Source organism: Ptychodera flava, chromosome 12 (assembly GCF_041260155.1).
Source record: "Ptychodera flava strain L36383 chromosome 12, AS_Pfla_20210202, whole genome shotgun sequence".
NCBI lineage: Eukaryota > Metazoa > Hemichordata > Enteropneusta > Ptychoderidae > Ptychodera > Ptychodera flava.
This window is the reverse complement of record NC_091939.1, coordinates 28,837,235-28,981,413: the sequence shown is the minus strand read 5'-3', so window position 1 is coordinate 28,981,413 and position 144,179 is coordinate 28,837,235. Positions and strand designations below refer to the sequence as shown.

Below are 144,179 nucleotides of genomic sequence, written 5' to 3'. Positions count from 1 at the left end.
TGATCAGGCTTTTAAAGCGTAGATATCAGGTGGCCTGATGTTTTATGTAGGAATTCAAATCTGTCGATTTGTGTTTTTAGTTGTATGTGGAGTCCATCGAGACATGTGTTTGAATTTGTCTTTTTTGGTCAATTTGTGTCGCAAAAATGTTTGGTCTTTGGGAAGACCGTGACCGGCACGATTTACCCACATGCTGAACACCAGTCCTGTCACTTCAAAATTAAGCTCCACTATATACCATAGTATATGCCATGATGGATTATAGATTGAAAATACCGGAGAAGGCAGTGGCCAGCTGACAGCATTGTAAAGGACAATCTCCTCATGCCATGTGCATCAAGCACAGACATTCATGTATCTCTGGATTTATCACTAAAGGTTGTGTAACTTTGAAATAAAGTCAGTGATGTGCATGTGCAAAGGTATACATACTTTAACATAACTAAGCGATTAAATGTTAAAGGCAAGTAATTGCAACATTTGCTGATTTAATTCAGTATTTTTGTCCACAATATTTTGTTTTTCAATGGACACACCAAGAATTACATGTTCATTGTTGCATTTATTGCATTTACTGATGCAATTCAGTTATGTAATTATGTAATTTTCCCACTTTGTACTAAGAGTACTGTACCTTACAACACTCTCTGTACTAATAAAATGCTAAGTGTTTAAACAGAAGAGAGAAATTTGAAACAGTGCGGAGAATTGTCTCTTAGCTGAGAAATTTGAAACAGTGCGGAGAAATTTCAAACAGTAGAGAGAAATTTCAAACAGCGTGTAGATTTTTAAACAGTGTCGAGATTTTTACACAGCGCGGAGATTTTTTCACAGCGCGGCGATGACTTTTCCACAGCGCGGCGACTTTATTTTTAACACATCGCGGCGATTTTTTCCCAGCGCGGACATTTTTAAACAGCGCGGCGATTTTTACACAGCGCGGCGATTGTTTTAACACAGCACGGACACAAATTTAACACAGCGCGGAGCTTTTATCACAGCGCGGCGATTTGTCGTTTTCGTCCACTGCTCTAGCCGCTGGCCATGGCCAATGATGCCTCCCTGAAAGTTGTCCTACCATTAAGGTAGGGAAATGCTACGTCATTATCGCTTAGCGCAGAAACCACTCAAGGTATTTTTATGGCTAGCAGGGCTGATCTACCAGCATATCTGACCATAAATTTCTGAAAAGTTACAATTAACCTCAATCAGCAAACATTGCGAAAGCGTTTCAAGCAAATAACTAGGGATATAAATTGATGTTTATGGCCATATTTTTTTTTCAGAATAGCAAATATAAACATGCCAAACATAATACATCAGACAACACAATGAACAATGCAAAGTAATGAAGCAAACAAAGTGAGCTTACGAAATCTTTCAAAATGTAAAAAGCCGAATCATCGGAATTTTAATTTTAAGAAAGTGGTAGGAATGGATTAACTTAAGACTTTCTCAGTTCGAGAAGCATCATTAGTGAAATACAAAATAACGTATCTGAGCCAATTTAATATCAATAGATACATGTATCCTGTAACTATATAGAATCCTCCATTTTTTCCAACAGATATCATTCCAGCTTTTGGCCATACAAATTTTGACGTGGGCACTATCCGGTTCAGGCCCTGAGAACCGGATAGTGCCCACGTCTATGAATATTCAGCGTGAACGAGGGCGATAAAACTACAAAGAATGCTTCGGATAAGGCTGGCAGGAACGCAAACAAATTATCTCCTCCAAGTCCCAAATTCTACACTTGGCTCTTCTAAGTATTTCTCTGCACTCCCATCTGGTCAGTCCACAAGGATTGGATTTTTCGATAGTTGAGAACGGCGACACCAAACGATGTGTCCATTGTCCATTGAGTTGAAACGGATACTAGCAAACTATTAAAAGTGCATGTTATGTTGTAAAATACCAAAGTCACCATTTTTGGTCGAAAATGAAAAGAAATGCGTTGCGACACACGATAATTTCGAGTATTTAAGCCCCACAGTCCCTCAAACCACGGCCATACATGAACGCGCTCGCTTATGTCCGTACGCTCTAAGCTGACATTGTATGGTATGCATTACACGTCAGCGACGAGTGCTACGCTTGCGATCGTGTCGATCGGTACGACGATATGACATGAATCAATGGTCCAGTTCAAGTGACTTGAATGACCATAAACAAAACTGTTTAGATGTTTACTGCTCTGTTATGGACAAGGGTCCGGCATTCACAGGTGCAGAACATTTCGGTCAAGGGGACATAACACTAAAACAAAACTGACCAACTTCGCCTTTTGTAAGCGCTGGCGTTCCCGGGACAAGGATTCGTTTCGCCCGTACCCGGGGCCCGTACCTCGATCCCAGCTTTGTACTTAGTACTGTTCTTTATCTTTTATCTAATGTAAGCCTATTGTAGCCATGTGATATATATATATATATGGTCCAATTTCGATATATTGTAGTCTAATTTTGATATGCTGACTTATTCACTATATTAAATCACAGACAAACAGAAAAAATGCTCACATGCCGGCTGGCCCGTGTAACGCAGAGAACAAACGTAGGCTGTACGCAACTCACGGCTAACATTGCCGGCCAACTTCAAGAATCATGTCTCAATTTTCTCCATTCTCTTCCGAGACAATTTTACTGACAGTATTTTGAGATGAGTATTTTACACTATTACAAACCAGTCTGTTATGATGGACTGTGTATACACTAAAGTTTTCGATTTCATAAACCAGAAAACCAGACTTCAGATCTCTCCGTTCAAGAGACGAAGTTTCTCTTAAAACTCAACCAACTAGACTCAAATTATGATGATCGTTCATTCTCATATGTCGCTGTAGCAGCAGCAGCAGCCATAGCTCTCTCGTACGTTGAGACGGAAAAGACTGCATGACTTGGGGTTTTCCCGTTGCAATCCATATTCGTCTGGGAAAACGAGAGCTACGACTGCACAGATGAATAGACTTTCTAGTCATATTCGGTCAGCATCAAGTACTGAAGTTTTGAAATCTTGACTAAAGACCTGCTTCTTTGAGAAAGCATAGTCATGCGACAAGCGCCAGTGAAAATTTTCTTTATGCTTTGTCTGGAAAACTTAGGTGATTTTGCTCAGCTCATGTCTGAAGTTGCACTAAAAATAGCGTTTAGGACCCGATAAACAAAATGTTACACTTGGTGGGGGTGTTCGTGATAAGTGGAACGGCGTTTCTGTCCAATCACTGGCCATGCTTGGTTTAGGCGTCAAATTTAAAATTCATTGTTATCAGTCAGTACATATTGACACACACACCCACTAACTCATTAAGCTGGCAAACGCTCTCGCAGAAATTTGTATGGCAAAAAGCTGTCATGTTATAAAAATGTTACATTTATGGCTCAAATCAATTTACTTTGGATTTGTGTTGCGCACCGTACTCGGGGTATTTGTTAGAGGGGTTGAAATGTATGATGTTATTGAATTCCAAGGCTAAAATGAGCCTCCCCGTTCTCTTTTGGCAGTGTGACGTTTACTGGTTTACGGGTCAAAGGCTTGTGTAAATGTTGAATAGTTCTCCCTACAAGTCTTTCGATACAATCATGGTTGGAAAGATCAAGTCAAAGCTACCGGTATTTTCATCAAAAGTGTCATTAGATGGTAAGCTTGTGGCTATCATCTGTGAAATCGTTCATGCCGAAAAGTGATTTCTTGCCCTTGCAGACGACAAACTTGTATGTTCACAGACCTTAAATAATAGTTGCTTTCAAACGAAAATAGTCCATGTTAATCTAATGTCTTTAGCTCCGTTTGGCTCGGTGGTGACAATTCCCCTGTACATTGATTAGAACATTAGGTTAAGGCATAACATATTTTCGGTATTTGTACTCCACTGCAAACACTCGTTTTACGCGCGTGCTTTTGTGCAAATAAATTGATATAGATGTTTAATAATGTGGAATATTAAAACGTATAAGCCATTGATGTTTTCGTCGGCGCAGTCTGATGTTTTTCTAGCAATGCTGAATTTTTATTCTGATATAGTTCAGGTACGACAATAACATGACTTGGTGGACATGTGATATGGTGACTGACGTTATGCCGAGAGAAAGGCTTTAACTATCTAAACCTCTTACGAAGATCATATATATAACATGTTATAAGTTACAAAGTACATGTTATTTAGATTACTGATGTCATCCCGAAACCAAATCACTTAAAGGCGATATTTACCTTTTTCGAACTAATTCACAGCTATTGCAAAGCATTTAATCGTGATGGAATAAAATAATAACATCATAAAATTAAGAAGGTGCCGCAATATGAGATCATTTAACGGCCGCCTCGATGGAAACACAGAATACAGTGCATCCTTCTCATTTCGTTTTCAGCCATACAGCATCACAGAATTTAGGTGGATTTGAAAGATACTTCCTTAAAAAACCTATCACTGACACTACCGTCCTAGGCAAAATTCTAATCCATTTAAGGAAAATGTCATCACAAAGATCAAAGGAACTAAAGGCATTAGATATCTATTGTTAATCACAACTTAAAAATCAGTATTTTTCTAGCCTAATTTTAAAGGTATTGATTTTCTGTGCACACTTTATTGTTAACGACAATAACCGATGGCCTTGTAAGGGTTCGGAGATGCACAAACGTGCATGCAAGATAAAAAACATAATCTTTATCAAATTCCACCCCTTGTATATGTTTTTCTAAATGAGATCTCATTGGTTCACAACTCTCCCCTAAAATCATTATTACAATGTTCACTCAAGGATAATATAGTGTTGCACGGAAAGCTTTATGTGTCAAACACCAACGCCTCCATGGGAAGGTGTAGGGAGACAGAAAATATATGAAATATGCAATTATGATTCCCTGCAGTTCAACACAGGTATAGTGTAAATGTTTCTATTGTCGCAATAATTAAACTATGCAGTGAATTCGGCGGCGGTGCTTTATCAGCTGTTAAGAGCAATAGTACGTGGTATTGTGCTACAGGAGATGGCTATGTTGCTTGGATCAAATAACTTCTCGCTATCCATACGTGTGATATTCTAGTGGTTGTGTGTTTTCTACATATTCAAGTACCGTCAATTTGTCGTATTATAATCTAAATTGAAAAACTTTACAAACATCAGCCAAGGTGTTGTTTAAGTGTAAATAACATCAAAATCAAACAACCCTCTGTGTATATTGGTAATTTAGATCGTCTTGCAAGACTAAGATAGTGACGCCATTGATGTATATCTGATTCAGAAGTAAGCTATCTGTAACCATTAAGTCACAATTCATTTATTGATCTTCATTTCGTCCATCATATACAGAACGTCCACAAGCTCTGCTCTCAGACTAATGGCATATGATATCATTTTTTCAAAACTGAACGAGTGTGATTGACGCCGCTGCAATGCACATTGTATATGTTTGGTTAAAGCAAGACACTTTGTGTTAATTCAAAATACTATTCGATTCGACCACGTACACACAGCTCCTGGTAAAGTGCTATCGAATGGAATTCGAGTTTTCAGCCATGCGTGTTGTCTTAAATAAACACAACTCCATTATTCTAACAATTTTCCTTGAAACTTGCCATACTTAAATCTTTTATGTTGAACCTACTCAATGATATTATTTTATGCCTTACATTCAGATTCACATACAACTGTTGGAAGATACAGCTGCCGGACAACACTGTCTGCTGTTGATAGATGAAATTGCTTACGGTGCATTGCGCAAACAAGAGGAAGGTAATCGTTCATTTTGAAGCTTGTTCCAGCACACACATTGCTCTTTTATATATTCCAGGTCCACTTTTCCCTTATCGGAATAAATAGAACATGATTCCGACATACATAAACAAAATAAAGACACTTGAACTGATTTTAATGACATTTTTCGATTGAAAAAGCGTCAAACAGTAGATCATAAGGACAGAAAATTAGGAGTAATCATTTATTGACTGTTCAAGTTTCATTGAATATCTTTGTTGTCGCTTTATTGTAATGCTTTTGCTATTTCCTCTAGGAAAACTTGGTCAATTCGACGTTGCATCTGATTTTTCTCAATGGTTAGTGAAGATCCCTTTCCAATTTTGTTTTTACTGTAAACAAACCACGTAACAGGTAATATCCAACGATTTCGGTAATTTCAGCAAATATAAACCATCGTCCTTTACCTTTCCATATTAGATTTACCAGAGAATATAATTTCGCGCACATTATTGTGATACGTTTAATAGGTTTTCGTTCATCATATCCGAACACGGGGAAATCAACCGTGTGTATTATCCGGAAGAAGACAACCCTGAGATAGTGGTGTTGAAGAAGTTGCTCATTGGTACATTGTCTGCTAAACTTCACTCAACTGAGGGAGCTTTGGCCAAGGGATCACCATGGTCTTACAAAGTGAATGAGACTGGGCATGAAGGTATCTGTTTTTGAAGCATACATATTTTTGTTATACTTTCAATTTCAGCGAAATACATTGATGTTTTATGCTGATGTCTGCATGACGTTGATTAAACCTGACTGTCTCCTAAAGGATTATTGTATACATTCACGTGATGTAATAACCATATTTCTGTTCGTAGGAAGTCATGAATCAACCTACACAGTAAACCAGGTCGACAATGGTTTACTCTTCCAAAAGAAAAAACATGGACATGTCGTTCAGAATGCAAACGCCTCCTTCATCAAGGTTAGTACATCGCATAAGTCTATTGGCTGAAGGTTATTAAGATTTGTCTCAAATTCGATTACTAAATTTACCATACATGTTCTATACTACTTTTAATTTCTGAATAGTAAATGAAAGATTGTAATCAAAATACCTTGTGACAGTATTTTAAAGCAGAATATTACGATTCGTGACAATTCCTGGTCTTCCTGTAGTAATCGGAACTATTCACATCGCACCATAATATTTTGGCTTTACAAGCTTATGTCATTCATTTTCTGCAATGGTTTCTTGTTTACTACAGGGTGTCTTGTATGACCACTACCTGCAGTTGCCACACACAGTGGACGTTACAGAACATTTCACAGCGCCCAGACGCGTCAAGACGTGGGTAGTTTTCACTTTAAAAATGTACCATGACGTAAATGAAGTTCATTTGAAATGAAATTAGACATCTGTTTTTATTTACTGTTACGCATATTAACAACAAGACCTACATATTCACATCTGAAAACTTGTTGTTATCATGTGAAAAACTGTTTATAAAATATAAATGGTATGTTATATTTCCTTCAAATGCCCTTATGTATTCATATTTCTCCTTTCATTTTACCCCAGGGAAAACGCTGAAAAATTGCAAAATCTGACTGAAGAATATATCGAAGACAACAACAAAGGTAGGTTTCCATAGCCTATTATACTGTCTTGTAGATCACTTACGCCAAGTGCACCTATAGCTTTGTTCATTCCTATCTGAATGCACTCACATTGATATCCCCAGATGCCCCTGATATGCATGGTAACTCCAGAAGCACCCTGAGATACATCGGACAATCTGATACAAGATTTCACAGTAATTACACCGAGAAACCAAACAATTTGGTCGAAGATTCGTTGAAAATTGGAAAGGTATGCAGACAATGTCACTTGCACAGACTTTTCTTTTGCTTTGGACCCCATTACATAGTGGCGTCACATATGTATAAATTCGAGAGAAAGTCAACTATAGCCAGAGAGAGCCAGAGCGAGTCACAGGCAGACAGACAGTCTGGTAGGCAGGCAGGTAGGCAGACAAACAAACGGACGGACAAACAAAGAGGCACACGACAGACAGACAGACAGGCAGACCGACAAGATAGACTGGCATAAAATTAGACGAAAGGTGACAAAACTGCGACATTGTGCTTGCAACGTTATATGCTCAACTGGATTAAGATATTCGATTTTGATATTTTCCTGGTATCTCTATGTTACTTAGCAGCGTCTAATGCAGAAGAGCGCGTAAATCAAAAGACGTTAATATTATTTGGAGCATGACAGCACTTTTATGGGGCATTAGCGTGACGCATTGCAAAGCTTCCGATTGAAGAACTGTACTTCTACTGCAAGCAATGCCAACCTTCATGTCAAGTAGAGCTATGATCATTCAGACCACTTAAATATCGCATGATTTAATTTGATATAATAGCCATTCCATTGTCAACAGGATTTATCCACTACTTTATAGATACCTTTGCCCAAAGTACCGCTTTCGGAGATTGAATCATTCATCGATGGAAATATGACCTGCATGCAAAGACACTCATCTACAAGTAAGTTTCTACAGTCGGCAATGCCATAATATACATCTATAATTGCTTTGCGGTGGTAATTAAAATATACATACTGTCAAACTAACACGATATTATTTTATTTGTTCCGACTTTAAGTATCTCCTGAAAGATCAAGATGCTTCAAAAATATCGTTTTCATGGTAACTAATCTTCCAGACGAGGATATTAGGATTTGGGGTAAACGTTTTCTCCGCCATCCTGACTCGCAAAACTTTGAAAAGGTGGGCATTGTCGTCGACGCTCTCGGCGCTTCTTCCACGCACGTCGCCCAAGATTTCCTCGTTGATTTTGTTATGTTGTCACCGGCTGCTAACGCAAGTCTCATCGTCAGAACATTGACACATTTCGTTGGCTTGAACGAACCGCCAACAGAAAAAGCGATATCCGCAATACACGATATCGCATTTAAAACCTCCTCCCTGTTTAATGGTAAGTAAACGAAACATCCATAAACATGTAGTTGGTCTGAACAAACGGACAAGTATAGAAATCATACGCGGAGGATTTTACTGAATGCTGAAACATTTGCTAAAACTCGTTTCTCAAACGTCTACCGCATAATGTTTTCGATTGAGGGAGCAAATTGCCACGGTTCACATTAGCAACTACCACCGAAGAGTCGTAGCATTTTTAGGGTCTGTCAGTGAAATATGTGTAACATGTGTAATCCGCATTGCATGAAAATACGTCCCACTAATCCCAATCTTATATTTTTTTAATGTTAGACGTTGATCAGAATGCCATGAAGATAATATGAGATCAAACAGACAAATGATGAGCATTATCTTACACACGTATAACTATGATCACGTATATCGAAAATTCAGTCTCATGACTTTACCAATGCTTGTATAAGAAAAATCTGAATTGTGCTTTTGCATGATCCAAGAATAAAAATTAGCGATTAGAGCGTCTTTTTGGATAAGACATTCCGAAAATGTTTATAGTAACTACAGACTTACTGGCATTTTGCATTAGCAATTTTCTCGGCAAAGTCTATCCAAGTAAGATGCTTAAAATTTAATTTTAGAATTTTTACACTATCACAAGACAGTCAAACTCCAGTTTTTTTCATCACATTTCAAAGTGGAGTTTTAGGTCAAGCTGTAGATCAGAAGAGATCTTCAGTGTATTAATATATGTCTCCATTACATATCTGTTTGAAGTCAATTTGCTCATCAAATGCAGGGGTTTTCTCATCTGCGGCTCTGCGTATGAAACCAATAAAATGAGCCCGTTACTATGCTAAATCCGTTCTGCCTATATTATCCAAAATTTTAATATGGCGGCTTTACAGAAACTGGTGACCGCAGCTGCAACAGCTTCTTATGGAGGGATGCAACAAAATTTTACTTTGCAAAGTCTTGCATTGCTTGGAAATCTACAATACTGGTTAACTTGGACATTCGTGAAATGCTGAATTTGTTTAATGTTTCTTCTACATTCATATCCAATTTCTGGGAAGAAGCAATGTCTATCAACAAGAAAGTCGCGCAGCCGCAGACGGGACAACTCCCTCTCTTTAACTAATTACGAAGGTGCAGTAATCATTCTCCATTGTTTCACGATTTGTTTAGCCTCCCGTAACTCTCAATTCCCGCCTAAACGATTTTTTCCTAGATCCAAATGATATTGATACTGTACATAACCGCGCGACCCTTGTATTAGGGTCCATAGCAAGGTGTCTTGGAAAGGCTGACGATATGAAACACAGCGACAGAGGGAAAAGGATTGTGAATAAATTGGAAGATTATTTGGGAGTACACGGTAAAGTAATCACATATTAAGAATTAAAATTTGTCGAGATTTGTTGAATATTCCTTATTCAAGTGCACAAGTGCTTTTCACGTTCCTATCCATCTGTTAAGCTACTGGCAAGCCGTCACACAGACTGACAGAGATAAGCGAATGGATTGGCAGTACTTAGGCTGGTTGGCAGTCTTACAGACAGACAAACACGCATTTACTGGAAGTCAATATGCAGACAAAATAGATACTAAACTTTGTTTGATTAATTTGCCTGACCTGCTTTTCTTTATCCTATAGACCCATGGGATCATCGCCGACAACGTTCAGTCTTGACAGAGGTAGAATACAAAAGGCACATTGAAGGAAAAGCAACATTAATCTATTCCCTTGGAAACGCAATGTATTCATCATCCTTCGAACACTTCATATCCTACGTCAACAATTCTGACAGCCATCCTATGCTACGAAGAAGCGCTGTCCACGCGATTTCAAGATACGAAATTAACGAAGTAAGGCACTGAGGAAGAAATAATACCTAAGGGATGACGCATGAATTGCGTTTTAATAATTTTGGAAAATGTGTAGAATATATCTATGATTATTCAACTTCATATCAAATTAAAGACTAGGTTGTTTTTTCATGGTTTAATATCTTTGACAAAAAAGACAAAAAAGACAAAAAAGACAAAATTGTAATCATCGATAACGTGACGGGATACAGAAGGGAAACTTTACGGAACTTTAAAAGGCGTTATCATTTAATTACAAAGAGAATCTAGGATGCAATATTGTCGTCACTAAAAGACAAATAACAAAACGGTTTTTAACACCAAGCGGGAAATATAATCCGGACTTTGATAAAACTTACTGACCTTTAATAACGAATTCATTCTAAAGAATGAAATCAATCTATTTTATTGTTTTCGTAGGCTATCGAAACACTCATGTTGTCTGCAAAATACGATGATGATGAGACAGTGCGATACATGGCTGGTCTGGAATATTCCAGGCACCCATTCACAAAGGATGAAGACAAGATGGCAATATTTAATATGTACGAAATTTTACTAAATCAGGTTCAATACAAATATAGATAGAGAGAGAGAGAGAGAGAGAGAGAGAGAGAGAGAGAGAGAGAGAGAGAGAGAGAGAGAGGGAGGGAGAGAGAGAGAGTGTGTGTGTAGGAACTTGTAGTTGCCATCTACAGACCGTTTCATGAGCTTAGCATTCACCAGGAGTGAGGATTTGACGGGAAGAGCACTGTATATATTGTGTAGCAGGTGGGTATGCATATGCAAATACGCGAGGCCAATGGCAGGTAATTAATTAATGAGGAAGGATTTGCTTCTCTGTGTGCATTTGAGAAAAAGTTCGGCTTGCTTGTTAAGGTTCCAAGACAAGAATGAGAATGGTAAGCCGGCTCTCTCCGTATGTGCTGAATCCCTTCAAATCTTCGCCCTATATAAGGACACAGGGCAAGTATTGGATCCTTTCAAACAATTAATTCTCTGAAAAATCGAGCATAGCCTTACTAAGGTATATTTCTCCTAAAAGCCTGGATATTGTGAGTGCCGTGTTTTTTATTTTGTAATTACTGTTCACATAAGGATCATGTGACTGCACATTTGGATAGCCTCTCCGAAATCTTGTTTTCCCTGGAGTTCTAAAAACTATGCAGTGTTTCAGATTGAAATTTTCCTGATCAAAAGAAGCTGTATCAATCTTGAAAACCCTCTATGCATTTTTTGTGCGAAGATCTAGCTCGTTTCCTGTGATGCGACATTTTTCGGCTGGTGCAATTTTTGATCAATGTACTAAACCTAAAGAGTTCTTTACAAACAACTGACTGTCACATGATCCATGTGTACAAAATTATTACAAATAGAAATCACTTGATTCGCCCTTATCTAAACTATTAGCACTTGTATACATTTAAATGAGGCTAGAAATCTCTCTTGTGTACTGGAAAGTCAGTCATACCTGTCGTGAATCCTTGAATAAGAACATATCCCTTGATGGAATGGCAATCAGAAAGAAATAAATTATAATACGCATAATACGTAATGTTATTGTATTATGGATTACATCATGGTAAGTCTTTCAATGTACCCTCAATTACAGCAACAATACGGAATACGTTGCGGACGGCCACCTCAATCGAATACGCCGCGGTTTCTGGGACGGTTTTAGAATACGTCTGAAGGTGCCAGGCATAGATTGGACGAGAGAAATCGGAACAAACGACATCGGCGCAGCAATGGGTCTCATATTAAAGAACACTTTTGATCTTAATATAAGTAAGTGGACATAGACGTCACTTGCAATGAGTAAACTCTCAATATAAACGAACTGTTATTTAAGAAAGTTGTGTTTATATTTTTAATACAAAATCTTTTGTTTTCAGGGGAACAATATCGGTATGCCTAGATGTCCCCTTCATTTTTGTGGGAAGAATCGTTGATTTTCTCAAAAATGCAATTTTCACAAAAATTACTCTCCATCCAAGGATAAGAAAAACTTTGACGCACTTGACGTCTCATGCTACGCCATAAGGTGTAAAGCTAAGGTCAAATGTTGTCAAAGCAATCCTGTGATTTCTTAACTCCTATTGGGGAGTAAGGCTGCTGCCTCGTCACTAACCCCGCGTATGCGCGTGTGCATATACCGTCAGCGTATTATGACAACATCAATAAACTATTGACTTTACGATATTATCATTATCATTTATTCAAATCCATAATTACATATTTTGATTTTCATTAGAACCTCTGGAAGGTTCGATCAAGGTCGAGTTAAATGACCGGGCTTTCGTGAGGGCACACATTGGTTACATTGCCTTAGAATATACACTGCTCGATGCAAAAGTTTGTTTTAGAGGTGACGCCCAGTATTCATTAAATATCTTACAGGTAAGAATCTCAATTTGAAATACAGAATCATGTAAAACAAGCTCGTCATTGATTGGAAAATGTTATTCTTGATGGGGCTTTAAGTACAAATTTATAGATTTGTAAATTATCCTCATAATATTTTATTATTGTCTAGAGGTAATCGATATGCCAATTTTATTTTCATAGGAATTTGGATTCAGTGACATTAAACGCCTCGTTAACCTGTTCGACACGGTCATTAACAAGGTCGTGACACCGATAAAGACAACGTTGATTACGTTTATGGAACTCCTCAGTCCAAATGCGGTGTCTTTCGCTCAGCATTTTCAAAACTTCATCGACGCTGTGAAAGACCTACCAAATCGAGTGAAAGATACCAGAGGTCTTGCCAGGACTGCTTTAAGTCGCATTGGAAAATACACAGGTCTTCCACAGTATTTCACCGACTTTCAGTTTGTTATATTGCGCATATCTGGTCTATTCAACGCGGTTAAGTCAGACGTCATGGAATTCTACAATGTAAGATTTTTCACCATTATAGGGTAACGGTAAATCAACATGCGCAAAGTTTTACAACATCGGTGACGCATTGGAGACATTAAGGTTTACTCAGTTTCAAGTTTTGTTCTTTGATTAAGTATATTTGGTCTAACAATAATTTTCACTGATAGCAGATTTTGTCTGCATAAATTGTTGAATACTTCAAATCATAATATTGTAATAACCATATTATTCCATATACTTTACAGTCAATCAACGACGCTATCACCATAGTTTTGCCCTGGGCGGTCGAGCAAGTCTCCGAGGCGCTGAAAACGGCCGTTGAAGCGCTGAAGAAACTCTTCAAATCACCAATATCAGCCATTAAGGATATCGCAAGATTTATCATACAGTACGTACTCTGCTACTTCATGAAGAATCTGCTATTGTTTTCTTAAATTGTCGAAAACGTTCGCTTACAGAAAGCTATTTTAATAAATATATACGACAAGAGAAAAAGCTAGCAAATTACCATAAAGAGCAGGTAGTTTCTCGCTCTCTTGAATAGAGTAGCAACAAAATTCCAAGCTGTTCTGACCAAACACTTAATAAGCTTTTTATATGAGTCTAGAATAACTCTTCAAGAATATATCACATTCTATAAATCATAACTCGTTGGCAACAATTAAAAAATACCATAGTGAAGTAAAGAGAAGGGGAGAGGGACGTTTATTTTTTTATTGATATTGAGTTTGCTTTAAATTTACGAAATCAATCTCTAATGCATTTGCAAAGTCAGTAGGATAGTCTTTGGCACAGACAAGTAGAACAGTTACTATTAATATATAAGCAAACTACAGCCTTCTTATTTTTAAACAATATAGACATTTTAAAACTGGCCAGATTGGAATGTGAGGCGAATCCGTGGTACGCCTCCGTAATTGAGAACCTTTTGTTTAATTGTATGTCCTCGAGTACGCGTTGACATTTGTTTTACCTAAATAATATTTTTAAAATGTAGAATTAGAGCCGCTGTCTCCGGTTTAATAAAGGCAAAGGACAGAATTGCTGACGCTTGTTTCTTCGCCGAAGGGAAACAACCATATTGGTTCGACCTCGAAACGGAGTTGACAGAAATCCTGGAAGACATCGATGCTGTAAAAACTGCCATCGAACGTTCAGAAGACTGGGCTGTAGACGAAGATGACGACAATATAAAACAATTCACAGGAACATCAGGGGTAAGTATTTTGTCTCAGAACTTTGTTTGGCTTACCTTACAGCGTACCGTGACGAGTTTGCCTTATTGACCGTAAGCGCGCAAAATTTTAGTCGATCAGAGCAACCTGATTATATCAGACTTTTCTCTCCAGGAGCAACACAATTGCTTCTTTGTATTTTTAAGACTTGATCCATTGAAAAGTTTCCCGAGCGAATAACTGTCACAATGTGATTCATTCCTGAGCCAAAGTTAGATACCGTCAGCTGCCACGCCCAAAATAGAAAAGAAAATGAGATATTTGGTAAATTGAAAATTCTGAAAGAAAGTTTGTGAGAGCAAATGTGGATGGCCGCAAAGTGCCATCCTCAGAACAGTGTATTCCTATTTACTATATTTCAATCGCAGGCCATAGATTTTAAATTTGAGAGAGGTCTAAAAGTTAATAACCGAAACCGTACGATAAACCAATTGGAAAATGAAAATTAGCTCTATTTAGATTTTCTTTTTTGAAGGAGCAAATTGGTTTATTAGTTGACCAAAATGTGCCACGAATAGTTCGCCATACATTAATATAAATTTACCTTGAAAAATGTGATTATACGGTTACTATGTGTCTGCGAAAGGAGCAAGGAGTCGACTGTTCAAAACAATTGTGCCATTAACAATGCAGACATAAATCATATTTAGAGGAGTTATCGGCCTTTGAGCTTAGGCGAATGTAAAGCCTACTTTAAATAACAAATACGCTTAGCCTGGCAACTTGTTTCGGTCTACATTAGCAACGAGTCTCTCAAAACAATGCCCCTAATAAAGGTATTGTTTCAAATAATAAATGTTCATTCAGTGGTCCACGCATTTCAAAGATGCTATAGTACTGACCTTCATTCGACCTATTAGTGATATGACCTGTTGAACTAGCATATCCACGACTGCGCAAACATCATTTGTTAAGTAGACGGATAAGTAAATAAAACACTTGGGGTAGGGGGTTAATCGGAAAAAAATGATTAGGATTGTATAGCCGCCACTTTGTTTTGTCAAATTTTAACATTTATATGCCTCCACTGTCAGGTTGTTAAGTTACAATGTGTTTCAGCGACGCCGTGCTCCCACTCAAGTTGTAAAATAAACGAGACGTAAAAGCAAGGTAACGTTGGAATTCAGTAAATTCTCGACCGCATTCAAACTTACATGTACAACGTACGGCACCCAGTCACCAAGCGAAGACATCACATACACACAAAACGTTACCGCTTGGCCCCACCTTTAAATTGTGGAAAATTTCCTGACAACGACCTCTCAACACTGAAAAGTTCACACACGCTCGCCTATCACGCATCGATCGCTCACACACTTGATCATAGAAAAGTTCAGTCCTAGAAATGTAAGTAGTGCTTGGCATTTTAAAATCATAGACAACTTGAAAAAGAATTTTTAATCTGCCTATCAATTCTGGTGAAACAAAAGTGCTTAAAGTCATTCCTTTGGTACAAAAGGCAATGGTAAACACGTTCCCTCCGCGTACCGTACACTCCCTCTTAGCATTTGCGATGAGCCTCGCAGGCGGGTGTTCGTGATTCATAAACGTTTAAATTATATGATGCTGACAATTTTTAAAGTGTCAACAGCTCAAAAGTTAGTCCAGCTTCGTGCACTAGTGAAAAGATCAACGTGCGCGATGTACAATGAATTTTATATCCGTAGGACTGTCGTATACTATATTTAGCTCAAATTAGAGTCATTTATACGCTGAATGTTAGGTGACAGTCCTAACAAAAGTATATGCTCGAGTAAACTTCTTAATAAACAAGGGCAAGTATTTCAAACACAGCTTACCTTCATGTCGTCCATAATCTAGGATGGTGTAATAGTACTGAGACCTTTATTTGCCACCCGTCAACCGGTGATATTACCTATCACCTAAAATATCTCTGACTGTCATTTTTGAAGCAGGTGGGTAAATAAGAAAATAAAATACCTATGGGTAATTTGAGACAAGATTTATAACATTTACCTGCAATTTTATGTCGTAAAATTTTAACATTGTGTAAAACGTTGATAAGCCTCTACTGAAAGGTCGAGAAGTTACAGTGTCGTTCAGTGTAGGCGGTGCTCCCACTCAATTTCTTAATTATACGAGAGATAAAAAATAAAGTTACGTTGAATTTCAGTAAATTCTCGACGGGATTCGAACACACAACAAAAGGCACCCAGTCACCTTGCCAGCGAAAACATCACAGTCAAAAGCACTCGGCCACATCCCCAACGTTACAAATGTGGTTCAATAACCTAACTACAGTTGTTACATTTTTTCTGACTGCAACCCTCAACACGCTCTAGAGTTCACACTCACTCGCTACATCACATATCGCCCAAAACTTCATCAAATAAATGCCAAGGATCAGGCATGTAAAGAGTGCTAGGCCTCTAGAATTCTCAGACAACTTGAAAAAGAATCTTAATCTCCTTATGTTTCCTGCTGAAACAAATGTGCATAAGCTAGTAACGGTGAACCGTACAGTTCCCTCCTGAACATTAGCAATGAGCTGCGTAGGCGGGTGTTTGTGATTCATAAACATTATAAGCATACATTGCGTTATAAATTGCAAGATATTGACACTTTTAAGGTGCCAATATCTCGAAAGTCAGTTTAAGCCTGTAAATTTCAAGCAAGCTTGTGCTTCACGCAGTAATGAAAAGATAAAGGCGCGTGTTATACACACAATAAGCTAGCTTTTTCTATAAAAACCTCACGTTTCATGTTTCAAGCTAAGATGATGTTACAGTAATAGTACTGACCTTAATTTACCATGTCAGCCAGTGACATGACCTATTAATAAAGTATCTACTATTCTGCAAAACTTGATCGTGAAGTAGCTTGGTAAATAAAGAAATTAATTTACCTGTAGGTAATTGGAGAAAAGATTTAGAACGTTTGGCGTGCGTCCACTCAATTTCTAAATTATACTAGACATAAAAAGCAAGGTTGCGAGGAAATTATGTAAATTCTCAGCGGGATTCGAACTCGCAACAAAAGGCACTTAGAAACCTAGCGAAAAAATCACACCCAAAACCAACCGGCCACATCCCCACCCTTATGAATGTGGTTCAATAACTGCGTTATATACTTTTTACATTTTTTTCTGACTGCGACCCGCAACACGCTATAGATTACACACTCGCTCGCCTATCACGCATCGCACAACAGATATCAAAGAAACACTAAGTCCTAGAAATATAAATGTTGCTAGGCCTTTTGAATTATCAGAAAACTTGAAAAATCTCCTTATGTTTTCTGCTGAAACAAATTTGCATAAGCAAGTAATGGTGAACTGTATTCTTCCACATTTTCATAGCTATGAGCTGAACAGGCCGATGTTTATCATTCATCAACATTATACTAATAGATAGCCTTTTAAATACATTTTTCAAAGTGTCAACATCTCAAAAGTCAAGTTATAGTCTATCAGTTTCTAGCAAGCTCCCTGCTTAAAGCAGCGGTGAAAATATCAACACGCGCGCAATACAATTGTATTCAGAACAGCATACAATAAATCCGTTTTCTCCATAAAAAAACTCACGATTCAGTTTTCGGGCAATTCATTGTGTAGTAAGGACATATTGGAAGTAACATCTTATTTTGTTAATGCAAACGCCATATTATTTACACCGGCAGTAATTTCGTACTATATCTAGCTGAAAATTAGAAACATTGCTACGATAGCCTTTATGTGACAGTCCTAACCTTTAGTATATTCTCTGGTAAACTTCGTAAACAACAAAGGCAAGTATTACACAGCTTACTTTCAAGTCGTTCATTGCCGAAGATGATGTAATAGTAGTGAAATTAATTTGACCCGTCAGCCAGTGATATGACCTATCAACTAGAGTACCCATGACAATGCAAACAATATTTTTGAAGTGGATGGGTAAATAAGGAAATAAAATATCTACATGAAATTGGAGAAATGCCTTAGAATGTTTGGCATTAAAGGCAGGGGGGCCTGTAAATACCCCCTATCTCCCTGGGCATTCATAATCCAACATGAGTGGCACATGTTAGCAGCTTCAACGAATGCTCCCGAAAATCCGGATCTTTCAAGCACAATGGTGTAAATTAGAACGCTGTTCCAACATTTACGTTTTGCAAATACTTGTGGAATAAGCTTGTTGGCGAAATTCTCTCATTTTTTCTATTTTAAGTTGCTTTTTGATGCCAAAACTGCTTCCAATGCTGTGTTTGAAGCGTCCAAAGAACAATAGATGAAAGTGTTCAAACAGCTGCCAATCACGAGGGGACGCGCAAAGGTGCAAACGATCAAACATTTGTTGTGTACATCGGAACGATTATGATGTCAACAATGAATAAACGATTCTTATTATATACTGAGCACAATCCTTGACCAACGGTTACATGGACAAAACCCGCGGACTCATTTTGGATTGAGCACGAAGAACTACTTTTCTAACTACTTTCAGCCGAAATCAACTCGATTCCGATCTATGCCCACACATGGAGCTACCAAGTGGTAGCTCCATGGCCTACCAAATCACTCAACCGCTCACAGACGGCGAAAATTGCTCTCCTGACGTCCGAAAACCGTTGTTTGCTGGCGATGCACGGTCAAAGGCCAATGCAGTGGCCGGCCATTGGATACGTCGTGACCGTTCAGACTGACATGATGACAGGTCTGAGATCCGCGGATGATGTCTTTCTTCTCTATACGTTTTTTGAGCTTGTTTTTACTAAATTGCTCTGATATTATCTGACGACTGTTTGAAATCTTTATCAACTTTTCTTTCCGGACCAGGGCGCAACATTACCTTTTTTTACTTTCATAGTAACCTAGGATTCATTTAATTCGCTAGACTCTTCTGTTCTTCCTCGATTGTCTGTAACTGACTTTACTTTCCCGATTTGGATATTGCGTTCGCACTCATGTGTCTTGAAACTTACGTCATTCCCTGAAATAGTTTTCGGACAGACTCAAGAAACGTGAAAACTACTAACGAATAGTTGGCAAAATTTACAGAAACTAGCAAAAATAATTACATTTTTGGTAATTTTACCGTCTTTAGCCTAAGTTGGTTCGCTTGGCGGAAGCAGTATATAACGATCTGAGTTCCAATTTTACCTTACAGTGTGAGTGTAGTATTCGAACAACTGAGATCATAATCTTTCGCTGTTACGAGTGGCCTGGGCATTTTTTAGAATATACAATAAATTGACCCTATCAAAATTACTCGTTTTTTACATTGCTTGGATATCGATATTGCTCTTATTTTTTGACTTTTGATTTGAAGTCTTTTGATTCTCCATTGGTGGCAGCACATGTACGGTTATAACTGTCATGTGATCACCGCAGTGTGCTTGTAAAGTTGTCGGAAGTTGTTCAAAAGCATTTTGTATTTAGCGGCTGCAGTCAGGATTTTTCAAGATAAACAACCCATTATACATTCCTACATCTTTGAAACGGGGATTACGGTAATCTTTCCTGTGATGAACATGTTTTGAACGTCTTTGCAATGTGTTCCCACGATGAGTGTGAACTGATTCTTTGTTAGTAAAAATCATCAGAAATGGTCCAGTGGCCGTGATAAAATAGACTCGGTGCAAAAATCATTGCGAGGAAGATAGTAAGAAATTCACATTGCGATATTTGCTGTCGTATTTCTCAACAGGAATAACCCATTTTCACGCATTGTGTATAAGAAGAGCACGGTGTTCGGCAGTCAATGCTTCTATCCTAATAATCTTGATCGCAGCTATAGGCGTATACGGACGGCTTTAGATTAAAACGGTAAAAATATTCAGTGCTCGTAAATGCGTGAAAAGTTTATTTAGTGACTGTTACGCAGTATAGTCATCAATACGACTAGGATTTGCCACCACGTAACGACTGTAATCCCGCATCAATAGTCCTTACGAAAATTGTGCTGAATCGAAGGAGGTAAAAATTACGGTAGGAAAGGTCGGTCCATTTTCTGTCAAAGTTGTTGATTGCAAAATCTTCACTGTACACAAACTACATGAGTGGCTGGTATAGGTCTACACATCCCACGTGCTTTCCACTGTTCCTTGTTACGAGCTATGTTCAAAGCGCGGAGTTACAGACATTGGTGAAGTACCAGGTACATTGATTGTGTTTAAAACCTCTACCTGTTTGTTCCTCGTGTTCTTTGTGTGTCCCTAACGTCGACTGGCTCTATGCTGTATGTTGCGTACACACATAGCAGTGGGGATTCAGATTTCCTGGGTAAATAGATACACTCAATAGTTTATTCCGCCTCTGACGCAAAGATACACACTGTTTTACATGTGCCACTCCTAGGCCCTGGGATCGATGGCCATACTTTAAGGTAGCTTTCTGCCTTTGTTTTGGTATTTTGAGATAAAACACGATTTTCTTTTATCCCTGAAAAGTATTCCTATAATATTGATCTTCATTGTGTGTAGAATATCTTGGTCGTGAAGTCCTGTTTTTGGGTGAAATTTTGGAATAAAAATGTACGAGAGGCACAGGTGTACATTTTGGCATTTGAGACTACCGTTAAGTCTTGATTGACAAGGGATTACGCTAAGCAAGCAGCGTCACAGTATTCGCATGCACTTAGACAACATCCGCTGTGAAAATCCCATTAACCTACCGTTCACTGCGTGGGTCAAGACCATAGAGTGTACCTGGCGAAAGGTGGGTCTTACCGTTTTTCTCATAGGGGTGGCCGCTCCCAAAAGATCATAATTTATCGACACAATCGGACAAGGTCAGACTTATGACATTGTTGACGGTACAATTCAGATTACAAAAATGGCCCACACACTAAATGTTTTATCTGGGACATTTTTGTGCTTTTGTAAAAGCACCAGGAGTGGTGGATAAGTTTCGTAATGTTAAACATCTTTGAAGAGGCTGTCCCGTATACATAAATGGTACGTTCCACTGGCGGCCTCAGTGACAGCGGGAACACTTGAATACCGCAACAGACACCCTTCACATCTTCAACATTCAAGCAACATTCGGCCTCTTTCGGCCGAAGTTTCGGCTTCTTTTGGCCCCAAGACATTTTGACACCCCCGTTACGATTTTTTTCCCTTCAAACTTATAAGTAACTGACAGACCAGTCATATTCATAAGAGTGACCTTTGCGTTCTGACCAGTATGACTTTTACAGTGCCGTTTAGGCGCCGCTTTTCAAACTTTGACAGTGTCGGCGGCTATTGCTATTGAAAATGATATGAAACTCTTTCCTCACGGTTTTTCACCATGTTCTCACAAACTTTAAAGCATGTGAATGCTGACACTATACTTCTCAGTGTTTTGATTTGTAACATTTGGCACGAGTTCCCCCAACCAGGTAGTGCCGAAACGTCTTTGGTCGCGTTGCCTAAACGTCTTGGCATCGGAAATTGTGCGGCCGAAACGACTTTGCGCCAAAAGGTCTAGAAACCCGACATTGTCCGTTCGATGAGAATACTGAGTGAGTTGAACAATTTATGAATAAAAATGAAATATCAGAAACCGCGGCTCTTGAACTACTTGGGATTAGAAAATACAAGGTGGAAACAAATTGCATGGGCTTCAAGACATAGACAGGAAATTTTCCCAAGGCAAAATACGTAGCAATGCAGAAATCACGCGCGCGCACAAAACAATAGCTGCTTTGGTTTGCAGACGTTTTGGCACAATGGCAGTGAACTGAAATGTCGAAGTCGTTTCAATCCCGCGGTCCCGTTTTTCCTTGTCCCATTTCGTTACCGACCTTGACAAGGTAAAAACATACGTCGAGTAACAAATGTTCATCGTACGCGGACGAATGTGAATCAAATGATTTTATGGGAATGGACACGACAACATTGTTATCAGTTATCATGGCAGTAGCCAAAATGCTGCAGGACCGAAGACAAATTTCAATATGAATTTGACCGTCACAACGTAATAACGTAATCGCCCTGAGTTTTCATCAACATGTCATCATTGGTCGGTAAACCATTGAATGAGACGCTTACGGGCTAACTACTTGAATACAGTGCAAAACACCATCCTAATCCTGAAATTTACATGTAATGAAGACGGGTCTGATATCATATTCGCCTGGAATCGATGGTACTCATGTTGGATACGAACGACAGCAGAGAGTTATCTATCTGTGACGTATGACGCTTGACGAGCGGTCTATCGCATGCAACTTGCGCTTGATGAAATGACGTACTTTTCTCTATGTTCATGTTTTCTCAACTTCTCTCCTTTGACTTTTATGCCGCCGACAGGCGATTGGCTCATCTTAGCATAAATGACTCCAGAAACGGTCTTCACCCACAGAAATGCTGTACAGAGTGAGGACGAACTATTGTCTCAGAAATTCTCGTAGTTTGATTAGTGTTAATCGGTTTTCAAGGCGCGTGAAGATCTAAAAAATGGCTGCTTACTAGAATCCTCGGTACTCTAACCGTAATGGATCACAGCATGGAGCTGTTCTTTTTATCTCCATGATCAAAGACACCGCAAATGTACATCCACATACAAACGCAGATATTTTTGTTGTCAGCCAATATTGTTTTCTCTATATCACTCATCGGGCTCGCTTTCATTCCGCAGCCGTGAGTCGTTTCCGAGGTCGAATCGAATGCTGCCATAAACTTACACTACAGTGTACGCTTGTCATGGAGGTAATAAGTCCAAACGCTCGTGTAGACGGCATCGAGGTGCCGTAGCAGTTCCGACAGTTAGGTCGAACAGTTAATACTCTATTTAAACCTTACAACTAATCAGTCAACAGATTATGCATAATCCCTTCCCTGGCACTCCCCAAGTTTATTTACTCATCAGCTACTGTGTAGATTGCGCTCTAAAAAGAGTACAACGCTCCCAAAATTCACCCATTTTAGCCTCATTTCGACCGTTGACACTGATTTCAATGAGTGAAATATACTGTTGAAGTTGAACACTTTGATTTCACTATCTGGTTTTAGTGTTTTGTCGATTGAGTACATTGTTTATTGCCATTCAAAAGGAAAAACCCGAACCAATTTACTAAATCGCCTTTTCTCAGTTCGGCATTTTGTCACATTGCAGCACGTTCAAAAGAGTTTAACTCGAGAACGCGTGAACGGAAGTTCACCAGATTTTCACAGACGTTTGTCGAGTAGGTTGTCTCCAAAACTGTGTCTCAGTTTTTTATGAAGATTTTAAAGTCGAGTTATTGCTGCTTAATTAGGCGGCATTGTAAGACTAATCGGTGGATAAACTTTGACTCAACGATGTGAAAAAACTAATGCCCTTTTTCAAAAATCTGAGACACGGTTTTGTAGCCAGTATTCTGAAGACCAATTGCCCGTTAACACCTAAACAATAGCCCCTCTCCGCTCAGACTTAAACTTTTACGTGAGACCACCCATTTTCTTTACACTTTCACTAAGATCTTCAAAAAAATTCATCGCACACTAATTTTCTCGATAAAACAAAAAAATTCATAGAAATAGCTTTCAGGTGATATATAATACTTGGGTAAAAGTACACATCTTGATGGCAAAATTCACGTTTGAAAATAGGTCGTCGCAAAGGCGGAAAGCTACCTTAAGCTTACTCTCAAGCAGTTTCTGAATTATACGAGACATAAAAAGCAAGGTTGTGAGGGAATTCACTAAATTCTCGACGGGATCAATGATTCGAACTCGCAACAAAAGGCACCAAGTCAGCTAGCGAAGCCATCACAGTAAAAACCATCGGCCACATCCCCACCCTTACTTATGTGGTTCAATGACCGAGTTATAGTTTTCGATATCTTTCCTGACTGCGACCCCTCAACACGCTGTAGAGTTTATACACGCTCCCCTATCATGCATCGCACAATATTTATCAAAGAAATGACTCAGTCTTAGAAAGAACTTTAATCTCTTTATGTTAAGGTGAACCATACAATTCCCTCCTCAATATGAGCGATAAGCTGCGTTGGCGGGTGTTTGTGATCCATAAACATTATAATCATACGTTGCGTTATAAATTACTAGATGTTGACACTTTTAGTGCAAATATCTCAAACGTCAGTTTAAGCCTGTAAGTTTCAAGCAAGCTTATGCTTCAAGCAGTAGTGAAAAGATCAAGGCGTGTGCTATACAATTGTATGCAGAATAACACACAATTAACTCGCTTTTTATATAAAAAACCCCCTCACGTTTCATGTTTCAAGCTACCCATTGAGCAGTAAAGTTTGTTGCCACGTGATTTTTACTCTGTCTATCTTGTTATGTATATGCTTTTTATTCCCTTTAGTGTTATTTAAGTTTTATTCATTACTTTATTTTACACTGGTCCTCCCTTGAAATCAGTACATTTTTTGACTGGGGGAGCTAACCAGTATAAAGATGAATGATAAATAAATAAATAAATAATATATAAAAAGGACATCTTGGAAGTCAACATTTTATCTTGTCAATGGAAGCACCATTTATATTGGCAGGAAAGCTGTAGTATATGTAGCTCAAAATAAGAACTATTGTTACGCTAGCCGTTAGGTGACTCCTAACCTATGACATATTCTCGAGAAGGCCTACAAACACAGCTTACCTTGAAGCCTTTCATAGTCAAAAAAAACAAACATTAACTTTTGAATGACATTCGCCGTCTGATTGGTGCTGTGAGTATTCATATAGAACAAAATTGCCTTAACAGAGTATTGCTTGTCGTTACTGAACCAGCAGCTGGTCGCTATTATGCTCGTCGATAACATTGCATGTATCCTGCGAGGGTGATGTATTGTAGGTCGCCCTTATGCTATTGCTCAGAAAAATTTTGGTCGTTCGTTTTTTCCTTTGATCACCACAAATGTCAACATTGCCATGGATGTAATCGGCTGTACTCGTAGATCATGTAATGTAATATTAGGATAAACGGCATGTGTTTGGAGGGTGAGCTCGGTACGGCGCATTCACTGTTATACAGCATACTATAACCATGTTACATTCCGATGTACTATAAACTAGGCATTTGTTCGGGCCTACATCATCGCTGACATCCTCCAAATATTCGATATAATGGGAGTACCTATCACTGAGTTGCAGAAACTTGCAGAACCTTTCATCAGGACACACGAGAGCGTGTACAACGTCATAGAAGCTATCAAAGAGGGATACGAAGCAATAAAACTTGGGTAAATACAGCCAAGTAATTTTTGCAGCATTAATCAAAATAAATTTACAGTATTAGACGTTTCTCACACAGAAACACACTCACACACATAACGAAAGCACACTATATAACAGAATGCAATTCTTGATATGTCGAAATTTTTGAATTCTTATTTTCTTCTTTTGACTCAAGAACTACTTCACTGACATAGCTGTTTACAAAGAGGCTATCTTTTGTAATTAACTTTGTGCGTAGACAAAATATTAAATCGACGGATAGACAGACGAATGTACGGCATTTCATCATGTAATAAACTGCCGACCGACATACTCCAACAACTATATTTTCAGATATGAGTTGGCTAAAACTTTTCTAAACAAAATATTCGGATCGAAAGGAGCAAAAGAATTCCCTCGGAAGATCGCTGAGACAAGCTGTGGGGATGGTTTTTACCCAAGCACGATGGGATCTGCTAATCCGGGCATAGATTTAGAAATCAGCGAAGGCAGCGTTGTAAGTAGTGTTATCAAACCTCAATGGTATAATTGAAATATATTACGTTACGTTAACTCTCGGCGGGGTACAGTCACTTCGTCCAGACTGAGATTCTGTTCGAAGGTGTCGTTTTAGCGAAGAAAAGATTGGGATAGTTTGTTCACTAGTCTCAGAAAAAAGTTATCATTGGTGATATTGACCTTGAAAGCCATGCCTTAAAGGTGGTGGAGCTGCATGTTGCCAACACACGTTTTTCAAAGCAATATTTCAAATGAAAGATTTAACCCCCATATTTTACATATTTTCAAAAAGCAGAGACTCTAAAGTTTAGTATGGTACATGTAGCAGTCGTTTACTCAAGGATGAAGTGGGTGTATATTTGGGGTAAAAAACCTCAATTTTGGTATCAATGATAAAAATGGATTTAAGTCAAAAACGTTCAGTTGAAACAAGAGTATATGTAGAAAAAGCAACTATCTTATTTTGCATTATCTATCGTCATTCTGAAATGGCATGGGTTGAAAAAGTGACCTTTAAAATTATTAAGATCATGATTAGATAAATTCAAATGCCTCTTTTTAAAATTTTAAGAACTTCATTGTCAAACAAAATAGTCGTTTTGTTATATAGCATTTAAAGACTATAATGTGGAAATTTCAGAAAATTTGACCCAGCCGGAGTGGAGTTAAATTCTTTGGGAATCTTGAAATTGGGAGAAAAAAGAAGCCAGAAAATCGAGTGATTTTCCATACATTTGCATAAATTAACACTTCTTATCACACAACTTACGACTTTTTGACAAGCACAAAGGTTAACAAAGTAATCAAAATTAAATGAATATTTGTAAAAAGTGATTTTTGAGCAAAATACGCTGTGTTGGGTGCAGCGCCCCCTTAATGAAAAGGTGTATTCAGTCGTTTATGGTGTATTTGCAATATTTTTTCTGTGTTTCACGAGTTTCTAAAGAAGGCATGGCTGAGCGAAATTACCTCCTTTCGTCTAATCAAACTCTTTATTTTGTATAGTTGGTGGCGCCATTCACTGGTGAAGTTACACGCACAGGACCCACTCAAATGACCATGGTGATATCAGAAGAATTGAAAGATACCGAAATTATAATTGACAATGTCGCCCTCTATGAAAATAGCCAAGACAGGCTGGTAAGATAGTATCCTGCAAACTTGATAATTTCTGCTTTGATAATTTTATTGGTCAACAGATTTTATCGCAATTGATTCATTTGCAAACATGAAACACTGAAACGTCAGAATGCCACTATGACAAATAACCATGATTAGATCCCAGATTTATGGTATTACGAAACATATTAATTGCGTTGCGATTGCCTGTTAGAAACAAGCACGGAAAACCCACGCTCAAAGTGATAACACGTAACGATACTCAAGACGGTAGACATAAATGACTAAGATGTAAGCACCATAGCAAGCCCTATGGTTGTCTGCATGCACTGTCAAGGTTTAGACTCGTTCTGTTGAATGCTGATAGCCATTAACGTCTTCCAGCAGTGGGCTTCACTTCGATGAGCCGAGCCAAAATTTGAGGCAGCTCTCTGGTCCGTACTCGATCCTTAACATACATAGGTCCGCCGCTTATTATTTTACCTGTCGGATGTTAATAAGGAGTAATAAATAATAAATTTAATTGTCGAAAAGGTTGATTTTCAATTCTGATAGCACACTGAAATGTTGATGTACATTTAAATGTTGAAGCAAAAGGGAAGAACTTAAGTAAACTTTGAAAGGAGTGTTGTCAGCGATCAAAATGCTAACAAAATTTAATGTTTTTGAGTACTCTCCCTTTAAAGGTTTTCAAGGGTATAAAACTTGGAGTAGTGACGTCATCAGGCTGCTCTCCAAATTCAATTCATATGGCAATGAGAAAAATAGGGACAGAGGACTATGTCGACCCCTCAAAGTTTATAGAGAAACGAAAGATGTTGACTCCAAAGTGGGATCAAAGTTGCGATGAATACGTAGTCATACTAAAGGTAAAATATCATTTATTCTGTATAAACATTAACTTTGTTTTCACAAATGTTCGCAAGGTATGTTTGGTTAGCTTGCTTCGACTTTTGGTGTGCAATATAGTGGTATTGACTTAGACTTTGATTTCAGAAAAAGCAAAGAGCTTAGTGTATTCTATCTGTAGAACAATTCATTCCTTAAGGTTACTAATTTCTGAAACATAAGTTTCATGGAATCAGTACTTTGTACGCTCGACTTTATCAGACATCCGATTCAACGGTAATATATTCTGTATGTTTAAATTAAATAGAATGAAGTAGTCGCTGGACCTAAAGTCATAACTGGAGGAGGCAAGCAAACAGACGAGAGTCCGGAACGTACAGAGGAACCAGACCTGAACGACCTTGAACAAACTGTATCAAAACGTGACGTCGACAGACAACGATTGAAGAGAAGCATTTTTGATCCAGGAGTTAGCAGTAACGGCGGCGGTAACTATTTTTCTTCGTTTCCCGAATGATTCATTGAAGAAGAAAGTCAGATGTATCCCGTCAATTGAACTACATTGAATGCAATGTTTTTTAACATTGTTTGTAATATTTTTATTGACACAACGTGATGTTGTAATGCCGAGTTACAAATGGGTTATAAACCTGTCGACATAGCAAATCTAGGTGGCCAATCTTGTTGTAGACAACGATTTTTTTCAGAACCGTACTTAAATTGTCTTCAAAAGTATCTATACTGTGAGTAATGTATATTGTTATCAAGGCAAGTACTTTGAATTTTAATATTTTGAGTATGCTTTAGCGAGAAGTACCTGTTTTGTAGAATAGAAAAGGTTGAAAATATACAAAGTCTTCCTTTACCCAAACGTGAAAAGGTTTTATGAATAACGGCAGATAGAAAACAATTTGAATTAGTTTGACCGATATTCTTTCGGCCGTCTAGAAGTTTTGCTTAGTTCGACTGAGTGTCATTTCTTAAGAATTATGAATTACAATTCACATTGTTCACAAATATCAAACATTTTGTTTTATTTTATTTAAGATTTTCTCGATAAATTAGGATTGTCGAAAATAGACGACAGAGGTCCTATTTTTGACTTCAGCGTGAAAGACATTTCCATCAAAAATGTCCTGGAGTTTCTGGCCGATACGAATGAAGACACTTTGCTTCAGGAGCTAGAATCTTTAACAACTAGTGTGAAGGTGATGTTTATTTTATGTGAGATGATTAGCAGGAACTATTAAGGTAGAATGCCCCTTCGATCACAGATTTTCCTACGCTTATTTTTTCAATAATTTTGTGACCTAACGCTCGTCACGGCTAGGTTCACTCAGGCTTTTTTTCTTTTATACCGAAATGTTCACGATGACCTCCTATTAATTCTTGATTTGGAAAGAAAATCGTTGAAGTTCCCTTGATGCAAGCTTAAGTTTGATCAAAAGTTTAATTCTGTCAGTTTCTAGGCACATACTACGTTAAGTTGAATAAGAAAATGCATATCTCTTGAAAATCACTTTTTGCACGAGATTTTCTTCCATAACGGGACGATGAATAGTCTCAGTCTCGCGGGAATAATATCCGGAGGTGTAGTTTTCTTACCTGGTGTATTCAATTACCGTAAACTCTATCAGATGATCCTAACAGAATGAACTGATAGGCGTTCGTATCATGTACTTACCTCAGAAATCGTTATCTTCGAGAGACTTTAAACGACCAGAGACGATGATGGACGAGGAACTTCGGTTGTCTGCCAATGCAAGAGGGAAAGATGAGAGAAGATCGTCGAGAGCGGCGCTCCTAAGGCAATATCGAGAACCAGAAGAACGTAAGTTATCTTTAAACATGATAGATTGCAGTGACACTTCATGGCATTATTATAAGAAGTTGCAAAAGTAAGGAATTGTATCTCCTGAAATGTTCGTACAGCGCCACCTGTGGTGGAGGCACAGGGGGTTGTCTACATGTCCGTCCCCAAGGGTGGGTAGGTGTTTCGTTGTATCGCTAATAAAGATATATTCTACCAGCTTTGGTGTTTCGGTCTTAGCTTAGCACTGCCCTTGACAATCTTGCGTATACGTTTTATCAACATGCTGCGTCTATTATCTGATGAGTTTGAGTGCCTAATTAGCCAAAGTAACCAAGGGTAAATTACTAATCTGTGGACGCTCTCATCAGATTATCACCGGATTAACTTTGACAAAGTCAACAACGAACGCACCAGCAAGGTATACCTTGCTGGTGCGTACGTTGTTGACTCTGTCAAAGTTAATCCGGTGATAATCTGGTGACTGCGTCCACAGATTAGTAATTTACCTCGTTTACTTTGGCAAATTAGGCACTCAAACTCCTCAGATAATACCGGTAGACTAAATTAGTACCCTTGCTTGCCTTAGCGAATTACGCAATCAAACTGGTAAGATAATAGACGCAACACAGTGACGAAACTTCGCTAAAGATTGTCAAAGGACGTAAATACGAAAAAAGAAATCGCTACAAAACCAGCGCTAACATAAGACAAAGACACCAAAGCTGCAAAGAAAGGTTGGTAATATAACTCTTTATTGGCAATATATATCATAGTAAAACATATTAAAATAAAATAAACCATAGCAGGAAGAACCCTGTCCTGAGACAAGACACCCCTACCCCTGGGGACTGACTCTGTTGCAATTCCATCTGTGGTGGAGGTCAGTAGGTCATCCCTTACGCTGGTCCTCTTTTGCCCCAGACAGTCCTAAGCAGCTCGGCCTCAAATGAATAGCATTTACAGCGTTTTTCAGGGGATAACTAATATTTCATTACGAAACATTACATCCCAATATAAATGAACCATTCTGTGTTTTGCGTTGTTTTATACTATATACATCTGTGAAAATTTTCTTCGAAAGATGGCAGCATGTCGTTATTGCGGTTAGCGTGAATGAAACGTTGAGAACAAACATAAAAGTAAATTCTCTTCTTCCTATGTTTATTTCATTCTCATCTACGGTTCAACTAACACGCGTATGAATGCATTTCTGACTTTAATTTAGGCTGCCATCATCTGTGGAAGGATATGCCAAAGGACACGTACTGCAATTTTGATGAGGATTGTTTCGGTGTGTACTGTGGCGTCGAAGTCGGTCTTTACTACTTTCCTGTGGCCGTACCTGTATCAATCCGCATCCATTCGTGCCATATAAACATCACAGTTGCCGATTACAGCATTGACTTGGATATATCGGACCTCGTCGAAGGTGAAAGAATAGGATTTTAATATGCCTTTCTTAAACTAATACATATAAGGGCAAATTTTCAAACGCAAGCTGTATAGCATACGCAGATGGAAAGCTGTGATTTAAATTATTCAATCGAAAGCATTAAAGGAACGTTATTTATCCTGATAGATATAACCATCAGCCGAGAAGATAACACAAATGCACCATGCTTTTCTTTATTGTAGATCTTGCGAGACTTTGACCAAGCCGATATTTTCGAAAAATCGATTTAACTTTTACGCCTACGAGGTATTGTCGGCTTGGTAACTGAATATATATTTTCTTGGATGGGGCCCTTCGTGATGACCTGTCATTGGGGTAGCATTCATTTTAATCACCGCACATATCAGCCGATGCTTATTGCTAAATATATATTAAGTTAAGTATTTCGAGCAGAGTTATGTTTTGTCAATCATGCCTAAGTATCTGACGCTCCATTTCGATTTCAGATGGCCCGTTTTATGACGATGGTGTAGCGATGGCCAGAGTCGAGATATTTTACGACGTTGAACTTGAATACGGATTATCTGTCACGTCAAATGATAATATACTTCAAGTAAGTGCCAGTGCATCATCAATTCTTAGTAATTAATACGGTGTGCCCTTGTCTGCTATGCAAAGGTTGTAAAGTTACAAATTTTGCTCCAAAATGGTTCACTTCACATCCTCGCGCCAGTAGTCAGTCCATGCTCGTTGTATGAGCCCTTTTCTAATATTCAGAATTATGCATGCTGATAGAAAATATCAAATCGAATGCCTGCACGATAACACACTAGTTTTAACCACAGAAATATCGTCAACACTATGATTCATGCCGCATGTCAGAATCGCCGATGCATTTAAACAGTACTAGTTTGAATTTCGTCAGTGGGATCTTTCCAGTTAAAAGCAGTTAATATAATGAAAAAAATGCGTTGTCAATTTCTTTGTAAGCGACAAAGGATGAGAAACAAAGTCTAATCTACAAAACTTTTGTCATTTTACATACAATTGACAAATCTCAGGCTTTTGTCCCATTCAGCATTTACATACTGATATTTTGATAGTGCAGCCTCACTTTATTAATAGAAAAGAGTGACCGTGGACTAGTGGTTAGGGTAACCGACTCCACTATCAGAGACCCGGTGGGTTCAAAGTATTGGGCTCATTGTCAGAGGACGGTGAGTTCAATAATCTAGCATGGTGTTGTGCCCTTTAGCAAGGCACTTTACTCCTCAGTGCTCCATTGGGGTTAGTGGGTTATGCGTACCTCATCCTGTAATTTGGCTGACGCCCGTTGAATGATGGACTGATAATTTAAAATTAAAATAAGTTTCATAGAAAAGGAAAATGTATTTTGTCTGCAAAGAGTTGACTGCATTTTGGAAAAGTCAGTATGTATATTTATTGCCACCGCTTCGTTTACTGTATTTGCCTTGGATATTCGGTTATTATACCAGTAATTGTTCTTTCAGTTTAGCCTAGATTTGAAGATGTGCTCAATGATCGCAGAAAGTTGCCTAACGCCTGTTTCAGTATTTCAAGACCTTGAACTTGAAGTACAGGGGTGTGAGAAAATTCAAGTACCGGGTGAAGCAGAGTTTGGTAAGATGTTTTCGTGTGTGTGGGTGTGTTCCATGTTTCGCTTTAACGCGTCTTGTCTTACAAAGAGGTAAAATATGATAGAAATTATCTCCTTTTTTGTGTGTAAGTCAACGTAAATTGTGTTTGAAAGTAATAGCATGACAAGACATTCGCAATTATATGAATATCTCAATGTGCATTCGTTTAATTTGAAGAATGGTGTCTTGATATTCACATTGGGTTCATAAAATTTTATCTCTTCCCGTTAAGATGACATAAACTATGTCCTGTTTACAGACGTTCTTGGAATGACTCTGGAGCACTTCCAACGCTTGGTAGATTTACTTGGTTTCGATGAAAGTGAAATTTCCAAACTGATGAATAATATACTAACGATCGTTACTAGCAAGGTAAAATTCACTGTATTTTTAGACTTGTTGTACGAATAAGCAGAAGACTGGTAAATTACCACCAAAATAATCCTAGATATAAGAAAAATGAATGATATCCTCCTGGCCTTCGTGTAAATACCCAAAACCTGTAGCTGTGTTCGTTTATGTGATTGAAGAGACAAAGTGCAATACTTATATATGCTGCGTAGATTGGCATATTATCAAATTATCTTCCTTCGCGTGTTTCACTTTGATTGCAGTCGCAACATTTGACAATTAATAACTGCACCAATACGTTAAATAGAAGTACGCCTTTGTCATATTTTAATCCGATATCAACGTATTTCACCACTTTTAGTATAAAAACTGGTTGGAATGAGATATCATATTTCGATTTTACAAATAAAATATATCTCGCGCTTCCGATGTTTATTATCCTACAGTAAACGAATGTTTGTACTACCTCAACGTTGGACGGAGTTTTTACACGTTTTCATGAATGTTATTCTTCACACAAATCGGAATGGCTGGTATGAAAGCTGTAATAATCTGAATGATATTTCTCACTTGTATGCAGGTAATCGACCTGATATCAACGAAACTCCTGAATGACTATGAAAATGAATTCGAAAGTTTTGATATCAAATTGTCTGGAACTTTTCGCTTCGGTCATCAGATAAAATTCTTTGAGTATTCGTATGTATTTGCACTGGGACCTGTACCGTGTAAGTTTGGTAAGTAAAAGTTTATTGTCCATCCAATAATAGATAGAACGACTAATGACCGGATTGGTCGACAAAAAGTTTGATATTACAGACAGATAAACTAGCAGACAGGAAGGTGCAGATATAGGTGGCAGATAAATAGATAAACAGAAAGACACTAGATGTAAATAAATAAATGTATATATACATATATAGGTGCATGATTCTTTGTCCAACCTGTCATCCATCTATTCATCCGTCCATTCATCTGTCCATTTTGTACATCAGTAACTTACTAGTTTTATTCCCCACATAGTGCAAATACCATCATGAAGAACTCAATTTTCTTAGCATCGAGTTCGTTGGTACAACAGCCGATACTTTTTTATGAGAGGTTACGATTCTGGAGAACATATATTTGTCGGTTCAACTTAAATTAACTCGTCCTGGCCATTTTTTAAACTACTGAAATGCCATGTTGTGTAATACAAAGTTAAATGAAATCATGCCGTTTCTCACTAATTATGGTTGAATTCTTTTGCATTGCTTGCAAGGCTTTGGAGCTGGTGGTTCGTTTGGTGTGAGTGTCACTGCAGATCTGGCTCTGTTGTCCATGACGTTGACAGTAAGACATATTTTATATAACACTCGACCTATAGCAATATATGCATATCTTACGTTTGATTACATGCTATTTACATCATATAACAACACTCATTTTGTTCATTTCTTGGGATCTTGTACATTTTGATTAAAACTATTGAATGCCTATCAATCTGAATGAGACATGAAGTGACAACGAAGTTCATATACTTTTTATGAGTAAGGAAATCAACGATATAGTCGCGTTTCTATCTTATTCATCATTAATGAGATATTACAGTGTTTGCAAAATAATCGCAATCAATCATACAAATCCATAACCAAATGACAGTAGGAAAGAATTCGAAAGAAAATAGTTGAAAACATAGACAAAAAACAGCACAGAACAGACAGTAAATAGACGGTACACAAAAAAAGTCATATTCATAAAAGAAAGATATATGGCCCTCTGGCAAGAAGACAAAGAAGTGATGTCAGGTGTTTCAAAAATAGTAAGCGCATCCTGCCCCACATGGGGCACCCGCCATATATCAATCTATAAGTCAGATAGGTAGTGGTCACTAACTAAGGCCCAATGTCACCGATGCCATCAGTGATCATTTGTCGAAGAGAGATATTGACAGTGGACTACAGACAAAGCAAACTGTTTTTTGTTTCGCACCCTTCAAGTCCTTGTCATCCATTTAAATTAATTTAGTCATTATCATCTTCATATGAATCTTTCTTGTTTTTACAAATTTTGTTCACATAATCCCCGAAAAATGCCCCTTTTCCACATTGATAATAAAATGGTTGATTTACTTGGAATCGGCCGAATTAAATACACTGGATGACCTACTAGGGAAAGTCCTTGTTAAAGTGTCAAAGGACTGATGCTGTACACTTATTGTATTTAGTTGAAGGTAACACCTCAAATTGGTGCCTCTGTATGGGGCTCAGTTGGACTGCGCATACCCTTCTTCTCCATTGAAATGAAGCTTATAGGTTATATCGTGACAACGAAGCTGCCGACGCAAGCCCAATTACAATTTGATCATTTTCCAGTCGATATTAAGTAAGTATAATTCTCAATACAGATCGACTTTTACTTCAGAACGTAAGTTTGATGTCGCAGACTCATTTTATGTAGCTATAAAAATGACGTGCTTCTTTTTTTTTCTCTTGCTTTTTCTGTAAGTGCTATCCCTAATATAAATAATGAAGACCAGGAGAAAAATGATAAATTAAGAAAACATTTTACATGACACTGTATCAATGCAAACCTAAATATGTAAATGTAGAAGGCAATCATTGAAGCTAACTTGACAATATCTATTACCATTTCAGATCTAGAATGGATTTGGTCTTGGTTCCCTTGAAACTGGAGCTGCGCGCCCTCGTCATCTTTCATATAAATCTTTTATTCAAGAAAATACAAAAGGTTGTTGTTGACAAATTGTTGTGGAGTTACACGACTCGACAAATTGAAGCTAATATTTTCAATAGAGGAGACTTGGATCCTGATAGAAGTCCACCGACATTCACTACAGTTGCAAGGGGTAAAGTAAGTGTTCCATTTAAAGACATGTATGACCTAAGGTGTGCCTTCTGTGATCTCGTCTTTCATCAACAGAAAGTCAAAACTCTAACTTTTGTCACATGTTTATCTGCCCTACTATATGTGATAATGTTCCCGACACCCGTTAGCAGTAATCTTTAATGTTGGTATCCCTTATTTTGCCAAAGTTTTAAAATATTTCTTCTAATCAAACCGAGATTTGAACGGCTCTGAAACAAAGATCTCGGGCATCGAACTATGGTGATTTATATTTGGATCTTTATGGTGTATTCGACAGGATACATTTTTATCCGGAGATGGCAAAAAACGCGCGCCGGCTCACGTGACTGACTGCGTAGTGAAACAAGTTCCCGGCAGAGACCATTTGGATCCCGCATTTGAACTGGCAATAGCAGTGGCTGATGAAAAGAGCGAAGTTGATTTGACTTTCTGTGTGGGATCTTACAAAAGTGGGTGCGATTTAGTAAACAACCAGCCAATGGGAGGACCGGCTGTCGTCATTGCACAGGTAAGATATCAGCGTGGCGTTCAGTAATTAGGGTCTTGGTGGCCCGGTGAAAAAAACTCAGAGGTTCAGGTGTCATATAAACTTGGAAAACTGCAAGGGTATTCAGATTTTTTACAGAGGTAGAAAGAGCTGAGTCCTCTTTATTTTTTGTTGTATTGTTTTCCTATATCAGCAAGTCTGTGAACGTTTTTATAAATGAGTAAAACATTTGACATATCGACAAAACACAATTGGAACTATATTTAAATAATAATTGGATAGTGAGGTTATGTCAGTATAATCTGCAAAATAATGTAACCTCCCTCATCTGCTTTTCTTTTTAAGTTACACACTTCTTTTTATGAGTAATTTGTAATATTGCAACTTTCAGCTATAGGGCACCTAACGCTTTTGAGAATTTTGAAAAACATAAAGATCCAATTATCACAAATTAGTTCCAATCGTGTTACAAAATTATTCTTATAAGCACGAGGAATGTGTCTTAAGGTACGAACTATTTAAGATAACACTTTTGAACACAACTTGACAGCTTCAGGGTGTACTTCACACAATGTGTTGGCATACCTCGTACTCACCTTGTGAACATTGATTGCGTATTGACTGCATTTGTTGTGCTGATAATTACATTATTGATCTAGACTTGAATTCAGTTGTCAACAACAACAACAACAAAAAGGCATGGAATACACCGCAAAGTTTCATTAACGACTGAAATATTCGGTATTTCAAATATTATAGGAAAGCGACCAAAAGAATGCTGTCGAAAACTAACGAAAAGTATTGTCACAAAATTAAACAAACAAAATTTTGGAATATCAAAATCTATTCTAGGAAGGGGTTGGCAGACATCGTTGTGATGTCGTTCTTTAACATGTTACTGTTTTATCTACTATTTATCTCTTTCCTTGGAAGGTGTTGCCCGGGGGAGTCGTCACACACTTCACTGTCAAGGCAACCGACTCAGCAGGTAATATGGCCATGGCCACTTGCTCTTTACCAACTTATGACGTCACCTTGCCCGGAGGGAGAGTCACGCCGGATTTCTATTCGACGAGTAGACCTGATGTGTTGAGAGCCTCTGCTGTTGTGTACGATGATAGTCCATTGGTCAGTCAAAAGGTAAGGCTGCCGAGATAACATGAAATGACATCCGTTCTCATGGTGTCTCTGCATGATATATTTGCACATTTAATCACCCCTGCCTTTAAATGTCTTACTTCTAAAGACAAGAGAAGTGAAAAGTAGACTGAACAAACCACACTGAAGTCTCCAATTTATTAGTTTTCTGTTCTTTTCCTTGTTCGTGTTCCGACCTTCACGTACCATGGATTTGCATTGTGATAAACAGGAGGATGATTTCATGAGGAACAAAATCTCTATAAATTGTTCAAAAAGTTTTCAGTGGGGGATCCGGAAATGAAAAGCATTATCAAACCAAACGGGTCATTTCCCAGTAAATCTCCATCTGTGATCGTTGGTTTTAAAATGTAGCCACAAAAACATAATAGGCTTTTCAAATTTAACACATCTAGAAATAGGATGGTCCAAACCATATAAATGAGAGTGTAGAGATAAACATCCTTTCACTTCTGTATCTGAAAATTGCAGGATGCATGAAACTTAAGTAACAGATATTATTACATCGTGCTTTACATACATACATACATACATACATACATACATACATACATACATACATACATACATACATACATACATACATATATATATATATATATATATATAATATTGTATAAAGATAGTGCGTAGTGCGTAGTGGGATACGTCAAGTATCACCAATGTAAGCATCCATACCTTATATTGATATTAGCATGTTCTATAGAAAAGGGGTGTTCCAGGGTACACCTTTCCTTCGTACATGCGCTGTTTTGGAAACTCGCTCAGGTGCCGCAATGTGTATATGCCTTTTATCATTATTTTATTAAGATGTTATATGTTATGTAGATTGAACACAGCTGTTACTTGAGAATACCTTTTGTTATAGTTTAATTCTTCCGGCAACTGGATTAGAGACTGAACAATCGTTGTTACCTAAAGAAGTTTCTGGGACTATCCTTTTCTAATTGCTACTGTTGATGCTGTTGAAATGGTCTGTACATTCTCCCAAATATCTTTCCTTCGTCAGGAAGGGATCGGTTTTGGATATGGTATATTTTCTGATCAAATTATACCCTGGAATGATGTCACCACAAATGCAATGACTGAATCAGTGGAAAGCCAGAGTGATCCCCTCAGTAGATTTACAAAAGACAGACTTGGTCGTCTTGGGCTTTCACCTCTCGAGGTAGCTTCTTACGGCAGGAAATCCGACTGCGCAGCACATTGCCTTCGAGTTCCATCCAATAAATGTCTGAGCTTCAACTATGATTTCGGAACCAGTGGTAGATGCGAGCTGCTACCGGGCATAGAGGGACTTGAAATTGACCTTCATGAAGTAAGTTACACTTGTCAACATATTATCATACGTATTGACATAAATTCATCAAAATACGTATTTTATGCGTAACTCAAAATAATAATCGAAAATTCACAGACGTATTTCTTCAGGCAATTAGGGATATTTCTATGTCTTGAACTGCACATTTATTCCCAATCACTGAATTTATACAATGACTCTGCAAGACCTTGAAAATGCGAAATATATCTCTCATTCATTCCACCTTAAAGTTATCCAAATACATCTGATTATTAAGTGAATATTTTCATAAACCTTACTAATTCACTAAATGCTATCGTTAAGTATTCGCTTATTTGATGTTTCAGAATTTCAGAGAAAATGATACCATTGTTATCATGGCCTTTCGTACGTCCTACCTACACAAAACTATAACATGCAGGAGACATTTTATCACTTACACAGTGCACAGAATTTTGGCTCTGGAAACACATGAGTTATCGAATATTACAAGGCGAATGTAGAGCTTAAGTACAGTAGTGTGACCAGTCTGACACGCGCAATGACTGTATGTTCATTTGCATTATTCATCTGTGTTTTACAGTCAGGCCGATTTCACTATTATGAAAAACTTGGTGTTGGTCGGTTATTGCAACTGAACCACAACGACCTGGACCTCCGTCACCGAGATGTTCACTACATCAACATTCATGCTGTAAACGCTCTCGGTAAGATTGGCACTGGAATTCAAGATGAGTGTATGGTAGAAAAAAATTTGCACTGTTTGCGTTATGAATTCAGGTTAGGTACCCTGGTATAAGTGTGATGACATAGTCAATCACATGGATCTATTAAACACTTAGAGAATAAGCTAACCCGAATAACTTGAGACCAATTTAACTTGATAAATCTGTATGTAAATACTGTTCTATTATTATTTGCTTCTTCTCCATTTTAAGCTGTGTTTCCACATGTATATTTGTATTGAAAAGCTGCAAGAATGATGAGAAATGTTAGCATCGATTCAAAGCATATTACATAGAGCACAAAGATAAAATTCTTGCATTTGCAGCTACAAAGTTGCAAAAGCAAAGTACGTGCAAAGGAAAGTATAGTATCTTGAAACGTGAAACCGTACAGCTCACAGGTAAAATGTAATGATTTTTCAAAGTCTGGTATTAGGTTTTAACACTGAGTCATATGTCATTTTATCCCAAAAGGATATGATAACATCATTTCATCCAAGCCAGTCATAGCGGACTTTAGTCCTCCAGAGCCCGGTCATATTGAAAATGAAGCCATGGACAAAGTATCTTACGAACACTGTGTTGATTACGTGCCGGATGAATGGGAGTTCAGATGTGTTTACACGACGCAACTGAAAAACCACAGGTATGGGTGCCCTGATGGTATGATTCAGGAGCACTCTGGCAAAAAATGCATGAACTATAAAAATCTCAACGTTGAGAGACAGGATAATGAGAAGCAAATGCAAAAGATTTATGCATTGTAATTTCAGCACCCATGTGCAACTCAGTTTGACTCACCACAACATTCGTTTCTTTTTTTTGTTTCAATTAACTGGAACCACAGGGATATCTTGTAAAAGGATGAGACCTACTTATGTGCCTCTCTTCCCATAACATTAGGAACAAACTTTGTTTTGGAGAAGTTTTATATTTGTGACCATTTTGTGTATACTGATCTTATTATTTGCTTTGACACGTTATTTACTATTCATTTCATGTCTTTTAGATTTATCATCGACGGGCCAGGGTCAAAGACAGTCTTCAATGGGCACAAACCATCCTTTGATCTCAAATATACCAGGGCAAACAGATATATATCAGGTTTTGTTAATTCTTATACTTCAGTTGCTTAAGCATTAGTTATCTATGTTAAACCTTAACAAATTTCAATTTCTTTTTGTTTCAAAATTATGCTTAAAATTTGCTAGCTTGCCGCCTCTACGTGCGCAAAGGTTTGATGAGACAAACCAAACTGTTCCGCGTTCATACTCTATTTGATTCCTCAGAATTTCCTACCTCTCTGTCGCCTATCAGCCTCGCTCGAGGCCAACTATTAGGGGCGTCAACTTGGTCTCTGGTCACAAAAGACCTTCCATACATACCCGTTTGTTCCGTCTCGAATTTGTATTGAATCCAACCCTAATGTTCGACATAAATTAGGCCGGCTAAGGGCCGATCCATGGTCGACGTAAGCTTAGCGCTCACACACGAAACACAGGGCCGACTCTGAGACGACCTAGACCGTCTGAAGTACGAACGTAGTAATTATTATTATATCATACCAGTATATTGATGGCGCAAATACAGCGATCTGATTGGTCGAGACGCGAAAAGAACCGTGGTATATCGGCGATATACCACGGCTGGCATACGCGCGAGCTCTCAGCTTGAACAAACCTCCGTTTTGATGTTCCACGCCAGAATTTCAATATACTGTCATGATATAATAGCAATAAATCACACCAAGGTACGGTATACCACTCGATTTTGACCAGTTCACTTCGTATATGCATTCGCTATCGCTCGTGCATATATGTCGTGAACTGGTCAAATCTCGTGGTATACCGTCACTGGGTGTGCTTTATTGCTTAATTATTGTACAATAGTGATTGACACCTGAATCAACCTTGGATGGCATATAAGTACATTAGATCTCTTGATCGTCAAATTTAAATTACAAAAGTCTTGTATTGTCATTACTTTGTAGCAAACTGGGACGGGTACCATGATGACGAGACGGGTATCTATGGTTATACGTGGACTATAGGCAGTGAGGCTTGTCTTGAAGACGTCCATCCACACAAAGACCCTCATTCCCATTTCTTCGATGAAAGTGAATGGACACACATAGGATTGGCAAATGAGTTCGATGAACCTGAGCTCGAAGGTGATACTCGTTTATTGTTCTTTTCAATGTTGTTAACTGCATACATTATACTGTGCCAGTGCAAATTTCACTAGACTTCATTAAGAATTAGATTCGTCACCTCACTTCCGACGCTTTGGATGGCATCTAAACAATTTATTATAGGACATAATTATTATTTTTCTATCAGACTGAGATACGATTCAGTTTCTCTTTGAGTTATACTTTTATCTTAAGTTATTCTTGTAAACCAGTTACAACGACAATTTTCCCCAGATGGGCCTTACCATATCACCGTAAGAGCTATTAATAAGGTTGACTTCGGAGGTCCAATGGCAACTACCGTGTGTCACTCAATGCCCTACATAATTGACAGAACACCACCAATAGTCCATGACATTGCTATCCTTGGTTACGATGAAGAAGATTGCGTCATTACGGCTATGTACAACTTAAGGTAAAAAGCTAATGAAATTCAATTTTTTAACCAGTGATTCATATTCATTCAGTTAATTCATATGTATTCCAATCCAAGATTGTGGTTTTAAGTATGTTGCCCTGCAAATTTTGTCTAGACATTCATGCAGAACTGATTGATTGGTTTCCGATGGTTTAGCGTGTTCTTTAATGACCTGGTGTGTCGGATTTCACATATTCTGGCAGCTGATATTAACAGACAGAAGTGCCCTTGATGATAACATTAACAATAGGTTGTTCTTTTGGCTTTTAGGACAAACCGTTACGCCTTAATTAACTTTCAACGGTTTTACATTTTCAGCGATGACTTGTCCCTCATCAAAGAAATCAGTTTTGGTCTCGGTAAAAGTCCAAGGGACATTTATCTCCTGGACTGGGAAAGGGAAGCCAATATTACACACATAGCCAAGCCATTCTGTGTTCCTGACGGTGTACCAGCTTGGGTGAAAGTAAGGGCAATGAACCACGGTAAGACTGAGACTTAAGCAATACGGTAAACTTTTTCAACATATAGTAAATTCTTATATCAATATTTAACTGTGGATCATGTGCTACGTGAATTGTTTGATGGCTAAATAACATCACTTGGTCACCAAGGGAAATTGATGACTCTAGGGATATAACTATCGCTCTTAAGTTCAATGTGAACTGACCTTCGTTAATCTTTTTCCTCTCTCAGTTGAACTCACTACAGCAGGCCATGCACCTTCACCAATTATCGTTGATAGAAGCCCGCCAATCGCTGGACAGGTATTTGATGGAACTGTTATCGACCACGACATAGACTTTCAATCTTTCTCAGACAAGCTGTGCGTCAGCTGGAGTGGATTTTATGACGAAGACAGTGGAATAGGTATCAGATTTTATATATCGAGGATTTAACTGGACTGCGTTATAGTAGCTTTGAAATGGTTTGACTATATTCATATTTCCATTCTGAAAATCTCTTGAAAAGTAATTTAGCATGATTCACACGTTATGAAAGCAAAACAAAACAAAGCACTCACTGATGTTGATGTATCGATACCACACGGTGTTCCTTTTCAGAAAAATATGTGTGGTATGCTGGAACTACGGCCGGAAGCAATGATACTGTCTCGCCAATTGAACTGAGTCACTTTGAGTACAGAAGCTGTAGCGCGGATGTTGACCTTGAACACAACACTACATATTATTCTACCATAGTCGCCTTCAATGCAGGCCATAAAAACCTGTGGACAAATGTAACAACGGACGGTGGTATGTTTTCTTTTTTGGAATATGCTGTTTTCATCAATAGTCAAGAACTGTACTAAAATACATTATGAAAGCGCAATAAAACGAGAAAATAGATTTGTTTTTGGAAGGCTAGAATTACATATATGCAGTGTGAAGGACATAATATGTAATAAATTAGAGTACACCAACTAAAATACGTAAGCTAAGAAACAAAAGATGCACTGCAAAACACAGCGATATTATAGATATAGTGGTTCAAGATGAGGCTTGAAAATATACGAGCAGGCAGTGTAAATACCTTTGAAATATTTTATTGGTATTGCAAAATGTGAACATTACAATGGACGAGTTACGACGTCAACGCTGTACTGACTTCATTTTCCCCCTCATCCATTCACAAATTCCTTTCTAAATAAAATGGTAAATTCAGTATATGGGACGTCTAGGGACATGTAGAATTTTTGGAGATGAACTGACTAACTACTAGATCCACATGACATTCATATATTCCATAGAGCTGCTCCTTCTGTTTGCTACACGTCGATCCAACGCTGTCTTGAATACTGGCGAGAGATCGAATTATATTTGATTTTTGGGGGGCCTCACAACTCTCGTGAAAGGCTGAATTTATTTTTCACAACAACAAAAAAAATTCATTCTACACACTATGTAAAGACTATATTTTACACCTACCGTGGTTTGAACATAAATATCAACATTCTTCAAATTGTGAAAACGTGTGTCAACAACTTATTATTACCCAATAGCGGAAAAATTTTAACAAGTGATGTGATACAGGTTGCCATCATTCCCTAGCAACCAACTTCTATGAGTACAGCGAGGAGCTTGCAAAGTCGATTTCTGTCGATTTCGCCTCTGATTTCGGAAAAACGCCAGATAAATGGGCATGACCAAAATATGCATGTATGATAAAGGGGTATTACACGAAGGTTGGTCGATATCGCTTCGTATATGCTCGTGATGTGTCCGCAGACATGGAACTTGGGAGAAAATCAAAACTAGCAAGACAGAATAATAGAAACATGACAACAAATTCATTTTTAATAAGGCATACAATGACACAATGATTCCACCTTTGACACATGGTTTAGGTGTGCTTAGCCTGTGTCGTTATATTTTATAAATCCAAAGACTTCTAAAAAATGTCAACTTACAAAACAGAAGATCATTCACCGAGATCAAAGTAAAGTTTTCAACCAAATGTTATTTTTCACAGTGTTGTATGACGAAACGCCTCCTGAAGCAGGATGGATCAAGGATGGAGAAGACACCGAGAAAGATATGATCTACTCACCTCTAGCGTCAACTGTATCTGCCAATTGGGATGATTTCTCTGACCCTGAATCTGGAATCGATAATTACGTCATCAGCATTTGGAAAACAAATCCATCAGAAGGTACAGTATAGACGCCTAACTGTCATGTATGATATGTCATAAATTCGTGCTATTCATGTCGATGGCAAAAAATATAAAATGCAAACGATTCATCACTCATGCAGAATGTCACCACAACAATTTAACTTGGATTGTTAAGCAACGCCATGGAATAACCAATGCGGCACATGAATGAAACTACACTGTAAAATTTACATCTGCAAGTAACCGATACAGTAAGTAAAGGAAAACCTAGATAATTTGTAAAAGTGGCAAGGAAACGTTAAAGAGTCTTAGAATATTTACGTACATTAACGTATGTGGCACACAACATTAGTGGTATGCGTAACGTATATATCTTTGTATATGGAACATGTCCATTCGTTGATATTCATAGCATATATCTATGTAGAACAAGACTATACGTAATGCAGACCAAAAGAACACTGTAATTGTGCATTTTATTAGTAAACGTACGTGTATACTTAACGTATTTGACAAATGTACAGAACCAGTAAATGTGTATATTTGTGGTATATCAAGCATTTTGTCCAGTGATACTTATTCTTTGTAGGGATTCACCATTGTCAAAATATATGCAATGCCGCCAATTAGTCTAAAAGTATGCCTTATTCAATTCAACAGGTTCACAAGTTCCACAAAGCATCCATGACAAAGAGTCCCTCCCTGCAGTCACTAGATCAATCAAATGGCACCATTTCCATCTTCACCATGGCGACTACGTGTACACCGAAATCGAGGCAGTGAATAAGGCCCGTTCTCCAACTAGGATTTATTCAGACGGTTACACAGTTGACTTAACGGAACCCGAATTCATCTTTCTAGGCGATGGTATCATCTCAAAAGTTGACGAAAAATTCATAGTAAGTTAAGTCATGCCGCCAGGAACAAATGAAATCACAGTATAGGATTTTCATAATGTACCAGTGCCCGTAAAGACTATTATCAATTCGTTCAGTACACGCTATGCTCTTCACTGTCATAATAAAATACACTCAGTATTATCAATACATACTCGTGATGATTCCTCATTGTGAGGGCGCAAGTAGAGCCTCGGGAAGTAGTAACAAGTGGCATTTTTACATAATATACCGCACCCAGCGACTGTACACCACGAGATTTTGACCAGTTCACATATGTTCACGATCGGTAGCGAGTGCATATATTGAGTGAGCTGGTCAAAATCGAGTGGGATAACACCGTTGGTGAGGTGGTTTGTGCTGTTGAATTGACGTCTAAAAGGGAATTTCTGTCTGGCTGAAAGCTTGTGCCTGTTCCAACTGTGCTATTGCGAATATAGCACGGTCATTTCTTCTCGACCAATCAAATCGTAGTATTTGCGATATTGGCAATACCAGAGCGACTTAATCATACTCCCTTTTCATCCGTTGGACTCTTTTGTTTTGTGTTGTCCGTCAAATGAAGGTAGGGATTTTCAAACCCGCTAATTAGAAAACAATTCTATCTCTTCATTCCTTGCCAGCCTGCCCGCACATTGTCAGGAAATAATTTGTGAGCAACTTTCTTGAACAGCCTTGTACACTGCTACCGTATAATTTCAGTGCGTTCTGCCAAATGATGACAGAAGGCGGACTTGTTTACAAATGTTAGTATGTCGGACAAGCTATGAGCACATCCGATTATCGCCAATACATTAATTGCACACATCGAACCGTATACCGTCGATTATTTTCTGTAAATTGCAGTCAAGCACATCTCAGGTTGGCGTAAACTGGGAATTTGAAGACCCTGAATCTGGCTTGGACCATTACAAGGTCACCGTGTATCAGACATACGGAGGCAAACGGAAACAGTTTTATCCGAGTGATGGGTAAATATGATAATTATATCTGCATTACTAATCGTTACCAATTTGAAATTGAAGAAGAGTTCATTTTTTTCCCTTTGAAAATGTTTCAAACATTGTGAAAATGCTCCAGAAATACTTTTAAGTCTTAGATGAGTATGATAAAATCCTAGCGGCCATGTCGGCTGCTCATCGCTTGATGAAAAAGCAGGAAAGTCAACACTTGCGTAGGGGACATATATGTTGTCATTTGCTTTATAAAATCTCTCCTACGGGCTTCCGTAAACTTTTATGTATACCTACATGTAGCTATGTTTAATAACAATAATGATCCTTGTGTAACTATCAGATCTATGCACCAATTAGCTCAAACAATAATTTCGTTTTCACTATAACAGCTCGGCTCAAGTTATTGTTGATGGTACCGCTACGTCCTGGCAGTCGCCGCCAGTATTGCACATGATCAATGGTGGGCACTACAGTGTTCGGGTATCTGCCGTCAACGGTGCCGGCATTGGTAACGTTCAGGACACGGATGGCGTCATCGTTGATTCAACGCCACCACGTGTAAGTGACACGTTCCGACAGTCCAGACATACATGCATTTTTTTAATAAAATCCAATCATAAATACAGACCCTATTCGTGGATTTAGTCATAACTGACATTTACTAGCGTGTTTCCACACCTACTTTTTCCTTTCTACAGATGCTGAAACTAAAGATTGGCGTACTCACAGCAGGTGAAGAAGAAGAAATATTTGATGGCTATATCATCCAGTCAGACACGGAGGGTATCAGGGGATACTGGGAAGCCATAGACTTTGAAAGTGACGTAGCAGCCTATTGGATCTCCATTGGCACATATCAAGGTATCTTTTCACCAATATACTGTTACAGTGGGATGGCCACGAATGTTTAAACATGATAGGGGAAAGAAATTGTCATGTTGTAATGAAGTAAACTACTCACTGGCAAAGAAAAGCTGTCTGCTATTTTAAAGATATGATATGACAGCTAGGTTATATTGTTCATTGAGGATTGACGTGCATTATGAAAAGACCCTTATCCTGTCAAGTGAAAATGAATTTTTTACTTATTTAACGTTTATGTCTTCTACAGGCGGTGCAGACGTTAAGGAGATGAGCAACATCGGCACGTCCAAAGGCGGTTACCTTAGTGATTTGACATTGGAAAAGTATGACGCACACAGCGATCATCCGGTGTACTTCGTGTCGATAAAGGCAGAAAACGGCGCGGGAATGATGTCCGATACTTTGATTTCGAGGTACAATATCCAATTAATAATGACTTTATCAGGTCAGCGTTCAAACGGAAGGCAATTTTAAAGATTCAGTTATGTTGTTTATAAAATCAAGGCCTTTGACCAAATCCTAAGTTCCTTCTGGACATATGATGTTGTCACGTGACTCAATTACAGCCGTTATCGCTATCAGATAATTTTTCCCTGGATTGAAGCATGTTTCCCTGAAAGAACCGATATATTTTACTTGTATAGTAATTATAATTGGACGTGTTTTCACGTTCCCTCACAGAGGTATTAAAGTTGTGTCTGCCGACAAAGTTGGCATGGTTACTGATGGCCCTAATGATGACGTCATCGATGAGACCAAGGTCATGCATGTGGATGTGGACTACCAGCGAGAAACCGGGACAGTCACTGCTCAATTCAGTGGGTTCGAGAGCGAGCAACACGGAATCGTCCACTACGAGTGGGCGATTGGAACAAGTCCGAGGTCTGATGAAGTCCAACCGTTCATTAGTGATGGTATTATAAAGAACGAGGAAATTCAAATCAAAGGCGACGGTATGAGATACAAATTGCCATCCTGAATTTCTTTCGGTTGTCAAAGATTCATTGGATTGCTTATCAGTCTCAAGTGATTGAAATATCTCCGTCCACCATTGAAATGATATGCTCAATCTTTCCTCAACAGGTCTGGGCGGATCTGGTAAGGCTCAAAGCCTCGTACCACTGGATCAAAGTCAGCGGTACTACACAACTGTGAGGGCGTACACGGGTGTAGGAAACGTGTTGGATGCAAGTTCGGACGGCTTTACGGTCGATACAACGCCACCGCACATTTCAGTTGACCAGAGCCAACAAAGTAATGACAGCGCAATTGCCAACGAGGAAAGCAGTCGATTTCAGGCACGTAACTGCTGACACATTTCCATGCTAAGTTATATTGCGAAATCCCGACATCGTTCACTTTTGATATGAATTGCCAGATTCTTGCATTGCGGCGAAGTCTTGGTAGCATTGATATTCATTTTAATATTTACCTCACAGAAATCAGCACAGTTTATTACGTCATCGTGGGAAATTACAGAAGATGACAGCGCCATCCTCATCACGGAATTCTGTTATGGAACTGTTCCCGGTTTCTCTGACATTTTCAACTGCACGGATACTACAGAACAGGATTACATAATCAATACTCTGGTAACGCCCAACACGCACAGTTTGCCAAACACACTGACACTGCGGTCAACCAACAAGGTACCTTTTATACAGATTATATCCGTCTGTTTGTCAACTTGTCCCTCCTGTGAGACACTGTTTGCTTGATTTCGCTTTTAGGAAACTTTTTGTCCATACCATGAAAGAAGAAAGTAATAGGCGTTTACTTTAGGATATCAAATTACATTCTTTTCCTTACGTCAGGTTGGCCTGAAGTCCGAAAAGTATGCTGTAGGCGTCACCATCGACCATTCACCACCTGTAGCGGGAATTATCGACTGTCAATCATCCATCAGAACAACAGATGATGTAGTTTGCACCTGGATAAATTTCTACGACAAAGAGAGTGGAATAAGCAATTATAGATTTGCTTTCGGTTTGTCAGAAGGGGATGATTCTATCTGTCCTTTTACAATGGTTAGGTCGTCGCATCATGAATACAGGGTGAAAGGTGAGTAATGAGTTTAGCAAACTTTGGTTATAGTAGCCCTAACAGAAAAGTCCATTTTGACAGTGTAATATAAAAGACAGCCAAATGTATGTAGTAGTGTAAATAGCACATGCTTTACCCCGAAAGAAAACAAATCATAAGTATTCATGCATGCTCCTATTGATGCAGACCTTTTTGTCATTTACTAGGGCCATTTGAAACTGGAAAATACTTTGCCACAGTGGTTGCGGTCAATTACCTTGGCGATGAAACGTACGGCTATTCAGAAGCCATATTTGTGGACGACACGCCACCAGTGGCAGGCATAGTTGTCGAACTGAATGACGTCGATGAAATCAATTATGATGGTCACAGCAATGGTGATGGTAGTGACATTCAAGGATGCGGTAATTTTGACAGTAAGTTTTGAAGTGGTTACAACATATGTATGTTATTCCTTGAAATTAAATTAACACACTGTAACTAACACTGTAATTTTCGATTTTGGTCAACCAGGCTGTATGGAAGTCGATGCTGTATGTCAGAAGTCTGTCGATAGAATATTTGTTGCTTGGGAACCTTTTTCAGACCCTGATAGCTCAATCACAAGGTAATGAATTATTTCTTTTTCTAATTAAACTATAAATGAATATTCCCTTGAGCGAAATTTCTTTCAAAACCATATATCACAACTCCCGTTTGACCGAGTACATTGCGGAGGGAATGTGTCGATTCGTATCATAGTACAATATACTTTTGTCACTTAGGCATTCTTCAGCTACTCGACGGCATAATAAGAAGTGTTTCTTGTACGTTACCACAGATACCAAGTTGCCGTTGGACCAAGTCCTGGCAGTACGCAAATACTGGATTTCACGGACGTCGATACCTCTAAAGGTCTGTTCACACTGATTCGTGGAATCAATCTGTATGACGTCAGACAGGTGTTCGTTGCTGTCAGAGGTTACAACCAAGCCGGACTTCACACCACAGCTGTGTCAAATGGTGTGTACATCAGTAGAGTAAGTTCTGGATTGCCACCGCTTCCTGGAAGCCATGTTTGGGATGGCAGTGCAGACGAAGACTTGTAAGTTTATATGCCTGTGTGATCGTGTGGTATGAGCGTTACAGATATTACACTGATTATGCATCATAGCATAATATGAGAGAACACCATTATGGCGAAACAGTGCAAGGGCGCCGTTACAGTCGGGATATTTGTAATAGTATCTGCACGGTACTCTGTTGCCATCCCGAGTGTCTAACGCGTGGGCGACAACAGAATACAGTGCACGTCATGGGATTATATCATTATATACATATGTAATTATCAGAAAAAACAAAAAGTGATACCAAATTAGACATTCGACGTTTGAAGTTTGGCGTATTGATATTTACTAAGTTCCTACGATGATGCCATTGGTTTCCCTTGCTACTCATAGCACATCATGGTTCTTATAAGGTTATGGCATGCTGTTTTGATATTTGTACAGCAGTGATAAACACTCTGGTGCAAGTAAGTTGTGGTACAGCTGTGATAACACAGATGAATATTGTATTCTTTCAACTGACGGTAATAATCAGGTTTTACTACGAATACTGCAGCAAGTTTTCTTGCATGTAAACATTAATCTGTACATTGTTTGATGTCATGCGAATATAATACTAACGCATGTACGTGTAGCTGTACAGTAAATAGAGGTCATAAAGTCGTATATTAGTGTACGGCCTTGAGGGTCTTTCACTTTGGGATTTCAAATCCTCCATTGCTGCGCTAAACTCTCGACGAAACCGGTCACATCGTGTTTTAATTGTCATCCCCTCCTCCAGAAACAGGAAAAGACATGGTTGTTGTTTAACATCCATGTGACAGATGCAGTTAACATTTTCCCTTGAAATATGCATTGTTGGATTAAGGATATATACTGTTTTTATCACATTTAGCTTACTACCTACTTTTGCTGTCTCTTTCATGTACCTTCTTTATTTCCAGGGACTATCAAGACAATAATGACGTCTTGCATGCCAAGTGGAGCTTTGAAGGTGACCCCTGCAAGAAAACAAAATATGAATGGGCGATATATAGATTTGATGGAATGCTGATGCAGAACTTTACGACTACAAGTGACGGTATGTAATATTAGGTGACATCTATCACCTCTTAATCTTCTAGTGTATTCAATAGGCGAAACGACAGTCATTATAAGAAAATAAGTAGAGATACCATAAGACGCTGCAAGTAAGATCTGTGTATCCTCAACTTTGAAGAGTTTCTTTGTTTTCATTTGTTTTCTTTTGCTTTGTTTTCGTTTCTCGATCGGCTCCGTCCGTAATGCCATTAACAAGTTTTTCGAATTAACACGATTATAACTAACTTAGGATAATTGGATCTTCATATTTTTTTCACATTTCTCAAAAGTTTGAGGTGCCCTACAAATGAATGTTGCAATAATATTATATAGGGCTCAGCCCTTGGTGTCGCGCGAGGGGTTTAGATTAGAAATATTTTTAGTACTGATTCATGATTAGTAATACGGGATAAAATCGAATGAATTGTTATTTGCTATATATATATTTGTACGGCAACTATGCCCAGTTTACCCTCTGATGAAAACAGTTAACGTACACGATGTCAGGCCCTACACGTATATTTTCTGTTCAATGTGTAAAACTATTGGACAAAATTTGGCAATTTTTAACATGAGAACTACCTATTGTGTTTAACAAGGGATATATTGTGCCATCTTCGTCGCAATAGTAACTGCACTGCCCTGCAACTTCGACTTGCAACCTGAAAACTAGCGTACCGTCCTAAAACTGGAAATGTTTGCATCTAGTTATTGATACAGCGGGCGCTTTTCTAAAATTCAATCCCAGCATTCTTTGCGTATGCCCTCGTTTATATGCACGACAGTTTTCTCTCTTTTCCTATTTTTAGGCGTGATAGTAACGATATTTTGTATCAGTAACAAGGTGGATAATAATACTTACTGCTTAATTAAAGAGACATATTTTATTTCTGGAATGTTATGATATAATACTTTGCACGATTCGTATTTGCTTATTTACGAGCACTCAAAAAAACATGGCGGCGCCCATGAAAGCCGGGTGGGAGGCACAAGACCACTAATTCACTTCCAGGTGCGTTACCAACGAAGATAGTTCGAAAGAAAAGTAGTGCTGACCTTGAAGTTTTGATACCTGCATGGATGCTTGTTTAGTTTGAACTTCAATGTCAAGTATTTTTGATAAGATATTTTTCTGCCTGAATCAAAATGCAGACTGTTGTGAATGGCTAAAGCATTCGGCGGTAATATGAGGAGTTCTTGGGCCCATAGAAATCATAAAAATAAGCCTTAATTTTATCAACAACACCACTGAGAGCGCTATTTTCATCGGTATATCAACATTTCCGTGGACTTGCTCACACGAAAAATTCATCAGTAGTCAAACTGAAATTGACCTAAAACCTGTTAAGAGGATTCGTGCCGCTGAATGTTTTAAAATAGGAAAATTGAGCTCAACGGTACATTGGTGGCCTATGGGAAATTAAGTAGTGGTCTTGTGCCACAATTCCAGTTACTCGAATAGTATATTATGAATCTGCGCATGCGAAGTCTGTCAGCCGCTGGCGTGACTATTACAAATTACTCATAAAACAAGTGTGTAACTTAAAAAAAGAAAAGTAGATGAGGTTACATTTGCAGATTAAACCGACATTGCTTCACGATCGAATTACCCCACATTAGTTCCAATTGTGTTAATTTTACTCGATATTCTCCGCAGAATTCGGAATGAATGACGGCCTAGACTTAAAAGATGGGGAATCGTACTACACAGTAGTGAAAGCGACCAACGAACTCGGGTTCTCAGAAATTCTACGATCTAACGGCATTACAGTACAGCTGGAACCTCTTCAACCAGGGAATATCCGAGATGGTCCCATCGATGGATTCGACTTGAATTTCCAGGAGTCTATAACGTCTTTGTCAGCAAACTGGGATTCGTTCGGTGTTGCCTGTGGAATAGATTCAATCGATCAGAGAGGTAACTATGGCAACTGTTGATAAAGTTTTCTAATTACAGCTCCATTAGTTTAACCTTTTCACGAATTTTACCTTTTCACCTGGTCGTAAAACACTATTTCTTGTTCTACTTAGAAATCAGAGAAACATGTCTCCTGTTAGACTTTCCCATATAACCTCAATAGTAATGACCAATATTAATGTTGACGACAGAATTTTTGTCAAGACTATCATCCATCTGTTAACACAAAGATTGCATATTTTAAACAAAACTTTGTGCTTCCAAAGCTCATGTCTCGAAATTTGCATACTTTAGGAACAGGAATAAGGAGACGATGTACTTGAAGCGCCTATCGCCCCTTTAAATATTAACTTGGTTTAAATTTAATTTAGTCTTATTTTGTGTCAGACGACACCAAAAGTTGCATTCCAAATGTTGACGACTTCATTATTTGATTACTGCAGAGCCAGTATTCGGTCAAATAATCGACCACTATGAAGTAGCCATAGGAACGGACAGCCGATACGCAAGCACCAGAGATGATCTTCATCCCTTCGTAGATGTTGGATGTAACACAACCCACACATTCAGCGATCTTCAGCTTGTTCCACGCACTCAAGTCTACTACGTCACCATTAGGGCGTACAGCATATCAACGGCCATGGCCGAGACCACCACCAACGGTATCCGGGTTGGCTATGGCGGTCAAGTACTGTCACAGGGAGAAGTTTCGATGCAAAGGTAATGCTGTGAATTGCTTTGAAGCATTGGCATTAGACGAACTAGACATATTGTCTAAATCGAGGTGCTGCCAACACCTTCAGGTGCAATTATCAGTTAAGCGATAATATGAGTCGATCATAAATGGATCAACTCTGCAAAAGTTGAAACATTGTCTAGCAGGAGGTCAGACGCAGTCAAAACAAAACCACCACGCACGTCACAGCACTGTCAAGTCATATCACTTGCTTTCAGGTGTAGTTGTTTGACTACATCTGACCTCCTGCTGGGCAATTTTTCAACTTTGGCAGAGTTGATTTCTCTGTGATCGACAGGAATTACTTCTTAACTGATAATTACACCTGACAGTGTTGACAACACCTCGATTTAGACTATGTGTCTAGTTCGTCTAATGCCAATGCTCCAAAGCAATTCACAGTATATTCATTACGTGATTTTCTAGCAAAATGAAGGATTGTTCTTTTGAGGTTTGTTTTTTTTTTCGGGAAATTGTTGTATTTATTTATTTTTGTTTGTTTTTTCTTACCTAGAGTAAAGCAAACCGTACGTTAGTTAGTGCTACATAAATACGAGTGTGTCTCGGGTGATATTTTGACTCTCATACCTTTGCAATACTACTTTGGACTACCGCAATACTACTTTGGACTACCTCTTTTGTAGACTCATTTTCAAGCTCTTGTAATAAATATTTTTTGTGAACATCGAAAATTTTATTTCTCAATAGAACTAACACAGGGATGAATTTTGAATTTAAAATTTAAAATTTAAAGTAATTTGTTTCTTTTGTACCTAAATCATTGACTCGTGATTTGTATTCCTGAGTTTGACAGCAAACATTTAAAATTTCAAGTTCATTGGGAAAAAATTTGAACAAATCTGCAATTGTTGATTCCAATACTACCTTAACAGTTAGTTATACCATTGATTTCGCCTTAATATAGGAGTAACGAATAAAGAACATTTGATTTGTCTGTCATTTGATACTTTTAGAGGAAATATTTCATTACTTGTTTTTTACATCAACAGATATGTGTCGTCTTCGGATACCATTTCTTTGTCGTGGAGTAAGTTTGCATTTAAAGAGCCAGTACTGTTTTACACTTGGGGTGTTACTCAAAACGGCAATTTTATGAAGAATATAACGTGTTTTTCACTGGTAAGAATTGTGTAAACTTTTACAGGCCTAAATTACTTTTTAATAGCTAAAAGAGACAAATTGCCTGCACATTGGCCTTTGATAAATGTAAATGAAGGGTACTCGATATTGCTAGGAGATTGTACCACGTGACTCGAATTTAAAATCCTTAGTCCGATATGGGCATGGCATCTTATTCAGAAAGCGCATCAGCTGAAACTGTAATAATCATTACCTACCGGTTCACGATGAAGGAACTTGTTCACCGACCATGCGTTACGTAAGGCACTCTTGAGCCTATTTAACGCTTGCTCAACTATCACAATGACGGGAAGTTCCCGTCAACTCATCTTTGCTACTCCCGAATGAAAAATCTCGTGATAGTGGTACAAACAAACACGTGTAACATGTATTAAAATACACTTATTTCTATTCGAGTTTGCGCGCGTGGTTTTGTTTCTGCAGTGGTACTTTCGAATTCCGTGTTGAATGTCTTGGGTTGATGACTGAGGGAGCATACATCACAGCAACATGCATCTCAGACATGCGCCAAATACAATAGCATAGCTACGCGACCCCTTCAAGCATAAACAGTAGAGAAACTACTGTCTATGCTTCGAGGGACACAATCACGAAAGTCTGTACTTGGATGTCATAATACATGTAGCGTACAATTGTACACGACGATTGGTTAAACATTGAATAGGTAAATACCGAGTATCAACTTTAAGTTTCAAAATCACCTAAATCAAAACCATTATAGTTATGTAAGTAGTTTAAATGAATGTGGCTAGTGCCGGTACCCTCTGAGCTTTGTAAACTGCAAAAATGTGAGGCATTCCCAAACCACCTTGATTTCTCCTATCAATTGCTGTTTTACAAGGCTATTAGGACCATTCTATAAAATGAAAAACAAGAATAAATTTGTTTAAGACAGTCAAAATGAGGTTGAACAAGGATGAGGATATAGAGGAAACGAGAAATACCGACAGGTTTAACAATTCAGACTTTCCCCAGCCACGGTGGTGTAAGATTTCTCTCCTTCCGATAGTCAAACAGCTCTACAGTGCAGCCAGAAATTTTAAACCAAGGGACATACTGTCCCACTACCGTTTATTTATTTATTTTTTTTGGGGGGGGAGACATTTTACACATTTTTGGGCCAACATGCATCGGTTGTTACAAATAGTCAAATTCTGTATAATTTTGTAACAAGCTACCGGACAGCCTAACTATGCTTGAATTTCAGGCAAGTAATTATAGCAGCATAGACCCTCGAGAACACTCGTTTTTCTCATGAGGGTCTCTGGTATAGCATACCATATCTGCCGCCAATCACATAGCTCAGTCGGACTACAAGCAAGTTATATAATACAAGTGCAGCATTTTAATTACTTCTTATCACAGCTCCGAAATACGAAAATATAAGCCTAGAAATAATCATGCAAAACAAAGGTCTTCGTCAGTATCAGATATTACTTGCAGACTATACCCAACAGAGTCGGCTCATGAGTGCACCCGAGGTGACCCGCAGAATGTGAAGATGCGGAACAACGGGTTCGATTTCGGCCACATTGTCGCAAGAGCGCGTCCTGGCTGCAAAACTGGCTCTGTAAACCTTCCATAGATTTAACCAGATAAATTGAGTTGCTGTTTTCTTATCAAACGAAATAAAAGTGCTCACAACTTTTGAGTCCTGTTGATAATGTCTTATGAAAGGGTTTATCATTACGTTTCCGCCATTTTTCTAACGGAAATGCTCCGTTTATAATGTTAGATCATCTGCATAACATGTTTTTAGGTCTACCTTATCTAAACTAATCTTTAATGTCCTTATCGTAACGAAGAGAGACGAGAAAATTTCCAAAGCAAGAATAATCAACAGTGGTGAGATGGGGTCACCTTGCGAATTCCACGTGAAAGATAAAAATTAGCAGTACCTATAGGCCTGTTCCTTGTTCATATATCTTGGAAGAAGTTACTTAATAACTGATTTTCTAACTCCTGTACCTTTAAATTAGAAATCATATCTTTGCCTCTTCTACTTTATTCTTTTTATGGAGCGCAATATATAATAGCCTTTCGTCTGGGTTTTTGAGATTTTTTGGATGAAAACCTTATTCGTTACAGCAAAATTTTGACGCAAGTCTCAAGAAGACGCCATACGAATCAGAGTTTGATGTTTATCCATGGACTAACGTTGGTAAGGATACTATGGTTGAGGTGACAGGTTTGCACCTAAATCACAAAGACACATACTCTGTCGTTGTCATGGCTACTGATGAATCTGGCCAGTGCTCCCTGTCTGTTGAAGATTTCACTGTAGATTTGACCCCGCCTATCGAAGGCAGTGTACAAATAGGAGCATTTGGAGATGAGGTAAATTGTTTATTCGTTCGTTAGTTTTATCTTCTCGTTTTGATTGCGATCTTTTTTTCTAATTCAATGTGGTTATTGTGAAGCAAAAGATTAAAATAGATTCCTATGCAATTTTTTGCTACAGGCGGTAATGTATACTGACCGTGAAGATATTCTAACAGTTACATGGAGAGACTTCTACGATGATGAAAGTGACATTGATACCTATGCAGTGGCCCTCTACGACGGAATGACGTGTGTTGGAAACGTCCAACCACAGATTCTTCAAGATTTCATCGAAGTCTTTGCTAATGATACCGAGTATACGTTTTTAGATTTAACATTGAAGGTAAAATGCATGGCACAAAATGCTATTGCTATCCGAGCACGTCACGCCATTAGTAAAAGTTCCTTTAACACTATTAACGACATGTTACACATTCACAGTATCTCAAGATTTATTCATGACATTTAGGTCATGCAAACAAGGAAGTGTCTCCTCTTAAATATGTGAAATGGTAGCACATTTCCGCTCTAATATTTCGTTTCACGATGGCTCTTATCTGAGTGCGTTACATTGGCCTTTGGCCTGAAATTTGAATGAGCGAACACTTTGCCTTCACAATTTCAACGTTTGATTTCCACTTTACAGGTAAACCAACCGTATTACGTGCATCTGCGTGCTACCAACAAAGCTGGTTTATCCACTACATTAGTTTCAAGACCAGTCTTCGTAGATCTGAGAGAACCTGTAGCAGGGCTGATAAAAGATGGCGGTGACTTCAAAGTGGATGTCGACTACCAAAGTGTAACGACTGTCCTCGAAGGTTGATAGATTGTAACATTATTATTGAAACTTTTATTATTATGCAAGTACAAAGGTCATCAGAGAACGTGATATGGACTTGCATTTCTATTAATCAGTTTACGTAAAATGTATAGCTTGGCCAATCTTCCTATTGCATTTTATTGCTCTCAACATAAATGTAGAAAGGTGAAGAAAAACATTCAACATACATGTATACCAACGTACTAGGCTCAACGCATGCTGCATGTTACTTGCCCACAGGTGTCTTCTTGCATTTACCAACCTCCGAGGGAAGATCCTGTCCTAGTAGAGAATTCTCAAGTGATTCATTCACTGCAAATAATGGATGGCACACTGTCAACAGTCAAGAGGTCTGGGGCATAGGTCACGATGATACAATTTTGTTCAGACCTAGTCAGGTACATGAATTTGTCTGTTACCTTAGCCGTGGCTGAGTTTATACACTTGCTTCATGAAAGCATGTGCATTGCGTCACAGGACACTTGAAAAGGTTAACGTTTTATGTGACTTAAAAAGGTTAACGTTTTATTTACTTCATCATCGCACATATTTTTTTTAAAATAGGCAACTCCTAGCAGCTAACAATAGGTAGAAACATATCAGGGACAAATGTCCATGTTTCTTGAAGACGTCAAATTGTCTGGCAAAATGAGACAATGTATTGTATATAGTCGGGTCGGAAGGTAGGGTTCCCATGCACCCCATGGATGTATTTTTTTAACCTACATTTTTGTAATCCTTAGGGTCTATATTTAATGAATTTTGATGTTCCCAAAATCAAATCGTGTCCCATGGGGTTCATTTGGCGCCATCTTTGCCGCCATCTTGGCCGCCATCTTGGATTTCAACAATGGGGTAGGGGTCACGTATCTACCGCTCGACGGAAACAGAAACAATAAAATACTATAAACGTTACATTTTTAGAAAGCCAAGATCATGGCCTTTTCATTGATATATAACTTAATAGGGATTAATTAATATTCGAACGTCGATTAGACTTTATATCGGCCATTGGCCGTAAATCGTAAAATTTGCTAAATTTCACACCCAATAATTAAGTTCCCGTTCCTCCAAACAATTTTCATAAGGTATTTATATATTTTTTGGAAGAACTCAGTGCAATAACAAGAAAAACAAGATTAAAAGTATGTTTCTTGAGATTTAGTGGGTGCATGAGCTTGTTTTCTTATTACGCGGTATGCCACATATCCGTGTGTAACATAAGGGGTAGGGGTAATGTTTCCCTTTCTGTTTCGAATCATGAACGATGAAACCATAAAAATGTAACATTTTTTCAAAGTGCTGCATCAGACCTTTCTAAAATATATAGATTTATGGGAAAAAGTTGCATATTTAAAAGTTACAAAGCTTAAACCTTTCGGTTTGTGTCGATTTTAAGTGATTTTTTAAGAACGAAATTACAACATATGGGGTAGGGGTAATGTTTCCCTTTCTGCCTCGAACCATGAATTACGAAACCATATAAATGTTATACTGTTTGAAAGCTCTGAAATGGACCTTTCTAAACATGTATAGTTTTATTGGGAAAAGTCCATATTTTAAAGTTACAAAGCTTATGCCTTTCAGTTTGTGTAAATTTTAAGTGATTTTTTAAGGACGAAATTACAACATATGGGGTAGGGGTAATGTTTCCCTTTCTGCCTCGAACCATGAATTACGAAACCATATAAATGTTATACTGTTTGAAAGCTCTGAAATGGGCCTTTCCAAACATGTATAGTTTTATTGGGAAAAGTCCATATTTTAAAGTTACAAAGCTTATGCCTTTCAGTTTGTGTCAATTTTAAGTCATTTTTTCAACCAAATTTTAATATAAGGGGTAGGGGTAATGTTTTCCTTTCTGCCTCGAACCATGAATTTACGAAACCATATAAATGTTATACCGTTTGAAAGCTCTGAAATGGGCCTTTCTAAACATGTATAGTTTTATTGGGAAAAGTCCATATTTTAAAGTTACAAAGCTTATGCCTTTCAGTTTGTGTCAATTTTAAGTGATTTTTTAAACAAAATTATAATATAAGGGGTAGGGGTAATGTTTCCCTTTCTGCCTTGAACCATGAATTACGAAACCATATAAATGTTATACTGTTTGAAAGCTCTGAAATGGGCCTTTTCAAACATGTATAGTTTTATTGGGGAAGTTGCATATTTGAAAGGTACAAAGCTTAAGCCTTTCAGTTTGTGTCAATTTTAAGTGATTTTTTGAACAATATGCACAAAACAGTTAGTCCGTTGGCCAGGTATCGAAATCATCCCCTCTAAGGCATTTTACCCACTATGATTTTCTGTTAGCCAGTATTCTCAGCTGTCATAATCTGCTTATTTTCCATTTAACTGATGGTGTGTGAGAGTGTAACGACTTGTTTGTGAAGGGCTGTCACGCCCTCGGTAGTAAAATAGGAATGGGTTAGGGGTAACATATTTACCGCTAGTCGGAAACAAAAACAAAAAAGTACCATAAACAATACATTCTTAGCAAGCCCAGATATAAGCTTTTTACTTTTTTGATAATCATTCGACTTTAGACGGCGCCAATATTCCGTATGTACATGGCGGTCAGCAGCTGAATCATTCACATAACGAACGTTGATATGGCCTGAAACTTCGGTTAATTCATTCAAGCAAAATCTTGTTTGATTAAGTTGATAGTTTTCCTTTCTTTTTATTTCGAGTATTTGCCTTGGCATGACTGAAACGAACCTTGAAACGAAGGCAGTACGTATCTATATTAGTCCGAGCCTGAGCGTGATCTGAGAGCAAACAGATCCGCAGATAATGCGAACGATCGCAACCGTTACCAACAGACTCATTATGCAGAGCCATGCCCCAAAACGCCCAACCAAACTTGGCACTAATCATGATCCCAGTCCATTTCGAGCCGGGCTTTAAGGGAAGTGCGGTGGCCTTTGAAAGACCCTTTGGTTTGGTTTTGTACCGTAGTATAGGAAGAAAACCCGACCTGTCGTCGTTGCTGTGAATGTTTGTGTTGTTTTTAGCCCTTTTTTGCCTATTTGAAGAATCGTCTTTGCAGCCTTCCATCCTGCGTTCTGTGTAGCGAGTGTCTTCGATCGCTTTCTTAAGTTTGTGATGTACAACTGTCTTGAGTCCCGGTGCTTTATTGGGTGTAGAGGTAAATAGTTAGAGATCAGGGTGATAAATTGGTTGCCGCAGTGTCTTTCCAGGTGTTGCCACTTTTGAAGGAATTCAACACTCGGTATTTTGGCCTGGTAAGTATTCTTTAAGGTGTACCTGTAGGCTACGTGGTACTGAATAGGGGCCACTTAGGTTTCAACACATTTGATACTCTTGGCTTTCGCTTATACCCCGTTGTATGAGTAACTGGGATCGGAAATGGGAAAGGCTTAATCAATATCCATCTTTGCTAATATTAATTCTCGTTTGGCTTACAGATTGCCACCTCTACTTGTTTCGGTGAAAATTTGACTTTCAATTGGACAAAACATTGAGTATGACTTTCTTCTGTTTGTTATTTAGGCCTATGAAAAATATGAAAATTGCATACATATTGTTGTCAAATATCTCAAATCTTAGATTGTAAGAGATAGGCTTAGGCTTCCCTGTAATCATACAAATGAGTTAAATGGGAATTTATTGGAGTAGATTACAGTAATCGAAGAGAATGGTTGACACTATAGAAAGACTTATCTCGGATTGCGGGGACCTAACTATAAAAGAACAGCACAGAATACTTGCCGGATGTATTGACTGTTCATGTATAGTACAGGCTAGTACAACATGGAATGTAAAACATACAAATCAAAAAAGTGGCAAATTTTCTCAACTTTTCACAAAGTTTATATTCCATCATTACTATCAGGATTAGGATTTTCCCAATCTATAAATAAGCTATTACTTGATTACACCTTGATTCAGCATGACTAACATTTTGCATTTGCCACGCAACCAGCCATGCCCGTGCCTGGGATCGCGAACAATACCTTTAACGAAGCTTTTGAACGCTTTTTGTGAATTGTGTAAGAATGTCCTCTCTATGGAGTATAATGTGTGAAGCCGTTGTCTAGCTCGCTTGACTCTGATGATTATGTTGACTTATTTTTTTCTCGGCTGCTGGTGGCTGATCTAGCTCGAAAGTTAGATCAATCTAGTCTCTCTGATTCGATCATGCTGGTTGGAATGGTATCTTCAAGCATTGACCCTAAAACGTCCGTTTGTAGGGTCTTTGCTTCAAAGACGTCAGGGTCTAACATTGGTTAAATGTCATCCATGATAAGAAACTAATGATAGATTCACTCACAAGGCATTTTAAACATTGAGGTGTCAATGGGAATATAAGCCTTTTTAGTCATTTTCTGAGGTTTGTCTCGCCTTCTTATTGCTTGGTGTAGAGAGTGTTTGTTCGCCTTCTGTTTACTATTTAGTTGCGTAATTTGAATGCGTTCTGTGACATTTGGCTTTTCGGGTTTTAGTTCCAGAATTATTTTGCTATTGAATTTTAGTACCCAGTCGAAAATGTAATCCTCATTGGGAGTATATAGTGTTATAATGCGTTGTAAAATAATTTCGAAAAATTGGTTATGATCTCTTGTTTTCTGGTAAGGAAGGTAAAGTGTTGTCGATCCATCTTATCTTATTATGGAGAAGCTATATTGTGGATTAATGGTGATTGGTTTTCAGCGATAAAAGATTCTCTCGTGTTCCCGTGTGGTATTAAAAGTAACACTATTAATAGTGAGCTCTGATTTGCCCAGACGGTCACGTGACTGTGCATGTATTTACGATATACTGTAAAGTTGGCCATTCCTATCTCCAAAGTGGGTTTCTTTCACATTGTTTGTATTTTCATCACAAGTTTCAATACACTGATATAATATAGCGATAAACAACCCCTATAAGTTGGGTACACCACTCGAGCTCGGTTTTGACCATTTCACTCCTTATACACACGACTGAAGTTCGTGCGTATATGTTGTTTACCGGTCGAAACCGTGTGGTAACCTTTCAAAGTGGTGCTTTATTGCTTATATATCTCTCGCGATACAATTAAAGAAAAGGGATTGATTGTTGCTGCTGTCATATCAACTTTGCATGACGACTATGACATCCAATTTAGTGTTTGTGGGTTTGGAATATATAATTTTGACATATTATAGCTGTTAACTTTCTTTCCCTAATTTGAGTTATTGAAATGAGTAAAACGTCTTTTATTAACCACCATTTTAGCTTTTTAGTGCTATTTAATGCCTATAGAGTATTTTTCTATGTTCCTTTTAACAAGTAAATGTCAGTAAAGTAACACAAACTTTCGAGTTTAGGCATTGTCACTGCATAATTTTTTAGTTTACCCCATCAAGCCATATCTTGTTGGAAAAACAACTGCGTTAGTGTTTCAGAGATATGATATTTATGTGGCTTCCTTATTCGCTGCGTTTGGTAGGAGAGGAAACATTACCCATACCCCTATCCCTTAAATGTATATTATGCCGTATGTTGTGGGTTCGAATCCGATTGAAAACTATCCGTATTATAGAGGGATGTACGGCATACCATATATTAGGTAAACAATCGACGCACCCCATAAGTCTCAAGAAGATACACTCTTTTAATGTTTTTTACTTCTCTATTGCATTAAGTTCTTTCAAATGATATATAAATACCTTGTAAAATTGTTTGGAGGAACATGAACTTAATTATTGAATTATTGGGTTTGAAATTAAGCAAATTTTACAATTTACATTTCATGTCCGATATAAAATCTAATCGATGTTTGAATATCGATTTATCCCCATTTAGTTGTATACCAATGCATGGTAAGGGGATTATCTGGGCTTTCTAAGAATGTATTGTTTATGGTACTTTTTTGTTTTTGTTTCCGACTAGCGGTAAATATGTTACCCAAATTTTACTACTGAGGGCGTGACAGCCCTTCACAAACAAGTCGTTACACTCTCACACACCATCAGTTAAATGGAAAATAAGCAGATTATGACAGCTGAGAATACTAGCTAACAGAAAATCATAGTGGGTAAAATGCCTTAGAGGGGATGATTCCGATACCTGGCCAACGGACTAACTGTTTTGTGCATATTGTTCAAAAAATCACTTAAAATTGACACAAACTGAAAGGCTTAAGCTTTGTACCTTTCAAATATGCAACTTTCCCCAATAAAACTATACATGTTTGGAAAGGCCCATTTCAGAGCTTTCAAACAGTATAACATTTATATGGTTTCATAATTCATGGTTCAAGGCAGAACGGGAAACATTACCCCTACCCCTTATATTATAATTTTGTTTAAAAAAATCACTTAAAATTGACACAAACTGAAAGGCATAAGCTTTGTAACTTTAAAATATGGACTTTTCCCAATAAAACTATACATGTTTAGAAAGGTCCATTTCAGAGCTTTCAAACGGTATAACATTTATATGGTTTCGTAATTCATGGTTCAAGGCAGAAAGGGAAACATTACCCCTACCCCATATGTTGTAATTTCGTCCTTAAAAAATGACTTAAAATTTACACAAACTGAAAGGCATAAGCTTTGAACTTTAAAATATGGACTTTTCCAATAAAACTATACATGTTTAGAAAGGCCCATTTCAGAGCTTTCAAACGGTATAATATTTATATGGTTTCGTAATTCATGGTTCGAGGCAGAAAGGGAAACATTACCCCTACCCCATATGTTGTAATTTCGTCCTTAAAAAATCACTTAAAATTTACACAAACTGAAAGGCATAAGCTTTGTAACTTTGAAATATGGACTTTTTCCAATAAAACTATACATGTTTGGAAAGGCCCATTTCAGAGCTTTCAAACAGTATAACATTTATATGGTTTCGTAATTCATGGTTCGAGGCAGAAAGGGAAACATTACCCCTACCCCATATGTTGTAATTTCGTTCTTAAAAAATCACTTAAAATCGACACAAACCGAAAGGTTTTAAGCTTTGTAACTTTTGAATATGCAACTTTTCCCCATAAATCTATATATTTTTAGAAAGGTCTGATGCAGCACTTTGAAAAAATGTTACATTTTTATGGTTTCATCGTTCATGATTCGAAACAGAAAGGGAAACATTACCCCTACCCCTTATGTTACACACGGATATGTGGCATACCGCGTAATAAGAAAACAAGCTCATGCACCCATTAAATCTCAAGACACATACTTTTAATCTTGTTTTTCTTGTTTATTGCACTGAGTTCTTCCAAAAATATATAAATACCTTATGAAAAATTGTTTGGAGGAACGGGAACTTAATTATTGGTTGTGAAATTTAGCAAATTTTACGATTTACGGTCAATGGCCGATATAAAGTCTAATCGACGTTCGAATATTAATTTATCCCTATTAAGTTATATATCAATGAAAAGGCCATGATCTTGGCTTTCTAAAAATGTAACGTTTATAGTATTTTATTGTTTCTGTTTCCGTCGAGCGGTAAATACGTGACCCCTACCCCATTGTTGAAATCCAAGATGGCGGCCAAGATGGCGGCAAAGATGGCGCCAAATGAACCCCATGGGACACTATTTGATTTTAGGAACATCAAAATTCATTAAATATAGACCCTAAGGATTACAAAAATGTAGGTTAAAAAAATACATCCATGGGGTGCATGGAACCCTACCTTCCGACTGGACTAATACTGCCAATTTTGAAGCACTGATAAAATACTAAATCTTTCACGTGTTGACCATTGTGATTGCGCATGTTCACTATAAGTTCCGTTAATATTGCAGGTTGTCACTGGGAACGAAAATAATGACTTATCAATCATAATGACGCGTGATGTCACGAGAGAGAAAATGTACTCTGGCGCAATCTACCAAACAAACCCGGATGTTACTGAAGGAGGGAAATACTCGGTAAGCACTTTTTGAGATGCATTTCATTCCATGTCCTAATTATGAAAGGTGTTTACATAGCATCCAATGCGTAAGAAATCAATTGCCCCCAAAATACTATAATACTCTTTTTTGCCTTTTATCCTCTATAGTTGGATATCATCGCCGCATCTGGTGATTTATCGGCCATCACTAGTGTGGTATTCTGGGATGGACCTGCAGGCATTGTTGGTGACTATGACGCGCCACTTCTCAAAAGGAATGGTTCGACGATGATCGTGAATATGACGATTGTGCGCTCTGCTGTAATAGTAACAATACCCTCGATGGAGGTAATTTTATGATATAATATAACACTAAAACTAAATCAATCACATAACATGTATACATACATTAAGCCATGTACCCCAGCCCGCCCCACAAGCACAAACATAATATACGTTTGTAGTAAGGGAAATCTAGTTTAAGAGTTTTAACATATTGCATGCAATACGACTATTCTATCCTGCCAAATTAAAAGCAGTTGCCCGGAATTGAACCCAATGATCGTCAATATGATTTGTCAATAAGAATTGCATATCACGTGATTTACATGAGTATATATTTAATTCTCTCGTTTTCTTGTATCTCTGAAGATGGTAGATGCCTGTGCAACTGTACGGAATATTTCGAACAATTAAGGACGAGTACTGCACCTCCCGAAACAACCAGAATGACGCCATCGGAAGCGCCACCAACGACCACCGTACCATGGGAAATAGAAAAAGAAGTTCCCCCCGAAGATACATTCAAGGGAGACCCTAGTTTGAAGTTGATGTCACACCAATCGATGGGCTTTCAACTTCATCCAGGTCAGAATTTGAATTCGAATCTTAAAAAGTCACTGTTAAACGTCTGACACATTCTTTCACTTGAGGCCCCTATTACTAAAATGCAAACTAAATATCAACGTTAGAATAGTATGCCCCTCGAAAATAAAATACTTGAATTTTCTCCTGTACTTTCCTCAGTGAAAGCTTTAACCATAAATTCTTTTTCATAATCAAGAATAAAAATCAGGGGTGACCGTTGACTGACTCTTGAAATAATAAAGGTGCCGTCCCCGTTTAACTCTATTGTGAAAAAATTCACTTTTCATTCATATATTTTGCATTCATAGTTCTTAATTCTCTATATCCATAACAGCCATTAAATAAAGTTGACGGGGAAATCAAACATTTTATCGCAGTGTGATTCAGATATAAGAATGAATCAAGGACATTCATTTTTCAAAGTTCACTTTTCACTTTTCGGTTTAAAAAAAAATAAGCAGGTAAAGTGAAGTCACTCAGGGAGTTGAAGAATGCCCCCCCCCTCCCCCACAAGAAGTAGACCAAAATGTAGTGCAAAAGTTTGAGAGTCCGAATACATGTCTCATGGTGCATTTAACGTTAACATTGTACATGAACAACCTGTCAGAGACATATATAACGAGACCTAGAGTTGCATTGTGTTCCAGGTACAAAGATCAAAAGACAATTTTCCAAACATTCTAGCTATGATGAAACAGAGTACATATTTTACCTTACATTTTAAGATAAAGAAAACAAATAACGTCTTCTTCAAAGGCGGAAACGATGTCATTTTCTTGTTTTCCTTAGTGCGGAAGTTATTTCAGTGTCTTGTATAGAATGGGTGGCCTGTACTCAGGGACTACATGCCTCAAAAGTATGATGGTTCTATTATAGTTACTGTTCGTATTCAGTGTGAACCATATAGATATTGTCAGTTTGTTTGTTTTTAGTGTGAAGCGTGTTGTATTTATTGCATATAACCAACTGGTTGTGATCATATCATAACAATTGTTTTGATATAGAAAATAAATAAACAAATACAGGTCATGATAATCATTGTTATTGATGAAGCAAATGAGCATCAATAAATCATAAGACGGCAAACTGCCAATGTTCATGACAGTTTAATGATGTTTGCACGGCATTTTTAAATATTGTCATTACATATATTTTGCATTCATAATTCTCAATTCTCTATATCCATAACAGCCATTGAAGTTGACGGGGAAATCAAACATTTTATCGCAGTGTGGTTCAGATATAAGAATGAATCAACTGAACCTGAAAATGTTTTCATCGAGCAGTTGGATTTCTATCCATCAGAGGCCTGGCATTCCTACATGATGGAAATCACTCCTATTAAGGTGGGTGATATGGAGCTGACATCCCTCCACGCCCATAGCTCATGCTTCCATTTTAAGATACATAAATACATAGATACATAGATGCATACATGCATAAACACAGGTACACAAATATACCTACCTACCTACCTACGTGCCCTACCTACCTACCTACCTTCCTCCCTCCCTCCCTCCCTCCCTCCCTACCTACTTACATGTATATATATACATACATATATACATACATACATACATACATATATACATACATACATACATACATACTTCCTATCTACCTATACATAGCACTCAATACATACATTCAGAGCGCTCAATACATGCGAGCAGTAACGTTACACTCGCGGTACACTTACCTATATACCTGTCAAAAAGTTTAACATTGTAATAGCCAACCGTTCATACACTCAGTCATTTGAATTGCATTTAATGAACTACATTTTTCTCGCTATTCCTCCCAAAAATGTGTTTTCCATTTCACTGTGTTCATTTAAGGGGTATTATATTATATCATGCTACCATGCGCCATTCTGATTGGACGAGAGCGATGCTAAAATATTGTTTTAGCACTGATAGCGGTGGTAAAACGGGCCCCTAAACAAGCATTTGGAAAATTGCCCGGTGGCTCTGAACTTAATCCGAAACAGTCTGCTTTGTTTCAAAGACCGAGTTCGAATTTCGATACAGAGATAAAGTATGGTTCTGTAACTCACCTCTTGGTGAAAATAAGCGGTCTATGATGAAAGAAATCTCCGAAGCAACACATTTATTTTGGTATGATGTACAAAATTGTATAGGGTAACAGCGCACTGTGTAGTTTGCTTGATCGATTCAGCAGGAGTCGAGACGCGACATACCGCTCTTTAAAACGAAGCTACTACTAGTATTCGTTCATACACAAATAAATTGAAACTTCCTCACTGTAACGGTACGTCAGATATTCCTTCCTAGAGTTTGGGCTGTAACAGACCAGGGTGTTCTAACGATGTAGCCCAAGAACTTGAAGAAGTTCAAAATAACAATGCGATCATTCCTGGCGACTGCGACGAAAATCGCTGTGTCAGCGTCCAGCTCTCGCTGAATCGGGCAACACACTCTGCTCGCATATTACAACTGTTCATACAGTCGCCGTAATCCATGTCTTGATTATTTCAAAACTGCACGTTTTCTAGCACAAATTATCCATCCAAAATATCCATCAAAAATAGAACCTTTAATCCCACTGCACCACCTCCTCTGTCCGAATGTTACGACGGTTGGCGCACACCGGACTGACAGTGAATGAGACAAATCTATTTTTAGTGTACTACGCAAAAAAAAGCCAGCGCTATTTTTTTATGTTAATTTACGAAAACAATTGTTACTTTTTCTTTTGCTTTGAACTCTTGACCCATTTCTGTGTCTGAAGCAGTTCGTGTTGCATGTAAATATTGATAAAATTTTGATGAACGTAATGCGTATGTTATCGTAGGATATTTTGTTCGTGTGTTGTCAACGTAATCCAAACTTATAAAAATGCTCGGTCTCGGGCGATGATTTTCCGACGTTCGATCTCTCAGACGTCAGTTTTCTGCATTTTGGACTGAAACTGACGAAAATGCCGGACCAAGACGACAAAGACACACAAGTTGATATAATATAATAGCAATAACCCCTTTCGCAGTCGGGTATACACTCGATTTCGGTACAATTCGCTCCATATAGCACTCGCCTTTCGGCTCGTGCTATATGTCGCGGTTTGTACCAAAATCTCGTGTATACCCTCCTGCGGCGGGGGTTATTGCTTAAGCTAATGGCAAGGGGGTTTGCTTGATTTTTGATATAAATATAGCTGCAACCCTAAGACAACAATGTATAATATCATTATTGTAACATTATTGTAACAGGGAGAACTTTCGGTCGAGTTATACATTGATGGCCGGACCGTAGTGTATATGTCTGGACTGGTACCCTTCAGTGAGAACACACAGTTTACCGTGTTCGTGAGAAATTCAAATGGAAACGTCGCAAGTTTTGATGACGTGTTTAACCCACCTTTGACAACAGCTTCATTCAGAAACATAAGGTAAGTAGATGTAATGCAGTAGAAGTATATTTTTGAAAGAAAAGACCAAACTCCCCACACTATACATTTCGTACGTTTCATTGATGGTGACTCGGTATACCAGTCTAGGACTATTTTGTAAGTCGCGACCTCCTTCAATGTATAGTTAAGGAAACACAGTAGAATATATGTGGCAAAGGGGTTCATAATATCACGAAACGAAGGATGTTGTAAGACAGCACAATATGGAAAAAAATGTACAAAATCAATGATACTAATATATTAGCAACAGAACTTTTTTGAAAAAACATATTGAGTCATGAAAGTACTAATTACCTTAATTTACCTATTTCTGTCACCATGCGTAATGACATGGGGTACATTCAGAAGCTTTTGGAAATATGCTCATCTTTTGTGTTTGCGATAGCGCATCACTCAACAGTATTCACAAAAGCATATGCTAACAGACTTGTCCTCTTCAAACTTTCCTCGATTTTTAATCACTGTGTTTAGATTCCCACCGTCATCAGATGCCCTGTGCAGATTTGGTGAGCCTTTCCGTAGTGGTGACAATCCAATCATAGCCTTCTATGCCGGCATTGGATCAGAAAAACTGATGGATGATGTTATACCTTTCTATGAGGTTTGTGCTGATGTTTTCAGGGTCTCTCAAAGGAAATTTGAAGCAGAAGTATGTTCGCCAATTTCCTTGTTGAACACACGAGGATCAAAATTTGAATATGGAAACTGACTTGAAGGGAATATTACAGCTTTTATATATGCTGAATTGCCCTTAAAGGTTAGCCCCTAAAAGTTGGTCCGACTACTCACGAGTTACCATTGTTTTATCAATCAATCGTTTATTATTTATTTATTTATTTTTCTCGCGTGAGAATGCGACGTATTTTCTATACTTGCAATTGGTAACTAAGGGCCTTGAAAGTACCCATTACATAATTTGTAAAGGTGATATCCTCACGATGTACCCTTCCCCGTTATCCGTCACTTTCCAGGTCAGCCGTCCGTGTATGCCCTGCAATAGTCCATGCGTTAGTGGTACTTGTAATAAACAATGCTCTACCACTGAAGCGAAGCGACACCTCGTCAGAATAGACAACATCACTTTAAGTACCAACAGAACCGTTGAAGAGGATGGACAACTTCAAGTCGTGCCCGCGGTATACTACATAACTATCAAGGCTGTCACAGGTATGAGTTTTCTGCACACACTATCTTTAAATTTGTGTTGAAGTACCTTAAGGAAGATTTCTATGAGAATTGTTACTGAACATCACAGTTTCGTAATTTGGAAAGTAAGGCACTGCAACAAACACATCTACTCCCCTGTGTATTTTAAAGAATGAGAGATTCCACCTTAAACTTTCATTCAAAATCATACAAATAGTACAAAATAACCCGACTATTTCGACACGACAGGTTCTGGGCGATACGTGGTGGCGTCGTCTGATGGTGTGTATGTTGATGATACTCCACCGATCTTTGATTATCTGTATCACGTGGATAAAACGTGGTCAGAAGATGAGCCCGTGACCTTCCAAGGCAGTAACTCAACCATTGCAGTACGATGGAGTGCATATGACATTGGAAGTCAGGTAAATGAATAAGTGTGATATCCCGAAATGTTAACGCCATATTAATCACATAATGTCGCTCAATGGAGTTACAAAGTTAATGTATAGCCAAGACAAGAATTACTTACATGGATCTAAAACAGTGTTATCTCTTGTGTTAATCCACAAACTTTAATGCACAAACTAATTTCTTAAAGTTTTATTTTCTTTGTTGCACTATTTATCTTGTTTTATAGGTGTTCGATTTCAAATGGGCTATCGGTACCACTCCTAACGGCACAGACATACAGGATTTTGTTTCAGTCGGACTCGACACCTTTGTTTGTAATGATGAACTCGAGGCAGTGCTTGAAGATAGGAAGACTTACTATGTAACTGTATATGCTACCAACAACGCCGGCTTAAACACAGTTGCAGTTACCTCTGGTTAGTTTAAAATGTGTTGTTGTATTATCCGGGGTTTCATATTGCATCTCATCTGGTGTAATAATATTATGAATTATGCATCATGCATGGATCATACACAGACAAAAACTAAATGGAAACTTTAGTAGAAATCAGTAACACTTGACTTTGTATGACGTGGCATTTCCTTCATTTGCTAGTTTGAACTATTGAAATTCCGAACAATACATTCATATATGATACCAACGCTGAGACGAAACCACGACATATCAATTCAAAGTTTAAATAATATTTCTGTCAAATATAAACATGTGTGACATACCATTGTAATTGGAGGGTAATAGACATGCACCCATAATGATGGTATAATTTTTTTCTCAATGTGTGACCCATCTGCTATCCATCCTCCTATTTTCGTCAGGTGTTACCCCAATTCTCACACCTCCTGATGTTTCACATAGCAACATCACCATGCGTTGTGGCAACAGCGACATTCCAGCTTTGGGTCTTTGCGGTGATCAGTCTACGACAGGTCTGACCTGGGATGAAGTTGACGATGACTCAGTCGAAGCCTACTGTAAATATTTTAATTAATACGCAATTACATCGTGTGTATTCAATTTGCCAAAAATTAGAATAACGTTTTCGGTAGCTTCCTCCAAAGGAAAACACGTCTCAATAACACTCCATGGTGACGTTCCATACTGGGTATTTGATAACAATTTCAAGCATTTTGTTAAGCTATAAGCTTTGCGTTCTTTTAACGTTGAACTTTTCAATTTTTAAAGGGCAATGAAAATCTCAATGAAATAGGTATTACAGAAGCATGGCTGCAACCAGAGGAGATTAAAATGCCACACATGTTTAGTCTCTTTAGTCTTTACCGTCACAACAAAGGTGATTGTTGAAGAATACCATGGAGATAAAACTTGTGCAAGTGACTGTTCAAATAAGCGTTGATAGAGTAGTTGCGATCGTGGATTGGCAATACCTATTATACAGGTGGTCTTTGTTTCATTCATAAATTACATAATTATATAGTGAAGACGCCGTTAATACTGAACTGTTTTATATCATATTCTTACAATTACTTAGACATCAGATTTTGTCTTGTCAGAGGAGTTGTATGTTGTGTAGTATGTACCAAAAGTATATATATATATATGTATGTATATATATATATATATATATATATATATATATATATATATATATATATATATATATATATATATATATATATATATATATATATATGCAGGATGCATGAAACTTAAGTAACAGATATGTGCATATTTTTCTCATGTTAATGTGGTGCACAACACTGAATAACAAGAAATATCCTCGTTTTTACACTTCGTGCACAGATTTTTCGATCGGCAGTACTGAAGATACCGACGACGTATTCCCGATGTTTCAAGTAGGCTACAACGAATCAGGCACTGTCGAAATCATGAATGGGGCAATTCACATCGGCGGTGAAAAGATTGCAAATATTTCAGACGTCAGAACTTTGTCTGAAGATTCGGAAAGAGATGACGATGTTGTGTATAAGAGTCGTTTTCATATGGAACCAGGAAGGTATATTTAATTTGAACATATGAATAAAAACAAGATCTATCTTGTATGTTTGCACTTGTCCTATCTTATTTTGGAGTTTAAATTGCAACAGCCAAAGCCATATTCCTTGTCTTTTTCAGAACCTTGGTGTCAAAGATTACAGTTTGTAATAAAGGTCACTTGTGTCAGAAGATGGCGGTGTCGAAGACGACGATCACAAGTAAGAAACAAGTCACTGTGACATTTATGATATACTTTTCAAGGAATAATGCATTGATTTGCTTGCCTCTGTTGTTTGACTTAAGACACAATAATTGTTCACTCAATTATTTTATATTGGAAACAAAACGAGCACGTCCGTCCTGCAACCAACCGAATATATCAGCATTACGAACGATGCATAAAACATGTCAGTGTGGTGGGAATATTGTCTTCAGTAGCAATCACATTGAGTATTGAATAATTATCTGATATTGATAATGTTACCCAGTACAAGTAGACTAACGATAGAGAGTTATTCAAGTTGACCAACTATACGATCATGATCAACAACACACATTTCATATTTGGTACCGGTTTACAGGAAATAGATTCACTGTGCAATCATAAACATTCTGTCTTTTCTATGTGCATGTTTGTACTACCTCATTACACTGTACACAACACGTGCATTGGGTCTACGCTACGAATCTAGTATTTAAGCTAAACTCAGCATAACTATGAACTAGTTTTTCCATGGCGTCCAATTTGTCTATACCACATAGAAAACGATAGTAGTTATAATGTGAATACTTTATCACCAGGATCTGACGACATCATCGGAAAACCTGGCAACGATTCGCGAATTGCGATGACATTAGTCGGTCATGAAGCTGGGCCTCAAGGCGACGTGTCTATCGACGTTTTATCTCCGACCCAGAAAGGTACAGCTGATCTCTTTGTTTGTCCTCATTTGTCCTTGTTTTCGCTTTGTAGAGTGAGTGGTGTCCAATGATGCCTGTCATTTATGCAAGAACATTTGGGTAACCTGTTAAAGAATTGTGTCAATGGTAGTTTTGTGAGGAATTATACAATTTGATAAATTGAGTGGTAATTGAAGAATCTATGCCCCACAGCCAAACCTTCACACGTACTTTCGGTGTCCGTGGAATACACCATATCCTTGAATGTCGTATTTATCTATTCGACAGGTGAGGCCAAAATAACTTTAACCGCAGGGGTATTGACCGAAAAAGATGTTAATGCCGAATATGCTTCGGATGCATCAGCTGACTTTAAGCCGTTTGTTGTTAACCCTAAAAAGACAACGGATAAAACGGATAGGTTTTTAAGAAATAGGTAAGATCTAAAAAATTATTAAGTGTGAAAGCTAATTTGTAATTTTCGCAAGTACTAATACTTTGAACAACGTCTTTTGTGTAATTTCTTATGTTAGCTGTGCAACCGAACTTACAAACAGCAATTTATACTTCCAGAATTAAAGGCATTATCGGTCCGACATTCTACATAGCGACTGTTGGAAGTGTACCTTTGAAGGAACCAATGGACATAACGGTACGATTCAACGTATCCTTATTCCAGGGCGACGACATCGAAGGGAAACCACATCTACTATTCTGGCAAACAGGTGAGATTCTTTGTTAGGCGTACGTCATAGCTCCGAAGAAGACCACAAGAGGCTGACTGATACGCATACGTCACTGTTTTACAATCAGACGCTCCCCAATGGCCGCATTTCGCAGCTATTGTACTTTGCATAATGCGTACGAGTGCGTCGATGGCCAAGGATTGGCTTATTTTACTTTTATCAAGAGTTGCAAAAGATAAAATATTAAATTTACTAGGTTACTTTAAAATCCAAAAATAAATATAAAGGCATCGATATTTCATATTGAGTTAAAAAATAGCTTCATTTGAGAGCAGCTGCCATGCCTTACGTCAAGGGTCACTGCGCCGAAGTTGCAAGCGTTAGAATATTAATTTTACTAAGTTACTTTAAAATGAAAATGGATTTAAAGGCGCCAACATTTTCGAAATGGGTTTAAAGTATAGCATCACTTGAGAGCAGCCGTGATTCCTTGTGTGAAGGGTCACTGCGCCGGCGCAAAATATGTTGGCTAGCCAGGCCCGGTCAGTTCGTTGCCGTTCGGGCAGCTAGCAAGGCCATCGGTACCTGTGGTGATAAAAGGAGTGTCTTTTCATAAAAAAATACTCTCTTTTATGAATAGTGAATTGTCACTATTAAATGAACTTATATTTTAAGTTACCCTTTTTGAACTTATGAGCTAAGCTCTATCGCAATATTGCCTTTTATATCTTATAATTAGCGGTGTGGCTATTGCATTCACACTTTTAAGAAGATATTTGGTTATTCAGAAAACAAAATACGCAAACAGTTTTGAAGACCATTTAAATTCATTTATTTGATTTGTCTGTATATAAACGTTTGCCCTTTTTGTTAGGATACGAAGATAACAATTGTCTTGACAAGTTCATGATTAAACAATGAATTAGTAGCCAATGATTTGATGCGTTATTGCAATTCTTATAGCAATATAAACTTCAATTCGGTGGTAATGCTTATCAATCAAAAATGGCCCTGTTCTTAATTTTGTGTGTTTTTGGTTTTCTTAGATACTCAACAATGGAAAGACGCAAGTCATACGTGCAAAGACACTTTCGGAGCGTACAAGTATGATTGGGATGGCGGTATATTGAGCGTTCAGGTATAAATCAAAGTTAAAAATCTAACTACGAACTGAGCGACAGTTCGAAGATTATAACTGTAAAAAAGAGTCATTGGCAAGTCTTAAGAGTAATACTTATGAGTTTACATCAGTCATCGTAAATAGAGCTCGGAAAACTTTATGCTGCTTTTTCAATGTTGTTGGATTCCTTTGTTGGCTGGATTTGTTGGAAAACAACGGCAGAATATTTCGCTATTAGCATTAATTGTGCTATCCACATTAAAGGGTATTTTGATTACAAACGTTGCTGAGCTTAATTGTGTTACTCTTACCTCTGTTACTGGCAGGTGTGCTCAACTAAAGGGGACGCTTCTACATTTCGGAATCGAAGAAGTTGGGAGGACGGTATGTTTTCTGGTCCTAATCAGTTCACACTGGCCAGAGTAGGACATTTTGTAAACTCCCCACCCAGGATAACATCGGAAAGCAAATTATGGATGTTGGAGGACGGCGGAACCTTGAGATATCGCCTGACCTATACAGACGATGATGGAGATAATGTCACATTTTCTGTGGAACTCAGTTCTCCAGACACGGGTGAAGAAGTAAAAGTTTCAAAGGAAGGTGATTTCAGGTACACACCATGTCTTGACTGTTATGGAATCCATGACATCATAGTGTCTGCGGTTGAAGATAGATACGACGACTTCGAGGCTCTATCGACAACTAAGGTTTTAAGTGTCGATGTTCGAGGCCAGAACGATAACCCAGAACTTGTCCTTTCAGTCGATCACAAAAGTGCACTTCATGGTGGTGACCATAAAGTGATGTTCACCATCGAGCAAAGAAGCACAGACGATCACAGCTACCAAGGACTTGAGTCTGTGGTCGGGGCCTTCGACCCAGATACTACTGATCAATTAACATTACTCTTTGATCCGCCAAGCCATGGACACCTTGAACATAAAATCCAACATAGGCAAATCAACTTCATTGATGTAGACTGTTCGGATCCCGTAAATATCACTGAAAATCACCTGACGATAAAGACACCTGGAACACCTGTTGTTGTATATCCCTGTGGACTTGTCACTCCACATCAGCAAGACAGACTAGCCTGGGTTTTTGCCGCCGTACGCTACATGCCGCCGGTTGAATACATCGGGAAGGACTCTTTCAAAATCAATGCTGTCGATCAGGAGGGTGCCCATTCCGAAGTAGCTACTATCAGCGTGTACGTCCTCGCCAATCCCTGTTTGAACGGAGGATCATGTAGAGGGCCTCAGTCCGATCCTGACTGCTTGAGTAAAGAACGCACCAATGGTTTTGACGGTTACTCATGTATATGTCAACATGGATTCATTGGAGAATTTTGTGAAACTAAAACGAACAAATGTCAACCAAACCCGTGTCCATATAATTTCACATGTGTCGATATGGTAAGGCAATTTCTTTGTGACTTGAATATGAACTTTTTTATTTTTATCAGAGTGAAGTTTTGACAGTAATTCCAGTCAATTGTTTGTTGTGCTTAGATATAATAATAACATCTTGATGAAATGGGGAATATTCAAAGAACGAAAGAGGAAGCATTTGGTGCAAATGGAAATCAATTTTAATTGTGCCGTGTCTTTTTAATCGATAGTTCGATGCCCATTCTTGCCATTGTGAAAACAAAGACTGGCCCTGCGGTGAAGACAAGTCTGCCTCGTACACTGCAATAATCGTGTCAATTTGTGGAGGGGCAGTGTTGGTAATAGCGGGAATGGTAATAGCTTGGCGACGACTGAACCGACAGAAGAAAAAGATGAACATTGTTGCGTAAGTGACTGTTTAAGTATGTGCTGCTACTCACTGTCACATGGACATATAATAACTCTAAGCACGAGCACACATTTACAGGCATAGGATTTTGGCATGGGGTATTGTCATACATGCATTCAGACAAAGGGGCAATAGATAAATAGATAGGTAGACACGTAGGTAGCTAGGTATAGGTAGGAAGGTCTGGTAGTGAGGGAGGGGTAGAGAGACAGACAATAAAGATAGATAGATAGATAGATAGATAGATAGATAGGTAAGCCACTTTTAGTTCGTTAGCAATCTATTATGGCTTTTACATTAAAGAGAAAGCCCTTTCCTTTCTTCATTACAGCCCTTCACCATGTGACATTACACATGAACAGAAGCAACCTCAATCCGACGAAACAAGTGACACCACACGAGACGTTGAGCCAGTACCCGATGTTGAACCAAGTGATGTCAATGATAATGTAACTGATAGTGAGGTTGGAAAAACTAAACCCGTGGTCAAGGATGAACATGAGAGTACACCTCAGTTCATAGAACTAGCGGACATGCCAATCACAGCGCCCAATGAAGACAAAGACCAAGTACATGATTTTTTTATTCTTTGATTTTTATTTACAAGTGTATGCTATGCTTTTAGATCTGTCTAAGATTTTATTTGATCAGAGGATATGCCGAAATTCAGGATAGTTCACCAGCCAAAGATACGAAGCATTAGTATATTTCCCTATGTTGGGCAAGTTGTGGCTTTAATATTAATTTTGTTATTTCACTTGAACTTGCAGGACCATGGCAGTGATGATAGCATTTGTATGTCCATACCCATCGTGGAACAGCGGTTCGGATTCGTTAGCAAGCTCGGCGCCCCGGTGAGTTTTAACAAACCATTCACTCCGTTACTTATGAACAAATACGTAGTTTCGCACAAGGGGTACATGCTAACAACATTTCATCCATGGCGGCTTTGCGGATGTGTTTTGGAAATAAATACTTTTTCCTTTTTAGCAAGGTTTGCGTATTACAGCTACGCAAATGATAATTGTTGTTCGTACCGTGATACATCTTAAGCGACCACAATGTGGTCGAAAATATGAAAGGAAAAATCCTGTAAAGTGACGGTCAATATGATGATAGATCAATTTCAATTTTATTTCAATCAGAGAATGGCATGGATGCATGACACTGATGGTGCAGGGACAGGAGCTGATAACGAGCAAACCGGTCCAGGATCCAGCAGAGAAACCGAAGCTTGAAGATGACAGCACAACGGAATTAACACTCCCATCTACTTAGGAAATCAGAAATAATATAGCTACATGAACTGGGAACAACGGCATATTCATATAGCCTTATTCATATTACATGCACAGACGATGAAAACAGCATATTAACCAATTAATTCTTTTTTTCTCTTGATAGAGATAATACGTTACAATGTTGAATGCAGTTACTTTTGATACACACCATATATCTTGCATATTTCTCGTTTCCGATTCTCTTCTCATCCGAGTCGTTTTAAGTTCATATTTTTTCTCTGTAGTTTCAATCACCGTATAATCCGGAAGAAACCTTTGCCTAGAATTCCCTCTCCTACTACTCAGAAAATACTATAATTAAAAAAATGAAATTGCCATTTACTGAAACTTTACAAAGATTTGTTTGTCGTTCTCAACCATTGGACACTTATATGCAATATTTTTTGGATACAATATTAAACCTGATTTATACTCAAAGACTAACTACGAATGTTCGTCGCTCAACAGAGTTTTTTTGCTTAGGTGCAGTGTAGCTTTCGTGTACTTGCGAATGACATATTAAACAAGGCAGCCTAAAATGAAACTAGCCTTCTTGTCTTTATTAGTCGGAAAACTAGAGATTGAAGTGTGAAGTGCAATCACTTTCTTGTGTTCAATTAAAGACGAAATGGTGTGAACCTCGATGCATACCACATTGTTCGGGTATTTTAGTTCTCCATGCGAGTACTCTCACGTGCGGTTTGCAGTTATGCGAAATTCTGCTTTATAGAGTCTAGTTTTTCATGCAGGGCTATCACATCTTCTTGTCTTGTCAAAACCTCTCGGCATTATCTGTCTAACGAAATTTTTTACCTGGGGTGTTGGAAATGATATGATGACTGCACAAATGATAAACGGGAGATATACTAGATTCGATAGGAAGTGCAGCGTAGACTAGCTATGTGCTCGTAGCCATGACGAACAAATGTCGACCAGTTTAGACCTCGGCGAGTATTCAATAATTAAACAACATATTTTTTCCATGCTTAAATCAATTTTAATACAACTTTCAAAGAAGGAAAATTAACTAACAACACGTAATTTTCCAATGTCAACCAGCAATACATCGCGAGAACTCACGTAGGGTGCTGCTTTAACTCTGAGGGCAATGGCAACTTTACCGCTCAATAAAGGATAGACCTAACGAGAACTTTGCACCCAGCCATACCCCCGTTTCTACGTTTGTTGATGTAAGTGTTTGTGAAGAATAGATGCAAAACTATGCGGTCTTTAATGGCAAATTACAGTGCTTTGCGGATGAACGAATTAATTGACACTTATATTTGAAACAATATTGACTTAATAAACATGAAACTCTTGACTGCCGTGAAGTAGGATTTCGACAGGTAATCGAGTAAATGTAACAAAGTTTAACATCGATACAGTAACCAAAAATGAATTATTGTGTTATTTGGCTTCATCACCTTTCCATTCTTTGCGTGCCCACGCACGTTCCAAATTTCTGTACAATGCTTAATTATAACCCGCTGTTACCCTCCTGCAACTGCGTCAAGTTAACAGTGACGCACCGAGTAAGATTTGCACAACTTGTCTAAACACTGAGTCATGGAAATCAACCTGGTACATGTCAAGAATACACTTCTCTTCACATCGCACCACACTCAGCAGAGAATCTGTAACAAACAATGAACAGTTAGAAGGTTGTCGTGCAGAGAGTTCCGTGCCTTCTGCAGGTACATATCGCCTACTTTGTTTGGCGAGTCTAGTAGCTGCTATAGTTTATCGTCCGTTCAAATTTCAGATGACTCAAGAGTTGTTCTATCACCATTTTAAATACCAGTGATACCAGTGTAATCTGCTATGAATAGACCTTACCATTGAGAGATCATGCCCTGCATCACTCACTAAGGCTGCTTTCACAAAAAATCAGTCAGTGGCCCGGAGGAAGTCGAGGGTATTCGAAAATTTCTGGGTAGTAGAAGGGGAATTTGAAAATGTTGCTGTGCCTAAAGGGGGGGGGGGACCTGAAAATTTTTGGTTCCCTTTTTTCGCGATTCCAATTTTCTAATGTTAGTAATAATTTAAAAAAAGATCTAGAACCATTTTGTCGCATTTCATTACTCTAGTCTCAAAAAATCTAACAATTTAAGAATTTTTGTAAAAAAAGGAGGCCAAGAATCGGGGGAAAAGGTGCAACTATTGATATTTTGTTCACTATTTCTATATTATATCAAATACAGTTTCTTAATCTCTCCCTACAGCATGATGAATCAAACAATATTCAATTCTGTCGACAAAAGACTGCATATGTGATTATTGGGCGATGATAATTGAATTCGAGTCCAGTGTGAAAGTCATTTGTCAATGATACAAATGTAGGGTACATATTCACAGGCTGTCTTAGCAAGCTGAATACTGGACAGTTCAACACGCTGTAGGGAGTAGAGTAAGAATGCAGTTCTATATAATGTGAACAAAATTATCTCCAAAATTATGAAAGTTAATACAGCTACTGCCCTGCTACTGCCTACGGACAGTGTCACTGTCACTGCATAATAGCAGTGACAGAGATAGCTCTGACTATGAAGTAGCTGAAGAAGAGTTCGGGTCATGTGACGCTCATGACAGTGAAACATATTTGTACACAAGATCAGGCCAGAAAGCAAAGAAGACGAGGACACTTGAAAGTTATCAGGGAGTTTTGAATATTGGTATATTGGAATAACTAATATTACAAAAAGATAGGGGTCATCATGCTTGTTTCTTTTTTAAATTTTCACATTCTCATCGTAAAATAACACAAAAAAGACAATTGGAACTAATTTGGAAGAATTGGATCTTTATATTTTTCAAATTTATCAAAAGCGTTAGGAGCTCGATAGCTGAATACTGCAATATTACAAAGTATACCTAAACACAAGTGTATTGCTTAAAAGGAAAGAAAGATAAGCTTTCAATTTATTATTTAAACCGACATTACTTCATCCAGTTACCAAATTAGTACCAATCGTGTTGAAAGTAAAATTCTGTACAGTAAAGACTCTAAGTTAAGTGAAAAAATGTGTGACTTAACGGAATTATTTTAATTTTACGAAATTTACCATTCTTACGCCAAACTTTCAGAGATTAAAACGTTTATTTGATGGAATATTTTAACCTTCCAGTATTGTCAGTTTTTTTAAAACTTATGAATATCCTCTAATGCAGCCAGGAGTTCACAATTTGCATACTCTCTAATGGTCTTCCTTTGAGTGTTCTTCAGCAGGTGCCATTGGCATGGCAAGATCCAGGTGGATTGTCACAAGTCAGCTTTAAGTGATAATTGAAAAAGTCCACTGATGTGTTTAAACATTAATCAATCTGGTAAGAACTTGCCTCAGGAATATGGTTCTACAAACTGCTAATAACAAGAAGTGTTGAACATCTGCGAGCAGCACTGCCCTATACATGTTTATTTTTTTCTTTGCGTGCATCCTCTAATATATATGCGCTATATGAAAATTTGGGGGACTTGGAAATTTTTCATCATATAGACAAGGCGATTTCAACATATTTTTAGGGTATCGAGGGGGGTCTGAAAATAAATACGATTACAATTGCGATTCCTCCAGGCCCTCCCCCAACCGTAATTGTGAACGCAGCCTTAATATTTAAATTTGGGTAAGGAAAAATAGCTCTCAAATAATGCTTTTGGTTCCTTACGCCATTCAAGTTTGCATCAGATACGGCTTGTAACCTATGGAACGGCTATAGTAACATGTCATAGATCAAGACCATTCGGTTACGTATATCATGAACTGTGTATCAAAGTATAATTTTCGGTTGAAATGAAGGTGAACAGTTCGTGTTTCGGTCAGGCAGTAACAAGTTCGGTTAAGCAAAGACTTCCGTCAAATACAATTGCCAATGTATATAATTGTGTGTACTACTAGTCCTGTTTCATAAGTCAGGTCCATGACATATGTACCAACATCAGTGATTGGTTCATCTGGTAATTTAAAGTCCATTTGCGTTACGCTGATTGGTGGGACCTCATGCGTTAGGTCCATTACTATGTATTATTCACTTTACAGCTCCCTGATTGGTTAATGTGTAGGTCCGGTCCTCCAGTGTTCACTGCCTCATTATGCAATGTCCCACGTGCTTCCTGGCTACCGCTGAAGTAATACGTTATTCGTGATGTTTACGGATCGGCCGAAAGTTACAACGAAAAATGCCCGACAAACCTTCATGCGTGTCCCTTTAAGCATTACAGGCATGTGGCTCGTTGTTTTCCAATTGTTGGTTACGTACAAAGTTCACGCTTTTCATTTTCATTTTGATTTGACGGGGGCATTGGCCGCATCGACAACAGTGAGGCCTGTGAATGACAAGAGGAAACAATAGAGCTTCAAGGGAAACACATGGGGTCATAGTTTTCTCGAGGGTCTATGATGGGGTTCATTGTATAATTCCGTAAGCCGTTTATCATGTTCCAAAGATCGAAAATGGTGACCGTGTGAGAACAGTTGTTCGCAGTCAACTGACTGCAGCTGGTGCCAGCCGTCATAGATTCTTGTGGGTCAGTCCTACCGGTCGTAACCTACATATACCGATCTTTGGACAGACATGTATGAATATCTTTCTCACAAACTCTTGGAGAAATACAAAATTGACTTGATCAAAATCAGAAAACAATGGAAATAAAATATATCTATAATCTGGGCACCATTCATCCTCTAGGAATTAACAAAAACGATTGGTAGTTAATTTCGACGACTGCTAAAGGGCCCCACCATTAATCTGAACATATAGGAAGCCCAATTTTCCTTTTTCTTTCTTCACTGTCACAGCTCAAACCGAACTATGAAAGCCCATAAGGGACATTTTTTGTGAGAAAAGAAAATTATTATCTCGTGCGTATGAGATACTATCTTGTGAGCACGTGAAAGTATCTGGTGCGCATCAGATAGTATCTCGTGCGCACCAGATACTTTCTCGTGGCCACGAGATAGTTTCTCGTGCGCACGTGATAGTATCTCGTGCGCACCAGATACTTTCTCGTGGTCACGAGATACTATCTGGTGCGCACCAGATAGTATCTCGTGCGCACTAGAAACTAACTATCTCGTGCTTATATAAGCTATATAAGCTATATAAGCTATATAAGCTTATATATATAATCTTATATATAAGCTTATATATATATATATATATATATAATATATATATATATATATATATATATATATATATATATATATATATCTTTAAAATTTCTACCTACGTATAGTACTATATATCAAATTCGGCCGATCCTTGAACATCACGAATAACGTATTACTTCAGCGGTAGCCAGGAAGCACGTGGAACATTGCATATTGAGGCAGTGAATACTTGAGGACCGGACTTACACATTAACCAATCAGGAAGCTGTAAATTGTATAATACATAATAATGAGACCTAACACATGAGGCCCCTTCAATGATTGCTCCGAAAGTGGACCTTAGAGAAGCGGATTAACCAATCAGAGAATGCAGTACATGTGTGCAGGACGTGTAATGTAGGTCATTTCGAAACAGGACTACAGCATCCTCCTATCGTAAAGATGATGCTGATTCTATCATAGTAAATTTCTTCACTATCGACACTGTAATTGAATCATATTGACAGTTTTGCCATTATTACTCCCATTTGAATCGGTACTCATTAATCCTCTTGTTTGTTAACCGGACTTAAACTTAGCAGTTTTAAACATAGAAAATAATATCAGGCCTTTAAGATATCACACCCACTATGATGTTGTTGACTATCAAGTTACCTGATGTTTAAAATACTGATAGTAAACTTTTGAGTCAAAGCCACTTTTAATTTGAACTGACGATATAGTTACTAAACTTACCAAGCATAGGAGGCTACATGTACCTAGAGAAGGCACGGTACACTCTGCATGGAGCCTTCACTGTAAGTTGTCTGTTACAGATTCTCTGCGGAGCGTGGCACGATGGTGAACACCACAGGTTCTCGTAACGGTGCTTGGATAGTCGTTCGAGGCGACCGGCCGCAGGTCGCCGTTTACTTGGAAAATAGAACTCAAGTAAACGGCTACCTACGGCCGGTCGCCTCGAACGACTATCCAAGCAACGTTACGAGAACCTGTGGTGAACACAAAGGTATCCTTGACATGTATCAGGTTCATTATCATGACTTAGTATTTTGACAAGTCCTACAAATGTACATTGGGCAGCGCTGTAAACTGTAATTGACTGGAGGGTGACAGCGGGTCATAATTAAGCATTTCACTGTGCACTGGCAGGTAAAGAATCGAAAGGTTATCAAAGCAAAACAACACGGTAATTCATTGTTGGTCACTGTATAGATATTAAACTTTTTTATATTTACCTGATTACCAGTCATCCTATTTCATGGCAGTCGAGATTTTCACGTTACTAATTTATCAGTCAATTTTCGGTCTTGAATATATATGTATGTCAACTATATTTAGTTCACCTCGCAAAGCACTGAGATTTGGCATTAAGGCGGTATGCAACTCAAAAGTGAAAGAATTAAATTTTTTTCTCAAAAATACTCAAAGAATATTTCAACCATTCTCTTTCTAAATCAAGAAATAAAAATTTGGGTCACCGTGCAAAATGTGGTACTAGAGAAACAATTAACCAAGATTTTCGGATATTTGAAATTCAAAATGGCCGCAATTCTTATGTTATATCTATGGAGAAAAATAATATTTTCCTTTTTTCGAAAACTGAGACGGTAAAATATTTTCCTACACCAGGAGCTTTAAAATGAACCACCACAAGTGGTAGATCATAACAAACGAATTGTAAAAGTTTGAGAGTCCGAATGTCTGTCCGGGAAACGCATTCCACCTTAATACGGCAATGCTTTCAAGTTGTATTTATTCTTCACAAAACACTCAAAGTTACAACGTAGAAACTGGGATATGGTTGCTCTCAAAGTTATCGCTATACCGACCTTTGATTGTGCAATAATGTTATTTATTTATTTAGTTATTTATTAATTTATTTATTCATTCTGACATCCAACAGGCATAGCCCAATAACTGGATGCAAACAGAGAAAAATTAAAACATGAAAAAGACAAATTACAATATGCAGATACTAATTTTAAAAAAAGGCACTAAACAAGTAACAACAGAGACTGACAAACACCAAAAACTCTCGATAGTAAAATGACTATCAGCAAGAGATAATAAAACTGATGTCACTTGGGTTTAAAAGCACTAAGACTGGTAAACAAATCAATATCAAAACGATAGACACTATTTAAAAGTGACATTGCCCGAGACGAAAAACAATATTTAGACAGGTTAACGCGGTGATTTGGTATCCGGAAAAGGTCAGAAGACCTGAGACGCCTTGGGGGCACAAAGAAAGTGAAGGAGCTATTAATATCTGAAGGAGATATTAATATTTATCTTGCTCAATTATCATTCCCCTAACAGTTAAAGAGGCACCCCGGTTGACATTTGGTACTTGGGTTATGTTAGTTCAAGCCCGTGTTGCTGTAACTCTTGAAATTTGTCGGCCTGAAAAAGGCTTTGGTTTTATTCTGGTTTTCTTTAATTCTATAGATTTAAAGGATATAGTCTTTTACCACTGAAAAATTGGACAAGTAAATTTAATTTTAACCGTTATTTTGATTTCCCGCCATTTTTAAAAATTTGTGATATTGCAAAGAAAACATAGCACATGGTTCCCAAGTGGAAAACGTTAAGCACTATGCATTATATTGGACTGCTCTGTTGTTTCTGTGAAGATTCCGGTGCATATATGCACGGCGTAGTGTGTATTTGCACGAGGGCGCCATTTTATGTTTGAGCAAACATTTATTATTTATCTTGCTCAAAATTGCACATGCAGTTCCAGTGGACAGTTCATTCAACCTGTATAAATACCCCTCAAGGAGTACATTCCCATGAATTTGTTTTAGTTTGGAATTAAAATCACAAAAATAATGCGAAACAGATACAGCTATCGGGCCTTTCATTGCTCTCCTTTAAAAGATGTGTCAAGCTAATTTATAAACACTGACATGTCGTTCAATTATTAAAAACTGCCCGAGGTCTAGAATGGTCGAGTCGGTTGTTATGGCTACGAGCTCATAAATACAATACACTCACTATCGAAACTAGAATAGAATATCTCATGTTTATAGTTTTTTGCAGTCATCATATCATTTACTACACCTCTAGTCTGAAATTTTCGTTAAACAGATCATGCCGTGAAGGTATGACAAGAACAGATATGGTAGCCCTTCATGAAAACCTAGAAACTATGAGGCAGAATTTCTCGTTACTGCAAACCACACGTGAGAGTGCATAGAGAACTAATGCAAAAATACCCGAACAATGTGGAATGCATCGAGGTTCACACCGTTTTGTCGCTTGAACACATGGAACACACGCACTTTGCAAATCAATCTAATAGATGCAAAAAAAGACACAAAATGTTAGTTTCATTTTATGCTGCCTTGTTTAATATGCCATTCGCAAACGCATGAAAGCTACACTGCATTTAAGCAATACCGAAGCCACGAACATTTCACAGTAAGTGTTTGAGTATAAATCAGGTCTACATTGTATCCAAAATAGTGTATGTTCTATGGTTGACAACGACAAACAAATCATGATAAAGTTCAAGGAAAACAATCTTAATTCTTGAAATTATAATATTTCTGGGTAATAGCAAAGGGTATTCAAAGAATAGGGTTCTCACGGATAATATGGTAATTGTAAACAACAGAGAGAAAATATAAACTTAACGACGAGAACAGTATCGGAAACGAGAAATATCAAAGATATTGTGGCAAAGGTAACTGCATTCAACATTATAATGTATTGTCTTTATCAAGAAAATAAAGGAATTGGTTATGCTGATTTCATCGCCTGTGCGTGTTATATGAATATGCCGTTCTTCCTAATTTATTTTATTTTATTTTATTTTATTTTATTTTATTTTATTTTATTTTATTTTATTTTATTTTATTTTATTTGCTCATCAACAGCGCCATCAGGCAGCCACGTACAGACGAGAAAATAAATAAGGATAAAATACACTAAATTTTAAACAAACAAAAAATTACTCAAATCAAACATTGACAAAAACAAATTAACATGTCTTTTAAAAGTCGAATGAGACTCTTCAAAAATATCGACATCGCAAACCTTATCAATCAGATCATTAAAAAGTTACGTATGTCCGATCAAGCCATTTTAACATCAACTCTACAGTAAGGGATGTGTAATAGAGGTATATGTCTAGCAGAGTATCTAGGTACGCATAGGCCATAAAAAACCTGTACAATCTGTAGAGTCATAAGAAGATAAGAGGCATTTACGCACAAACATACAATCAAATAGTTTCCTACTCAAGAACAAACTAAAAAAGGTTGAATTTTAAATAAATTACAGAGTAATTTTAGTCACAATTACACCAAGATGAGAGTCACTTTGACATCCCTGCGTATGATGTAAATATCTAAGAAAACGTTTCTGAATTGACTCAATATGTAGCTATATATGTATTATTTCTGATTTCATAAAATGATCTGGTGTTAATTCCTTTGTGCTGTCGTCTTTAAGCTTCGTTTCTCTACTGGATCGTGGACCGATTTGCTCGTTATCAGCTGCTGTCCCTGCACCATTATTGTCATGCCTCCATGCCATTTTCTAATTGAAATTAAATTAAAATTGAGCTTCCTTCATACTGACAATTACTTTTTTACAGGATTTTTCTCTCATATTTCGAACACATTGTGGTGGCTTAAAATGTATCACGGTGCGAAACGCAATTATCATTTGTGTAGCTATAATACGCAAAACTTGCTGACAACGAAAAAGACTTGTGTTTCTTTTATTTACAAACCACATCCACAAAGCCGCCATCAATGGAATGTTATCAGCATGAACCCACTAGTACTCCCTGATGTGAATCTACGTATTTGTACATAAGTAACGAGCCTGAGTAAATGATTCGTTAAATACTCACCGGGGCGCCGAGCTTGCTCACGAATCCGAATCGCTGTTGTACGATTGGGATGGACATGGTAATGCCATCATCACAGCGAGTTCCCTGCAAGTTCAAGTGAAATAACAAATTAATATTAACGCGACAACTTTCCTCAACATAGGAAAATAAAGTGCAATGTATCTTAACGTGGTAAAATACACGGACGTTATCTTGAGTTTGGCACATCCTCTAAAGAAAGAAAATTGCATACAGATCTAAAAGCAAAGCAAGCATTTTCAAATAAAAATCAAAGAAAGAAATTATGTACTTGGCCTTTTTCTTCCTTCCGCTCTGTGACTGGCATGTCCGCTAGTTCTATGAACTGAGTTTTATCCTCATTTTCATCATGTTCGTCCTTGGCCACAGATTCAGCTTTTCCAACCTCACTATCAGTTACATTATCATTGACATCATTGACTCAACAATAGAGAGTTGAGAAACAGGATGATTGGTAGTGGGTCAACGTCTTCTGTGGTGTCGCTTGTTTCGTCGAAATGTGGTTGCTTCGGTTCGTATGTAATGTCACATGGTGAAGGGCTGTAATGAAGGAAAGAAGGCTTTCTATTGGATGTAAGAGTATTGATAGCAGAACTAAACGTGGCTTGCTTATCTATCTAATTATCTATGTATCGTTTTATTTGTCTGTCTCTCTACCCACTCCCTCACTACCAAGACCTTCCTACCTATACCTAGCTACCTACGTGGCTACCTATCTATTTATCTATTGCCCCTTTGTCTGAATGCATGTATGACAATACCCCATGCCAATAAATCCTATGCCTGTAAATGTGTGCTCGTGCTTAGAGTTTATTATATGTCCATGTGACAGTGAGTAGCAGCACATACTTAAACAGTCACTTACGCAACAATGTTCATCTTTTCCTTCTGTCGGTTCAGTCGTCGCCAAGCTATTACCGTTCCCAATATCACCAACACTGCTCCTCCACAAATTGACACGATTATTGCAGTGTACGAGGCAGACGTGATTTCACCGCAGGGCCAGTCTTTGTTTTCACAATGACAAGAATGGGCATCGAACTATCAATTAAACAGACAGGGCCTAATCAAATTAATGTCGTTCATCAAATGCTTCCCATTTCGTTCTTTGTAGATTTCGCATTTTTTATCAAAATGTTAGTAATTTGTCTAAGCACAACAACAATTGACTGGAATTACTGTCAAAACTTCACTCTGATAAAAATAAAAAAGTTCATATTCAAGTCACAAAGAAATTGCCTTACCATATCGACACATGTGAAATTATATGGACACGGGTTTGGTTGACATTTGTTAGATTTGGTTTCACAAAATTCTCCAATGAATCCATGTTGACATATACATGAGTAACCATCGAAACCATTGGAGCGTTCTTTACTCAAGCAGTCAGGATCGGATTGAGGCCCTCTACATGACCCTCCGTTCAAACAGGGATTGGCGAGGACGTACACACTGACCACAGCTACTTCGGAATGGGCACCCTCCTGATCGACAGCATTGATTTTGAAAGAGTCCTCCCCTATGTATTCAACCTGTGGCACGTAACGTACGGCGGTGAAAACCCAGGCTAGTCTGTCACGATGATGTGGAGTGACAAGTCCACAGGGATGTACAACAACAGCTGTTTCGGGTGTCTTTATCGTCAGGTGATCTTCAGTGATATTTGCGAGATCCGAACATTCTGCATCAATGAAGTGATTTTTCTATGTTTGGTTTCATGTTCAAGTTGTTCCATGGCTTGGCGGATCAAAGAGTAATGTTAATTGATCAGTAGTATCTGGGTCGAAGGCCCCGACAACTGACTCAAGTCCTCGGTAGCTGTGATCATCTGTGCTTCGTTGCTCGATGGTAAACATCACTTTCAAGTCGCCGCCATGAAGTGCACTTTTGTGATCGACTGAAAGGACAAGTTTTGGGTTATCGTTCTGGCCTCGAACATCGACACTTAAAACCTTTGTTGTTGACAGTGCCTCGAAGTCGTCGTATCTCTCTTCAACAGCAGACACTGTGATATCATGGATTCCGTAACAGTCAAGACATGGTGTGTACCTGAAATCACCTTCCTTTGAAACTTTTACTTCTTCACCCGTTTCTGGAGAATTGGGTTCCACAGAAAATGTGACATTATCTCCGTCATCGTCGGTGTAGGTGAGGCGATATCTCAAGGTTCCGCCGTCCTCCAACATCCATAGTTTGCTTGCCGATGTTATCCTGGGTGGGGAGTTTACAAACGGTCCAACTATGGCCTGTGTGAATTGATTGGGTCCAGAAAACATTCCGTCCTCCAAACTTCTCGATTCCGAAGTGTGGAAGTGTCCACTTTAGTTGAGCACAACTGTAAGAAGCAGTGACGTAAGTCTCACAATTCAGTAACATTTGTGATTAAAATTGCCCTTTTAATGTGAAAATCACAAATAATGCCAAAGGCGAAATATTCTGCGATCTAATTCATATAAAATAACCAAGTAATCCAATAAAATTCCTAAATAATAATCATCATCGTAAAGTTTCCGAGCTCTTTATACGACAATAAATGATGTTAACTCATAACTATGACATTTCAAGATTTCGTCAACGACTCTATTTCACATAAGAAATCTTAGAATTGCCGCTGAGATGTATGCAGATCTTGAACTCTGATTTATACTTGACGCTCAATATACCGTCGTTCCAATCATACTTGTATTCTCCGAAAGTGTCTTTGCACGTATGACTTGCATCTTTCCATTGTTGGGTATCTAAGAAAAACAAAAATACACAAATAGAGAACAGGGCCATATTTTTGTCATTAAGCATTGCTACCGAACTGAAGTTCATATTGCTATAAATAATCGCAATAAAGCATCATATCTTTGACATATGCCTAAGGCTCCGTCCATAAAAATGGTTGGGGGGGGGGGGGGCTGGAGGAATACAGGGGAATTCAAAAATTGTGGGAGTAGTAGAGGGGGGACTTGAAAATTTTGCTTTGCCTGTAGGGGGGGGGGGCTTGAACATTTTTTGGTTCCCTTTTGTTTTACATTTTCCAATTCCAAGTTTTTGCAGGTAATTCAATGAAAATGAATACCATTTATATGTCATCTAATTGTTGTAATAAGAGTAATCATTAACAAAATCTAGAACCATTTTGTCTCATTTCATGACTTTTATCTCGAAAAAATCTAAATATGTGTGATTTGTCATAAAAAACAAATGAGTCTAGTAACAGGGCATAAGCTGCAAGTAATGATGCTTTTTGCAATTTCTATATAATACATCAATATCAGTTTCTTGCTGTCTGCCTACAGCATAATCAAACACACAATATTAGTTTGTCGACAAAGCCTGTATACATAATATTGCATTAGACGATAATTTAATCAGTGACAGTCAGTTGTCAGTGATACAAATGAATGGTACACATACACAGGCTGTGATGGCTATCTGAATACTGGACAGTTCAACATGCTGTCGGGTGTAGAACAAGAACGCAATTGTATAAACTGAACAAAATATTGTAAAAATTAGCAAAGTTAATACAGCTACTGCCTACGGGCAGTGTCACTATCAGATACTGCCCTGCTACTGTAGTGTCACTGTCACTGCATACCTGAGCAGTGATAGAGATAGCTCTAACTCTGATGTACATGGTAGTTGAAGGATGTTTGTGTCAAATGACGGTTCATGACAGTGAAACATACTTGTACACAAGATTAGGCCAGAGAGCAACACATGGAAGACCAGGAGACTTTCTGGCATATCAGAATAATATTAAAGACAAAAAGATGGGGTCACCATGTTCAATTTTCTAAATTTTCATATTCACGTAATAAAATAATACAAAGTAAAACTTCTAACAGTAAAGAGTAAATGAAAAAATATGTTACTAAATGGAATTATTTATTTTTTAAACCAAATTTTTCATTATTACAACCAAATTTCAGAGATTAAAACATTTATTTGATGGAATATTTCAACCTTACAATATTGTCAATTTTGAGTAGCATCTAATTCATATGTGTCTTGTACTTTTGAAACAAATTTTTGATGGGTCACTGTGCTCAGTTTTTTACAATATGGCAATTAGCCAGAATTCACAATTTGCATACTCTCTCATGATCATCATTTTGTGTGCTCTTCGGCAGGAGCAATTGACCTGGCCAGATTTGGATTAACTTAAGTTGGCTTAGACTGATAAATCCAAAAAGTTCACTGATGCGTTTAAAAATGAATCAATTTAAGAACTTGCCTTAGAAATATGACTTTACAAAGTACTAATAACAGGTAATGTTGAACATCTACGAGTGGAATGGCGCAGTACGTGTTTATTTTGTCTCCGTGCAAATCCTTTACAAATATGCGTGCTTGTGATAGTAGGGGGGACTTGAAAAAAATGATCATATAGATGGGGCATTTGAAAATATTTTAGGGTATTGAGGGGGGATCTGAAAAAAATAGATTTCAATCGCGATTCCTTCACCCCCCCTCGTTATTTGTGAACGCAGCCTAACAAAGAATCTCACCAGTTTGCCAGAACAGTAGGTGTGGTTCCCCTTCGATGTCGTCGCTGTGGAATATGGATACGTTGAATCCTACCGTTATGTCCATAGGTTCCTTCAAAGGTACACTCCCAACAGTAGCTATGTAGAACGTCGGACCGATAATGTTTTTAATTCTGGAAGTATGAAATGATGGCGTTTGTAAACGACCGCTCTTTAAACAGTTCCTTTTATAAGCATTATACAGACTTTGTTGAGTATATCGGAGCTTGCAAAATAAAAAAAATAGCTTACACACTCAATGTTTTTTAAGAGCTTACCTCTTCCTCAAGAACCTGTCCGTTTCATCCATTGTTTTTTCAGGGTTAACAACAAACGGTTTAAAGTCAACTGATGCATCCGAAGCATATTCAGCATTAACATCGTTGTCTGTCAACACCCCTGCGGTTAAAGCTATTTTAGCCTCACCTGTCGAATAGATGAATAGGATATTCAAGGACATAGTGTACCCCATGGACCGTGAAAGTACGTGTTAAGGCTTTGCTATGGACATAAAATCTTCCAATGCCACTCAACTCATCAATTCGTATTAATAGCTCCCCACAAAATGGCAACAGGCTCACTTCTTATCCGTTTATCCATCTTCTTACATAATTGGACATAAGTCACTCTAAAGTGAAAACGAGGATATATGGGGACAAAAAAGCTGTACCTTGCTGCGTCGGAGATAAAACGTTTAGACACGTCGCCTTGAGACCCTGTTTCATGGTTGACTAATGTCATCTCAATTCGTGAATCGTTGCCTGGTTTTCCGATGATGTCGTCAGATCCTAGTGATAAAGTATTCACAATAACTAATATCGCTTCCTATGTGCACGCCACGGAGGGACTAGATTATGTTTTGCTAGCATACAAATATGCTAAATTATCTTAAATACTAAGGTTCGTAACAAATGTGTTGACCTAATACGTTTGATTTTACCCTATGTTCTACACATTACAATAAAAAACTAAATTTACACAGAAAAGACAAAATATTAATGACTGTTTAGTAGTTTCATTGCCTCTAGAACTGTAGCAAATGGGAAACTTTGGCAAGACCGTATAGTCGGTAAACTTCAATACCTGTCTATTGTGGTCTACTTGTGCTAAGTAACGTTATAAATGTCAGAAAATTATCCAATTCTTAATTTGGTTTCTACTGAAGACAATATTGTCAGCATACTGTAAGGTTTAAGAAACCCTTCGTAATGGTGATATCCCTTGGATGCAGGACGGATGCGCTCGTTATGTTTCCCAAATAATAGAATTGGTAGACAATGACTGCGTTTACAAAGTCAACGGCGAAAAACAAAATCAATCAATGTATAAACTGATAAAAGTACTTCATAACTTGACTTGTTTCTTACTTGTAATCGTCGTCGTCGACACCGCCATCTTCTGACACAAGTGACCTTTATTACAAACAGTAATCTTTGATACCAAGGTTCTGAAAAGGCAAGGAATATTAACTTTGGCTGGTTTAATGCAAGCTCCCAATATAGACAGAACAAGTCTAAGGGTACAAGATGAACCTGAATTTTTTTATTCATGTGTTCAAATGATACCTACCTTCCCGGTCCATATGAAAACGACTCTGATACACGACATCATCTCCTTCTCCATCTTCAGACAAAGTTCTGACATCTGAAAGATTTGCAATCTTTTCACCACCGATGTGTATTGCCCCATTCCTGATTTCGACAGTGCCTGATTCGTTGTAGCCTACTTGAAACATTGGGAACACGTCGTCGTTATCTTCAGTACTACCGATCGAAAAATCTGTGCACAAAACATTATGATGAGGATACTGTTTATTATTGCTGTGCACCACAAAAATAATAAGTAAGAGATTAATATACGTGCATGCTTTCGTTATCTGCAAAATATCATTACTTTAGGGACGCACAAAAGACAACTGTTCTATCTGGACAAACCCTATTGACTGAGTACCCGTGCGAAAGATATTACAAATGTAAGACTAACGGTGTATTCACTGCAATTATGTAATTTATGAGTTAAACAAGGACTACTGGTATAACAGTAAAGAAAATCAAATCAGTGCACGTGACGCAAACTCCTGAATATACGATTATTTCAACAGTTACTAGCTTGCACAACTTGTATCTCCATGGTATTCTGTAACGATAACCTATGATACTGAATGTGTCAGTGAAGACTCGGAGTTGTGAGGGACTAAGCATGTGTGGCATTTTGGTCTCCTTTGGTTGCGGTCATGTTACTGTTACACCTAATTCATTGAGAGTTTGGAAACCAGAATGCCAATGATGTGTTTCAGAATAATTGCTATGGAAACAAGAAAATAAATCTCTTGTTTGTTTTGAGGGCTATATATTCTTGCCCTTTAAAAATTGAAAAGTTTAACGGTAAGAGAACGCAAAGTTTATAGCTTAACACATTGCCTGAAGCTGTTAACAAATACCAAGTATGAAACATCATTGGGGCATTTTATTAAGTGCTCTACATATCAGAGAAAGTTACCGAAAACAATATTCTAATTTTAGGTAATTGAATACACACGATGTAATTGCGTATTTATATTTACAGTAGGCTTCGATTGAGTCATCGTCAACTTCATCCCAGGTCAGCCCTGTTGTGGACTGATCACCGCAAAGACCGGAAGCTGGCATGTCACTATTACCACAACGTATGGTAATGTTGCTATGCGAAACATCAGGAGGTGTAAGAATTAGGGTAACACCTGGTGAAAATAGAAGAGTTGATAGCAGAGACGTCACACATTGAGTAAAATTTGCACCATCATTATAGTTGCATTTATTACCCTTCCATTCCAATGATACACTGCAGGTCACAATGTCTTAATGTTTTTATTTGATTGAATTAGGTATTGATTTGGTGATTTTAAATTTGAATTCATATTATGATGCGGTTGCATCCCAGTCTTGGTACCACATGAATGTGTTCGTTGAAAGAATGCCAATGGCTCAGACAAGCTGATGAAAGATATATCACGTCACGCAAAGTGAAGTGTTGTTAATTTCTCCGTAACATTCGATTGATTTTTTGTCTGTGTTTACTCCATGCATGCTGCATAACTCATAAGATTATTACACCGGATGAGATGGGCTGTGAAACCATGGCAAACAAAACAAAACAAAACAAAACAAAACACTTACCGGAGGTAATTGCAACCGTACTCAAACCGGCGTTGTTGGTGGCATGAACAGTTACATAGTAAGTTTTCCTATCTTCAAGCGCTCCCTCAAGCTCTTCGTTGTAAACAAAGTTGTCCGGTCCGACTGAAACAAAATCCTGTATGTCTGTGCCGTTAGGGGTCGTACCGATAGCCCATTTGAATTCACATACTAAAAACAGACAAATAATGTAACAGATGAAAACTCTTTAAGAAATAAGCTTGCGTATTAAATATGATGGATCAACATAAGAGATAACACTATTTTCAACCAGTGTATTTCTTGAGTTGGCAATGCATTAATTAATAGGTAACTTCATTGAGCGACATTATGTGATTAACATGTTATTTACATTATCCAGATATCATGCCCATTTACCTGACTTCCAATGTCGTATGCACTCCATCGTACTGCAATGGTCGAGTTACTGCCTTGAAAGGTCACGGGTTCATCTTCTGACCACGCTTTGTCCACGTGATAGAGATAATCAAAGACGGGTGGCGTATCATCGACGTACACACCATCAGACGACGCCACCACGTATCGGCCAGAACCTGTCGTGTCGAAATATTCTGGTTATTTTGATTTATTTCTGTGATTTTGAATGAAATTTTAACGAAGAAAGCGCATCCCGAGTCTTTAATTCTTTAAAAGATACACTGGAGAGAGAAAATGCTTTGTAGGTGTGGTCTGTTGTATTGCCTTAATTTCCAACTTACGAAAGTGTAATATGCAGTAAGAGGTTACCTATACAAAATTGAAAGATAACAGTGTATACAGAAATATCATACCTGTGACAGCCTTGATAGTTATGTAGTATACTGCGGGCACGACTTGAAGCTGACCATCCTCTTCAACAGTTCTGTTGGTACTTAACGTGATGTTGTCTATTCTGACGAGGTGTCGCTTTGCTTCAGTGATTGAACATAGTTCATCACAAGTACCATTGACGCACGGACTATTGCAGGGCATGCATGGACGGCCGACCTGCAAGGTGACGGATAACAGGGAAGGGTACACTGTGAGAACATCACTTTGACAATCTAACGAAACTTTCAAGGACCTTCATTACCAGTTGCAAATATCGAAAATAGTTAGCATTCTCACGCGAGGAAAATCAATCAATCAATCAATCATAAACGACTTATTAATAAAAGAAAGGTCACTCGTGAGTAGTCGGACTAACTTTTAAGAGCTAAGGGCAGTTCAACATTCATAAACGCTCTCATATTTTCTTTAAGTCAGTTTCCACTTTGAAATTTTGATCATCGTGTGCTAAACAAGGAAATGAGTCAACACATATTTTTATTCGCTATTTAATATGCTTCTTCTTTAAATTGTCTTTGAGAGACCTTGAAAGCATCAGTACGAACCTCATAAATGGTATAACATCATCCATCAGTTTTTCTGATCCAATGCCCGCATAGAAGGCTATGATTGGGTTGTCACCACTACGGAAAGGCTCACCAAATCTGCACAGGGCGTCTGATGACGGTGGGAATCTAAACAAAGTGATAAAAAATCGAGGAAAATTTGAAGCGGATAAGTCTGTTACCATATGCTTTTGTGAGTTACTGTTTAGTGATGTGTTATTGCAAGCACTTAGTGATTAGCATATTTCCAAAGCTTAGGAATGTATATTCTGGGGAGTTTAGTCTTTGTTTTTTAAGAAATATACTTAGTCTAGTGTTCTACTGCATTACATCTGCCTACCTGATGTTTCTGAATGAAGCTGTTGTCGTAGGTGGATTAAATACGTCATCAAAACTTGCCACGTTCCCATTTGAATTTCTCACGAACACCGTAAACTGCGTGTTCTCACTGAAGGGTACCAGTCCTGACATATACACCATGGTCCGGCCATCAATGTATAATTCGACCGAAAGTTCCCCCTGTTAACGAAAGAAAAGTTGTAGCAGTTGTCTAATTTCATAATGCAGCCACAGTATTGATATGATACATTTAGGGTTGCAGCAATATTTATATCAAAGATCAAGCACACTCTCCTTGCCATTAGCAACACCTTCGTCAATGAACTAGGTAAATGGAAAACAATTTTTTTCGGAATACTGAGGAAAATGTAGTCCATTAATGCAATTCAAATGACTGAGTGTGAGAATGGTTGGCTATGACAATGTTACACTTTTTGACAGATAAATAGGTAAGTGTACCGCGAGTGTAATGTTTATTCTTGCTAGTACTGAGTGCTGTTGGGTGATATGTAAAGGTAGGTACATGTAGGTAGGTAGGGAGGTAGGTAGGTAGGTAGGGATGTAGGTAGGTATGTAGGTAGATAGGTAGTGAATGTAGGTATGTAGGGAGGTAGGTAGGGAGGTAGATAGGTAGGTACATATAGGGGTGTGCATTTATTTATGTATATATGTATATCTGTATCTTAAAATGGAAGTATTATCTCTTTGGCGGGCCCATGTCAGCTTGATAACACTGACCTTAATAGTAGTGATTTCCATCATGTATGAATGCCAGGACTCTGACGGATCGAAATCCAATTGCTCGATGAAAACATTTTCAGGTTCAGTTGATTCGTTCTGATATCTGAACCACACTGCGATAAAATGTTTGACTTCCCGTCAACTTCAATGGCTGTGACGGAGAATTAAGATAAATGAATGCAAAATATATGTGAATAATAATATTAAAAAATACTGTGCAAACATTATTAAACTGCCATGAACATTGTGGTCTTACTGATTTATTGACGCACCTTTGCTTCGTCAATGACCTGTATTTGTTTATCTATTTTCTATACCGAACACTTGTTATGATATCACAAGAAGTTGGTTATGCAATAATTACAACATGGTTCACATTAAAACAAGCACACTGACGATATGGTTCGCACTTCTACAAACAATAACTATAAGCACAGAATCGTCATACTTTTTAGGCATGTACTCACTGAGTATACTGGCCACCTATTCTATACAAACATTGAAATAATCACTGCACCAAGGACGACAAGAAAATGACATCTTTGCCGCCTTGGAAGAAAAAAAAAATTGTTTTTCATCTTAAAATTGAAGGTAAAATATGTACTGTGTTTCATCATAGTGAGAATGTCGTGCAAAATTCCTTTGGATCTTTGTACAATGCAACTCTACTCTCTCGTTATATATGTCTCCGACAGGTTGTTCATAGGTGTACCTACGTTAACGTGAAATGCGCAATTGAGACAGGTATTCGGACTCTCAACTTTTACAATACTTTTTGGTTTACCTCTTGTAGTGGCTCATTTTACAACTCTATGAATGACTTCATCACTTTACACCTGCTTATTTTTTTCAACCGAAAAGTGAACTTTTCAATATATGAATTAAAACAGGGACGGTGGCAATATTTTAAGAGTCAGTCAACGGTCAACCCTAATTTTTATTCTTGATTATGAAAGAGAATGCGAAAGCTCAAGCATTTACTTTTGAGGCGCATACTGTCTTAACCTTGATATTTAGTTCGCATTTTAGTAAACAGGGCTTCAAATAAAAGAATACCAGTCCTGTGTCAGGCGTTTTACAGTGATATTTCAGATTCGAATTCAAATTCTGACCTGGATGAAGTTGAAATCCCATCGACTGGTGTGACATCAACTTCAAATTAGGGTCTCCCTGGAATGTATCGTCGGGAGGAATTTCATTTTCTATTTCCCACGGTACAGTGGTCGTTGGTGGCGCTTCCAATGTCGTCATTCGGGTTGTTTCAGGAGGGGCGGTACTCGTACGTAATTGATCAAAATATTCCGTACAGTTGCACAGGCACGTACCATCTTCAGGGATACAAGACAACGAGATAAGTAAATATTACTCATGTAACTCACGTAATATGTAATTGATATCGAGAAATCACAGTACTGTTCTAAAACTTGTGTTTGCCATGACTTCACAATGATTTTTACGTTTAACGATTCATTAAGCAGTCCGTGTATTTAAAATTGTTTATTAGTCCTGGCATGTATTTTTAACTAACATATTCGTTTGTGTGCGTGATTGATTTGTAAGCAAGCGTACATGCTGAAATCATAGCTGTGTAGAGTTTTTATGACAAAATTCCAACATTCGACTAGCTCTCTGACTGATTGCTCTTTTAAGGTGGCGATATGACTCGGTGAATTTTGTCCTCTGTCATGTTTTAAGGACAGTCTTGGGTTCGATTCCTAGCAACTGCTTTTAATTTGGCAGATAAAATGATCGTATGTATCGCTTGCAACATGTTAAACCTATTAAGATTTGTCTTACTAAAACATACATGATATGTGTGTTTGGTGGGATCGGGTGTATTGCAAATGTATGTGTGCATTTTATGTGGTTAATTTTGTCATAGTATTATATCATAAAGTTACCTCCATCGAGGGTATTGTTACTGTTACAACAGATCGCACAATCGTCATATTCACGATCATCGTCGAACCATTCCTTTCTGAGAAGTGGCGCGTCATAGTCACCAACAATGCCTGCGGGGCCATCCCAGAATACCACACTAGTGATGGCCGACAAATCACCGGATGCCGCGATGATATCGATCTTCAGGGGTAAAAAGCAAACAAGAATCTGATCGTATTTTTTACAGCACTTTGGTTTTTATGCATTGGATGCTACATGTATATGAACATCCTTCATAATTAGGACATTTAATAAAATGCCTCACTGTAACAAATAGTGCTTACCGAGTATTTCCTCCTTCAGTAACATCCGGGTTTGTCTCATAAATTGCGCCAGAGTTCATTATCCCCCTCGTGACATCACGCGTCATTGTGATTGACAAGTCATTATTTTCGTTCCCAGTGACAACCTGCAAGATTAACGGAACTTAAAATGAACATGCACAATCACAATGGTCAACAAGTGAGAAAGATTTAGTACTTAATCAGTCCTTCAAAATTGGCAGCATGCAATAAATTGTCTCATTTTGCCGACAATGTGACTACTGAAAGAAACATGCACGGGTGTTGTATGCGATGATGAACTAAATAAAACCGTTTGAAGTGTCCTCCAGCTAAAAGTACGCTTTCACGAAACAAGTTTTCAAACTCAGCCACGGCTAAGGTAAAAGACAAATTCATGTACCTGACTAGGTCTGAACAAAATTGTATCATCGTGACCTATGCCCCAGACCTCTTGACTGTTGACAGTGTGCCATCCATTATCTGCAGTGAATGAATCACTTGAGAATTCTCTACTGGGACAGGATCTTCCCTCGGAGGTTGGTAAATGCAAGAAGACACCTGTGGGCAAAATAACATTCAGCACTCATTACGCCGAGTACCTTGGCATATGTTGAACAATTAGGTGACATAGAAAGCAGTGCTTGTCTTTAACTGTCTGTATCTACATTGAGAGCAATGAAATGCAATTGGAAGATTGACCAAGCTATACATTTTACGTAAACAGATTATAGGAATGCAAGTCCAATACACGTTCTCTAATGATCTTTGCCCTTGCGTAATAATAAAAGTGTTAAAGCATTATGTTGCAATATATTAACCTTCGAGGACAGTTGTTATACTTTGGTAGTCTAAGTCGACTTTGAAATCACCGCCATCTTTTATCAACCCTGCTACAGGTTCTTTCAGATCTACGAAGACTGGTCCTGAAACTAACGTTGTGGATAAACCAGCTTTGTTGGTAGCTCGTAGATGCACGTAATACGGTTGGTTTACCTGTAGAGAGGAAATCATGCGTTGAAATCGTGAAGGCAAATTGTGTTTGTCCATTCAAATTCCATTCAGGCCAATGTTACACGCTCGTCTAAGAGTCACCGTGAAATAAAATGTAACATGGCGGCAATGTATTACCATTTAACGTGTTTTAAAACGGCATATTCCTTACTTGCATAACCTGTACTGCTGAACGTACTGAAAACATATTAAAATTTCCATTGCGAAAAGGTATAATTGTGCAGTAAGTCGTTTTTGGCATGACTTTGAGTTAACGAACTTTAATAATGTGACGTGCTCAGGTAATGATACAATCTGTGCGTCATGCATTTTACCTTCAATGCTAAATCTGAGAAAGTATAATCTGTATCGTTAGCAGAGACTTCGATGAACTCTTGAAGAATCTGTTGTTGGACGTTTCCAGCACACGTTATTCCGTCGTAGAGGGCCACTGCATAAGAATCAATGTCACTTTCATCATCGTCGAAGTCACTCCATATCACTGTAAGAATATCTTCACGATTAGTATACATTACCGCCTGCGAGAAGGAATGACATAGAAATCAATTTGTTAATTTTCGTTTAAGAATAACCACATTGAAAGAGGTCAAAAGATCACTATCAAAAGGGAAGGTAATAGCAACGAAACAATCAACCATTTACCTCATTTCCGAATGCTCCTATTTGTACGTTGCCTTTGGTTGGCGGGGTCAAATCTACAGTGAAATCTTCCACAGTCATGGAACATTGGCCGGATTCATCAGTAGCCATGACAACGACGGAGTATGTGTCTTTGTGATTTAGATGCAAGCCTGTCACCTCAACCATGGTATCCTTACCAACGTTAGTCCACGGATAAACATCAAACTCTGATTCGTATGGTGTCTCCTTGCGACTTGCATCAAATTTTGCTGTAAGATAAAAGGTTGTTATCCCAATTAAAAATATAGCATTAATACTCAACAGATAAAATGCACACGTCACTATATTGCGCTCCACACGGAAAGAAAGAAGTAATAGACGGAAAGGTACGATTTCTGATTAAAAAGTTAACAATCATTTACTCATAACTTCTTTCAAAGCAGTTGTAAATCAGTATGACATGAAAAAGCGAACAGGTACTAGTTATTTATATTTTAGGGAAAGGTGATCCCATCTGATCACCATTGTTCATTCTTTTCTCGGAGAATTCCTATTCTCTCTTCATTCCGATAAGGACATCAAAGCTACGAATTTTGATACTGGTTGATCTAAAAACATCTTACACAGATGGGTTAACATCAGGCGTGGTACATGCTGGTTTGAAAAATGGCGGAAAGGTACTGATAAATCTTTTCCTATGACATGATCAACATGACCTAAAAGTTGTATTTTTAAAAATTTTATGATAAGAAAACAGCTACTCATGAAAGTTTAGAGAGCTGTTTAATAATCGGAAGAAGACAAATCTTACATCACTGGTAAAAGTCAAAATTGTTCAAGCTGTAGGTATTTCTCGTTTCCGATATGTCTTCAATATTGTTGAGCATTACTTTGATTATCTTAAACAAATTTAATTTTATTTTCCTTTTTTGTGGACAATCCTAATAGCCTAGTAAAACAGCAATTTGTAGTTGTTTAGGAATGCCAAACATTTTTGCAGTGTACAAAGCTCAGAGGGTAAACTGGCACTGTCGTTTTTGAGACGACAAGGTTTTCCTCAGTCATCAACTAAGCACATTCAACACGGACTTTGCATGAACCACGTAAGAAACAAAACCATGTGCGCAACGCGCATACAAATACATGTATTTCAATGCGTGTTTCATTTGTGGCTTTGATTGTGCCGCTTTCAAGTGACCTTTTTATTCCGGAGTAGCAAAGGCAAGTTGACGGAAAATTCTCGCTAGCGTGCAATTTGAGCAAGCGTTAACAATTTTCTATGTAACGCATTGCCAGTGAGAGGGTTGCTTCCTTGTGAACCTGTTGGTAATGAGTGTTGTTACAGATCGTAGTCATGATTTGCAATTCAAGTCAAGTGGTACAATCTACAAGAAATATCGAGTACCTTTCATTTGCATTTACAAAGTCCAATGTGCTCGCAATTTGTCTCTTCAGCTATTAATTTAAGAATGCATATAGGCCTACTAAATTCTTACCAGTGAAAAACACGTTATATTCTTCATTAAATCGCCATTTTGAGTGACACCCCAAGTGTAAAACAGCACTGGCTCTTTAAATGCAAAATTACTCCAAGATAAAGTAATGGTGTCTGAAGACGGCACGTATCTGTTGATGTTAAAAACAAGTGATGATATTTCCTCGAAAAGTATCAAATTACGCAAAATTTTTATTTGTTACTTTCTTATTATCTTGTGGAGAAATCGACGGCAAACTTAACTGTTAAGTTAGTATGGTCTTGAAAGGTAGAAAATTACAGTTTTGAATATTTTTTTTTCAAAATCAGATACTATATTAATCATGGTCACCGTGAAAATCTGGTACAAAAGAAAAAATGAGAGTGAAATTTAAATTTGATATTTTAAATTGTAATTACCGCTATCCCTGTGTTAACTCTATTGGTAAAATAAAATTTTCGATTTTCACTAACAATATTTACTAAAAGAGCTTCAAAATGATCCAACAAAGTCCAAAATTCCAAAAAAGGTATTGCAAGGTTTGAGTGTCTGAATATCTATTCCCATGGCACCTTCTTAGTTATGTAGCACTAACCTACGGTTTTCTTTACGCTAGGGTTACAACAAAACACAAGCACATCTTCATTTTTTTTACCTTTGCATAGACACTTCCCTTTTGTCAGCACTTGGCCGCCGTAGCCAACCCGGATACCATTGGTGGTGGTCTCGGCCATGGCCGTGGATATGCTGTACGCGCTCTAATGGTGACGTAGTAGACTTGAGTGCGTGGAACAAGCTGAAGATCGCTGAAGGTGTGGGTTGTGTTACATCCAACATCTACAAAGGGATGAATATCATCTCTGGTGTTTGCGTATCGGTTGTCCGTTCCGATGGCTACCTCATAGTGGTCGATTATTTGACCGAATACTGGTTCTTCAATAATTAAGAGTTTAACATAATATAAGTGAGTCTATCAAAAGTTGAATCTCAGGCGGCCCAGACGGTATTAATGTTATTGAGTTGTTCTCACTGTTTTCTTTCATTTTAGGTTAGGTTATATAACATTACTTTTTTACTCCGATCAGTCAGAGCATGAAGAAAAGGAGAGGAAATGATATAGAAAACAGTGAGAAAAACTCAATAACATTAATACCGTCTGGGTCGCGTGTGGTTGAATGAAAATTTTGGTGTTGTTTGACACAAACGAAATCAAACTGCTGTAATATTTAACGGGCGCTTTCAAACATTATTCTTGGCTATAAAAACATTACATCTCCTTATTCCTGTTAATGAAGTGTACAGATTCAAGAATAAGCCTTGGAAATACAGTATTGTGTGTAAAATATGCAATCTTGTTGTTAGCAGATGGATGATAGTTTTTTGGACTAAAATTTAGTTGTCAACATTGACACATGTACACAATGCTGTATTGAAAGTCGAACATCAGACATGTCGCAGGTGTTATTTTCAACTTAGAACAAGAAACTATGTTAAATTACAAACTGAAAAAATACCGTCAAGGACATTATGTGCTCACATTCGGTTTGAATTGATCAATTTGAGAAATATTTAAACCAGGAAAAACAAGAATGACAAAAGCAAAGAAGGTCTCCAACTTAGTACTGGAGGTCATCTTTAGGAACATGCATATCAACTTCTATAGCAATGGGAGAAGCAGATCCTAAATACATAAGCAAATGTCAACAACAAAAAACAGAGAAGGCTTGATAAAAAGAAAACGTGGGAGTGGGCAAAAAATGCACAAGGGATCTGGTAAAAAAGTAATGCTACATCATTGATTTTCTAAACCCTACCCCCTCCTGCATATCAAATGTTCCACCCCTTGGTATTACATAAGACCAAATGACAGGAAGTACATTCACAACCTTGGAGATTTTTAATTAATGCCATGAGTGTTATCATTCTAATGTAAACAGCACTTAAGTTAGTTACAGATAGTGAAATGCCTTCCACTGTGGGTGGTGATTACAACATCTGGAGTTATCCTGGATCCAAATTTCTCATCAGTTTTTGTATGTCTTACATAGAAAAGTTGCAAAAATTGGTCAAAATGAAAAAAATCACCTCAGCTTTGTTTTCTGGATCAAATTTTCCTACAAATTGGTATCAAATATGACAAAATTATGTTCACAGCCTTCAAAATTGTCTCACAACATATCCTGGGTTGGTATAGGTCATTTAAGGTCACAAATTGAGAAAAGTACCTAAAATATACAAATTTTGGGGTTTCCCAACACTTTGAGCAGAAAATTTATCTAATAACATCTTTTGGGACTTTATACCAAATTACAAAGCTATCAAACAAGGGACTTTATACCAAATTACAAAGCTATCAAACAAGTAATGTTGAGATAAAGTTTTCTTGACCAAAAATGACAATATTGTCTTAAAAATACATTTTTTTATATTTCAGGACAATTTCAACATATCTAACTATTGTCACCTCTGTGCGTCTGTGTACAAAATATGAAAGCTGTCTGTCCAGGGGTTTTAAAAAGAAAACACTGTCTAAGATTTTTTGACCAAAAATGACAAAATTGCACAAAAATAGTAATTTTCCCAATTTTGTCATAATTTCAACAAATTAGAAGAGTAACACCCTTGCAAAGAGACAATCCAAATTTGAGAGCGATTGGGCCGGCGGTTTCAGAGAAGAAGAATTTTTACTGAAAATGAGAAAAATCACAAAACAAAAAAAATCAGCAAAAATACAAAATTAGGGATATCTTCACAATATTCATAAAACTGTATAAGGTTAACTAAGGTACTTGCACACAAATTTTCAAAGCAATCAAAAAGCGCTTCTTGAGTAAATAATTCTTAACCATTTTCACATTTTGTAAACTCATTTGCATAATTTTGGCAATGCAGACTTCATTTGAACAAAATCCCATCTATAGCCCAGGATGCATCCACACACCAAATACCAAGCTGAAACGTGCAGCGGTTTGCGCGTTTTTGATGTTGACGGACATACTGTACGTACATACATACATACATACATACATACATACATACATACATACATACATACATACATACATACATACATACATACATACATACATACACACATACATACAGACGCCATCGACTTCAGCCTATACGATAAACTCACATTGGTAAAACCAAATGTGAGCTAAAAAAGTAATGCTACCGTACCTCATCAATCTTCTAGACCCTACCCCCTCCTGAATATCAAATGTTCCATCCCTTGGTATTACATAACGCCAGATGACAGAAAATGTATTTACAACCTTGGGAGTTTTTAATTAATGCCATGAGTGTTATCATTCTAATGTAAACAGCACTTAAGTTAGTTGCAGATAGTGAAATGCCTTCCACTGTGGGTGGTGATTACAACATCTGGAATTATCCTGGATCCAAATTTCTCATCAGTTCTTGTATGTCTTACATAGAAAAGTTGCAAAAATTGGTCCGCAATGAAAAAATTCACCTCAGCTTTGTTTTCTGGATCAAAATTTCCTACAAATTGATACTAAATATGACAAAAATATGTTCACAGCCTTCAAAACTGTCTCACAACATATCCCGGGTTGGTGTAGGTCATTTAAGGTCACAAACTGAGAAAGTACCTGAAATATACAAATTTGGGGGTTTCCCAACACTTTGAACAAACAATTTGTCTAATAACATCCCTGGGGACTTAATACCAAATTACAAAGCTATCAAACAAGTAATTTTGAGAACAAGTTTTCTTGACCAAAAATGACAAAATTGTCTTAAAAATACAAATTTGTATATTTCAGGACAATTTTCACATATCTAACTATTGTCATCTCTGTACGTCTGTGTACCAAATATAAACGCTGTCAGTCCAGGGGTTTTAAAAAAAAACACTGTTTAAGATTTTTTGACCAAAAATGACAAAACTGCACCAAGATATTAATTTTCCCAATTTCGTCATAATTTCAACAAATTAGAAGAGTAACACCCTCGCAAAGATCCAACTCAAATTTGAGAGCCATTGGGCTGGCGGTTTCAGAGAAGAAGAATTTTTACTGAAAATGAGAAAAATCACAAAAAAATTCAGCAAAAATACAAAATTAAGGATATCTTCACAATATTCATAAAAAGTATAAGGTTCACCTAAGGTACTTGCACAAAAATTTTCAAAGCAGTCAAAACAGCAGTTCTTGAGTTGTAAATTCTTGACCATTTTCACATTTTGTAAGCTCATTTGCATAATTTTGGCAATGCAGACTTCATTTGAACAAAATCCTATCTATAGCCCAGGATGCATCCACACTCCAAATACCAAGCTGAAACGTGCAGCGGTTTGCGTGTTTTTGATGTTGACGGACATACAGTACATACATACATACATACATACATACATACATACATACATACATACATACATACATACATACATACATACATACATACATACATACATACATACATACATACATACATACATACACACATACATACAGACGCCATCGACTTCAGCTTATACGATAAACTCACATTGGTATAACCAAATGTGAGCTAAAAATCACGTCAGTTTTGTTTTCTGGATTAAATTTTCCTACAAATTGGTACCAAATATGACAAAATTATGTTCACAGCCTTCAAAATTGTCTCACAACATATCCTGGGTTGGTGTAGGTCATTTAAGGTCACAAACGGAGAAAAGTACCTAAAATATACAATTTTGGGGTTTCCCAACACTTTGAGCAGAAAATTTATCTAATAACATCTTTCGGGACTTTATACCAAATTACAAAGCTATCAAACAAGGGACTTTATACCAAATTACAAAGCTATCAAACAAGTAATTTTGAGATAAAGTTTTCTTGACCAAAAATGACAATATTGTCTTAAAAATACAAATTTGTATATTTCAGGACAATTTCAACATATCTAACTATTGTCATCTCTGTACGTCTGTGTACCAAATATGAAAGCTGTCTGTCCAGTGGTTTTAAAAAGGAAATACTGTTTAAGATTTTTTGACCAAAAATGACAAAACTGCACAAAAATAGTAATTTTCCCAATTAAGTCATAATTTCAACAAATTAGAAGAGTAACACCCTTGCAAAGAGACAACCCTAATTTGAGAGCGATTGGGCTGTCGATTTCAGAGAAGAATAACTTTTACTGAAAATGAGAAAAAATCACAAAAAAGTTCAGCAAAAATACAAAATTAAGGATATCTGCACAATATTCATAAAACTGTATAAGGTTCACCTAAGGTACTTGCACACAAATTTTCAAAGCAATCAAAAAAGCGCTTCTTGAGTTATTAATTCTTAACCATTTTCACATTTTGTAAGCTCATTTGCATAATTTTGGCAATGCAGACTTCATTTGAACAAAATCCCATCTATAGCCCAAGATGCATCCACACACCAAATACCAAGCTGAAATGTGCAGCGGTTTGCGTGTTTTTGATGTTGACGGACATACTGTACGTACATACATACATACATACATACATACATACATACATACATACATACATACATACATACATACATACATACATACATACATACATACATACATACATACATACATACATACATACATACGCCATCGACTTCAGCCTATACGATAAACTCACATTGGTATAACCAAATGTGAGCTAAAAATCGAAAATACGCCAAAAGATAACATTAATAGAGCTTTAATTAGAAAACTTTATCGACAGATGCCATGATTACCTCTTTGATCGATGGAATCCACTCCACAGTCAACGCCAAACGAATCCCAGTTTGCCGACAAAGACGTTATAGACTCCTGGAAATTCAAGTCAAATCCATCGATGGGACCATCTCTGATATTCCCAGGTTGAAGAGGTTCCAGCTGTATTGTCACGCCGTTGGATCGTAGAATTTGTGAGAACCCGAGTTCGTTGGTCGCTTTCACTACTGTGTAGTACGATTCCCCATCTTTTAAGTCTAGGCCGTCATTCATTCCAATTCTGCGTGAATATCGAAAAAAAATTCAAAGTTTGTTCATGGTATTACGGACGGAGCCGATTGAGAAAACAGAAACAAAGCAAAACAAAACGAAACGAAAATAAAGAAACTGTTCAAAGTTGAGAATACGTACAGGAGGTCTTGCAAGGTCTTACGGTATCTGTAGCTATTTTCTCACTGTCGTAATTTCTCCAACTGAATACACTGGGAGATTAAAGGGTAAGAAATGTAACCTAATATTACATACCGTCACTTGTAGTCGTAAAGTTCTGCATCAGCATTCCATCAAATCTATATATTGCCCACTCGTATTTTGTTTTCTTGCAGGGGTCACCTTCAAAGCTCCACTGGCATGCAAGACGTCATTATTGTCTTGATAGTCCCTAGAAATAAAGAAGTACATGCAAGAGAAAGCAAAGTCGAAATGTGATAAAAAACAACCGATATCATCATTCCTATACGATACATATTTTACGAAAAAATTTACTGTATCTATCACATGGATGTTAAAAACAACCATGTCTTTCCCTGGGTCTGGAGGAGGGGATAACAATTAAAACACGATATGACCGGTTGCGTCAAGAATATAAAGAAGCCTGATGACGATTTACAATTCCAAAAAGAAAGGCCAAGGCCATACACTAATTGATATACTTCTTTATGATCTCTTACTGTACAGCTACATAACATGTGTTAGTATTATATTCGTATTACATAAAACAATGAACTGACTAGTGTTTTACATACAAGAAAGGAAATCTTTCTGCGATATTCGGAGTTATATATAAAACCTGATTATTACCGTCGGATGAACGACTATAATATTTATCTGTGTTATTACAGCCGCACCACAACTTACTTGCACCGGAGTGTTTTTCACTGCTGCGCAATATCAAAACATTATGCCGTAACCTTATTCAATACGCACTTGTAACTCGGACTACTTGGTACTTGTGTTTGTTAAAAAAACTAGTATTTCATGAACAAGTCGAAAGTAGTCTTCTGCAAGCCCAACTACTTTGCCAGAGAAAGAACTTCTCTGTATGGAAAATTTAAAAGACTATAGCTACGACTAAGAGAAAAAAATAAAGCATTGCTGAAATTTGAATATTTTTTCTGATAGCAGTGTTCCCCTAGCTATCTGCTCCGACAGGGTCCAGCTCATTCGCAAATTGACAATTAAACTGTTTATTCTTTTTATTATATATTTCTACTGGTGTGTAATGAATGAAAAGTGTTAAACAGCCTGTAAATTGTAGGCGTCTTTAATGAAAAATATAGTATTTGTATGCATTGCTTTTCCCATCGTCATAGAGCGAATGACTTGGGCTGGATCTATTCCCAAAATACATTAGCCTTTGACACAAGAACCAGGGTGTGGCATAAGTAGCAAGGGAAATAAATGGCATCATCGTACATCAAACCATATTACAAAAATAGAAACTTAGTAAATATCATTACGCCAACTTCAGACGTCAAAACGCGTCTAACTTGGCACCATTTTTTGTTTTCTGTTTATAACACATGTATACAGTGATATAATCCCATGGCTTGCACTGTATATTGTTGTCACCCCACTCAGGATGGCAACAGAATCACTGTAGGCAATACCATGAGTAAATAAGGCGCGCTTGCACTGCTTCGCCTTAATGGTGTTCTGTCATGTTGTGATATGATGCATAATCAGTGTAATATCTGTAGCATGTACACTAACACGATCGTACAGGAACATTTACTTACAGGTCTCCGTCTGCACTGCCATCCCAGACATAACTTCCAGGAAGCGGTGGCAATCGAGAACTTACTCTACTGATGTACACACCATTTGAAACGGCTGTGGTGTGAAGTCCGGCTTGGTTATAACCTCGAACAGAGACGAACACCTGTCTGACGTCATACAGATCAATTCCGCGAATCAGCGTGGAAAGTCCTTTAGAGGTATCGACGTCCGTGAAATCCACTATCTGCGTACTGCCAGGACTTGGTCCGACGGCAACTTGATATCTGTGGTAACGTAAACGATACACTTCTTATTATGCCGTTGGGGAGCTGAAGAATGCCGAAGTGACAAAATACATTGTGCTATGATACGAATCGACGCATTCCCTCCACAATTGACGTGGTCTAATGGAGTTGTGATATATATTCTTTAAAAGGAACGGAAAAACTCATGATATTTTAATTAGAAAAAGAAAGAGTTCATTACCTCGTGATTGAACTATCAGGGTCAAAGAAAGTTCCCAAACAACAAATATTCTGTCGACCGACCTTTGGCAGACAGCATCGAGTTCCATACAGCCTGATTGACAAAAGTATAAATTTGCAGTGTTAGTTACAGTGTGTTAATTTAATTTCATAAATGAATAAACATATATATGTTTTAACCACTTCAAAACTTACTTTCAAAATTACTGCATCCTCGAAGGTACCTTCCATCTACATTGCTGTGATCATCATAATTGATTTCATCGACGTCATTCAGCTCGACAACTATCCCTGCCACTGGTGGCGTGTCGTCCACGTAGATCGCTTCTGAATAGCATACGTTTCATCGCCAAGGTAATTGACAGCAACCACAGTGGCAAAGTATTTTCCAGATTCGAAAGGACCTAAACATGCCGAAATGGTTTGCATTAATATGAACCGAGATAATACAAATGTGCATTACGTTGGTTTTACATTTCACTGTCAAAATAATAAGCTTTTCAGTCCGGGCAACTATGACCGAATTTTGCGACCCTCATTACTCACCTTTCACCCTGTATTCATGATGTGATGGCCTTACCATTGTAAGGGACAAATGGAATCATCTACCTCTGACAAACCGAAAGCAAATCTATAATTGCTTATTCCACTCTCTTTGTCGTAGAAATTTATCCAGGTACATACTACGTCATCTGTTGCTCTGATGGATGACTGACAGTGGATATTTCCCGCTACAGGTGGTGAATGGTCGATGGTGACGCCTACAGCATACTTTTCAGACTTCAGGCCAACCTGTCGAAAGGAAAAGAATGTCATTTGCTATCATAAAGTACACGCTAATTACTTTCTTTTTTATGGAATGTACCATAAAAGTTTTCATAAGCAAAATCAAGCAAACAACGTCTCAGAGGAGGGATAAGTTGGCGTTGCAAGCAAATGGATAATCTGTATAAAAGGTACCTTGTTGGTTGACCGCAGTGTCAGTGTGTTTGGCAAGCTCTGCGTGTTGGGCGTTACCATAGAATTGATTATGTAATCCTGTTCTGTGGTGTCGGTGCAGTTGAAGATATCAGAGAAACCGGGAATAGTTCCATAACAGAATTCCGTGATGAGGATGGCGCTGTCATCTTCTGTAATTTCCCATGAGGAAGTTATAAACTGCGGTGACTTCTGTGAGGTAAACGTGAAAATGAATATTAATGACTGCATGAATGAATAACGATGGTTTTTCTACCAAGATCTTCCCCACAAAATATATGGCAAGTTATTATCAAAGTGAAAGATATCAGGAAATCGCAACATAACTTAGCATGAAAATTAGCATGAAAACGTGCCTGAAATCGACTGTTTTCTTCGCTTATAATTGCGCTGTCATTACTTTGTTGCCCCTGGTCAAGTGAAATGTGCGGTGGCGTTGTATCTACCGTGAAGCCGTCCGAGCTTGCATCCAATACATTTCCTACGCCCGTGTACGCCCTCACAGTTGTGTAGTACTGCTGACTTTGATCCAGTGGTACGAGACTTTGTGCCTTGCCAGATCCGCCCAGACCTGTTGAGGAAAGATTGAGCATATCATTTCAATAGTGGACGAAGATTAATAGAATCTCACACCCCAAGGACCTGGGATCAGATTTCTGACAAGAGATGAGGATATTTTGTCTCACACGAGCCACAGGCGAGTGTGAGACAAAATATCCCCGACTCGTGTGTGGAATCTGATCCCAGGTCCTTGCTGTGTGATATCCTTTTTCTCACAAGACCACAAAATGCTTTAAATTCACATTGGACACGTACAACATTATCCAAAATCGTGAAAACTCTGCCGTCTGCCACTGTACTCTGACCTGCTTACTTTGTAGTTCCGATCCGTGTATTACTCGTCGTGCCATGGATAACATTTTGCGCGTGGAACAAAACAGACTGTTTATCATCCAATCAGAGCTCGTGTAATATTACTGCAGAGTGTGGGACGATTTCTGAGAGTGTGCGATCGATTTTTCAATTTTTCAATCACTTTGGAAAGACAGACAATCCAATGAATCTTTGACTATCGAAAGAAATGAAGGGTGGTCATTTGAATCTCGTACCGTCGCCTTTGATTTGAATTTCCTCGTTCTTTATAATACCATCACTAATGAACGGTTGAACGTCATCAGATCTCGGACTTGTTCCAATCGCCCACTCGTAGTGAACGATTCCATGCTGCTCGCTTTCAAACCCACTGAACTGAGCAGTGGCCGTCCCGACTTCTCGTTGGTAGTCCACATCTACATGTATCAGCTCGGTTTCATCATTGATGTCATCATTAGGGCCATCAGTAACCATGCCAACCTTGTCGGCGGAAACAACTTTAATACCACTGTCATGGAAAATAAAAACAAAGTACAGCAATTGAAACCAGGGTAACAGAGCAGATGGCGTCTTTGAGATGAAATCGATGATTGTTAATGCAAGTAAAGAATGTGTGAAATAAAATTGCTTGGGTATATCACGTGACAACATATGTCAGGGAGTACAGGGCTATATTTAGTAAACAAAACGAATCCTAAAAACTCCTTCTTTCCAGCTTGCTGGCCTGGTAAAAAGTAGCAGTAGATACGAAAGGGATGTTGTACCTTGAAATCAAAGTATTAGACATCATTCCCGCGCCGTTTTCTGCCTTTATCGACACGAAGTACACCGGACGATCGCTGTCTGCGTCATACTTGTCCAATATCAAGTCACCAAGGTAACCACCTTTGTACGTACCGATGTTGCTCATTTCCTTAACGTCTGCACCGCCTGTAGAAAATACGAAAGTTAATAAGTCTAAAAATTCATTTTTCATTGACGGGATAAGAGACTTTTGGCATTACGAGTCAATCCTTAATAAAAAATATAACCTGTCGTATATCATAAATTTTAATCACAAGACAGCTTTTCTTTGCCAACGAGTAATTTAGAACTTATTTATCAACATGACGATTTCCTTTCCCGTACTGTTTGACGTTTGATAGCCATCCCACTACAACTGTTACAATATTTTGGTGAAATGATACCTTGATATGTGCCAATGGAGATCCAATAGGCTGCTATGTCACTTTCAAAGTCTATGGCTTCCCAGTATCCTCTGATACCCTCTGTGTCTGACTGGATGATATAACCATCAAATATTTCTTCTTCTTCATCTACTGTGAGTACGCCCATTTTTAATTGCAGCATCTATGGAAAGGGGGGAAGAGGAATAAATGATTAAATCCAGGTGTAGGGTCTGCATTATGATCGAGTGTCTAAGTAATGCATATACATTGTATTTGTTGACTATTGAAACAAATCACTTGCCTGTGGCGGCGTTGAATCGACGATAACACCGTCCGTGTCCTGAACGTTACCAATTCCGGCACCATTGACTGCAGATACCCGAACACTGTAGTGCCCACCATTGATCAGCTGTAATACGGGTGGTGACTGCCAGGATGTAGCCGTACCATCAACAATAACTTGCGCCGTCCTGTAACAATGAAAACGAAATTATTGTATGAGCCAACTAATACGAAGATCTGATAGCTACACACACATCATTAATCGTTAAATAAAGATTAGCTAGGTATACATAAAAGTTACGAAAGGCACATTTATATGACAAATAACAACATCTATGTCCCTTACGCAAGAAAAGAGAAGCAAGTGTTGACTTTCCTGCTTTTGCATCAATGATGTAATTAGCAGCCGACATAGCCGCCAGGAGTTTGTCATACTCACCTAAGACTTAAAAGTCTTTCTGGGGCATATTCAGAATGCTTGAACGTTAAACATTTCATAGGTAACAAAATTAGCAATGCAGACTTAATTCTCATATTTACCCATCACTCGGATAAAACTGTTTTCGCTTCCCTCCGTATGTCTGATACACGGTGACCTTGTAATGGTCCAAGCCAGATTCAGGGTCTTCAAAGTCCCAGTTCACGCCAACCTGAGATGTGCTTGACTGCAATTTACAGAAAATAATCGACGGTACAGTTCGATAAATGCAATTCATGTATTAGCGACAATCGGATGTGCTCTCATCTTGTCCGACTCACTAACATCTGTATGGGAGCCTTACAGGGGGAATTTGGGAGAGGGTCTCTTTTTAGAAAACTGTTCAAGGGGGGAATCACTTTTTATAAACCTATCTTGGGGAGGGTCACTTTTGACAGAAGCTGATTTTATGGTCAAACATCAGCAATAAAGCCTACATAAATACACATATTTACCTAGTTTTGTGTCGGAAAAAAAGTATTCATAGTTTCCTCATAGACTATTATGTATAGTTAATCAACATCTCGGTGAAATTCCAAAATCAAATTTCTTGCTCACATATGCTCTGGTAACCACCCTATTCTTATTATGTACATTTATATCAATTATCAAACGTCCATAAATGCACAGATTTTGCCAGTTTTATATTTGAGAAAAAAAAATTGTTCATAGTTCACTCATTGACTACAATGTATAGTGAGTCGACATTTTCAATGAAATCCAAAATCCACTCCAAGCAAAGCACATTTACATACATTATCAAACATATATAAATGTACAGAATATAGAGTTTTTCGTGGGGGAAGTTATTTGCCTGATAGACTCCAATGTATTATGATGGATAATTTTGGGCGAAACACTATCTCAGCCAAATATTGACTTCTATATATGCGCAAAATATGGTGACCCTCTTGCCAATGTATGAAATATCATGTCCCTTCAAAATACTTACATGATAAATTGAGACCTCCCTCCCAAACCGCCATCTGTCGCCCACTACTTTCTGCCCGGAGCTTTCATAACAATTAAATCAATGGTTATGTAAATTATTGATGCTGTTTCAGTTATTCCTAGGGGAATACTAGAATGGTAGGGGGAGGGTCAACTTTTATAATATCGGACAGGGGAGGGGCAGGTGGAGGGTCACATTTTACACTACAGGTGTGCACGGAATTCCCCCGGGCCACCCCTTGTAATACTGAAGGCTCTCTAAACAAGTCCGGCTTCTGTCATCATTTGGCAGAACGCACTTATATTATACGGGAGCAGTGCACAAGTCTGTTCAGGAAAGTTGTTCTCAAACTATTTCCCGACAAAATCATGGCTGGCGGGAAAAGAAGTGACAGAATTGTTTTATAATTAGCGGGGTTGGAAATCCCTACCTTCATTGGACGGACAAAATGAAACAAAAGAGTCCAGCAGATTAATAGGGAGAATGATTAAGTTGCTTGAGAATTGCCAATCGGAATATTGAAATGGTGGCGCAAATACTGCGATTTGATTGGTCAAGACGTGAAAATGACCGCGCTATATTTGTAATTGCACGATTGGAACAGGCACGAGCTTCCAGCTAGACAGAAATTCCCCGTTTTGACATTTCGGGCCACACTTTCGATTCAATAATAACAGCTTCAACCACTCAGCAACGTGTATTCCACTGGATTTTGACATATTCGCTCTCTATATGCACTCGTGAACATACATGTATGTCGGTATATCGTCGCTGCGTGCGGTATCATGTCGAAAACGCCACTGGTTACTATTTCCCGAGGCTAGCGCTCTACTTGCACCCTCACAATGAGAAATCATCAATATTGTGTATTGATAACACTGGATGTATATTTTACTTATGACAATGAAGACATAACGTGTACTAATCGAATTGATAATGATCTCTTTACAGGCACTGGTAGTTTATGAAATTCCACACTGTGATTTCATGTCTTAATTCAAATACCTAGCTGCATGAAAAATGTCTGCCTGAACTTACTGTGAATTTTTCTTTAACTTTTGGGATGATACCATCGCCCAGAAAGATGAATTCGGGTTCCGTTAAGTCAACTGTGTAACCGTCTGAATAAATTCTTGTCGGAGTACGGCCTTATTCACTGCTTCGATTTCGGTGTACACGTTGTCGCCATGGTGGAGATGGAAGTGGTGCCATTTGATAGATCTGGTACCCGCTGGCAGAGACTCTCTGTCGTGGATGTTTTCTGTAGATTGTGAACCTGTTGAATTGAATAAGGTATGACTTTCAGATTAGCGGCATTCCATATGTGACAATAGTGAATTCCTACAAGGAAACACTGATAGTTGCTTGCCACATTAAGAATCTAGCTAGGTTTCTATTTGCTGTCTGTACTAGCTACTTGCAAAATAAGTAAATGGTAGTTTAATTCATGTGCTGCATCGGTTATTCAATGACGTTGCTTACCTATCCAAGTTAAAATTAATTATAGCGACATTGTGGCGACATCCTGCATGAGTGATAAATCGTTTGATTTTTTTCGATTTCGTGCGATTCACATAAACAGCGCGAATTTCATAAAAACATACACGACAGCTGGACTTCTATACCTTCTGACGGATTTGTTTTCCAAATGCTGATGACGTAATTATCAATTCCAGATTCAGGATCAGAGAAATCATCCCAATTGGCAGATACAGTCGACGCAAGAGGTGAGTAGATCATATCTTTCTCAGTGTCTTCTCCGTCCTTGATCCATCCTGATTCTGGAGGCGTTTCGTCATACAACACTGTAAATAAAGACATTCAGTTGAAACCTTTACTTGCATTTCGGTACTGTTTAATAATTTGAAATATAAAAGTCTTTGGATTTACAAAATATAATACACTGGCTGAACACATTAATATAATGTATCAATAAATTCGCCTTCATAAAAATTGACTCTGTTATCACATTAGCATCATTGGACACCAGGATCTCAATCACTTCTACTCAGTGGAGACTAAAACAGTAGTGGCGCTACGAAATACCAGTACAGGATTAGGCGATATGATGTTACTCGTTCACACAGTGACAAGTCCACCAGAAACTCTTCTTCGAATGGAGGAAAACTATTTGTACGTGCTACCTTTACGTTCTTATTGTATCGTAACCGATTACAATAGCTGTCTATTTAGCTATTAAATATCCTAATTTTAATTTATTATGGGTCTAAAAAGAATAGAATTTATCGTATCATACTTCACTTGGACAGGTATAAGTGATGCGACAAGCTAAAAAGTCGTAACATTCGTAACCTTGCAGCTTCCTATCAAAAACAGCTACATGTACGTATTATATAAATAGCAGGATATTTCACCGTTCGGCTTTGAGGGGTTATAACAAGAAGTTTGGTTGATAAGATATGTGTCCGTAATTTGATGACGTGCAAAGCGACAAGTCAAAATGTGGACACATCAAGAGAATTAAGACCGACCTTCGTGTAATAACCCCGTTGATACATGCGCACTTTGGTTATGACTGTTTTCCTTGCAACGATAGGAAAAAAATCGACTGAAATCGACCTTGCTTGCCCCTCATTGTACCATACGGTATTCAACAACGTTTAAAACATAATGTTGTTTTGAGATGTAATAGTGAACAAAAACGATACTTTTCTAATAGGAAAAGCGCCAACACAAAAGATAATTAATACAATGTGTTTCTACATCAAGTTTCTATATGAAACGACATTTAATTCGCACAAAAATACTATATATTTGCTATTTTGCATTATACCGATTAGGGGAAACAAGCTTAAATCTTGAACCTCTCAATCCATAAATTTAGTGTGTTTTTGTAATAAATATATCCGCGTTAGTAAGCGTTATACATTTTAGTTGGTGTACTTTGATTTATCATCTTAGATGTGCGTCATTGTACGGTACGTTTGGATTGAAAAACATCTAATTTATCGGTTTATTGATAATGTTTATTTTAGTAAAGTTTTTGGCTACTGATGAAAAAAACTACATATTCTAGAAATAAAACGCACCACCGTCCGTTGTTACATTTGTCCACATGTTCTTATGGCCTGCATTGAAGGCCAATATGGTAGAATAATATGTCGTGTTGTGTTCAAGGTCAACGTCTTCGCTACAGCTTCTGTACTCAAAGTGACTCAGTTCAGTTGGTGAGACAGTGTCGTTACTTCCAGCCGTAGGCCCGGCATACCAAACGTATTTTTCTAAAAAATAAATGCCGTTTAGTATAGATTCTCAACAGGAGTAAGCGTTTTGTTTTGTTTTGCTTTCATTAAATAATAAACGCATGGATCGTGATATATTGCCTATTAAGAGACTTAAAACTTTTTAAGTATTCACACGATCATGAATCCAGTCCAGTCAAACCATTTCAAAGCTACTAAAACGCAGTCCACTGAAATCCTCGATATATAAAATGTCATACCAATTCCACTATCTTCGTCATAAAATCCACTCCAGCTGACGCACAGCTTGTCTGAGAAAGATTGAAAGTCTATGTCATGGTCGATAACAGTTCCATCAATACCTGTCCTGCGATTGGCGGGCTTCTATCAACGATAATTGGCGAAGATGCATGGCCTGTTGTAGTGAGTTCAACTGAGCGATATATAAAGATTTACTGAGGTCAGTTCATGATTCTATCCTTAAGTTATCGTTTTCCGAGTGGTGTGAAATTTTTAACGATAAAAAACCCTACGATGCACGTGATCAACATTCAACTATTGATATACAAATTAAGACGATATTTCACAACTTAAAATACAAGAATACAGATTTAGACTTACCATGGTTCATTGCTCTTACTTTCACCCAAGCTGGTACACCATCAGGACACAGAATGGCTTAGCTATGTGTGTGATATTGTTTCACTTTCCCAGTCAAGGAGATATATGTCCCTTGGACTTTTACCGAGACCAAAACTGATTTCTTTGATGAGAGACAAGTCATCACTGAATACAGAAAACGTTGAAAATTGATTATGGCTTTGTGATTTGTCCCAAAGAACGACGTATCGTCATCATCAAGGGTATTACTGTCGAGTAAAATAAGTTGCCAGAATATGTGAAATACATCATACAGGGTAATCAAACAACATGTTCAACCATCGGCAAGCCAATAATAAGACTCCAGCATGAATGCCTTTACAATATTTGCAAGGCAGCATACTTTAAACCACAATCTTAGAAACACAAAATTGACATGGCTCACTGGTTGAAATTTACCAATCATTGTACGGAAGAAAAAACTGAACAACCTTTGCTTCTTACCTTAAATTGTACATAGCTGTGATGACGCAATCTTCTTCAACATAACCAAGGACAACAATTTCATGGACTATTGGCGGTGTTCTGTCAATTATGTAGGGCACTGAGTGACATACAGTAGTTGCCATTGGACCTCCGAAGTCAACCTTATTAATAGCTCTTACGGTGATATGGTAAGGGCCATCTAAGAAAAATGACCATTTTAGGGGGTGTACAAGGAGAAGTTAAGATAGATGTATAACCTGAAAGTGAATAATATCTGAGTCTAATAGAATAATGATACACATGCCCCATTGCACATTGCCAAGATATCCCAAGCGTCGGGAGAAACAGTGAGTGTGCTATCGGATGTTTAGATGACTAATCTAATCTCTGATGAAGTGAAATGAAATTTACACAGACACGTTATAATGTACACAGCTAACAACACTGAAAGGGAAGATAAACGAAGATAACCTTCAAGCTCAGGTTCATCGAACTCATTTGCCAATCCTATGTGTGTCCATTCACTTTCGTCAAAGAAATGAGAATGAGGATCCTTGTGTGGATGTACGTCTTCTAGACAAGCCTCACTTCCTATAGTCCACGTGTAACCATAGATACCAGTCTCATCGTCATGGTACCCATCCCAGTTCGCTACAAAATAATGACAATTAATATGAAATCGAATGATGTTTTGTAATTTAAAATTGAAATGAAAAGAACTAATGTTTCAAGTAACGTATCTTTAAACTATTCTAACATTAAAAACTACAGATATTGTATGGATAAGATATTATAACACGCAACATGCTCATTCAGTGTCGCCATTCGCCAGAATACGTCACTTGAAGAGAAAATAAATACGTCTAGTTCCAACTGAATAGAACAAAGTGACGTCAGAGGGTCAATGGGTATTTTTTGAAAAGTTATTTCCATAGGGAATAGTTTTGACCAAATTTGGCAAAGTGCCCGGTCACGTAATCGTAGTGTCGCCTGCAGCTTTGGCAACAATGGCGGTTGACTAGAACGTGATGTGTTTCAGCGATGAGCGACAAGCCTCTAAAACAGATTTTCGAACATTCCAACAGCGTAGGAACGTGAACAGCTCATCGACAAAAATATTCAAGTGCAACCAAGGATGTTGCTGGTATGCTTAGAATATTTTTTGAAAGAAAGTGGTACCATTACAACTGTAACCGCTGATGAAATATCGCTAAGTAATTGGTCACAACTTCGGTGCAAAATATCAAAACACATTAAAAACTATAACACAATACAACTTGAGCATGTGGTGTGTTATGAAACATCTATAAACTTGTCTTTATTCGGTCAACAACCAAGCTAGCAAATACTGAGCATTTGCGAAACAACAGAAATTTAAATTTGTCAGTGTTTATCCTGGGTAAACTATTGTTAATCAACTGAAGTATGAGGATTAACACACACCTGAATATATCTATTTGCCCTGGTATATTTGAGATCAAAGGATGGTTCGTGCCATTGAAGACTGTCTTTGACCCTGGCCCGTCGATGATAAATCTAAAAGACATGACATGAAAAGTTAATGATGTGGACAAACCAAATACATAGATCAGTATGCGCAAAATTGCCACGAATATAAAACATCTCCCAAAACAAAGTTTGTTATTTAATTAGTTGTTATTATTGGAAGCTAGATACATAACATTTTGCAAGTATTCTTGCCATTCCAGTTTATTGAAAAAAATGCAAAAATCGAAAACAAACAAACAAAACAAACAAATATGCAAATACTCAATGTAATAGTGTCTATACCTATATAGAATTTATACCTGTGATTTTTCAGTTGCGTCGTGTCCACACATCTGAACTCCCATTCATCGGGCACATACTCAACACATTGTTCGTAAGACACTTTGGTCCATGGCTTCATTTTCAATATGACCGGGCTCTGGAGGACTGAAGTCTGCGATTACTGGCCTGGATGAAATTATGTTATCATATTCTTTAAAGACAAAATGAATCATGACACAATGTTAAAATCTCATACGAGACTTTGAAAAATCATTACATTTTACCTGTGAGCTATTTGGTGTCACGTTTCAAGATACTATACTTTTGTTTGTACGTGCTTTGCTTTTAGCAATTTTATTTGTAACTGCAAATGCAAGAATTTATTTTTTGCCTGCATAGATTCTAAAATTTCTCATCATTCTTGCAGCTTTTTAATAGAAATAATACGTGTGGAAACACAGCATAAAATGAAGAAGGAGAAAATAATAACAAACTGTATTTAATCGCAGATCGATACAATTAAATCTATCTTGTTCAAGTTAGCTTATTCATTAAGTATCTGACAGATTCAGGTGATGTCATCACACTGTAAAAATTACCCAAAATGAATTCATTATGAAAACACTCTGCTACAACAGTGGCTTGGACCTTTTTCTACTATATAAACTCATCCTGAATTCCATCGCCAATCTTACCAAGAGCGTTTACTGCATGAATGTTGATGTAGTGAACATCTCTATGACGGAGGTCCAGGTTGTTGTGGTTCAGCTGTAATAAGCGACCAACACCAAGTTTTTCATAATAGTGAAATCGGCCAGACTGTAAAACAAAGGTGAATATGCAATAAATGAACGATTTATACACACGTAAGAAAATGTCTTCTTGCAGGTAGTTTTGTCGCTACGTCAGTCGGTAGGACGTGCGATACGACATGATAACAATAGTATCCTTTTCTTTGAAATTCTGAAACATCAAATAAGTGATTACTAAACGATAGAACTAAGGGAATTAGTAAGTTTTTTTGCAAATATTCACTCAATCAGATGTATTTGAATAATTTTACTGTGGAATCGTATTGGTCTAAGATCAATTTCGCATTGTCAAGCTCTTGCAGATTCGTATTTGGAATTCAGTCATTATGAATAAATTTGCAGTTCCAAGACGTAGAAGCACTCTTAATTGCCTTAAACAAATATGTTCTGTTCATTTTTGATTCGCCATTTAGAGATTCGCATAAAACACGTATTTTGATGAATTTATGTCAATAATATGATACAATCAAGTGAAACTTACTTCATGTAGGTCAATTTCATATCCCTCTATGCCCGGTAGCAACTCGCATCTACCACTGGTTCCGAAATCATAGTTAAAGCTCACACACTTATTGGATGAAACTCTAAGGGCAGTGTGCAGCACAGTCAGATTTTCTGCCGTAAGAAGTTACCTCGATAGGTGAAAGCCCAAGACGACCAAGTCTGTCTTTTGTAAATCTACTGAGGGGATCACTCTGGCTACCCACTGATTCAGCCATTGCGTTTGTGGTCAGGTTATTCCAGGGTATAATTTGATCAGAAAATATACCATATCCAAAACCTATCCCTTCCTGACAAAAGGAAAGATATTGAGAGAATGTACTGACAATTTCAAATAGTTAATTTCATCGACTGTATACCGTAAGAAATGGATGTTCTAGAACTTGTTCAGGTATTGTTTCATTGATAGTTCAGTCTATGATACACATGTGTAAATTTGCTTGAAGAATAAAGCTATAACCAAAGACATTCTCAAAGTACAGCAGAGTTAAATCTCAGTAACATATCTTGATGAAATAATAATATTAATACGCATATTCATGGCGGCACCTGATCAAGTGAGCACAAGAGCATGCGTAGAAAGGAAAGACACTTGGATATCCCATGTCTATAGAACCAATAGAAAAATACCAATAGAAGGTATTGATGCTTAATACATGGTTGGGTGACACATGACGAATCCCACTACGCACTAGCTACTATGTGTATACATCTGTATATATATATATATATATATAATAATATATATATATATATATATATATATATATATATATATAATATTATATATATATATATATATATATATATATATATATATATTATATATATAATATTACTTCAAGTAAGACCAGTAATTATAATATTCGTTACTTAAGGTTTCAAGACAAGAAATTGACCTTTTTAATCTAACAATTCTCTAATGGTTAATAAGCTCAGAACCGCTGTAAAGTATACATTTTCTGAAAGCCTAGATATAGGGGAACATTTTGGTAACCACAGTGTCACCATTATTTACATAATTATCACGTGACAGGTAATTTGCATAACCTTTCAAAAATCGGTTTTCCCTATGTTTTGTCTCAATACTTCAAAATATCTGACTCAAACTTGCTGGAATGCAAGCTGTCAAAACGCTCTTCCAAAGTGTGTCTCAGATTTTTTATATCTTGCTTAGTTTTTTTGGAGCACAATTTTAAAGAAATCAACTATGGTTAAATTCACCGCTCTGGAAGTTTTTCTGGCATAAAAATTGTTTAGAAGGTTTATAAAACAATTCTGAGACACAATTTGGAAGACCTTAGGACAGCTTGCACTCACACAAATTTCAGCCAATTATCTGAAAGCATTGAAACAAAACATAGGGAAAACCGATTTTTGAAAGGTTATGCAAATCACCTTTCACGTGATAGTTATGTAAACAATGGTGACAGTACGGTAAGCAAATGTTACTCTATATCAAGGGTTTCCGAAAATATTTAATTTACGGGGGTTCTGAGCTTATTAAACACTAGAGAATTATTAGTTTAAAAGGTCCATTTCTTGTCTTGCAACCTTAAATGTCATGCATCCTGCAATCTTCGGACAGAACTAAAAGGCTTTTTAGCTCTATACTCTCATTTATATGGTTGGAACGTACCATTCTACTTCTAGGTGGTGTTAAAATTTGATCAATATCATTTGTTTTATTTACCGGGCAATTTAAAGATCAATTAATTAAGACTGTGTTACTTATAAAATAATCGCTTAATTATTAATTAGAATGCAAATTGTGCAAGTGCCAGAACATTGTGTTTTCCTAATGACTGTAAAATACTATCCAGGGTAGAAACACGAACAAGAGAAAAAAAGAAAACTGATAAATGTTAGACTTTAGTGTGGTTTGTTCATAAACAAGACTTTACTATTATTGGGGTTCGCAATAACGGTAATTTGAAATCTCATTTTCACTTCTGTCTATTAACGCAAACATGTAAATGCAGGGGTGATTAAATATGTAGATGTTTCATGCGGATAAACCATGAGAACAACATTTGCCCTTTCTATAGTTTGATGTTATTCTGGTAGCCTTACCTTTTGACTAACTAACGGACTATCATCATACACAACAACAGTAGCTCTGAGCACATCAGGTCTGCTAGTCGAATAAAAATCCGGCGTGACTCTCCCGCCGGGCAAGGTGACGTCATACGTTGGCAGAGAGCAAGTGGCCATAGCCACATTACCTGCGGAGTCGGTTGCCTTGACAGTGAAGTGTGTGACAACTCCTCCTGGCAACACCTTCGAAGAAAAGAGATAAATAGCAGATAAAAACATGTTAGGGAACGATATCACTACAATGTCTTCTAACCCTACCTAGAGAATATTTTGGCATTCCGATATTTTTGTTCCTTTTTTTTCAAACAAATATAACAGTTATCGTTTTGACAATGAGTTCCGGTATTTTTTCGAAAACATTCTTTTGGCAGCCTTCTTATAACATCACTTGTTCTCATTTGCATACAACTTTGCACTTCGTATCTTGAAATAGATGTAAAGCTGCCAAATTGTTTTCAAAAGGGGTATCTGAAATAGGCCGTACCTTAAAAGACGAGTTCCTAATGGTTATCACACTAACTTGAGTTATTTAAATGTCAAATATTTTGCTCATTTATTTAAAACCTTCAGAGACTTGCTGAGGAAAGAAAACAGTACTACAAAAAGTCCTTGTATTGAGGTTGCACTGTGCTGACTTTAACGAATGAAAACACTCAGACAATCACCTTTATTTTCATGAATATTTTGTACAAATAAACATTGTTTTATTTTATTTTATTTTTATTTTTTATTTTATTTCATTTTATTTGCTCATCAACAGCCCTATCAGGCAGCCAATTACAGACAAGAAAATAAAGAAAAGGATAAAATATACTAAAATTTAAACAAACAAAAAAGTACCCTAAACATCAAATAATGACAAAAACAAATTAACATGACTCTTAAAAGTTGAATGAGATTCTTCAAAAAACATCGACATCGCAAACCTTATCAATCAAATCATTAAAAAGTCGTGACGTACGTCCAATCAGGCCATATTTTGTAACATCAACTCTACAATAAGGGATGTGTAATAGAGGTCTATGTCTAGTATCTAGGTACGCATAGACCATAAAAACCTGTACAATCTGTAGAGTCATAAGAAGATAAAAGGCATTTACGCACAAACATACAATCAAATAGTTTCCTACGTAAGAACAAAGGTTGAATTTTAAATAGATTACAAAGCAATTTATAGTCACAATTACACCAAGATGAAGAGTCACTGTGACATCCCTGCTTATGATGTAAATATCTAAGAAAACGTTTCTGAATTGACTCAATACGGTTTGCCTGACTGTCAGAAATTGAATTGAAAATGACTGTATTATATTCTAAAATTGGACGCACCATAGTAATAAACAGATGTCGAAGGACAGCAACTTGAATGATCAAATTAAAATTACGTTTAATGAGACCAATTATGCGATTGGCTTTACCTACAATAGAGTCAATGTGATGACACAAAGTGAGTTTAGAATCAAAAATGATACCAAATCCTTAATGTGAGAAACATGATCCAGCAAACAATTATCTATATGGTAATTAGACGTAATAGGTTTCTTTTTAAGGTGATGGTAAGTACCTTAAATTTGCCAGCATTCAAATCTAAGCGCCAAATTTTGACCACTGCTCAAGTTTATCTATAGACTTTTGTAAGTGCTTGCTATCATCAAGAGTTTTAACACGACTGAAAATTTGGCATCGTCTGCAACAGCAATGACTAACGATACAGTCATCGGAAAGTCATTGTGTTTTTACGAGGTTTACTCATTAAAATAAATGGACTCCGCCCTCTCTGCGCTTCATGGAAAATCTGAACCCCCTTGCCGTTTTTCGAATTTATATCATGACAGCCTCACCCCCGTGCATTAGTCTAGGCCACCATGACTCTAATAACTGAACGCTCCCTTAGTAAGTCTATGCGTGATATCTTACCTGTGCAATGACAACAGAAGGCCTCCCAAGCCTGGTTGTTCATCAGATCACATCCACTTTTGTAAGATCCCACACAGAAAGTCAAATCAACTTCGCTCTTTCATCAGCCACTGCTATCGCTAGTTCAAAGGCGGGATCCAAATAGTCTCTGCCGGGCACTTGTTTCACTACGCAGTCAGTCACGGGAGCCGGTGCGCGCTTTTCGCCATCGCCGGACAAAAATGTATCCTGTCGAGAATACGTCATGAAAATTCAAATGTAAATCGCCATATTTCGAGGCCCTAGGTCTTTGTTTCAGAACCGTTGAAAATTCGGTTTGATTAGAAGAAATATATGAAAACTTTGGCAAAATGAGGGATACAAGTAACAATTTTAAAATTCAATGCTAACATTGTCGAAAACACCGACGCAAATAAAAGGGCAGGTGAACATATGGCAAAATTTATAGTTCGATTTGCTTAAAGACGTAATCACACAAGGCACACATTGACTCATACACGTCTGTAAATGGAACACTTACTTTACCCCTTGCAACTGTAGTGAATGTCGGCGGACTTCTATCAGGATCCAAGTCTCCTTTATTGAAAATATTAGCTTCTATTTGTCGGGTCGTGTAACCCCACAACAATATGTCAACAATAACCTTTTAACAATTCCTAGACGAAAGACGACGAGGGCACGCAGCTCTAGTTTCAAGGGAACCAAAACCAAGTCCATTCTAGATCTAAAATGTTCATAAGTATTGTCAAGTTAACTTAAAGGAAGTCTTAGGTTGGAAAGAAATTTTTTTTCCATAGTCTGCTACATGTACATGTTTTTTCTTTACTTTCTTCTCAATGTGTCCTGATTTTTTTATACTCGAGATACCACTCTCAGAAAAAGCAGGTGAAAATAATTTGAGAGGCTATATAGCTATAGAAAGAGAGTCTGCAACATAAGCTTCTGCTGAAATAAAAGCTGGAGAAAGGTCATCGAAATTGAATATGTCTTAAAGTGTACATCTCACCTATTTTTAGTCGAATTGCACAAAACTATATTCTTTATTTCAAAAAATTCATAACTTTGCAGTTGCATCTATTCTATGGTAGTGTATTTCACTGTTAAAGTTGTGAAATATTCACCCTGTCAGGAAACATCTGGATTCATATTCGCCACGTATTGGTCACGTGGCATGACGTCAGAAGTGGCTATATTTTGCGGAGAGTAATCCTCTGAGAGCAATAGTCTACGTCAACGCATTTGATTCCAATTTCGAGAAGATCTCAGGTAGTACGCTGTGATGAAAAGATCGCTGTTTGCGGCTGTAACAACACAAACCTGGATGGTTTTAGTCTACAGTTGTGCTGTTACAGCAAAAAAACAGGATGGATGAACAGTCTCATATACATTACGTTTACTTTTTTGTACGTCCCACACAAGTTTTGTAGTTGTAGATAAAAAGAACCGACTCATTTGAGTGTTTGGATGGAGGTGCCGAAATACTTATCATGTTGATGATATCTAAACAGCTTGCTGTTGGTCTATGTCAACACTCTAGGTAGACGAAACATGATACAATGAATGCAGACAGATGCTGATTAGGATTTGTTGCGAGACACATGGATAAACAGTGAGACTCTGAGAGGAATGAATGAAGCAGCGATTAGTTTCACTTTGCATTTCTTAATGTCTCCACTTCGATTTCAAGGTTCATGTAGTTTAAAAGTTGAAGGGCATGCATTTTCTAAGAAGTAAAACTTGACAGACGTCTGAGTGACACTCCACTCCACTGTTTATTCTTGTGTGTCCGTAAAAACAGATTGGCATCAGTACGTCTTATGGTTAGCCAGAGTGCTGTCCTAATTAACTTCGGTCTCAACACGACAAGTAATTTAGCACTCCCTTGTGTGGTCTGTCCAGACACTTACAGTGAGTCTGTTCTTTTTATCTACAATGTTATCTACAAAAACTTGTATGTTACGTACAATAAAGTAAACGTAATGTATATGAGACTGTTCATCCATCCTGGTTTTTGTAATAATTGGGTGTGGACCTCGAGAATTTCCATGAGAGCATGGGAGAGTTGTTTGTTAAGTGTCGGTGTGATAACACCAGCAGCTGATCCAACGCCGAGCTAGCTTCAACCGCTGTGTACTGTACAGGAATAGCATGCTCGGACATGGATCCCATCAACCAAGGATATTCTAGGAAATAAGACTCCCTAAACTGTACTACTTGATTAACTGCACAAAGTTATAACGCCTAAAATACTACAGCTAAATCTGTTCATCCACCGCACCAACGCCAGACGTGACAATCTACAGCCAGAAAGAATATAGTGATATAGGCGTCGAATCAGCTCTACCAAAAATTGCATTTGTAAAGTTTGCACTTTTTTCCAGGCTCTAATGCATCATTAGTTACAATACTGTAGTAAGTTAAATTCAGAACCAAGCAAGGGCGAGTTCACCGTTTGGCAAGGTCCAGAGTGCAGCATGCAGCAGGGCCCCGAGGGGCCCGACAAGCACAACAGGCAATTTTCAATCAACATTCCGATGGACTGCATCCTGTCAGCTTCGAAGGTTGGGAACCTCTTCAGTTCGTTTTCTTGGGTAAACAATAAAAAGCGTTCTAAGCTTAAATCATTCACCAAAATGTCCTTGCTCTTCAATTAGAAATATCAACGATGGGATTAGCCAATTTATCGGTGATTAATCAAAACGTGGGTTGGTGGCCATATTGGCTCCGAATATTTCCGTGTGTTGGTGTCTGACTAGACTTGCCCCAAGTTTGTGGGCATATAAATATCAAAACAGAATAAATTGAAGGAATTTGAATAAAATCAATCGACTGTCACGTTTATGGTGAGGTGACATTGAAGCAATGTACTCTGGTAGGCTCATGTTTCGATCTGGGGAGGGGGTGTCAACGTGATGGCCTTGGCCAGCTGTAACTGGTGCCGCAGGCTGAGACTAAAGCTAAGCGTCTGGGATCCGCCTGGTATCTTACGTGTTTTCTTTACGTACTGCAGGAAAGCACAGGATCAGTTCCACAAGGCAGTAAGGCCTGATAAAAGTAATATGCTGTCTAATAAATTTTGTAAAGAACAGGGCAGGTAACGATTTTCTTTTCTTGTGAAACTGTGGATTGCTTTGCGTTGGTCCTACCCGACTAGCGGTCGGCCGGTCTAGGGAAACATTTCACGTAGAGTGAACTGAAGCATGACATTTCTGCTCACGATATTTCCGATGGAATCATTTTCAACAGAAATACTAGACTCTTCATCACTGGCTACCCTCTAAATCAATAATACCAAACAATATTCTATTGCAGGAATGATTGTAACTTTCCAAACTATAGGCCAACTTGAGATAGATGCCATTCTGTAATTGTTTGCAAAGCTTCTCCGTTCTAGTACACTTAAGAACGCCAGTTATGACGTCACAGAAATGGACGCGGTCCTCACGGTTTTTTTCGTCAAGCCATGAACATTTTCATTCTCACAATTATTTATCAATGGGAAAAATAAAAAAACGCCACCATTTAGCTGAGAAATAGTATTATTATTTACTGACAAAAAATTAAAACAATGTTTAATTTCTAGGTGAGATATACCCTTTACTTTAAAGTCGATCTGCATTTGATAATAATAGATACACCTACTTAATATCGACAGGAAAGTGATCAAATTGTAATTGGGCTTGCGTCGGCAGCTTCGTTGTCACTATATACCTATAAGCTTCATTTCAACGGAGAAGAAGGGTATACGCAGTCCAACTGAGCCCCATACAGAGGCACCTATTTGAGGTGTTACCTTTAACTGAAAACAAGAAGAAAATAGCATCAATCCCGTGACATATTTACAGAAAAATTCTTCTGCGGGTCACATAAATTTCTTTCATTGTGCTGATACCAAGTAAATCAACCATTCCATATCAACATGATAAATACATAGGCATTTTCCAGAAATTGTTTGAATAAGACTGGTTAAAAAAACACTTTTATGTCACCATAAATATGACTGAATTCATTAAATTTGGACAACAAGGACTCATAGGTTACAAGAAAAAACTATCAGATTTGTTTACGTCTGCAGTTTGTAAAGTATGTTGCAAACATTATAATATCTCAATAGGGATGATAATATGGAAGCCCGATTGTTGATTTCATTTGGCATTTAATGAAAGAGTACATAAGTTGAGTCATCACTTATTGTCCGATTTCTGATTGAAACGCGTTCAATGATTTGATTTAAAGCGCAGTGGTCGTCGCGCTGCGCATCCTCCTGAGGGGGTCCCCCTCTGTTGTAAACAAATCCAAGAACGCCGCACATGTTACGGGTTGATTGTAATGTTTGCGATATTGCCGCTTGCTAAAATGGCGGCTGATCTGTCACAAGCATACCAACTAACCAAATGTAACACGCGATAAAAGGTCAATTAATCTAAGTTAAATATCTGCTGAATATTGAACAATAATGGCACGCTGGATTGAGATCACATTTGATCATCATTTTCTTGAATCAGTTGAATGGGGCTCGGCTACTGTTTAAATCGCTCGCGCCATAGAGCTAGACGTACGCATGTACGCATATATACGCAAACAGACTATCAACGACCGGGCTCTAGTTTTCGACATCGCTAGCAAGGACGAGAGCTTTCATTTCAAGAGGCCCGACAGGAGTACAAAGACAACAACCCAAAATACAGAAATCTACAAGCTCGCAGAGCAATGCCCGCTGCAGCAAGAAGCATCTCTGCATCTGTTCCGTTCCGTGGTCTGTATGAACATCCGTGTCAAACCGGGTATATGGCGCGTTACACTCGGCTGTGGAGAATCCAACTCAACTAAAAAGTTTACCCCGTTTGGGGGTGCAAACGAGAATTCCGAGTACAGGTATCAAGTCAAGCGAAGGATCTTTCATTGGTCTTCTTGTTATGAGGGGGTGATCTCACTTGAAAGAGGATTCAGACCTACCCGGCATTCAGGAGGTACAACAGCGACATTTGCCCATCACCGGTAGGCCTACACCAGCTAGCGGTTGGATCACTGCCATGACCGTGCAGGACCGGGGCACAGGATCTCTCCATACGTCTATGCACGGTGTAGCCCTGCAATTTTCCCGCCAAATGCCGCGAAAACCCGCTCGTTTTGTCTGTTGTTTCCTGTCATTGTACTATTTCTTACCACGTAATACTAGGAGAAGTAAGACATGGTGATCAACAGTTGGTTGTGGGCCAAGGCAAGTCGTCGCGGGCCAGTACGTTGTGGGACCGGATTCTCTATATCCGTGTATGTCAACGCGGTGACCGTCTCCCAACAACATCTCTGTGTCCTGCTCTGGCTTGCCGATCATGGTCTTGAGTGTACTTTTGTGTTAGGCATTGTGCTTGTTGCTGGTCTACATATATAGGCAATGTTGATCATTTTAGTTATGTATTTTCACTGTACTGTACATAGCATTGTGTACACCAGCGTGATCGCGCGCGATCAAAACCCATTTGTTCACTGTGTGTATCACCCCATATGTAATAATTAACCCAATATGTAATACTAACCAATATGTAATAACGCTTAACCCAATATGTAATACTAACCCAATATGTAATAACACTTAACCCAATATGTAATACTAACCCAATATGTAATAACACTTAACCCAATATGTAATACTAACCCAATATGTAATAACAGTTAACCCAATATGTAATACTAACCCAATATGTAATAACAGTTAACCCAATATGTAATACTAACCCAATATGTAATAACACTTAACCAATATGTAATAAAATTAACTGTGGATATAATACTAAGCATAACAACACAAAAAAATGCCTAACAACCATCAACACATCCCTGTGTGGCCAAAACACTTCAAAACTGTAGATGAAAGCGGCGACAATTATTGAGATCAGTAAACTTGCTAAAAACTAGGAACGCCCACGTACCATAATCAAGCCGTCGGCGAGCATTTAAATTTAATTTTAATGTTCCTTAATTTCATACAGCGGAAAATACCTGAAAACACACACATTTCTTATAGTCATTTAGCAATAATTTCATGACGGAATAAAAGTTTCACCAATATTGCTTGTTCCTGACCACACGACAATCAGAAAATAACAGCAATGGTTCAAATTTTTTACTTGTTTGTTTACATGCGGAACGCTTATGGCTGTCAACATTCATAAAACCAAACACAATTTATGGTAAATATGAAAGCGACTACCGATATATTAATATGATGTGTAATATCACAACATTATGGGCAAATTAACGGGAATATTATCCTGACAGAAATGTTTCCACGGATTAATAAAGAGAAGAAACTATACATGGTAGCTCTGAAAGGCTGAAGTGACCAACTTCGATTGAATGATAATACCGGCCTTTCGTATATAAGTCTTACTTTATTGGATAAAAAGAAAAATTAATTGAACTATTTTTGGTATTCTCCAATATGTAATAAAGTCCCCATAGAGAATGCATGGAAGTGTTATTACATATTGGGTTAACCCAATAAGTAATAATGTCCCCATAGAGAATGCATGGACGTTTTATTACATATTGGGTTAACCCAATATGTAATAAAGTCCCCATAGAGAATGCATGGACGTTTTATTACATATTGGGTTAACCCAATATGTAATAAAGTCCCCATAGAGAATGCATGGACGTTTTATTACATATTGGGTTAACCCAATATGTAATAAAGTCCCCATAGAGAATGCATGGACGTTTTATTACATATTGGGTTAACCCAATATGTAATAAAGTCCCCATAGAGAATGCATGGACGTTTTATTACATATTGGGTTAACCCAATATGTAATAAAGTCCCCATAGAGAATGCATGGACGTTTTATTACATATTGGGTTAACCCAATATGTAATAAAGTCCCCATAGAGAATGCATGGACGTTTTTATTACGTATTGGGTTAACCCAATATGTAATAATGTCCCCAAGAGAATGCATGGAAGTTTTATTACATATTTGGTTAACCGAATATATAATAAAGTTCACTAAGGAGAATGCATTGGAAGTGTATTACATATTGGGTTAACCCAATATGTAATAAAGTCCCCATAGAGAATGCATGGAAGTTTTATTACATATTGGGTTAAACCAATATGTAATAAAGTCCCCATCGAGAATGCATGGAAGTTTTACTTACATATTGGGTTAACCCAATATGTAATAAAGTCCCCATAGAGAATGCATGGAAGTTTTATTACATATTGGGTTAACCCAATATTTAATAAAATTTTAACACATTGTCTTAGAAAACTTGTTTACATATTGTAAAAATTCTTATACGTGTTTCCAATGGGGTTAGAACCCAAAACCTCAATTTTATTTTCAATCTTTATTTTTCTTATTTTACTCTATTTACCAAGTTAAAACATTAATGACGCTCTCGACCGTCAACACATTGTGTACACATTTTGAAGTGCATATCTATTTTTAAAGGTTTTTTAAATCACACGAAATTATAGTTGTGAAAAGAAGCAATGCAGTCTGCACATGTGTGTACCCTGTTTATCTCAACATGCGTTTTAGAGATGAGCATGAAACTGCAGTTGACACATAGTGAAAATCATCAAATTTACACCGGCAGCACCTTTAACTTATCAATCATAATAATAATAATAATAATAATATTTGGTTCTTATATAGCGCACATATCCACAAGTAGATGTGATCAAGGCGCTTTACAATTATTATTACCCCTGGTCACTGGACCTAATGATACCACTCAACTCCCTGGGGAGCAGACAACAGCTCACATGTGCAGCCAATAAGCGCAGCAGAGCTAAACGCACACATAACAACCTCTGTCCTACCAGGTACCCATCACTCCTGGGTGGGGAGAAGCAGTGAGGAATAAAGTGCCTTGCCCAAGGACACAACACCACAGCCATGCCGGGGCTCGAACTCACCATCCTTTGATCGTGAGTCCACTGCTCTAGCCACTGGCCCATGATGCCTCCACATCATATCATACCTAATTTTTAAAAACTCAGTATTTCCTTCCATTCCGCAAATTATTTCACGAAACATACATCCATGATCCCGTTCCTGTAAACAGTAGATTAACCCATGCGTTCAACCATTTTGTGCTGTTGATAATTTCCTTTAATGCAAGCACAATGCCACTACTTTGGCCGAACTCTTTGTATATTTGTCGCATACTGTGATACCTGCAAAAGTGTCAACGTTGTAACTGACTTTTGGTAGTCTTTCTGTATACATGGATGTTATTCTCTGAAATCTTGAATTTACATCGTAACAAGGCACAGAAACTATCAATAATCGTACGTTCTGTTCCCGTCAAGGTATAATCCACGATTTTATTTATTATTTCCTCTGGCATACTTTCTAGACTTAAAACTCTTACATGGTTCAATTGTACCTCCTCATCATTGTGACGGTCCGATCTGATTGTTTTTTCACAAACCTCCATCCCATAGCTTGACGATGTATCTGCCGATTCTTCTCCAAACGATTCTCTGTCCTCTTCTTCACTGCCTTGTAACTGGCCCGTGGCAGATATATTTTCAATGTTGAAATTACTGTGGGACAGAGAAACATAATGAATTCCGTCATCTTCAGAAAAATGCCCCAGAAAAACACGAGCAATGCTTTCCGTATACTGGGGACTTATGACAGTGCCGTATCAGAGGAGATAGTAGAAATGATGACGATTTCAACTTGGTAAATGTCAGCCGCGGTTTGGAGAGTCATGTGATCACCGTATGTGAATCCATAGCCATGCTTCGAAGGTACTCGGACCAGGGAATGTCGACAAATAACGCCAGGGGGCTGCCATCTACAGAGAATGGATTTTCCCCAAGGTATTCCACGATCTCCCTCCGAAGAGTGTAGTGAGATCGATGAATCCCAACCTCCTGTAAAGAATAAGCTAATGCAGCAAATTGACAGTTACCGTCACCATCGGGATCGAAAACAACCTCGTATCCCCGGTTATGAAAAACTTCATAGTTGTCATCCTTAAGAAGAGGAATATAGAAGTGTTACGATGGCATACAGTTTTGCTTTATTACATTTGTATTTTCTTGACGCCTTTTTCATTGCGAGATCTTTTCTTTGCTTTTCTTTTTCAACAGTCAAACTAGTAATGTCTTGCACTGATATCCATGATGATACCTGCTCGTGTGTTATAGGGTCTTCGTAAGAAACTTTGTATTTTGATATTCTAAGATTCCGTTTCATAATTATTGCTTCGAGTACAAACCGACGTTTAGGAGCGCTTTGACTTGTTCTGGAAAATGGAAATCGAATGAAAACACATTCACCAACATAATAGATCGACGTTGGATTATTCTTCATTTTTCTGTGAATGTACCGTTCAGCCCATTGTTTCTCCACTGTCTTTGTTCTGGCTCTTATTTTTAAAGTACGTGCTTGACTTTTTTCAATATCACTTTCTTTCGGAGCGATGTCGATGTCTTTCCTTGTACGACTTTCCCTACACATCAAACCATTGGGATGTCTTTCTGTCACTGCATTCGAAAACTCTGCCATAAAATACCTCGAAGGGGGAACGATTACCGAGAACCTCCATTGGTTCTTCGTTTTGAAGTTTCTGGTATTCTTTAAGCCTCTTGGCCCAATTAATCCCCTCCTAGACATTTGCATAAAGTCGTACATCATCTTCTTGTGGAGAGAACGACGGGACCTCTCAACCTTTCCTTGAGACTGGGGATGGTATGGAGAGCCTCTTATGATCTTTATTTCCATTTTTTTGCATAAACGTTCGACAGCTTTTTAAACTCTCCACCATTGTCACACTGTAATACTCTTGGAGGGCCGACTTCACAGTATAGAGAGTAAAGTTCCCGTGAGACATGTTCGCTTGATTTTTTCTTGTCAGAGGTCGTAGCCATATGTATCTACTCAGAACATCTTGCACGCTTAAAATATATTTCAAAATTTCGCCCTTTACACTGACAGGAGAACGTTGCATATCAACCAGATCAACTTGATGCCGCACCTGAGGTCAGAAATATAATATAATATAATATAATATAATATAATATAATATAATATAATATAATAATATAATATAATATAATATAATATAATATAATATAATATAATATAATGCATTTATTGAATATGAAAATAATTTATGATTAAACAAGATACCGAAAAATGTCTTTCAACATTTTTTCCAAGTGACATCTGTCAGTATCTATGTCATCATGATATAACATTTCACCAGCTCACTGTAATCTTGTAGTATAGACTTTGTACAAGGCTCACACGTTCTTACATAATCATGTACGCCTTGCCTTAATATCATACAAGCAAGCTAGACTTTGAACAAGGACTATACAAGGTAGCCAAGGCCTTGGAGATTGGCCTGAAGATACTGCAAAGATTAGCAACCTCAAAGTCAGTATAAGGCAGGTTTTGCAGCAATGCTGGGAGAACCTGACAACTTTCGTACGGGATTCTGCAATCACGTGATAATTTATTTTCTAGTCTATTTATTACAATACACAATTAAGCTTCCATTTTTGAATTTACCTACCTGAACAGCCCGAGCACGGATAGGACGAGTGATGCCTTGTTGGAGAATCGAGCATTTAGCCTTTGATTTAGCTTACTGCTCGATAAAATCTTTTGAATATCCCTCTCTGTAACACCATGGTACCTAGTCAGCAGGCGAAACTTCAGTTTCCTAGATCCTATTCCTTTGCAGTGCCTGAATTCAGTTGCAACCACCTTTCCTAAGTCTGATTTCATTAATACTGCTTTTCCATTGAAGAGGAGCTGTTGCTCTCCCTGTATCTCTTTGATACGAAACTTATGTTTATTTCTCCAAAATCGCACACATGCTGCTTTCTGTTGTGTGGTCCTGTCGGCGAAGGAACGTCAAATTCTCCCATTGTAAGCTTAAACAAGGTATCGTAGACGGCATCGTCCACCGCCGACATTTGAGTTTGTCGCTTTCCACCAGTAGCAGCATATATGCAGAGAACTAGAATCAACAGGCGCAGCATATTTGTTGCTTGAGTTGTTGTCTTTCGAACTTCTTGACGATCAGATCAGTAAACACCCTGCTGTTTAAATACACTGCTACCAAATATTAACGACCTGGTAAAATTGTATCAATGAAATTATACTTGCCACTTGACCAGAAAACTACAGACTCAGGATCACGTTTTGAAGTTGTACGTGTCAAAACGGTCTCTCTACAAGACCGGCCGGCGTGTGCACTGTGTGTCAAACACGACCCAGTATCAGTAATCAAAACTCAAATAGTGGTAACTTAGTCAATCACCGATCTCTAAAGGGATTTTTTCCTTCTTGCAAACACAAACAATAGCAGACGCTGTTGTTTTAATTGACTTGTGAATGTGATGTTACAGCTATTTGAATTTTAGTGTATCGAAAAACAAATGAGGACATCTGTAAAATCGATGTGGTTCACGATTTCCTAATTTCATTTCATGAAGAAAGACTGCATTGCATTAGACTTGAAGTGATCACCATGCATAATACAGATGACAAAGTGTTTACGTAAAACACTACAGAGTCTGGCGGATGACTGGCCACTGGATTTTTTATCGATGGAATGAAACCAAGTTTACTTGGTTCACAATAAAGTTTTGAAGTTGCACTTACTGTTGCAAATGTTACAGCTCTTCAAATGTTATATAAAAATTAAACTCAACAAATAAAATGGAAATATAAAAGCTGGCATTTTTATTATTGCCACTAGTACTCTATGTTCATTGGTTATTCTATGTTCTGCAGAACGTTTCATTTTTTCGTATTGTACTCATTGTTTGCAGACACATTTGTTGGCTTTCGCATGCCAAAATTATTGTAGTCTCTCAGGCGCGAAACAGCTAGAATTAAGCTTACCACAGTGTATCTTCAGTATATCAACTTCACGGTCTCTATCGATTCCATAGTACCTCATTAATTAATGTTATGTACTTGAAAACATAGTCCATTGCTATGTCACAAGCACTTGAAGATTGAGAATTTAATTTGAAGATAATGAAGAAATGTCCCGAGGATTGGATGTTAGAAGTGATTTTGTATGCGAATGTATGTATTGGGCTAAATGTTATTACGTATTGGGTTAGGATTATATATTGGTTAGAATGTTATTACATATTCGTTTAGTATTACAAAATTGGGTCAAAAATTATTACTTAGTAGGTGAAATGTTCTTACATATTGGGTTAGCATTACATATTGGGTAAAAAAAACTTGAAAAACCTTTGAAAAATTATCAAATTTTAGAAATGCTGCAGGTTGTGAAGGGGCTTGATCATGGTTGCTATGCATATTTTAGTCTTATTTTGGTCAGTATTATATCCCAAATTCATTTTTATTATACATATAGGGTTAAGTGTTATTACATATTGGGTTAGTATTACATATTGGGTTAAGTGTTATTACATATTGGGTTAGTATTACATATTGGGTTAAGTGTTATTACATATTGGGTTAGTATTACATATTGGGTTAAAAGTTATTACATATTGGGTTAGTATTACATATTGGGTTAAGTGTTATTACATATTGGGTTAGTATTACATATGCATGTGAAGGAGTAAGCATTCCGTCGATATCCGGAACAACAACCGAAAAGTCCGGTGTGATAATGCAAATACACTTTGCCCATATCGCTTAAATAGTTAAAAGGTTTCACGATAGCGTTTTAACAACGGGGAAACTGAATGTTTTTGTCTCCATTTTATACCACTTTATCGTATAAAACCAAGATGCAATCTGTCATCGAATTGGTACTACAATCAACGGAACTGAAAAGATTGCTGAGCAATACAGGAAACATCATCTGGCAAAGAAAATCAAAATCTGAGAGAGCTGCCATATAAGTAATCAAAGTTGGCGGCATAAATTAAATAAACCACTACTCTCCTCAGACCAAACCGATTTCAAAGGCCGTTTACAGCAAATATTGTTAACAAAACCATGAAACCTGGGAATGGCTAAACACAGAGAAACAAGATTTATTTCTCGAAACAGCCCTTCACAATATGCTTTTCAAACACCGGAAAGCAGGCACCAATATCGACCCGAAGTCTATTTCAAAGTCCACGAAAAATGACACAAAACTAAAAGTTCGGATGCCTAAAACAAACTAATCGTTGACAGATTAGTACAACATTTACTGTTAACATAACGAGCACTAGCAACGCTCAAAGTATGCCCTAAAACAAAAATCCTTATAAGCGTCCAGAAACTCCGGTCGATGCTGGGTCATGTAAATTATAATATGACACCACACACCGGATCGCTCACTATAGAGTCAGTCAATAGTGGCTAACTCTCTCAATAACGAATCTGGCTTCTCCTCCTCGAGGACGAGGATGACTTCATTACACAACCAAGCGGATGGGACACAAAACAAGAGAGCGACTGATGAAGGAACCCCATTTTTGGTTCCGAAACACCGTTAAGACGAATCACTCAATCAACAAACCGGTTTACCGGGGACCCAGATCACATGACTAGGGTCAAAGCACTATCGATTCACCGGTGTCTCGCCATGTATTCCACACAAAATAAATGCAATGATCCTTTTATTCACCATAACGTCATAATAAACAATCTTGGTAGAGCCGATGTGTGGAGTTGCCCTCATTTTCCTTTATATCTTACATATTGGGTTAGCATTACATATTGGGTAAAAAAAAACTCGAAAAACCTTTGAAAAATTATCAAATTTTAGAAATGCTGCAGGTTGTGAAGGGGCTCGATCATGGTTGCTATGCATATTTTAGTCTTATTTTGGTCAGTATTATATCCCAAATTCATTTTTATTACATATTGGGTTAAGTGTTATTACATATTGGGTTAGTATTACATATTGGGTTAAGTGTTATTACATATTGGGTTAGTATTACATATTGGGTTAAGTGTTATTACATA

General features: G+C 37.8%; 6 protein-coding genes and 3 long non-coding RNA genes across 9 annotated transcripts in view; 3 read left to right on the top strand and 6 right to left on the bottom strand.

Moving 5' to 3' along the window:
* Nucleotides 1-6,965: 6,965 nt before the first annotated feature.
* LOC139146163 (uncharacterized) lies at nucleotides 6,966-7,546 on the top strand. The gene is made up of 3 exons (XR_011555105.1): nucleotides 6,966-7,050; nucleotides 7,282-7,340; nucleotides 7,445-7,546. It is a non-coding gene; the product is annotated as an uncharacterized lncRNA (long non-coding RNA).
* A 25,425-nt stretch (nucleotides 7,547-32,971) lies between these two features.
* Nucleotides 32,972-59,053, top strand: LOC139146254 (uncharacterized). The gene is made up of 36 exons (XM_070717660.1): nucleotides 32,972-33,074; nucleotides 33,351-33,463; nucleotides 34,023-34,179; nucleotides 34,704-34,774; nucleotides 35,649-35,806; nucleotides 36,079-36,295; nucleotides 36,588-36,818; nucleotides 37,731-37,937; nucleotides 38,965-39,273; nucleotides 39,839-39,962; nucleotides 40,455-40,626; nucleotides 40,990-41,084; nucleotides 41,971-42,150; nucleotides 42,406-42,586; nucleotides 42,908-43,074; nucleotides 43,286-43,459; nucleotides 43,654-43,845; nucleotides 45,062-45,241; nucleotides 45,866-46,104; nucleotides 46,948-47,072; nucleotides 47,447-47,615; nucleotides 47,756-47,918; nucleotides 48,169-48,334; nucleotides 48,603-48,874; nucleotides 49,005-49,219; nucleotides 49,361-49,570; nucleotides 49,736-49,982; nucleotides 50,171-50,380; nucleotides 50,478-50,571; nucleotides 50,785-51,048; nucleotides 51,955-52,091; nucleotides 53,748-54,008; nucleotides 54,452-54,696; nucleotides 57,994-58,242; nucleotides 58,367-58,570; nucleotides 58,874-59,053. Exons 1-36 carry the CDS (start codon nucleotides 32,972-32,974, stop codon nucleotides 59,051-59,053), a joined length of 6,681 nt encoding a protein of 2,226 aa, XP_070573761.1.
* Nucleotides 59,054-67,137: 8,084 nt separating this feature from the next.
* Nucleotides 67,138-81,018, top strand: LOC139145563 (uncharacterized). Its single transcript, XM_070716800.1, has 20 exons — nucleotides 67,138-67,237; nucleotides 67,541-67,756; nucleotides 68,948-69,102; nucleotides 70,986-71,164; nucleotides 71,657-71,786; nucleotides 72,157-72,352; nucleotides 72,581-72,756; nucleotides 72,972-73,161; nucleotides 73,562-73,717; nucleotides 74,508-74,721; nucleotides 74,841-74,920; nucleotides 75,504-75,623; nucleotides 75,891-76,038; nucleotides 76,176-76,327; nucleotides 77,335-77,426; nucleotides 77,735-78,826; nucleotides 79,033-79,208; nucleotides 79,543-79,780; nucleotides 79,982-80,065; nucleotides 80,357-81,018. Exons 2-20 carry the CDS (start codon nucleotides 67,618-67,620, stop codon nucleotides 80,447-80,449), a joined length of 3,810 nt encoding a protein of 1,269 aa, XP_070572901.1. The 5' UTR covers nucleotides 67,138-67,237; nucleotides 67,541-67,617; the 3' UTR covers nucleotides 80,450-81,018.
* Nucleotides 81,019-89,568: 8,550 nt separating this feature from the next.
* On the bottom strand, nucleotides 89,569-96,450 carry LOC139146253 (uncharacterized). Its single transcript, XM_070717659.1, has 11 exons — nucleotides 96,369-96,450; nucleotides 95,672-95,789; nucleotides 95,280-95,427; nucleotides 94,984-95,135; nucleotides 93,071-93,219; nucleotides 92,434-92,727; nucleotides 91,726-92,184; nucleotides 91,347-91,522; nucleotides 90,753-91,021; nucleotides 90,464-90,547; nucleotides 89,569-90,144 (listed from the first exon to the last, which is right to left on the bottom strand). Exons 2-9 carry the CDS (start codon nucleotides 95,724-95,726, stop codon nucleotides 90,895-90,897), a joined length of 1,560 nt encoding a protein of 519 aa, XP_070573760.1. The 5' UTR covers nucleotides 95,727-95,789; nucleotides 96,369-96,450; the 3' UTR covers nucleotides 89,569-90,144; nucleotides 90,464-90,547; nucleotides 90,753-90,894.
* Nucleotides 96,451-99,552: 3,102 nt separating this feature from the next.
* LOC139146252 (uncharacterized) lies at nucleotides 99,553-104,746 on the bottom strand. The gene is made up of 10 exons (XM_070717658.1): nucleotides 104,506-104,746; nucleotides 104,178-104,381; nucleotides 103,671-103,845; nucleotides 103,253-103,410; nucleotides 102,853-102,977; nucleotides 102,529-102,665; nucleotides 101,740-101,955; nucleotides 100,625-100,778; nucleotides 99,888-100,066; nucleotides 99,553-99,676 (listed from the first exon to the last, which is right to left on the bottom strand). Exons 1-8 carry the CDS (start codon nucleotides 104,668-104,670, stop codon nucleotides 100,645-100,647), a joined length of 1,314 nt encoding a protein of 437 aa, XP_070573759.1. The 5' UTR covers nucleotides 104,671-104,746; the 3' UTR covers nucleotides 99,553-99,676; nucleotides 99,888-100,066; nucleotides 100,625-100,644.
* A 1,257-nt stretch (nucleotides 104,747-106,003) lies between these two features.
* On the bottom strand, nucleotides 106,004-111,925 carry LOC139146162 (uncharacterized). Its single transcript, XR_011555104.1, has 3 exons — nucleotides 111,674-111,925; nucleotides 106,615-106,892; nucleotides 106,004-106,110 (listed from the first exon to the last, which is right to left on the bottom strand). It is a non-coding gene; the product is annotated as an uncharacterized lncRNA (long non-coding RNA).
* Nucleotides 111,926-113,121: 1,196 nt separating this feature from the next.
* Nucleotides 113,122-114,683, bottom strand: LOC139146161 (uncharacterized). The gene is made up of 3 exons (XR_011555103.1): nucleotides 114,332-114,683; nucleotides 114,138-114,230; nucleotides 113,122-113,935 (listed from the first exon to the last, which is right to left on the bottom strand). It is a non-coding gene; the product is annotated as an uncharacterized lncRNA (long non-coding RNA).
* A 2,790-nt stretch (nucleotides 114,684-117,473) lies between these two features.
* LOC139146160 (uncharacterized) lies at nucleotides 117,474-122,486 on the bottom strand. Its single transcript, XM_070717574.1, has 6 exons — nucleotides 122,332-122,486; nucleotides 121,919-122,110; nucleotides 120,494-120,673; nucleotides 119,907-120,144; nucleotides 117,979-118,103; nucleotides 117,474-117,626 (listed from the first exon to the last, which is right to left on the bottom strand). Exons 2-4 carry the CDS (start codon nucleotides 121,944-121,946, stop codon nucleotides 119,969-119,971), a joined length of 384 nt encoding a protein of 127 aa, XP_070573675.1. The 5' UTR covers nucleotides 121,947-122,110; nucleotides 122,332-122,486; the 3' UTR covers nucleotides 117,474-117,626; nucleotides 117,979-118,103; nucleotides 119,907-119,968.
* A 20,977-nt stretch (nucleotides 122,487-143,463) lies between these two features.
* LOC139146159 (uncharacterized) overlaps nucleotides 143,464-144,179 on the bottom strand; it is a 6,965-nt gene continuing 6,249 nt past the window's right edge. Inside the window, exon 8 of the mRNA XM_070717573.1 lies at nucleotides 143,464-144,179. This exon is cut by the window's right edge and continues 617 nt beyond it. The gene's annotated coding sequence lies outside the window, so the exon portion shown is untranslated.

Excerpts from the sequence above, each read along its gene's own strand:
- LOC139146254 (XM_070717660.1), top strand. The coding sequence starts at position 32,972 with ATGATCGCAGAAAGTTGCCTAACGCCTGTTTCAGTATTTCAAGACCTT. Across the intron at positions 43,460-43,653 it reads TGACGAAGACAGTGGAATAG|AAAAATATGTGTGGTATGCT; the intron begins GTATCAGATTTT and ends GTTCCTTTTCAG. Across the intron at positions 54,697-57,993 it reads GGGTTGGCTATGGCGGTCAA|CAAAATTTTGACGCAAGTCT; the intron begins GTACTGTCACAG and ends TATTCGTTACAG.
- LOC139145563 (XM_070716800.1), top strand. The coding sequence starts at position 67,618 with ATGACGCCATCGGAAGCGCCACCAACGACCACCGTACCATGGGAAATA. Across the intron at positions 72,757-72,971 it reads CATATGACATTGGAAGTCAG|GTGTTCGATTTCAAATGGGC; the intron begins GTAAATGAATAA and ends CTTGTTTTATAG. Across the intron at positions 76,039-76,175 it reads GATAGGTTTTTAAGAAATAG|AATTAAAGGCATTATCGGTC; the intron begins GTAAGATCTAAA and ends TTATACTTCCAG.
- LOC139146253 (XM_070717659.1), bottom strand. The coding sequence starts at position 95,726 with ATGAAACAGGGTCTCAAGGCGACGTGTCTAAACGTTTTATCTCCGACG. Across the intron at positions 95,428-95,671 it reads TTTATCTCCGACGCAGCAAG|GTGAGGCTAAAATAGCTTTA; the intron begins GTACAGCTTTTT and ends TCTATTCGACAG. Across the intron at positions 91,523-91,725 it reads ATTTCACATGTGTCGATATG|TTCGATGCCCATTCTTGTCA; the intron begins GTAAGGCAATTT and ends TTTAATTGATAG.
- LOC139146252 (XM_070717658.1), bottom strand. The coding sequence starts at position 104,670 with ATGGTTGAGGTGACAGGCTTGCATCTAAATCACAAAGACACATACTCC. Across the intron at positions 103,846-104,177 it reads TCTCAGATTTAGCATTGAAG|GTAAACCAACCGTATTACGT; the intron begins GTAAAATGCATG and ends TCCTCTCTACAG. Across the intron at positions 103,411-103,670 it reads TATAACAACTGTCCTCGAAG|GTGTCTTCTTGCATTTACCA; the intron begins GTTAATATATTG and ends TTTTGCCCACAG.
- LOC139146160 (XM_070717574.1), bottom strand. The coding sequence starts at position 121,946 with ATGTGGACAAATGTAACAACGGACGGTG. Across the intron at positions 120,674-121,918 it reads AAATGTAACAACGGACGGTG|TGTTGTATGACGAAACGCCT; the intron begins GTGCGTTTTATT and ends CTTTATTTACAG. Across the intron at positions 120,145-120,493 it reads GAAAACAAATCCGTCAGAAG|GTTCACAATCTACAGAAAAC; the intron begins GTATAGAAGTCC and ends TCAATTCAACAG.